Source organism: Alosa alosa, chromosome 9 (genome assembly GCF_017589495.1).
Source record: "Alosa alosa isolate M-15738 ecotype Scorff River chromosome 9, AALO_Geno_1.1, whole genome shotgun sequence".
In the NCBI taxonomy this organism is placed as follows: Eukaryota; Metazoa; Chordata; class Actinopteri; order Clupeiformes; family Clupeidae; genus Alosa; species Alosa alosa.
In genome coordinates this window covers 15277034-15404175 of record NC_063197.1, presented here as the reverse complement: position 1 = coordinate 15404175, position 127142 = coordinate 15277034, and the positions used below count along the sequence as shown (strand labels likewise).

General features: G+C 41.0%; 3 protein-coding genes across 3 annotated transcripts; 2 read left to right on the top strand and 1 right to left on the bottom strand.

Annotated features, from left to right (window-relative positions):
- The first annotated feature begins 20275 nt into the window (after positions 1 to 20275).
- On the top strand, positions 20276 to 34318 carry scp2b (sterol carrier protein 2b). The gene is made up of 5 exons (XM_048253590.1): positions 20276 to 20444; positions 25570 to 25669; positions 28098 to 28227; positions 30059 to 30138; positions 33316 to 34318. Exons 1-5 carry the CDS (start codon positions 20401 to 20403, stop codon positions 33409 to 33411), a joined length of 450 nt encoding a protein of 149 aa, XP_048109547.1. The 5' UTR covers positions 20276 to 20400; the 3' UTR covers positions 33412 to 34318.
- A 6855-nt stretch (positions 34319 to 41173) lies between these two features.
- podn (podocan) lies at positions 41174 to 59176 on the top strand. Its single transcript, XM_048253459.1, is given in 12 exon segments — positions 41174 to 42167; positions 43603 to 43620; positions 43840 to 44237; positions 45937 to 46030; positions 46910 to 46974; positions 50933 to 51042; positions 51362 to 51518; positions 51736 to 51851; positions 52829 to 53225; positions 53227 to 53487; positions 55334 to 55482; positions 58025 to 59176. Coding segments are annotated over 10 exon segments (1899 nt in total). The 5' UTR covers positions 41174 to 42167; positions 43603 to 43620; positions 43840 to 43883; the 3' UTR covers positions 58221 to 59176.
- Positions 59177 to 60270: 1094 nt separating this feature from the next.
- Positions 60271 to 117569, bottom strand: slc1a7b (solute carrier family 1 member 7b). The gene is made up of 11 exons (XM_048253624.1): positions 117429 to 117569; positions 92651 to 92730; positions 78493 to 78708; positions 74642 to 74684; positions 72839 to 73073; positions 72403 to 72502; positions 71346 to 71579; positions 69259 to 69453; positions 65989 to 66123; positions 63610 to 63709; positions 60271 to 62755 (listed from the first exon to the last, which is right to left on the bottom strand). Exons 1-11 carry the CDS (start codon positions 117567 to 117569, stop codon positions 62468 to 62470), a joined length of 1767 nt encoding a protein of 588 aa, XP_048109581.1. The 3' UTR covers positions 60271 to 62467.
- Between the last annotated feature and the right edge of the window lie 9573 nt (positions 117570 to 127142).

Below are 127142 nucleotides of genomic sequence, written 5' to 3'. Positions count from 1 at the left end.
ATCTACTTCCTGAATTTTTGGTCAACGATACCCGGGACACCGAAACACCGGTGCACATGAAATTTGGTGGGTATGTAGCCCCACTAGACTTTTACAGAAAAATTTTGTTTCGTCCCCGGGGGCCACTCCCCCCCATGCTGGGCCCCCCGAACCGCAAAAAAAGCAGTTTTTCCTAAATAATTACCTGAACCGTGGCACTGAGGATGAAGAATCTTTTATGGTATGTTGGTCTCAAGGGCCCACATCAACCTGACTCATAATTACTTTGTGATTTGCACCCCACCCCCCCGGTAAAAAATGAAAATGCAATATTATTCTGCTTTAATCGCCCCTATCTTCAGTTAAGATGTTCAGAACTGCACCAAATTGTATGTGTATGATTGACCTGGCATTCTCTGGGGGTATGCCAAGTTTCGTAGAATTTCATCCATGGGGGGGTCTAAAAAAAATTAGGTAATTGGCCTGTAGATGGCGGTGCACACACACACAGGCACACACACACAGGCACCCACATACTATCGGTATTAGAACGGCCGATACATAATTACAAATTCAGTAGGATTAAAAGAAAGCCAAAAATAAATAGTCATGATCATCATCATCATGGCTGCATTTCCAGTATTGGCGATAAGTCTTGGCTTTTGGAAAAATAACTCCCAAGGCTCGGTTATAGGGGAATTCAGAAAGAGGTGGTCCATTGATGCTGAGTAGCATACATGCTGCTAGATGATCCCCCTGCAGCCTGTTCCTTAAGTCTGTTTTCACCTATAAAATAATAAAAAGAGTGATATGAGGGATATTGATAGCTGAACAATCTCTCATTTCATATAACACTGAAATATCTTACCCTGTTCATGGTGGAGAAATCTCTCTCACAGTTGACACTTGAGATTGGCACTGTAAAGGCAATGGCTGCCAGCTTACTGAGGGAGGGGTAGATCTGATACCACTTATCATGTTGGGATGCCAGTTTGCTCAGTATGGTAAGCTGGTCCATATCCTGAAACAGTACAACACAGACAGTAGGCGATTTAGCTGGGTTCCTCAGTCATGTTTCTGAAGAACTTAAATTGTATCTAATTTACCTTGAATGCTCCAGTCAGCATATGCTGCTTAAAAGATGACCATTCTTGACCAAAACTACTACCTTTAATACTACTACCTTTAATATTTCATCAGGCAACCAGTAATGACATTGTAAAATATTATAGAAGCCACCACTAGAGTTTCCTCCAGAAATAAATAAAGCAATTTTGTAATCTGAGCGAAAAAAGACTCAAAGACTTTTTTTACTTTTCCCAACTAGCGCTTGAAGTGCAACGCTACCCTCCAGTGCACACGTAGACCATAGTCTAAATGGGTAAGATAGCCTAAGCTCCCTTAAACACCTAGGTAATGTGAACTTACCTGGTTATCTTCATCTTCAGGCGTCTTCCTTTTCTTAGAGAAATATTTTAACAAACTCATCTGAAAATAAAGTAATGAATAATAGCGTTATGATTCGGAAACGGAGTTCACAATATTACGCAGCAGGTTAATTTAATGGTCTACTGTCTAATAGCTAATGTAATACTGCACATATTTTCGCCCTATTTCCCCTAAAGAAACAAGCTTAGGCTACTCTACTTAAAGAGACACCTCCCACTCATAAAATCTATTCTTAATGGCATAAATACTGCCAAATAATTGACGTAACAACTTGCCGTAAATTGTCAGTAGGCTATCGATTAGGGTAGGCCACTCTAAAGCACGTGTAGGCTACGCTGTCTGCTTAATTTGATCTTGAAGCATTCTGTAGCCTAATTCGTTAGAAATTTTAAAAAATGGTTGCACTTCTTTTTGCTAATTTATTTTCACATTTAGCAACAGGGGTAACAAATGTTTAGGTCGTGCGGCCTTTGTGCGTCTGTGTAGCCCAATTCATTAAAAAATCAACTTTTCCGTGTCACTATTTACTTTAACATCATTACATCTATTACTACATCTATAGACTATTTCCAATTTGTATTATATTAGTGTCTCACTTACCGTTTTAATGTTTCCAGATGTTTGATACCAGGACGTGAGCTGTCAGAACTGTCAAGTTGAACGTTGTCTTATAAAAACGGACCCACCGCGGTGACGTTTTTGGTGGAGGTGTTGTTTAATAGTGACTCAAAAGAAAGCAAACGTTTGGACAATAAGCACATCAACACACTATGTGGAGTTAAACTGAACAGCCCCAAACCTCTGAATAGTTCTGCTTGTTGTTAAATTGCAATGTTAGCGGCCGCCAACGGGGGGTGCATAATGTCGGCAGGATCATTTAAAAGGCAACTGCGACTATTGTGCGTCTGCCCCATTTCTGATACCGTGGGGGAAGAAAATTAAACCGTGGCGGGCCGCTACTACCAAATCAACATGGAGATAACACTGAAATGCATACAGTTTGTTGTTGCACTGTCTCAGATTTTGTTCAAACCTTGTCTATATCAAGAATGTGTCCCAAAACCTAGGCCTGTAAAATATTTCTGTTTAAATTCTGTCTTCATATTGTCAGCCCTTGAAATTACTTCAGTTTTACGGCCTGAAAATCACATTATCTGGGAAGCAATAGTTAAAGGAAAATTCCGGTATTTAGCACTTTGAGTCCCTTTTCTGGTTTGTTTTGGATGAACTAGAGTGGGGGACACCACTAACCACTCGGTGAGTTGCACAGTTTTGAAAACAAACTTTAAGGGTTGTTTTAGGACATGTTTGAGCATGCCTGTTGGCAGCCACTCTGAGTAGTCAAAGGCGATTCAAAACTAGTCAGAAAAGTCGAAACAGGACCAATCATCAAAATTTCGGTGTCCACCACTCTAGTTCATCCAAAACAAACCAGAAAAGGGACTCAAAGTGCTAAATAACGGAATTTTCCTTAAATGAAAAGTATTATTCATAGACTGCCCAAACATTGTAGGGTGGAAGACAAACATGTCAATATGAACCATTACAAGTTTGTATGGCATGCCCTGAATTTGGAAAAAGTGTGAAAAGACTGGCATTAAAGAAGCCCTATGCAAGTCTGGTTATTCCTTCGCTGCTTCTGGGTTTTCGCCTGATTTTGGCTCGCATTTTTCACAACATAGCTCCCCCTGCAGCTTCGGTAGCAAGTGACTGCTACGCTAAACCCCCACTAGGGGGTTCACTCTTTATTACGACATACCGTTATTACGACATGCCTCTATTTAGACATGCCCCTACTCCGATTTTTTTTAGTACCGCTATTCCGACATTACTAATCCTCATTTTCAATTTATCTCTGCAGTTCCTGTATCCTATCAAATTCCAACATCCTAGATGCATGGATGAGCTGTAGTCATGTCATCTGCACCTGCAGCTACATCAACGATCCACCCGCCATCCACTCCAAACAATGTTTTTCCCAATAATTGATATCGGCACACATTTCAGTCAAAACCTTAGGTGATTTTGAACTGGCCATGTGAATTAATGTTACACATTATGTAAAACACAGGTAGCTCTCCTCATTTTATTCTCTAAGCTCTCAGGGGAAACGGTCGGAAACTCCATGCATCAAACAAACTCTGTGCGTGCAGGCCACCTATATTAATTGATTAATGGCCGTCAATCAATGGGCAATTGCGCAAAGACGGGCGGAATTCTTATAACCTGACTCTCGCCAGATGAATTTTGTTTCGCCTAGCGAGAGTCAGGTTAGAATTCTTACGCTCCAGTAGCCTAAACCACTTCAGTGAACGTTCAAATAACCCCCAGAGTTCAGTGTCCATCAGGGTGTTCAAACTGGATGTACGATATATTCAAGTTGCTTATATTGCATTTTAGAGGACAATGATAAAGCCATGTGCAACGCATTTTGGCTTGCCAGCAGGTTGGATAAACTCAATTTACTACACAATAATGTAGGAATATGTCTTTTATATGTCATGCGTGCAGTTGTTGAATTGCACATAACATGTCTGCATATTTATTTAGTCTTCTTTCTCTCGACTCTGGGCTAGCGCATGCATTATCATGCCCTATAATTGTGCAAAGACAGGCGGGATATCCAGCGCTCCTTTTACAGTAAACCACTTCACAACGAACGTTCAAATAACGCCCAGAGTTCAGTGTCCATCAGTCCCAACATTTAGAAACATAATCGAAAAGTCCAAGCGTGAATTGGGTGTGTTTTGATTTTGAGAGACTGGAGAAGGGCCGTATGTCTCACAGCAACTGCGATTTATAACCTTGTTTCTTGAAGGCTATCCTTACCTCCAGATATCCACATCTAATGAGGGTCGGCGACTATCCAATACCCAATACTATTTGCAATACCCTCGATATACATATTGTTGGAAAGCTTAGTTTATGGCCGTTCGTGTGAGTACAATAAGTTAATTTTGATCATGTCAGTAAACCAAGTAGGCCTTAATTAACTTACTTTCATAGCCTAGGTAGGTTAGCAACACCAGGTTGAGAGATGCAAGTAAAGCAGATCATTAACGTTAGCCTTCTATTTATTGTCATCAAAACTGCAGGGGAGTGAACAAGTTATACACGGGTTTCCCGTTTACCAACAAAACTAGATGTGCGCGCAGCTGTGGGGCAGAAGACGCTTGGTGGCCGTCCACAACATTATAAACTTAACCTAAATAGTCGGCTGCTGTAAGCTACAATCGGATTTTTTTGTATACCCCTGTTGTCTCAATGATAATAACATCTCATTTCAGACTATATTTCAAAGTTTGCCGTTCATTTGCATTATTAATATAACATCGTATTTTGTAATTTTTGGCGAAGACATGCATTCCGTTTCGGGGATATTGAACATATTTAACATTCTCTAACCATTGTGATTTTGAATTGGTGCAGTTTTCAGCACAAAAACTCATTTTATTCTTTTGCTCTTTTGCATTGCTCAATGGTGCTTTCTGCCTCTTGGTTGCGCACGCATGTTTTCTTGACGTTGCATAGAAATCCATGTATAGGGCAGTCTCTGGTGTCTGCAGAAGTGAGTGTGGCATCTGACTCAATATTCTGTGCGAGGGACTGTTGTGGTAGGTGAAATTTCACGAGGAAACCATGATGATTGGTCAAATTTGCGAAAAAGTTGCGGTGTTTGGACAAAATTGCGAGGTCGCCCAGAATTCACGAGGATTTGCTGAATTTGCGTTAATTGTTGCGATCGCAACATCGCAAATTCCTGGAGGGACTGACTAGCGCAGCCAGCCAGTTTTTGCAACTTATAAACCTTGTCACCATCACCTCTGTTTTATTGAGAGTAAAATAAAACCGGTTCACTTTAACAGAGCAATTACTATAGCTGTGCAGCCAGATGATACAATCAAGGGTTACGTGCAGGCTTCCGCGAAAAATAGGATTTTTTTAAGGTTGAGGCAACAAGTGAGTAAAGTCTTAAAGACTACGCATACTTTACTTCCAGTAGCAGCAACTGGAATCCATGCATTTCCACAGAATTATTTTTGGAATCTGATCCCTTATCATACCTGTTCATTCATACTCGTCGCTCGACTTATCGTGACTAAATTCAAAATGGCTGCAAACGCTAAACTTTGTAAAGATACTGTGGTAACACTCCATAATAAGGTGCCATAATAAATAGCAAACTAGTAATTACCTAACCCTTTGTTAATATTTGTTAATTGTTACTAAAATATCTATTTGCCACAAGTTAATCGTTTTTTTTATCATTAATTAAATATGAGTTGTTTGCATAAAATCTGTATGTTAATGTTTTAACAAATATATTAACTAATATTGTATTAATGTGTTAATAGTTAACTAAATGTCTTTTTGGCACTAATTAACAGTTATTTCTTACATCATTTAAATGTTAAATGTTTATTTACAAACTATATGTTAATAGAAAAGTTAATGACTTATTATTATTTAACTAATTGTTATTAAACTGTGCTTCTGCCTATCGCAATATGAACCACTCCCCATAGGACCCTTACAATAGATAGATAGATAGTTTATTGATCCCCAAGGGGAAATTCAAGAAAAAAAACAGAGCTACCTTGACATGCTGCCACTCTTGTCGGCGCCGGAACCGCTTGCAATAAAGTTGGTTAAGCTTAATTAATATATTAGTAGTATATAGCTATAAGTGTGGGGCTCCTTATAATAAAGTTGGTTAAGCTTAATTAATATATTAGTAATATATATGGCTGTGTGGGGCGGAAGCTGCACTGAATACAACAGGAAAGCCCTGCAGCGCATAGTGAACACAGCTGGAAGGATTATTGGTGCTTCACTCCCCTCCCTGAAGGACATTTACACCCCCCACCTCACCCGCAAGGCGACCAAAATTGTGAGTGATGCAAGAATCTGTTTGATCTACTGCCCTCTGGGAAGAGGTACAGAAGCCTGCGCTCCCACACTACCAGACTCACCAACAGCTTCATACACCAAGCTGTAAGGATGCTGAACTCTCTCCCTCCTCTCCCCCCACCCCTCAGCTACATAACATCCTGGACATTGGACCCACAATGGCCGCCTGCACTACTCCACTTGCACACTTGTACACTTTACAACTTGTTGTTGTTGTCCTGAAAACACAACACTTCTGCTGCTCTTACATAACTTGCACCACTATGCCACTTTCTTTCTTACTTAGGTCAAACAGAACTACCCAAGCCTTTTATTGGCCTGACTTTGCACTAGTATTTTATTGACTGTCTATGCACAATTTCAACCAAATTTTGCTGCTCTTATTTTTTTCATTATTATATGTGCCCTCTTATTTACTTATTTACTTACTTTTTTGTTTACTTGAATGTTATGTTTGTCTGTGGACTTAAATTGGTAAAATATGTCTTGTCTTCACTGTGGGATAGTGAGAAACGTAATTTCGATCTCTTTGTATGTCTGGAACATGTGAAGAAATTGACAATAAAGCTGACTTTGACTTTGACTTTGATATATAACTATCAGTATGGGGGACCCTTATAATAAAGTTGGTTAAGCTTAATTAATATATTAGTAATATATAACTATATATGGGGGACCCTTATAATAAAGTTGGTTAAGCTTTATTAATATATTAGTAATATATAACTATTAGTCAGACGGTGAAGGGACTGAGACCAAAACTGGCTTATCACATTTATTCCTTTAGGAAAAGTTAAAACAAAACATGCCTTCAGGCACTGGCATACATAAAACAGCATCTGCACAAGCAAAATAAAAAGAAGTAGTTGAATGGGCTATATTACATGCATCATTCCTATACCATCACTGTCAGCCCTACTAGCAAGGGAGACACGCGATATGGAATGTTCAGGTGCACAGAACGACAGTTATTTCATATTCTGAGACTCACTAAACATTCACAGACGTAGACCATACGGAGGTAATGCATAAACATAATGCTAAACTAAATGTACATTCATTTCCTGCTAGACTGAATTGCACTTTCCATGCACAAGCTAAACTAGCCTACACTAAATGCATGGAAAGTTGCTAGCGGAGTTTACAGCTAGTCACGTAAGACTCAGTGTGTAACTCTTGGTCATAATGAAAACATTAATAAACTTTCTCTAAGTTGCTAGAATTGCACCCAAATTCTAACAATACATGTAAAGTAATATAATACAGGTGGTATATCGAAGTTTTCAACATTTTACAGTTACAAAATTAAAACAAAGTGGGGAGTGCTTTATACAGTCAACCTACCCAATGCAAAGCATACCGCTTCTGATCGGCTATGGCAACAATACAAGGACAAAACGCAGCAGAGCTGCAGTATTCACCCCTTGCAGACACGTGACTTAAGTCACGTGACGGCTCCATGCTGGACGGCAAAAAGATGGGAGACGGACGGCAAATTATATTATGTCATAAAGATTATGATGAACTGAACACCATTACTATAACATCTTTGTAGTTCAATGTATTGCTGTTTGGGGTCTGATAGTCAAAGAAGATGCCAGTGGTGTTGTTAGATGAAATGGGTCATGATCGCAAATGTAAAGTTATTAAAACTGGTGGTAACAGCAAGGGGAGATAACGTTACGTTAGGCTACTGTAATGAACATTATGGTAAATGAACACCCATAAGTATTTCTGGACTAAAATATTGCAAAGCGATTTGGTTACTTTATTTGTCTTGCTTTTATCAGTTGTAACATAGTCAAAACATTAAGAATGTCATATCAGAACATGAAATAATAACTAGCTGCCACACTTAGATGCTAGCTATTCTAGCTAACGTTTATCGTAGCTCATAGTGCTAGGGCTAATGTAACTCAGTCAGTTTGTACGTTGCCCAGCGAATAAACATTCGATTTTACATTCAGATCTTGCCAAAGACTTTGCCTAAGTGCTATCTGCCGTCCTGTTCAGAGTCTATGGTTGCTATAGCAACCGCTGCTGTGCTTCATACACTGAGGAGATAAGCATGCAATTGTGGTTGAAATACTCCCGAAACACAAAGAAAACAAACCAAAATATATCTATGCAAGAACATGGGATGTTGTTGTATTCCAAACAATAAGCCAACCGTCGCGGAAGGGCATTACTACAGTTAAATCTCACTATAATCTCCTAGCTGTGCGATGTGTCCCATTACAACCCATTGATTTGATTCGTGTTCTTGCCGTCCACTAGGCTATTTTGCTGTGGCGCGAACAAAACGTGACGTCACTTGCAAGGGGTGAATACCGTTTTTCCAAAGGGGGCTCCAAAACACCAATCTTAATAAAGCTGCTTAATTACGGCGAAAATCACATACAAACACTGAACTACATTTCTAACTCTCTGTAACTTTCTGTTACACCCACCTCCCCTGAATTTCACCAAATTCGAGCAGCAACCAAATAGTACTTCCAAAGGCAAAGAGTACACTACTTTCAAACACTAGACAGACAGAGGGTCACCAATTACAGGACAGCCAACCACAAAGGTATCCAATAAGGATGAAGTGGAAGAAGAGGTGCGCAAACTCTCACACAACCAACCACTGGCAGTAGGGTGCCTTATACACCCCACAAGACCATAAAGCCATAAACCATAAATTCCATATATTCTCCACAAAGCTAATCAGAAAAGCTTGATAAATAATAATATGTCATTAACTTTTATAGCATATAGTTTGTAAATAAACATTTAACATTTATGCCAAATAGATATTTTAGTAACAAATAACAAATATTAACAAAGGGTTAGGTAATTACTAGTTTGCTATTTATTATGGCACCTTATTATGGAGTGTTACCGATACGGTCTGTATAAATCGTCTTGTAAGTAATCTACCAGTGCTTTTTCAAAGTTCTCAATGTCTCGTTTTAAATGTCAGGGCCCTCGGAAGTCTACCAATGAAGTGTGGAGATACGTTGAGCCTCGTAAATGGTGTAAAACAGTGATTTATTTGCATGGCTAGGCCGATGCCTAGGCAACCCCATTGAAAAAGCTGTTGGTAGCATCGGCTAACTAGTGCCACGGAGTGCAGGGGACAAGCCGAGATGGGCTATGAGAAATACGTTCACACTCGGTATCCTGTTTCAACACACTTTAGGTCAATATCACACCGGAATTCTCCTTTAAGTTTAAGCGCGGAGTGGTTAATAACAGACATGTAAATGATGATAATGAAATTACATGTATGCATTTGAACTGATAGGGATCACACAATGGGCTATCACGCACAACAAACTTCTGTGTCTTGTAAAACGGGTCAAATAATTTCCAGCATACAGCCAATGTCGCTCGAGAAGTAGATGGGTCATTCCATGTCAAATCAGACAAAATCCAGGAAAATGGTTGCTGCACTGTCTCAGATTTTGCTCAGAGTTTGTCTCCCTAATATTTAGGTCCCAAAACTAAGACCTGTAAAATATTTTTGTTAAATTAAAATGTTTTCATACATTGTTTCACCTTTGATTTTGGGTCATTTTTACATTATCAGAAATGCCTTCTTGGACTGGAAAGCACTTCCGCGATTCAACATAGGTTCAACATAGGGACAACATTACAGAAAGAAACTGGTAGGTTTTCAGAACTGCATCTGGTGATAAGTGAGATATTGCCAGTCAGCTCACTTCCTAGTCTATATTTAGATGAAAGCAAAACCATGCTTGCACCCTTCCTTCCAGCCTCACTTCTGCAACTGAAGTTGGGCTACAAGCACACAGTGCACTGGTTTTGTTTCAGCTATGTTTTTGCAGCTTGTATAATGCGGTTTGTGCACCTTATCTATGCATACTCATAGCTGATGTAATTAAAAGCAAAGTCATCATCCAGATTCAAGGCTACATAAAGGGGATTCTTAAATGGAAAGTGGGACTGAGAGAACTGGTTATGTGGCTAGCATGAAAGTCTCCATTTCTTCTCGGTAGCAGCATACGCTGTCATTACAGTAATACTAGATAGTACTAAATCATGCTTGTCAATTTGTCTTCATCTCCTACTCCATCCCCTACTCTTGCAACTTTTGTGTATGCTTGTATGTGCGTGCCTGTGTGTGTGTGTGCCTGTGTGCGTGCGTGCATGCTTGTGTGTGAGTGTGTGCGTGCCTGTGTGTGTATATGTGTGTGTGTGTGTGTGTGTTTGTATATGGTGTGTCTTTGCGTGTGGATGCGTGTGTGTGTGTGTGCATGGCATGCGTGTGTATGTCAATTTGTATTTGTATGTCTCTATCTCCCATAGAGCCTGGCCAAACATTTTGAAGGCTGATACCGATTTCGATATTTGAGTTTTTCAAAAACTGATATCGGCCGATAGTCATTTTTAACAAACACAATGAAGCCTACAAATATTCTCCCATAACAGGGTTCTAATCAAGGTGGGGCATTATGTATTTGAATAATAGTAGGGGGGCCTATGTGTCTAATTTGGGGGCTTGTGGGATTCGCATGTTAATTTTTGGAGAGTATTATATCTTTGTTCTAGGGGTTCTTAAGAGTAAAAAAAAAACATGTCTCCATTTTTTTGAAGGTTTTGAAGGACCCAAATCAAAGGTCAAATTCAGAAAAGGTCAAATTTGGCGTTTTGTCCATAAACCTCACATTGCTGGGCATAGGGTTTGGTGCCAAAAGGCAAAGATATTCTACAAGGTAGTGTTCAAAAGTGGACCACATAAACAATACAACATTATAAAACATTTTTTTCAGAGCACAAAGTGCAGAGATCTCTGTTAAATCAAGTTTAATAGACTTTTACATAGTACCAGCTGAAGTCTGTAAGGCCTTCCGAAGCCTATGTAAGTGTGAAGAAAAGAAAGGGTAAAGGATCAGCTAGACAAACAGACAGGTGTGTGTGTGTAAGAGAGAGAAAGAGAAAGAGAGACACTACCAGCATGGACGGATTATGAACTTTCAGGCCCCTGGGCCCAGATGTATTAAGGGCCCCCCACTAATTGTTGCGGGGGACATTTTTTTTATTTATTTGATGTGATTTCCTGTATTCTGGTGGATTTTGGGGATGGCCAATACTTTATTTCAATCCGATTCATAGCCTATGTGTTGATATTGAGGCAATGATTCCATGCAATGGCTTGGGCCCTCTGACTCCTTGGGCCTCTGGGTTTGGGCCCGGTAGGCCCGTGCAGTAATCCATCCCTGACTACCAGTGACAGTTGGCTGTTGATAGCTGGCAGTGATAGAATTTAGAATATCGAATTGAAGCACATAGTGCTCTGTTCCTCATGGTTGGTGATATTAGTGACCTTCTAGCCTTCTACATTTGAGCAAGCACATTTTCATAGTTCGTGGTGGCACAGTCTAGTTTCTGAGGAGTGTCTTTCTGTTAGTCAGGTGATGGCACACATATTCTAAAAGAAACAGATTTTGGGCTATGGGTTATTGGGCTATTTTTGGATGTATCCAGTGGCAGATATGTGTGGACTGGTGAATGACCCATCACTAGAGACATATACCAAATTTCTTGTTTTGTCCATGAGAGAGTATGGAGATGGGTATCACAGATCAGCCAAAGATTACATTGTTACAGTGCAGTTATTTTACAACAGAACAAAGCAGTTTGGCACAGGAACTGCTACAAATCCACCTGTAACAGTGAGCATCTGCAGCATGCTAAGATTCGCTACTAGAAATCATGTGAAGCAGGCAGGACTCAGTGGATTCAGAAAAGATGTGGTAGACCATCTTCTGAACCTGCAGCAACACCTGCAACTACATCAAGTCCATCTAGAGGGACTTTGTACACTTGTTCAGCAGCAGCTACTGCCAGCATAGATAAGTGCTTCTTCTGTCAGAAGCAGACAAAAGAGCGTCTTTATGAGGTGTCCTCTTTCAATGCAGGCAACCAACCAAGAACTATAAGTCAATGACTTTTAACAGGTAGCCAGTGTAAAGATGCTAGGATGGGGGAAATATGTTCATATTTTTTGTGTGTATGAGCAGCTGCATTTTGTATAAGCTGTAAGCTCTTTAGACAGGTATTATTACAGCCAGCATAATAGCATTGCAATAGCAATGCAATAGTCTATCCTTGAGATGACAAAACTAATTTCTCGGCATCTGGTAAGGATAAGGACTTCCTTATCTTTGAAATGTTCCTTAAATGGTAAAATTAAGTTTTGGTGATCTGTTTTATGTGACTTTATGTGATCCTGGTCAATTATAACTCCTAGGTTTTTAACTAGATATAGATCACTATATGTAGCCTGTGATGTGGATAGGATATCCCTCATCTTTTTAGAACCTAAAACCATGACTTCTGTTTTATCTGAGTTCAAAAGCAGGAAATTATTTGTCATCCATGTCTTTATATCTCTTATACATGTGTCAAGTTTGGCTAACGGTGTTAATTCATCAGGTTTTATGGAGAGGTATAGTTATGTATCATCTGCTAAACAACAGGGGCCTCAGTACTGAGTCTTGAGGCTACCCATTTTACCATAATCTGGGTAGATGGTTTATTATGGACCTGTACAAATTGTTGACGGTTAGGAAGGTATGATCTAAACCAGTGTTTTTCGACCTTTTTTGTGCCACGGCACACTTTTGACACTTAAAATGTCCCACGGCACACTAACACACTAATCCTGTGTGAAGTAATCCTGTATGGCTTCTATGCAAGACCTGCTCAATATAACAAGCGCCCTCTGTTTCATTTGTAGGTGACTATATCTAATTTAAAGGAGAATTCCGGTGTGATATTGACCTAAAGTGTATTGAAACATGATACCGAGTGTCAACGCATGTCTCATAGCCCATCTCGGCTTGTCCCCTGCACTCCAAAATCTGGCGCTAGTTAGCTGATGCTACCAACAGCTTTTTCAATAGTGGTGCTTCGGCATCGGGCTAGCCATGCAAATAAATCACTGTTTTACACCCATTTACGAGGCTCAGGGATCAGATTCCAAAAATAATTCAGTGGAAATGCATGGATTCCAGTTTCTTCCAGTAGCAACAACTGGAATCCATGCATTGCTCAAGGGCACTTCAGCCGTGCTGGAGTGTTTCCAGTTCTTCTTCCATTAGCAGCAACTGGAATCCAGCCTTGCTTAAGGGCACTTCAGCCGTGCCTACTGGTCGGGGTTCGAACCGGCAACCCTCCGGTTACAGGTCCGGAGTGCTAACCAGTAGGCCACGGCTGCCCTTATGATAGATGCCAACATGTATTTGATGCACACAAATCTATGCATGCCTATGCATGGGTTATGGTTCTAAAGTCATAGAACAGCCAGAACTATATATATTCTAAAAGCGTATACCCTGTACATGAAATATAGCATCAATCAACTTATGTTCCCATCTTCTACCACACTTTGCATAATACATACTCTATTCTGTAAAGGCAGATCTGGTGTGCAGCTGATACATTTTGGTATGTACAGTCCAGGGGAAACAAATTAAACATCCTAAACAATATATTTTCTGAAAGCATATAACCTGTAGATGAGACATAACACCAGTTAAGACATGTCCCATCTTCCTCCATGAATGCACAATACATTGCCCTCTATTCTGTATAGGCGAATCTAGTGTAAAGTGGATACATTTAGGCATGTCCAGTCTAGGGGAAACAAATGAAACACCCTAAACAATGATTTTCTGAAAGCATATAACCTGCAGATGAGATATAACACCTGATAAGACATGCCCCATCTTCCTCCATGCCATGAACTATACATTGCCCTCTATTCTGTATTGGCGAATCTAGTGTAAAGTGGATACATGTTGGCCTATATTGTCTAGGGAAATCAGATTAAACACCCTAAACTATATATTTTCTGAAAGCATATAACCTGTACATGAGATAAAACACCAGTTAAGACATGTCCCATTTTCCTCCATGCCATGAACAATACATTGCCCCGTTCTGTGTAGTCAAATCTAGTGTAGAGTCCATACATGTTGGCCTATATTGTCTAGGGAAATCAGATTAAACACCCTAAACTATATATTTTTTGAAAGCATATAACCTCTAGATGAGATATAACACCTGATAAGACATGCCCCATCTTCCTCCATGCCATGAACTATACATTGCCCTCTATTCTGTATTGGCGAATCTAGTGTAAAGTGGATACATGTTGGCCTATATTGTCTAGGGAAATCAGATTAAACACCCTAAACTATATATTTTCTGAAAGCATATAACCTGTACATGAGATAAAAACACCAGTTAAGACATGTCCCATTTTCCTCCATGCCATGAACAATACATTGCCCCGTTCTGTATGGTCAAATCTAGTGTAGAGTCCATACATGTTGGCCTATATTGTCTAGGGAAAACAGATTAAACACCCTAAACTATATATTTTCTGAAAGCATATAACCTGTACATGAGATAAAACACCAGTTAAGACATGTCCCATCTTCCTCCATGCCATGAACAATACATTGCCCTCGATTCTGTATAGGCAAATCTACTGTACTGTAAAGCAGATACATGCTGGCCTATATTGTCCAGGGAAAACAGATTAAACATCCTAAACTATATATTTTCTGAAAGCATTTAACCTGAAGATGAGATATAACACCAGTTAAGACATGTCCCATCTTCCTCCATGCCATGAACAATGCCTTGCCCCCTATTCTGTATAGGCGAATCTAGTGTAAATACATTTTAGCCGATATTGTCCAGGCAAAACAGATTAAACACCCAAAACTATATATTTTCTAAAAGCATATAACCTCTAGATGAGATATAACACCAGTTAAGACATGTCTTATCTTCCTCCATGCCATGGAGATGGTTCATAATCCTGTATTCCGTTTGCTCTGTATTAAAACGCATTGATTTTAATATATGGCTGAAAAAGGTAGAGCATTGAAACATTTTCAATATTACCATTTAAAATCATATTCTTGTTTAATATGACCACAATTTGACATCAACTTCACCCCTGTAGGCTGAATAGTAACTGAGATATAGCCATTTTAACCTCTTGACAGCCATTTTGGTGGCCATTTTGAAAATGACCCCTTTCCCAAGGTCAGATTTCACTAGATTTTTAGTATGTTATTTTTAGCATGTCCAACAGTACCAGAATCCATGAAAAAACCTTTTGTATCAATTTGTTTGACGTTGAACCCTATATTGACCCGGCTACTTCGCCTGCTGTCATCCATCTAGCTAAAAGCCACCTCCGTCATATGCTACAATGTTGCATTGTTCTGAACTGTCTGCATTTTACAGCTCGGATGCAACGTGACAGTTCATTTAAACTTCACAACGAGTTCGGCGAATTAATATACAAGTGTGATACGGCCAAAAAAATGGATCTACTTCATAGGTGTGCAGATAACATATGGTTAATGGTCGTTCTAAATTACGTAGGACAATGGGGAAATTCAACCAAGCAGTGGAATAATGATAATAATAATGCTCCCATGCAATCAAAACATTTTACAAGTATTTTATTATTAGCCTTTGTAGCCTAAACTATGCTCTTTCTTACTTGAAACACCTAGCTCAGATGCTCACATTGATTTCGTGTAGACTTTTTGTGGTCTTAATGCAACATTTTACAAAGCACTGTGACAGGACCACCAAGGACTGTGAGCAAGTCAACACCAGAAAAACATATTTAGCAAGCAGAAATGTCCGAGCCCTGTGTTAAGATGCATCATAGATAGTTATCTTCTATGTCTTAACATTGTGGCTAACTAACTTAGTTCCTGTCAGTATGGTCAGAAAAGAATGGGATGACAGTCGAAAGAGACAATTACAGCTATGAATTTGCTCGGTATAACCACTTTTATGTTTCACAAACACCAACAATCAAACTAACGTTAGCCTCCATCACTCAACCAATGCTAACGTTAAGGTTAACATTATTTTACCAATGGATATAACATTAAGCTGGTGTAAGATTAACCTACCTGCAGTAAAAAAACAAGCATGTCCGATAAACATTCTCAGGTTTATTTCAGCTTCAAGAAGAAATGGGAATTACTTACATTTCACGTGAAAATCATCCTACCAAATATACAAGCCACACAAAGCTGTGAAAGTTGTCATTGTAGGAAGTGAAGTGGTGTGTGTTGTGCAGAGACGCTGCGCCATCTGGTGGACAAACTACATAGGCCTAACACCAATACTGGAAATGCAGCCTAAATAAAGGATCAATACTCGGTTTTCCTTTACTGAATTTAAAATTATTTTTCTGGCGTTATAATTGCAGATACCGATAGTATGTGCGTGCGTGTGTGTGTGAGAGTGTGCGTGTGTGTTTATGTGTGTGCTAGTGTAGAAGGTGCTGGGCTAGCGTGCATTAGCCTTAAAGTTGTGGGTTCAGTTCTCGGCTTCCACCGTTGTGCCCTTGAGCAAGGCACTTAACCCCAAGTTGCTCCTGGGACAATGTAATCCCTTGACATATGTGAGTCACTTTGTTTAAAAAGTGTCTGCTAAATGTAATGTAATGTAATGTGTGTGTGTGTCTGCGTGTGTGTGTATGCGTGCATGTGTGTGTTTGTACGCACGTGTGTGTGTGTGTGTGTGTGCGTCTGGAAATACAGCCTAAATAAGAATCAATTTTCTGTTTTCCTTTACTGAATTTAAAATGAATTATCGGCTGTTATAATTGCTGATACCGATAGCATGTGCGCTCGTATGTGCATGCATGTGTGTGCCTGTGTGTGTGCCTGTGTGTGTGTGTGTGTGTGTGTTTGTGTGTGTGCATGTCTGTGCACGTGTGTGTGTATGCGTGCATGTGTGTGTGCGCGCGTGTGTTTATGGGTGTGTGTGTGTGAGACAGTCCTGTCTTGTAGCTCCTCTCCTCATCATCCTCTACCAGCATCAACCCTTCGCTCAACACCACTATCTACAGGCCGATGGGTGTACAGTCACTAAATGTAGAAACCATGGATGAAATTCCACTAAACTTGTGATACCGCCAGAGGAAGTTAGGTTAATCATACACATGACATTTGGTGCAGTTCAGAACATCTCAACTGAAGATAGGGGCAATTAAAGCAGTTTAATATTGCATTTTAAATTTTTACCGGGGTTCAAATCACAAAAGTTGCTAGGTTGGTTGTTGCGGATCCTTGAGACCAACATACCATATAGCATACCATTGGGCCCACAGATCGAGGGTTTCGTGTCCCGTGAATCGTTGACCAAAAATTCAGGAAGTACATGACGGGGGAGAAAAAAAAACTTGACAATCCTTATATGACCACCCACTCTATCATTAGTGTGGAGTGGGAGTTCCGGATCAGCTTGTTTCAATGATGGCACATCAACCACAAATTTTTCACTAACTTTGCACAAAGTTTGCACTGTCAGGTACAGTATCCACAATAGGAGGTCAAGCTTTTATGAAAGTGTTGGCAATTGTTTACTAAAGAACCAGGGGATGGAGCATATGGTGGACAGTTACTGGATTACTTTTTATTTATCTATTTTATGATTTTTTTTTATAACTCATATCTAACAACAAAGTGCTTTACAGCTGAGGCAAATAAACATGTCCTCCTGAGGTCACTGCTCCGTCAATGGCCATTGAAAGAGTGGCTTAACCTCAGCCTTGGGGTAATTCTATTGGAAATTCTCTTGCTAGTTGATCCTGCCACTGGAGATATACTATATTTTCTTTTGGTATTAATCGCGATCAAAAAGTATGTCATGTTTAGTCTCTCAATTCTTTCTCCAAGAAGAGTCTAAAGGTCAGATTGAGATACATGTCTAATTGCAAATGATTATAGTGCCCTTTTCTTCGATTCTCAGTAAATCATAATTTGTCAGCTATGAACAACATTTCCTTTGAGTTCTTGATCACACTCAAATATGAAGCATGACATTGTTGACCAATGAATGCTACAGTTTTGCTGCCCATGATAAAAATATAGGGTACTGTACACAAATCATGTTAAAAGTAGGTAAACAAAGAGTTGACCCTTTCTCTCAGCTGGTCTCAGCTGAAAAGGCTCATATTCATCTTTCAGACATAGTACACAGGTTCTGCCAGGAGGATTTGCATGATGGAATTGCCAAGGAGGGTTATTAGGCTATTCCTTTAGCATGCATTACATATTTGTCTCCTGATTGTCTCCAGATTTCTCTGCTAATTAAGATTAGTATAGCAGAACAGAGAACATTGCTTGTCATGATTATGGCATGAAACATGCTGCAAAGTTAGGGATCGGAGACTGAGTGTTGTTATATTTTGCATTAGGCCCTTTAGGCCTATAGGCCTACATTAAAATAATGTAATGTAAGGCACATGGTATATTTTCTTGGAAAAATGTACAGTATAGATTCTCAATACTTCCTGGTGAAAATGTAATAGTTTGCCTTCCTTACATTGTAAATATCTGCTAAATTCTAGGCCTATTCCCAGATAGCGGCTGGGACCATCTGGCGGTCCACTGGCCAGAGGTGGACAGAGTGCACAGCTTCATTACTTGAGTAAAAGTACAGATACCCCTTGTCAAAATTTACTCAAGTACAAGTAAAAGTACAACAGTCAGATGTCTACTTAAGTAAAAGTACTTGAGTATCAAGAGTACAAGAGTAGCCTACATTTTCTAAATATTGCATTACTACTGTCACAGTTCTGTCACACAGAAACGTCCTACATGGAGTTATGAAAAATGTTAATGTTAATACCTTGGAGAATGTAAAATGAATTGGAAGTAAAATCAAGTCATTTTCATCTTTTTACCATGTTGCCAGGGATGGGCAGTATTTCTAATACATGTATTTAAAATACATATTTCAAATACAAAATACTATTTTGTAATTCAAACACTTGAAGCGAAAACTATCATTAACTTGTTCAGAAAATTGAAATAGTCTGGCGAGGTGGGGCCACAGGTTGGCACATTCCCGGGATGGTCCTGCTGCGCGTCTTCATCAATTGTTTCGTCCATGGTTTCGTCTCTTATCTAAATCTGACCATGGAGTTGACTTTGGCGGAAAGCTAAAGGTGATTGCTGATAGGCTGTCGCAATCAGTGGCGCCTGCACAATCCAATCACGTTTGAGAGGGAAACAACAAATTGAGAGTTTCTGATTTTTCTTTTTACCTTTTTTTTTAGAAGTAGTAACGGGTACTCACGGTTATGGATAGAAATGTAGTGGAGTAAAGAGTACAATATTTGCCTCTCAAATGTACTTGAGTAAAGTCATGAGTAGCCTACTCCCCAAAAATGATACTCGAGTAAAGTACAGATCCCTCAAAATTGTACTCAAGTAAATGTACTCTGTTACTGTCCGGCTCTGCCACTGGCGGGTTGCCGACAATGCTCCAATTTTTTGCCACTATTAAAATATTTTTTCATTTATTCAGTTATACTTCATGCATCATTTTAATAAAATTTCTTAATATTCATGACAAGTTAAATTTAAGGAGATGGTGGTCCAACGGCGGGCCACAAGTGGCATGCCACCAGCGGTCCGCTATCTGCAATCAAATTTTGCTGTCTGGGTTTAACCCATAGACTGTAAAAAATAACCAAAGATCCTTAATATAACCATAAAATAATGACACTACGGAAATTCTGAAATTGGAGATTCGATGGGCTCTACTTCCGCCTTGGCCCGTGGACAAACGATGTTGATCACAGACCGACTGGGCTTACTATCACTCGGTTTTACAGCGTCTCGACCCTGAATAGCTTTTGACCAGAAGATGGCAGCAATAACTTGCTTTAGGCTACGTTCTCGGACCAACAAATCTGTGCTGACTGTATCCCAGATGTTTCATCGGACTACAATATACACACATTACTGCACTGATTTTCATACTTGTGTCAGAAAGCCCTTAGTGTGATTGTTTGAACATTAATTGGCATAACATGATAACATAATCCCCCACTGATAAGGGTTGTAAATCTATCACGCGACTCCACTCTATCGGTGTTCGACTTCTTCGGTCTTGCAACAAGGAACAAGGAAGTTCCGGGTGGGATTTGCGATACCCACCACCTTGCAAGCTGCTCAAACTGTTGATTTTCGTCGGCCTCCGTTATAGCCTATGCCTGACACGCTGTGCAAAATGCGTGTATCTCAGATAATAAGGTGAGGATCAAACTATTTGCCATTTATCAACACCTATGATCCAACAACGGTGTCATCATGAATCAGTGTCATGTGTAACTTATCTGTTGGTTGTCCTTTGTGTAACTTCAATTGTAGCCAAAAGTCACATGAACATGTCCACACACAGCTAATTTAGGCATGTCCAAAGTTGTTTAAGACGCACATCAAACTGAAAGCCTGTTTCGTTTTGTTACAACAGTCTGTATAGCAGTTAACGGTACGTATAGGCTATTAGATCGTGGTGTTAGCTGTCATATTGGCAGTGTCTCAATGTCAGGTGACCGCTTTCGTAAGGTGTAATCCTATTTACCAAAATAGCACGTTTTCACGGTTGGTTCTGAAAAGAACTACAGACCTTTACCTTTATTCACTTTCTAGTAACTGTTTTCATCTAATGTGTAGCCTATAGGAAAGTCGTAAGCCTAATTTGGGCCTGTAGGCCTAAACAACTAAATAATTGTTGCTATATCTGAACACTTTATATTAGATCATTTATTAATGTTAGAGACATTCTCTTGTCATTCTCACTGCAGTACACTTTACTGCAGTGCACTGTGTGCTTATTGGCGTAGTGTGTAAATTTCAGAATAGAGTCACATCGGACACCAAGTCCATTGCCTTAACGGAAATGACGATTGGAACAGTTAAATATAACTTTATTAGTGTTCTCTATCTGACAGTGACATGGTGGTACTTTGTGAACACATGAACAGTTTATGTTATAACTTGCATACGTCTGTAAAGTGTGTGTTGTCCACTGCTTCTACAACTTCCTCAACACAAGCAGAGCCCGTCTACGAGTCTCTGACACAAGTTTGAAAATGCTCACTCCCCTTCCACTATGTAGCCAAGATGGCGTCCGTTGAGGGTGAAAGGTGTCCCATCGTTGCACTCTTTTTGACCGTTATAAGTGCACCACCCATTTCGTTGGTCTGAACTAGAGCTGTCAAACGATTACATTTTCTAATCTCTTAGCACATGATTAAAATTCTAATATTTTGCATTTCGGAACTTTCCAGAAGTCCATATTAACAATATAATGCAATTATTACCAGTGTATCTTGATTGGGATTCAAATGAAAGCAAAGCAAGTTACTTTATTAACTTAACTTTAAGACGTTGGTCTATTTGATTATTTCAAAAGATGTGCAGCAGACCTGAGGCAACAGTGTATTCTTCAGAAATATAGCTGATATAAACTGAAATAAATGCTACAGCAAAAGTACATGCACAAAATGTACACACATTATAAAGGGCATAATAAACAGAAAAAACTCCATATAGCCTATATTCATTATCTTTGAGTTCAGTTGAAATTAAGGAACTTTTCATATTAGTGTGCAAAATGTAGCCTATAGGCCTAGAGCATTTCAATGAAGTGTATACCAAACAGAAATAGCCTAGTCATATCTCTAAGTTCAGTTCACGTGTAACAGTGTGAGGGTAAGCAATGTTTAGCTTGTAGGCTTAAAGCTTAAACTTGAAGTGCTTCGGTGATATTTTAATTCCATGTTGACTAAGCCGACGCCAGCGCCGACATATTTTTATATGGTGCACTGTCACTTCCCACACGCATTCAGCGCCGAAGTTTTTACTTGCAAACACTGGATGAACAATAGATTTTATTGGAGTGGCGCCGACCAAATATAACTGAATTGTGATTTACACAGCGACAAAGTGCGATGCTGGTGTGCGGAGTTGAATGTCGAAAGCAGATTGCACCACACTCATATCGGCATCGGGGTCCACAGCACTTTAAAGCACCATTCAGCCGACCAGGAGTTCAGAACTGGGGTGATGCTTATTATCTCCATGCCTATTCACCTTATGCAGCCCCGCCCATTTTTAAAAGTTCTTGTCTTCCGCATTGTCTGTAAACTTCCGGTCTGCTAGCTACTGCTAATAGCTACGTTGAAAAACCCGCAGAATTAGGATGGAGAGGCTAACGTGGGAAGAGGAAAAAAACAGCATCAAGAGGTCGGATGGAGGGATTGTACTTTGCCACCCGAGGCTAATTATCTCCACAGATTGGGTAGATGACATGCGGCGGTGGCCTCAAGTGTCATATGGAGATATTTTTAATTATCTCGTAGGACCGATGGGCGTCGATGGGGCGGCCATGAAGAACAACAAGAGCACAGAGGCTTATCAGTACCTACATAGTGGGAAGGTCAGTCCTGTTGTGCATTGCGAGTAATAAAATGTCATATTTTTGAAAGCTGCAGTCAACCCCAGTCAAGCAAGCACACCAAGCCACAGTGCATGGGTGTTAACCAGGACCGATGGAGCCGTGGAGACAACCGGGTGCACCTATATAAAAACACCAAAAATAATTCAGTGGAAATGCATGGATTCCAGTTGCTGCTACTGGAAGAAACTGGAATCCATGCATTTCCACTGAATTATTTTTGGAATCTGATCCCTTATCATACCTGTTCATTCTTACTTTCGTCATTAATTTCGACTTATCGTGACTAAATTCAAGATGGCTGCAAACGCTAAACTTCGGAAGATACTGTCTGTATAAATAGTCTTGTAAGTAAACTACCAGTGCTTTTCAAAGTTCTCAATGTCTCGTTTTAAATGTCAGGGCCCTCGAAGTCTACCAATGAAGTGTGGAGATACATTGAGCCTCATAAATGGGTGTAAAACAGTGATTTATTTGCATGGCTAGCCCGATGCCCGAGCGCCACTATTGAAAAAGCTGTTGGTAGCATCGGCTAACTAAGCCAGATTTTGGAGTGCAGGGGACAAGCCGAGATGGGCTATGAGACATACGTTCACACTCGGTATCATGTTTCAATACACTTTAGGTCAATATCACACCGGAATTCTCCTTTAAGTTTATAATGTTGTAGCCAGCCACCTGACGTCTTCTGGCCCAAGGCTGCGCGCACCTCTAGATTTGTTGGTAAACAGGAAACCCGTCTATGATAACAATACAACACATCATTAAAAAACAGTTTAGTCATAGCATACATGAAAATAATAATAATAACAGATGAAATAATCAAACTAAACAAACAGCAAGGAACAGCAAATCGTCATAATCAATAATTATAAACATAAACAGCCACAATTACAGTTTAAGACAAAAATGTTCCTGTGGCAGGCTTAAGTAGATTTAAATTATTCAAAATTGTGAATCTATTCACCAACCCGTGCAAAAAAAATGTGCTGTGCCTACACTCTTTCAGACAGGAATTATTTTTCTGCAAGGCATTGGCACAAACACCCTTTGCTCTTGGCTGGTAAACAAGATGCTCTAAGATGGGAACAATGCAAAGTACCTTAACGACTTGTGTAGTAGAATGTTTGCTGTTTAGAGACTTCTCACTTCAACTGACAAAATGAAACCGTTTGTAACGGTCATGGATTGAATGGTGTGAAATACATGTTTGTATCTTAGATTTATATGATTTATATAGAACCCATAAGTATTTGACAGGATAAAGAAAAGTCTGGCTAATGAAATGACTACAGAAATTTTATGTTTGTTTTGTTTGACTAAAGCCTTCTGGAGTATTATGTTTAAGACCTTAACATGAGTTGGTGTTGGTGGTTTCATATATAAGTATAAGTATACTTTTTTGATCCCGTGAGGGAAATTTGGTCTCTGCATTTAATCCAATCGGTGAATTAGTGAAACACAAACAGCACACAGTGAACACACAGTGAGGTGAAGCACACACTAATCCCGGCGCAGTGAGCTGCCTGCTTCAACGGCGGCGCTCGGGGAGCAGTGAGGGGTTAGGTGCCTTGCTCAAGGGCTATACTTCAGCCGCGGCCCACTGGTCGGGGCTCGAACCGGCAACCCTCCGGTTACAAGTCCAGAGTGCTAACCAGTGGGCAACGGCTGCCCCAACATGTCAGCCGTACAAGCTTATTCAGTGTTTTTTGAGATATAATATGAAATAGCACGTCTCTCTACTTTGGGGCTGGCATGTGTTTTTATTAGGGGGTCTCTGCTGAAAACATGTCTGTGCTGTGTGTCTGTCTAGCGGACATCCTGTTCTCCCATCTTCCTTTTTTTCTTCTCTGGTAGGCTGTAGCAGACGAACCTTTTTTTTTTTCTAAAGACAAAGCTCTCTCCCTTGCCCTTTCTCCACTTTACCACATTTGCTGTTGGACCCCCATTAGCACAGAGATTTTCCCGTCTTATTCCGGTGGGGTCGGAGTTTGTTGTAGTTCAGGCTTGGGCACTTGAGCCAGGTGCCTTAGCTGAATATTTAACACTATCCACAGGTGAGATGCTCCTCTGAGCTTATTGCAGTATGGAGGAAATCAAAATCTCATTTGTTATTGTTAGTATTTTTACAGTATATCTTTTCCTTAACAATGCATGCGTCTTTGGCAAGGTGGGCTATTCAGGTGACTGTCTACCATGAAGATTTTGCTTCGCATTTCTGCAGCCCTCTTGGTCGTCCTGTCAAAGGAGGATTGTAGACTATGGCAAAATATTTGTACACAAGATTTACACATTAGTTCCATGGTACAATACATGCAAATAGCTGACCAAGGAGAACCTAGAAAGAGAAAGAAGGACACCAGCCTTTCTCGTTGTTCTGCGCTTCAGTGTCAGTAAAAAGGCAGGGCCAAGTCTGACTGAAGTTTGGTGCTCATTTCGACAGAGGTTCTCAGAGCTGTTTCCTGGATGTTTCTGGGGAGATAGTCAACCATGACAACGGATCTTTTGTGCCCACAGATTGCATTTCATGCTACAATAGTTCCCCTGAAAGCAGACTTTTTTATTTTAAAAAAGAGAAATGCCTTTGTTCATAAGATCTGTGGGTTCTAACAAAAACATTTCTTCTTCAACGACGAGTAAATGTTTTGACTCTGATTTGTCTCCACAGTGTTGCTATGTAGATTCCTGTTTGATAAGGTTTGAGTGGGAAAGTATGAGATGGTTGCGTAAGAAATCTTGGTTCATGTTCAACATTTGTTACGTGTCCATTTTTCAATTGGCCTTTGAGTGTATTTCATTTGTATATTGGTTTCTGTGATTGCATAGGCTTTTTACTGTGCATTTGTACGTGTGTCTGAGAGAGAAAGAATGCATGTTATCTAGCCTGTTTCTCTGAAGTGCTCTCTTTCTCCACAGTGCTCCACAGATCAAGGCTGTATGCACCAGTGCAGCTGGTGACCTGGACGGCTTCAAAGCACATGCTGTCTTCCAGGAGATCAACAAGAAGCTACAAGAGGTATCCAGCCTGTAATAATTGCCATTTCAATCTGCCAGTCCTTATCATAAACCTCAGGTTTCTTCTTTGGTCTGCCAGGTCTGCTACCTTGTGGAAAACATTGTAGACTTTCAAAGCTTGTTCATACCATTGAATTGGAATAGTTTATTTTGACCCTCATCACAGGGACTGTCCTTGCTAGAGTAGCCAGGCAGCTACAGTGCTACACTGTGACGGCATGATTTTAAAGATACCCCCAAAGTTAGGTAAATTAGGTAGGTACACTGCTAATAGTAACTATAAAGAAAGCTATAGATAATGATATGCACATCCACACTGACCAACGATAAGGAAGCCATTCAGGAATATTCTTCATGTCCAGTAATGTGATGCCTATAATTGATAGATTCTGATCCACTGTTCTGTTGGATTCCTGTTGTTCACAAAATTGCTCTGAAAGTGATCTCCAACAATATCATTCTCCCTGTCATTTTCATTATAGTGTGCCATGTCGATGTTATCATTCTTACTACTTAGGGCAATATTTAAAATCATAGTTATGGTAATCGTTAGTAGTGTGGAATGGCCTTTACTAGCTCGACTTAAAGCGAGTCTGAGCACTTAGTAAGTGCCATTTTTTAAACTCAGAAGTTCACATTGCTTCTAAGTGCCGCTCCACATGAGAAGCCAGCAGGTACCAGTAGGGATGGGCATCGATGCCATTGTCGAGTCTGCTTATCGATTCCCATATCGATTCCTGTACCATTTGCTGAACACTTATAGGATGGCTTTGAGAGTTGTTGGCTTTGAATGTCTAATTTAAAGTGGTTTTAGAGAATGAATACCAAGTGTGCAATATCAATGCAGAAGTTGAATTTCTAAAAAAGTAAATATTTCTAAAATGTTCGGAATCGTTAGTGGAATTGTTAACGTGTGGACATGTACGATTCCGATGGATCGGAACGTTTGGAACTAGTTCCAAACCGGAACCTGGAACCAATTCTCAAGCCTAGGTACCAGAGTGCTCTTCCTTTTCAATACGGCTATATTTTCAATTCCAGCATTCTACTGGAACAGTAAACATTTATTTGTATGGTGCAGGGATCCTTTCACCAAGCAAATCTGATGAATGGAGAATAGGTGAATTGGAGTCACGTACGGTACGGTGGTGGGCAGCCAGGGGCCTTTATCTCGCAGGCAGCTGCACTTGGCCGCCGGTGTGGGGAATGTGTAGGCCAGCTCTGTTGTCATGTTGAGCAGAAGCTGCATAAAGCATCAGCGGCTGTCGGAGCCCAGGCATCTGGATGTGAAAAACATTTAGGTTGGATTTGTTTGCCAGTCAGCCAGATTTCATCCCCCTTTTCTATAGTTTCATAAGAACTGGAAAAAAGGAAAATGGAAGCAAAAAAAACCCCCTCACATCAGCTTTTTATTGTCTGTCTGATCGCAGCTGTGAAACTTCCTGCTTGGTTTCTTTTCTTATTCTCTCTTTCTCTCTCTCGTTCCATCTTTCTCTCTCTTGTTTTCTCTTTCTCATTCTCTCTTTCTCTTATCCTTTCTTTTGTCTTGCTGACCTGCTCAGTGTTTTTTTATATATATATATATATATATATATATATATATATATATATATATATATATATATATATATATATATCAAAAACAGGATGACTACACTTTTACACTTTCAACTCAGTTCTTCTGAGCTTTGGCTTCAGGTCATGACTTGCTAGCTCACAGCAAGTACTTTCATCCAAGCTCACAACATGTCAGGGCCAGCCGATTATTAATGCTGTTGTTATTTCCTCTACCGCTGCTATTCCATTCAACCATATGCCACTGCAAACTCCCACTCCCAGTGCAAATTCACAAATGTATTTAAAGGTAGTGGTCTACTACTCCCTCCGGTAAGTTCAGACTGAGAGAGATGAAGTCCTGGCTCATAATGGAAGAATTCAGGATCCAGCTGAGCAGTGTGTTGTTTAGACTTGTGTCAGGCATGCTCTCTGAATATTGGTGGCATAGGATATTTAACAGGGTGTTATTTTTTTACTACTTTACCTCCTTGGTTTCCTCAAATTTTCCCCTCGAGCAAATTTTAGCACTCGCTGTTGAGTGTTTGCCTTTGTATCGTTTCCATAGTCCTACAGTATTTGTGCACTAAGTCCCTGCAACAAGTTCTTGCAAAAGAGAGGGCCCATGGCCTAGTTTTCATCCACTTCTTTTATGCAATTATGCTGGCAGGGACAGCAAGCAATCTGTTTCACATTACCAGTTCGATGTTTTTGTATTGGGTTGATTTTACGTCTGTTTGTCTTTGTCGGGAAGATATTTCCTCATGTTTTGTTCCACAACAAGAAAGCAACAAAATCTAAGCGGCATGTCTCTACATTTGAATACATACAAAAAAAGATAAAGAATTAAACAGTAGTTAACTATTACCTCGCAGGATGGGGAGCAGTTTGTGAAGAAAATCGGTGGGGTTTTTGCATTCAAAGTCAAGGACGGACCAGATGGTAAAGAGGCCACCTGGATTGTGGACGTGAAAAATGGCAACGGCTGCGTTCACAATGACACAGGTACGGTAATAACTCTAACAAGCAACCAACCAATGTTGGACTTTACAATGTAAAACTTGAAGGGCAGTTGTACCAACATGTTAGAGCATTTTTGTGATTCGATCTGGGAAAACCTTTCACATGGTGCAATTTTACTAACTTAAGATTCTGATACCGTCCTAGCAACATCCAAGATTTTGGGAGAATGGTATCCTGGATTTTGCTAGGAGAAAGTGTCCAGAATGTTGCTAGGATGGTATCAGAATCTTAAATTGATTAAACTTCACCAGAGAGGGTTAAAAAGGAGCAAAAATCAAGGATTTCTGAGTGCACCATGTGAAGGGTTTTCCTAGATCGCATCACATGTTGGCTATTATTTCGCCAATGCATTTAAAAATCTGTGATGTGTAGCAACTGCTGATTCCTAAAACTGCCTTTAGTGTGCTGCTGGAGTGCAGTGATTAGGGGTCCAAGTACTGAAGCTGCAGTAACCCTATTCTCTGTGATTTTTAGAAAGGCCTAAATGTAAAGTGATATGAAAATGATATGAGATGTTGGCCTCAAGGTGGCACTGTAATAAGTTTACATTGGTCTAGGTTGAAAAGGGTGTCGTTTAAAAAGGGATATACTACACCTATGTTTAAACGCCGTTCCATATCAATGCTTATGAATGGTAACTATAACAACAATAGTAGGACGACGGTTGAGCCTGGAGGCAGGCTTTGCAACAATGGAATCAACTGTAAACAGCTAAAAAAAACTAACAATACAACAAAGACAAGTTATCTGTATGGAGCTATGTGTTTGGTGTGGAGGAGAAGTGATCATTAAACAGAAAGGTCTTGAGAGGTTAGCAAATATGGTTCTGGGAAACGCACCCCAGTACGTCTGTTATGCAGTTACATTTTTACGCCTTATAAAAGCAGGTGCAATCCAGATTGTGTCTTTATTTCTCGATTAGCTGCAGGTATAGTACATTCACTGTAAACTGAAAAAGTCCCAGCATTCACCTTGTGCAGATTGGCTAAGTTGCTTTTTGCGCTGTCCCATGTGTGTACTGTATATTTGCCTCTCTTAGTGGGGGAATAACAACTGAAGGTGTGAGGGACTTAAAACTGAACAGCATTCAAAGACAAGCCATTCATTTGTAGGCCTCGGGTAAACCATTGGTCTTTGAGCAGTTAAATAATTCATCTTTAATAGGCACCAGAAGATGCGGTCAGTCATTACTACTCCTTTCAATATGTAGTTCGGCTTTTAATGATATCAGGAGGGATTGACAAGGTAAGCTATGGTGTCGCCGGGCAAATCATAGGCCCATATCCTCAAGCCATTTCTACATACCAAATAAGCAGTGCGTATTCAAGCCATGGCTCTAAGAGTGAAATCCTTAAAAACCTTGATGTTAAGGAGCATCCCTGGGGTACTTCTCCTGCCCACACTTGTACCTGTGTGCACACTTTGATGAGAGAGAGAGAGAGAGAGAGACCAGAGAGAGACACAGAGACACATACAGACCGATACATTCCTGTGTATGAGAGTTTTGGATGTGCATACACTGTGTGTGTGTGTTTGTATACAGTATGTGTCTGCTGTCCTGTATCTGATGTCCCCCTCTCGGTGCCTGATTTGAAAAGGCGAGTGAGTCACAAACCCCAGCTTGAGCGCCTTGCTCCGTAAAGGAGCTAGCACCGCGTGAGGCACCCATGTGCTGACAGTGCTAATAACAGCCGGTGCCAAAGCACACTTTCATCTGCTAACATTTTCCGATTCGTCCCTCTTTTTTTTTCTTTTTCCACCCCGCCGCCATACCCCCATAACCCCACAATCCCTCTTTTTTTCTCTCCCCTAGCCAAGAAAGCTGACTGCACCATTGCCATGTCGGACGGCGACTTGTTGGCCCTCATGACGGGGAAAATGAATCCTCAGACCGTGAGTATTCTCTACTCCAATGATGTGCTTTTTATTAACTGTAGTAATCGGCAGTGGTTTTGTTTGTCTTTTCATGAACAGTTGTGTTTTATATGGAATTTGTGTATGTTTATGGTACATGTTCAATGGCAGGCGCATGGCAAAAGAAAAAGCCTTCAAGCGATTCAACAGACTCGTTTTTTTTATTTTCCCTTTGCCCACTCACTCAAAGCCTCTGTGTTTCTCATCTTGAACTTTCATCTGTTCTAATCTGCATGCAGCGCCATGCTGGTTTGTAGAGTTTGGGGTCATAAAGTCTGAGGAGGTCCACTGTGGATCCAGGTCGGGTATCAGGTCAGGTCTGGTCCGGCTGGGGAGCCGGGTTCCAGGTGGCTTTATCACCGGAGGCCAGCTCTGTCTACACTTACAGGCGCTGGCTCCCCCGTCCTTTACTGCCTTTGGCGTGCTCCAGCTCCATCAAAAGGCAGCCCCCCCCTTTAACTTTCACACACCTGCTCAGGGGCCCAGCCATGCGCCGCCGCAGTCGCTGTAGCCTCATCTGCGGAGCCCTGCGGTGTCCAGGACTGGCACTCTGACAGGTGTTCGTCTCTGGAAGTGCCACTCTGCATTTACTCGTTAGTATTTTCACACTCAATAAGTCTAGACAACCTGGAGCTAATTAGTCTTAAACAAAGCTAAATAATTCATCTGTCCAGACCCTTCTTTCCTCTTAGAAAAAGAGAACATGATCTATTGAGGATATCTGGAAGCAGTCACCGGTGTGGGTTTCCATACCTGAAAATTGTGAAGATCAAATCCCTAGTCACTCTTTACTACTACGGTTGGAAGATCCACTTTATTACTACAGAGGATGGAGGATCCACATGCGCGTTGCACGTCTCGTATATTTATTTAAAGGAGAATTCCGGTGTGATATTGACCTAAAGTGTATTGAAACATGATACCGAGTGTGAACGTATGTCTCATAGCACATCTCGGCTTGTCCCCTGCACTCCAAAATCTGGGGCTAGTTAGCCGATGCTACCAACAGCTTTTTCAATAGTGGTGCTTCGGCATCGGGCTAGCCATGCAAATAAATCACTGTTTTACACCCATTTACGAGGCTCAATGTATCTCCACACTTCATTGGTAGACTTCCGAGGGCCCTGACATTTAAAACGAGACATTGAGAACTTTGAAAAAGCACTGGTAGTTTACTTACAAGACGATTTATACAGACAGTATCTTCACGAAGTTTAGCGTTTGCAGCCATCTTGAATTTAGTCACGATAAGTCGAGCAACGAGTAAGAATGAACAGTTATGATAAGGGATCAAATTCCAAAAATAATTCAGTGGAAATGCATGGATTCCAGTTTCTTCCAGTAGCAGCAACTGGAATCCATGCATTTCCATTTGGCCACGAAAACCACTCAATGAATCAAACTTGAGGCCTTGATCAGACTCAATCAGTGCATCAGAAAGGCAAAATGATTCTCCACATGGTTTTCAGTGACCTTCTTGTGTCCACTGCCAATGCTTTTTCCCATACCACTGAAATTAAGAGTTGATGAAAGCTTTTTTGCACGTATATATGATCTTAAGTCCACGAGTGCAATATGAAGCACTGCAAAACCTTCTGCGGAACACATGGATGTGGTCTCTGTTTATGTGGCCTCGTGTTTTGGCCTTTTGTCCACACTAAAACTCAGTGTTTGTGTGTGGACAGGTGAAAACAGAGTTTCCGATTGGCCAGTATCGCTGACGTGTTCTTGACAACCTTCAATGGCTGTTTTTGTTTATCCGTGTGGATGGAATTATTTTGCAATTTGAGGGAGGAAAAATCTTAGTAACACCTGGGCTTGCCAGCTACTGTATCTATAAATTACAGGAACGTCTGTGTCTGTCTGTCTGTCTGTTATTCACATATCTCTCGAACCATTAGTCTGATTGATTTCAAAGTTGGCAGGTGTCTTGCTACAGGCACGAGTACAGGCAGTGCCAAATTTGATGTTGTTTGGAATAGTAATGCAAAAGATATTGTTAATTATTTTGGTAAAAGAAGCACACATTGGCTTTCTCCACTCTTCTGTAGCCACTCCCGTTCTCACACAGCACAGCACAGGACCAGAGATAGAGGGGGTAAGAGAAGTTTTGGCAGCACTGAATCACGGGTCAAGATGCAAGATTATTATATAATGCCTGACATCAACAATAAAGACTCCCTGTATGCAGTTTGCTTGCATAAAATTATTCTGTGGATTTTGCAACAACACGGCAACAAACACGGGTATGCAGTGGCTGTTCAAAATAATGTAAAAATGATGTGCAATAAACTGACCCTTCGAATAGCCCAGGCTACTTTGGACTTGAGGGTTTGAATAAACCAACAACAATTCCGACTGCAAGGTCCCAAATTAAAACAAGTGATGGACTATGGTCCCCAATTTAAGGACGTTTCAAAATGCCACACAGCTAGACAACAAGCTTAGCTGGAATGATGTTTTCCCTATCATCCTAGTTTTTTAAGCAGGCATACCTGCGGGCATGTAACTGGGCTACGGGTTTTCTACAGGAATGGCATGTTTGAACCGCACTACACTAGTGTATTTAATGTGAAAAATGGCTGCGGAGAAAAGGGTCCATTGATCCTGGGCCGACCAATGTTCAGGCTGCCGCTGCTCCACATTTTGTGGTGCCATAGCCGGCCAAGCCATGGTCATGTAGCAGTTTGATCTTCAGTTTGAACTGCTTCAAAAGGTCTCGTTAATTTAGATTCAAGCATCAGGAGACCTTCCTGGTTATAGGTATGAAATGGAGTAAATATAGCTCTTTCTCAAGCCCAGTGATATTAGCTTATTTTTCTCTCCCTGCGTCCCTGTCAGTGCTCCTGTTAGTCACAGTGGAGAGTGTGCATACATGCCCTCTGGGTTTTCAAGCTCTCTACTCCTGTGGCCTTCCTTTCATCCAGACACATTGATTGAGGGTGCTATAGAGGAATCAGAGGGGTGCCTCTCCATCAGGAAGCCAGGAATACCAGCCAATTTAACCCCCACACAGAGAGCTGCGAGACCCCCATGCCCCCCTTTTTATCAGTTATGAATGAATCCTGCAGGATTCAAAAGGCACTAGCTATTCCTTGTGTGTGTTTTCCTGGCCTCTGGTGAAATGTGTTTCTCTCCATCCCCTCTCCATCAAAGGCTTTCTTCCAAGGCAAGCTGAAGATCACAGGGAACATGGGCCTGGCCATGAAGCTCCAGAACCTGCAGCTGCAGCCAGGCAAAGCCAAGCTGTAAGGGGTGGAGGGCAGGGGGGAGGGGGGCTCACAGCCCTCCATCCCACTCCACACACCCACAGCCCACAACCCTCCGTAGACTGGGCCGCAGAGATTCACCGACGTGGATGAGACCAGGCAAGACCAGACTCTGGCTTCATTTATACGAATTTGGGAGTGACGGGAGAGAAATTGGAGACAACAAAGGAAGGACGTGTCCTCTTATTTCTGCTCCTTTCACTTTTCTGCTGTTTGTTTTTTTGTTTTTTCCTAACAAGGTAACAACACTCTAGATTGGTAGAGACTCTAGGTGTGCACCAGGGCATACTTTTTTTAATATTAATGCAACTTGATCGATTAGTGACTGAAACGTTTCTGTTAAAAAAAGAGAGGAAATAAAGAGGGGCATCATTTTATTTCCTTTATGTGAAAATATCCGGTACATGTTACTCTACCTGAGTGATTCCACACGTCCCTGTGTGTGTGTGTGAGAGAATGTGTGTGTGTGTGTGTGTGTGTGTGTGTCTACTCTCACTCTTGTGACAACTGAGAAAGCCGTCAAGTGTTTGCAGTACACTCCAGATTCCAACGACTCTGTGTTGACATGTTGCGATCGCCTTGAAAAGAGAGAAAACATTCTTCCTTAAACATTGATACTGTCTAAGGGCTGTATTTGAAGATGATGTCAAAAGAAATGAAACCACTACGCATTGTATATATTGTTTGAGTACTTTCTTTAATTATTCAGCTGGATTCTCAGCTGTACTGTACCATGTCAGTGGTTTCAGACTCATGTTGTCACTTTTGCTCTTGTTACAGTTGTGCACACTCTACAGATACCCTTGACTTTGGCCACTTTTAAGAATTTTCTTAATAATTGCCCAGTGGATGTTAGATTTTATACTAAATAAACCTTGAGTATGATTGAATTGACCCTGAGTGCTTTTGATTAATGATGGTACCACTTGAGCTGTTAATCTGAATCAGCTCTTCATCTGCCGCATTCCTATTCAGTTATATTGGGAATCTAATGTCTTTCTGGAACATCCTAATAACTGATGTAAATTGATGTCTTTCATGTCACTGAAGATATATTTGACCATTTTGAAATAAATAGTACTACTGATTGAATGAAGTGTGTTCAGATAGATATTATCGTTGATCCTGAGGGAAATTCTTTCACTGCATTTTACTCATCCGTGGTTAGTGAGCTAGTGTTAATTTTGCCACCTATTTTTAATTTAGTCTTAGTCTTAGTCTTGTGACGAAATGTCCTTTTTAGTCTTTATCATATTTAGTCATTCAAATATCATTTTTGTTAGTCAAGTTTTAGTCCACTAAAAAGTCTCTGGCATTTTAGTCTAGTTTTAGTCAAAAGAAAACTAAAGGTATCTTAGTCTTAGTCAGTTTTAGTCAACACATTTTAGTCTTTTTTTTTATAACAAATTATTTCTGATTACCATTTGAGTCAAATAGTGTTTCACACATCTCAATTTTCCAACAATATTGTGTGTCCACAGGGCTGTTATAATTACTCATTCTGTCAGTCATTTTTGTCAGTCAGTATGTTTACATGCACAGGTAAGTCGAGCTACAGTTATAGCTCGGCTGGGATTTGACCATAGACAGTAAAAGATTCGACTGGACCACTGTCATATTCGTAGACCAGTGTTTCTCAAAGTGTGGTCAGGAAATCACTAGTGTCCGCAAGCTATCCCAAGTGGTCCGCGAGCAGACGTGGTAAAATATAATATAGATGAGTTGTTTGCAATATTGAACCAACTTGTATGTAAAAACAGTTCTGCAACACTGTCTATGTAAGATATGCCAGTTTAAATCATACAGTATGAATCCACACAATAAGCAAAGTGCAAAGACGATAAGCAAGGTGGTTCAGTGAGTAAGCCTATAGTGTAGACTAATTATAGGCTACTGTTGAAGTAGGTCTAATCTTTTTTTTTTTTAGCTAGGGTTAGTTAAGTGGTCCTGAAACTGAAAAAGTTTGAGAAACACTGTCGTAGACCAAAGTATTAATGTTTTACTCCGGCCACTAGATGGCGATATACTAAACACAACACATTCCCCAAACAGACTCTCCATCTTAGCCATAGCTAACTTGCTAGCTTAACTTTCCATATTAGCTTACTTGCATCATCAGTCTAACTAGTTAAATAGTTGACATTACATGATGAACATTTTCGTATGGACATTCTGGGGATGTTAATTTGTATGAGAGAAGCTTCAACTTCTGGGTATGTAGCATTGTGGCATAAAGCTTAGGTAGTTAGCTTGCTAACTCTGGCAAAAATCTCCAGTGTTCTTGTTCCATGTAGTTTAGTTGCAGCCACAGGGTTGCAGCAACAGCACGAGGACTAGCCTACAGGAAAGCTGTTGGCATTATGAACTCATTCGAATATTTTGAAAACGTAACAGCTAAATATTCTGTCTTCTCATTTTGTAGATGAAAATTAAGAGAGATTTTATCTTAGTTTTTATTTCATGCAAAACATTTTAGTCTCGTCTTTTTTCGTCAACAATAATGCATCTTAAGATAGTCTTAGTCAGTGTTTTAGGACATGACTGCCGTCTCGTCATCGTCTCGTCTTAGTCATGAAAAAAAAGGTTGTTGACGAACATATTTCCTCTCGTCTCGTCTGACGAAATTAACACTATAGTGAGCACAGATTTAGAGGAGCTGAAAATTAGGTGTCTTGTTTAAGGGCGCAATCAGACCGTGTGCAGTTTACTGCTTGTAAAATGTGAGGTGCTCTGGGTGTGTAAGCAGCATGCAAATAGCCTAATGTCAATAGACCTCTGAAGTTCGCCTACAAAAAAGCTGTCATCTTTGAGATCCGGTATCTTGTGATTTTTCCTATGGGAAAATAACATGGGGATTTTGAATGATCACACCTATTAAACTCTCACGGGGACAAAGAAGTCTGAAATGCAGACGATTTGCTCAACACACTTTTGTCCTCTGCCTTCGAATGGGTACTGTGATCTTCGGTACGCTAAGACGGCAAACTTAGATTTTTGCTACCCCTGTCTAACTTGCAATAGAACTTGCCATAGGTAGTTAGCTTCAATTAACACCTGGATCTCCTTATATGGGCAAAGATGGCCGTTTTGGTTCTTTTTTGTAGGCGAACTTCAGAGGTCTATAACGAAACAGCATAAAGAAGGCGCATCTGCAAAAGTCTGCATCTTGTCTGATTGCGCTTTATATTGGGTACCCAGTGTCGGTGTACCACCCTGAGGTCATAAGTGTGATTCCTTAACCAATAGGCCACGGCTGCTGTGGACTGCATTTACAGTATGTATCTACTCCAAGCACTCCAAACTCATTACAGATTAATGCATCACATTCACGTGCTTACTGTATATACAGCTCTGGAAAGAATTAAGAGACCACTGCACATTTTTCTGATGTCATCCTACAGTTGCTGAGTGACATTCGAATGAGTTGACGGTCATATTCAAATTTGCAGTGGTCTTCTTATTTTGAATATGACCGTCAACTCATTCGAATGTCACTCAACAACCATAGGATGACATCAGAAAAATGTGCAGTGGTCTCTTAATTTCTCCAGAGCTGTATATATTGTATTGGAAGTAGTTTGGGTTTCAGTGTGTTGTTCAGTCACACTTCAGGGATGGACCAGAAACCTTCCAGTTGCTGAACAGCTTCTCCACCTTCCAAGCCACTGAGTCACAGTTTTGAAATGCGCCCTTGCCGCACTTCAAGGCCTTTGGATATGCAGTGAGAGAGACAACAGCTTCCTGTTCCACAGTTATGATTGCATAAATACAGTAGTGTGGGTCATGTCTGTTGGATGAATAATAATAACAAGTACTCCATGTGTGTTGGGCCCACAATTTTGTAGTAAACTTTAATAATGGGAAATGGTGTAAAAAATAATGATGGAAAAAATAACTTTTTTTGATTTTTGCAAGCGGTCACTGCTTTGTCTCAGTCAAGGACTGAAAGTAGTGAATGTGACTTATTTTTCTTTTGTATTGGAGTGCCTCCATTCTCCCCTTCAATGGTAGCAGAGAACCTTCACGTTACCGATACCTGTAATTTTAATGGAGATTTCCCATTGTTGTATTTCTTCGAATCAGCCAATAAATGGCAGAATCGTGATGTGGTCAAGAAGCACATTTGAAGAGTTGCAGGAAGTGCGGTGGACCTGCAGTATGTGTTACTGACCTTCTCCTTGGTTTGTTGAGTTGCGCTTATTTGAACTCTCAACTGAAAGTGCTACACTGAAACTTTTTTGTTGTTTTAATGGTGTGTTAGTCTTTATCTGCACCACAAGGAAAAAGTCATTTTCAAAAAGAGAGATCTGAGGATTCTTTGTCTGGGCTGTCATGTCTTCCTCCTTCTCCTCCCCCTGACTCTCCCAACAAAACTTTGACGACGGTGACCTGTTTCCAGACTGCCACGCTTTTGTTTTTCCCCTTGAAAACTCTGGACGTGCGGCTGGAGAGCCCGTAGCTGTTAATGAGCTCTGACCCAGTTTCCACTGGCTCCGTACTCTCCCGCTCTCCGGGGCCTCTGGAGTCTCCACTGGTAAAAGCTGCAGAGCAGGACTCCACTCCACGCTCACTCACACACAGCTGCCTTCCAGTGATGTGGATGCAGATGAGTATTTTTTATTTGTCTCAGTGTCTGTTTGAGCTATTGTTTAGTAGAAACAGTGCCTTGTCACAAAAACAAAATGAATACACACTTCAGAGACATCAAAAGAGGATGTTAAAAAAATGTTCCATAGCTGTAAACAGAGGCTAGAAAAACAGGACGTTTGCATCCTTATATCCTCCCTCTGTTGGTGACCCTTTTTTTCATACCTTTCCATATGAGACGTGTTTACTCTTATTTATATTATGATTAGCAATAAACATGTGAGATCCCCTCCTCCCGAGGAACTTGGTCAGTAATTAAAGTGTTAAGAGCCAAAAGCACTCTGAGAAGGAGTCCATGGAAAGCAGGTCACTGATATTCACATAGCCCTATCATAAAAATGAATATTATGAATACCTATCATAAATATGAATAATTCATTACACTCAGGATAATTTTCCTCCCACCTGCACCTGAAAACATTTCAGTGTAATTTTGTGCCAGTGGTTTAGTTAAAGCATAAAATAGTAATTACCTATCTTAACTGTAAAAGCTTAGCCTGTGCCTGAGGACTGAGCGTAATTTTAAGAAATTATGTACCTCTCTCGCCGACACACCATTTTCAAAACCATAGACAAAATTACACCATTAGTAGATGGTAGGAAACTATTTAATCAGGCCTTTAGGTTCCATTCCTAAAGGCATTGCAGAGCAGTCATGTTTCAAGTAGGACACCACCTGCTTTCATGTTTCATAGTGGTGAAAGGACAGCGAATACATTGAGGACTAGTTATTTAATACTGTAAAGAACGGTGACACAAATTGTATTAAGTGCTCCAAATGTAAAGAACTTTGAGCTGCATTCTGTGTATGAAAGGTGCTATACAAATAAAGATTATTATTATTATTATATTATTATTATTATCATTATTGTAAGGCTGACCTTTTTGAAGTCTCTCTCTCCGTTAACAACACTGGAACGAATGACACACGTGGTAGAGAATACATTCCGTGCTGCAGATTTCATACGTTTGATTAGTTACAGTATAGAGCTGACGGTTCGCAGGGGAGTGCGGTGAATTCCTCACGTCAGAGCCTAGAGGTTGTTGTTTTTGTCCTTGAGTTGGTTCCAATGAAGAGGAAATGTGGGGCAGTGAGTTGGAGATGCCTGAAGATTATTATCATATTTGGCCAGGGGAGAATCGTACATTACTGTTTCAGCTTGTTGTTCAGTTCAACCATGTAAAGTACCATGGGGTGAATACATGTAGAATAACAATAAAGCAAGTGTTGCAGACAGGGTTAGGGTTCAACGTATTGAAAAGAGAATCCCTGAGATTAATAATATGAGGCATTCACAGCCGTCAACGTCTCGTCAACTGGATGTTATAAATGACCCATCACACTGATAGTCAAAAGTATAGTACAACCACAGGTACAGATTTACAGATGTGTAAGTAGATTGCATTTCTTACAAATGTATTAATGCAATCTTTTTTTGACAGCTTTCAAACTGAGGTTCCTAAAATATCACTTGCCCTTATCTAATGGGCCACTAGGACAGATTAGGGTGTTGGTAAGTGTATAACCCTTTTCCTTTTTACTCCTCATTTATGTTGTATTTGTTCCAATGTCCTCTTACACAATAGGATGGGAAGTGCGCATTCTTTTTTTGCCATTCCTGGAAATTGCACCTGTTTTTCCCCTCACAGATAAATAAAAATTGGCAACTGGAAGTAAATGGGCCTCTTCAGCTCGAAGCCTGCTCCCTCTCTGGGAGACGAGGACGGTTTCCATGATGTGTGTTATTCCACAGGACGGGGGCGAGGAGCATGTCGCTCCCCAGAGGAGATAGCATTCACCTGCGGCTGCATGAGAGAGAGAGAAAAAGAGAGAGAGAGAAAGAGAGAGAGAGAGAGAGACAGGACATAAATGCACAGGACAGAAATGCACAGGAAATGCTCCGATATTACTCTGAGCCAGAGTGAGAGAGCTTGAGAGGGAGAGAGAGATTGTGTGTGTGTGAAAGAGAGAGACCAATGGAAGCAGATAAAAAAAAAAACACGTCCTGCCTAGATATGAGAGGTAGGGGCCACTAAAAGCACCAAAGGCCTTATATGGGTTGCCACCACAGTGCAAAAATGTTGGACGCAGTTTTAGATTTAGGCCTGGAACGTCTCTCTCTCCTCCCTGAAACCCGTAGGTAACAGATCATCCTGCCTCACCCCAGCCTCGCAAGAGGATTTAGACAGATTTGTGTGCCCCTGTGCCTGCTCCCTTCCCTCTCTCCCCTAGGGGATGGACCGTCCCTGTACAGAAGTTGAACCCGCTGCTTTAATCAGCGGCTCCAGCTTGTATTTACAGTAGTTGTAATGCCCCTCTGGATCCCTTGCTTTCCTGTGATTTAGTGCCTAATGCCGAGCCAAACTGGTGTTGCAGACAAAACTCCTGACTTAACTCTTCAGCGAACATGCAGACAGGAGCACAAGGGAGAACACTATTTTATCACCTGGAAGAGAGCGCTCTGCCTCAGCTAAAATAATACATCCTGGTCAGTTTGATGTAAAACACATTTCAGACGCAAGAAGGTAGTCTAGACTGTTGCTATTTTTTCTCCCCTCGTTGACAGGTATAATGACTGGGACGACAAATGCATTGGCTGGGATGAGGATGCAGTGGAAGCGGCTGGAGTATGTCTGTGACGTTCAATGGCATGCTCACATGAAATGAGGAGTGATAAAAACACAAACACCACCTGTGTATCAAACAGGCAGACCAGAGACCTGATATTTTACAGCAACCTATCGATGTACAGTATTGCCCCAATCAAGCAGTTTTCCAGTGATATGATGTACTGTCATACTGATAACCATGTATGCTGATCAAACATAGGATAATTATCCAACAACCTACACTATATAATGATAAGCTACTGATGACATAACATCACAATTATGTCTCCCTTGGATCTGAAATTGAGTAAACGTTTTTTAAAGTTTCCAATCTATTGGCCCATACTGGTGCAGATCCTATTTATATTTGTTGTAAGCTGGCAGGGGCTTTGAGCACTATTTCGGTGAGGCTGTGCAGATTACAATGAAAGCAGATGTACAAGCAGAATTTCTATCTAAGGGTAGTGACACGTAAGAACCATTAGCTCACATCCGTTTTGCTGTCTTTTTGGCAGATGCTGGCCATTTCCTGTCTGTGTGAATTCTCAACTTTAGAGAGGAGAGGAAAAAAGACAGATTTTGAATAGAAAATTATTTAAGTGTTCCCCTAAATATGTGTCTAGGAAGTGTTTGTCTTTTTGCATCAGAGGTTTCCTGGGAAATTGAGTTTGATGAGTGCCGGGCAGAGAAATCAGGTAAACTCCATTGAAATGCACTGATGGAGAAAGCTTTCAAGTGTTTTTTGCTCTGGATAGATTGCCAAAAGTTTGTTCTTAATCATTTACCCATGTCATTCTTTCTAGATGTGTTATTGATTCAAGTGCTGCCCCGTCACCAGCAGGAACTGGTGCAAGAAAGTTTCAGCAGGGAGTCATTCTGCAATGGGTGCACTGAGATGTAACTCCAGAACAAGTTAACCACTTTTTTGGACAATTGTGCTTTTCAGGAAGGATTGGTTATGACCTATGATTACCTATTCTCCTGATTTGTAAAGCCTTTCATGTGCTGTGTGTCTTTTTACTGGTTTTAGAAATTATTTGAAGTGGTATGTTTACTATCTTAGCGCTCAGCTTGACTTCTGTAAGTAGAAGCTTTTGTTTTGTTGGTTACTTGGAGCTTCTTAAGTTGGTTCCCTATTTGCATTGACCTAACTCATATTTCCTAATTCACTTCCATAAGTGGTGTGGAAAAGACCTGTTACTGAATTTTAAAAAAGTGTGTGTGTGTGTGTGTGTGTGTGTGGGTTAAAAAAAGGAAAAGGAAAGTTGATTTGTTTTGGCCCTGGACCGGTTATCGCCTCCCCTCCCGCTTGTTCTCCCTTAGCTTTCTCTTCCTTCACTCCCACTCTCTTTCACATCTGGAGGGGACTAGCAGGGACGGCAGCTTTCACCAGCGACCCTCTTGCAATGGACATGGACTACAGAGGCTACTTCAGTCTTCATCGCTGTCTTTAGGGTTGCCCTTAACCTATAGGAGAAGAAGGTATGGTGTGTGTACTGTATGTGTGGGTGTGTTAAAATGCTTTGTGTGTGTGTTTGTGTGTCTGTGTGTGCGTGTGACTCCCTGTCTAACTTTTCCAGATTCTGAGAGAATGTGGACTGACTCCAGTAGCTCATATGTTTTATGGAATGAGCTCTGCTTGCTGAAAGCATGTTTTACAGCAGGGAGTATAAAAGCAGGAAGATATTGATCGTCGTAACTGTGAGAGTCATTGCAATGACTTCTCTGTTTATTGCAAGTTAAATTGATTGACTTTTACTGCAGAGCTGCCTTGATCTTGTGGGGCGGTAGCCTTTTTTTTCTAGTAAAATGCCCCCTGCCCCAACACCCCCAACACACACACACACACACACACTGAATTACCAAATACAAGTGATGGACAGGACTCACTGGTTTAAGTGGAGCTCATGCATATGTCTGTCTCTCTGTCTCTCTCTCTCTCACACACACACACCTTTACATACTCAGCCGTAGTAGTTCACCTCTCAGTGCATGTCCCGGTGTCAGGTTGTTTATGTGTGAGCCCATTACCGGGAAGCAGAGTGCGGCTGGCGAGTGTGTGTGTTGTGAGGGTGAGCTGCAGCTGTCCAAACTAGCGTGGAGGTGCAGCTCAGCTCAGCTCAGCGTGGCTCAGTAGATTGGGACAGGGAACCAGCAGGGCCACAACACTCAGCCGACCCTCACTAGGGAGAGTGTCTAATCGCACCAGGACACCAGCCAGTGTAGAAAGCCTCCACTGGTTGCTTTCATTTTCCTGGGGAGCTGCAGGGTGGCAAGGGAGAGAGTCATCGAAATAAGCAGCCTGGAGCAGTTCTTCCTTTAGGGGCCGACTGCTCACTTGCCTCCCATGTAAGGCAACGTAAAAATCATTGGATTGCTGAACACAAAGTGAAGTGTAAAAAGCCACGTGCAATTAATGAACTAGAGCAGGGCCATGCTGTAGTGGTTTTGATGGAAAAGATTTGCATGCTGATGCATAGAGACTACTTGTTATTAGACCCACCAATGCTAAGAGTGAGTGAGTGCGCCCTTCTCACCTTGCGGTGAGGACGAGTGAGAATGAGAGAAAGAGCTGAGCTCCGAACAATTGCCCAGCAATCTTTATGTTCTTACTTCTGTATTTCTAAAATGTTGTACACCACAGTGTTAACTTTTGGTGTGTGTGTGTGTGTGTGTGTGTGTGTGTGTGTGTGTGTGTGTGTGTGTGTGTGTGTGTGTGTGTGTGTGTGTGTGTGCATTCATGAGTCATTTAAAGTGTAGAATGCAGCGCATGGTTTAAATGGAAGACTTGGCCTTGGGCAATTTTCATTGAATTTGTGCATTCCGTCTCTTCGGATGAATTGAGCAGCATAATGACTTTCGGTGGCACTAAAAATGAAGAGGCTCATTTTCTTTCTGATGTCTCCCTCCTCCTCAGGTTTCTGCATTTGTGACGGTAGGAGGAGGCTGCTCGGCGTATACGCGCGCGTGTGTTTGTGTGTGTGCGTGTGTTTGTGTGTGTGTGTGTGTTTGTTTGTGTGTGTGTGTGTGTGTGTGTGTGTGTGTGTGTGTGTGTGTGTGTGTGTGTGTGTGTGTGTGTGTGTGTGTGTGTGTCTGAGGACTGCTGATCTGGAAGCATCTGTTCCTCTGACACCCCCCTATCACCCCCCCAAAGCCTGTGGAGTGAGAGGGAGCGCTGGTGGCGTCGGCGGGGCAGCCATGGGCCGACACGGAGGCCTTCTGCAGCTGCTCTGCCTGGTGACCCTGGGGTGGGCCCTGGTGCTGTGCCAGTTCCAGCCCTCGCTGCGAAAGCTGCAGGAGGGGGAGTACGAGGTGGTCGAGGAAGAGGAGGAGTACGAGGACGGACTGGAGGAGGTGGAGGAGGATGTGACGGTAGTGCAGAGCGGCACTGGAGGAGGAATAGGAGGTGGAGGGGAGAATAAGAAGAAGGCGACACCCAGCTGTCCGAAGGAATGCACGTGCACCAACGAGGGGGCGGTGGACTGTGCTGGGGTCAACCTTGCTGACTTCCCCAGCGACCTCTCAGAGGACACACGTCAGCTCTCTCTACAGGTGTGTGTGTGTGTGTGTGTGTGTATGTGTGTTTGTATGTAAAGGGGGTAGTTTAGAGTGCTTTGGTTGATGTGCACAGAAGAGTCATATGGGCCATTAAGGTCCACTCCAGTCATTCAAATCAATGCATTCCCTAATTGTAGCATTCAAAGTGGAAGCCAACAGGTCCTTTTTCCAATAACACATAGTGTATCCCAAATCATTTTGTGTGAGTAGTTTATGGCCAAGACTAGAGCCCTATTGTTTTTAGATGGGATCGGGTGCTCTTGATGCTCACGGTTACCATCTGTCACAACACATCACTCCAAATAATGGCTACGTGTTGCTGCATTGCACTCACGTTCTTTTAACTCAAGCCAAACATCTAAGCATTTACAAGAAGTAACTGATATACTTCAGTAGAGAATTACTAGACATATGGTTAGTCAAGCAATAGTCACAATCAATAAATTGCCCTTGGCAGCTGAGGTTGTTAATGCAACACAATCTTTATTTTTAATCTTTTTCTTTAGTTTAATTTTCTTTTATTTTTATTTTTTTCTCAATACAGTAAGACATTCATAATTCAGCACATGCTTCATCTACATGTATCAACTGTGTTTAATCAAGCATGCAACAGATGGTGCTCTTAACCTATACCCTTCATAAGTACTTCACGTCTAATTACATAGTCCTTTTAAATTGAATCAATGTAGCATACAACAAAGATGCTCTGAACACAACTGATGTCAAAGACACCTTCTCTTTAAAGCATTTTCACTTTGTTGTGTCGATTCATATCTTTTCAGTGTTATACTGGCACCACTGATGGAAGGTATCCGCCAGCCTCCAGGAATAGGAACTAGCAATATCAATGGTATATGTCAATTTGTGCATTGTTTATAGAAACATATGCACAATCTATTTAGAAAGACTTTGTCAATGCAGTTGACATGTACTGTAGGTGTGCAAATTTTTGTGAAATCAATTTTGTTACAGCGCTTGCTTACATTATATAGATTAGACTGTCCACAAGACAACAGATTGCAATGTTTTCTCTCCATCATGTGAGAATGATTAGCCTATTGGACAATTTGAAAAAAATATAGCCATTTTTAAACTGAACTCTGTGTAGACAATTGCAGAAGCCATAGCCACCCCCCAAACCCCGCCCACACACACACACACACACACACACACACACACACATATATTAAATATTCTGGTCAACTATGCCTTTTTTCATGTCATGACCGCTTTTCCCCAAAGGCTTAATGATATATTAGTGGAATTGTCATTTCGAAGACGCTTCCCTTTGAAGCATGTTGTTCTCCAATCATTCCCCATGCTCCAGGAAGCTGAAGAGTATACAGGTAAACAGCCCTGATTAGGGTTAATACTATCCAAGAATGGATATTGAATCCAAGGGTTGACAGGGAACCAGGAGGTAGGAGGCAGTCATCTGGTGACCTATGGCTGTTTGTCCTTCACCACTTACCCAGCTGCCCTTAATGCATTGGTTTGAGGCTATCGTGTGTGTGTGTGCGTGTGCGTGTGCGTGTGCGTGTGCGTGTGCGTGTGTGTGATTGAAAGCTGTACAGAAGGGTAAGTGCTGTGTGGAGAGTGGGCTTGTCCATCTTCCATTGAACCGAGTGCACTCTTCTTCCTGCCCATACTGCTGCAGTGCCCTCAAGCATCTTCTCCCCTTTATGTTGCCCAGAATAACCAAATCACCGAGGTCACCACAGACGATCTGGCACGCCTCCACCAACTGCAAACTCTTAACCTACAGAACAATCGCCTCACTACTCAAGGTAATGACTAGAGCATAGAACGACATAGAATGACATTTTTGTTTTTTTACTGCTTACATTTTTATATTGCTTCGTTTTATTTGATCTTATCTACAATGCAGTAGATTACAACAGGCATGACGTCAATGTAATGACGATGAATCTGATGAAGAATCCTTGTTGGTTTGCAAAGCATAGGAATAAATGAGTCCTGTTACCAAACCCATTGTGGTAAATGTCAAACTGATCTTCCTTAGCACTTAGAATAGCACACGAAGGAATAATCTGTTCCTTTTGCTTAGCTTCAGGGTTTCAATATGTCCATGCACAATTCAGTGGTGTGTTGTGGAAAAGTCAACAATTGCCATGGTTCAACTATTAAAGCTTTCCTAGTAGTTCACATTATGCTGCACTACAGCCTAAAGTAAAATAATAATGATAAAAAGATTTTTCCCTCCTTTTTTAAATCCAGTGATACAGTATGTGTTGACATGATTGTCTTTGGTCACTGGCAGTGTGAAACAGATGTGAAATGTTGGAAAGGCTAAGAAAAAAGTACAGAATATTCCTTTAAGGAACCGTTACAGGAGGAGGGATAAATCGTGGGCTTATTCAGTTAAAACTGGGCACACACCCTCGCTGGATGTAGATTCAGCTCTGCTAGGACTGGGCTGTGTCATGTGGGTTTTTCCAGCAGAAATGCCTTCCTGCACTGTTTTGACTTAGTGAACCCATAAATGGTGCCATGTTTTACCTCTGACACACAGATTTGTTCTTCCATTTGTTGCCTTTTTCTCTTTACTGAATTCCATGTTGAGATATTTACAACACACATTTATGTGTGTGTGTGTGTGTGTGTGTGTGTGTGTGTGTGTTGTGTGTGTGTGTGTTTACTTCAAGGTCTTGAAGATGAAGGGTTTGAAGTGCTGGAACAACTAAATTACTTGTATCTGGCAAATAATAAGGTGAGTTGACAGCATTTGTGAATACCACTTACAGAGAGAGTGGCATGCTCGTGAAATTGCTGGACATCCACTCCTCAGTAATAAGTGTTTGGAAATATATTGTGAATTTCTTTCATTGTGTGTGTGCGTGTGTGTGCGTGTGTGCGTGTGTGTGTGTGTGTGTGTGTGTGTGTGTGTGTGTGTGTGTGTGTGTGTGTGTGTGTGTGTGTGTGTGTGTGTGTGTGTGTGTGTGTGTGTGTGTGTGTGTGTGTGTGTGGGTGTGCGTATGGGTATGCGTGTGCGTGTGCTTGTGGTGTGCGCGTGTGTGTGTATGTGTTTTCTCTGGCATCATAAATTCCCATTTTTCTTCCCATCTCAATCCCAAATACCACAACCTTTGGGCAAAAATTGATGGCAGCTTACAGCCCGTAGACCTTGCCGCTCTGCCCTGGTTTGCTCTGCTCTGAGCAGCCTCAAGCCAGCTGTTACCAAGGGGCAGAGTGGCAGCAGCCATCAGCCCCCCCCCCTCCCCACTCCCCCAACCACCCCACCACCCATGCCAGCTTGAAAGCTTAATCACTCTGCGGATGTCTGTGCCAAGTCCTCGGATCTAAAACACTGCTGCTAGCGCTGCTGCAGCCTTTTGGATGTTGGGTTGTGATGGACAGATTTGTTGCTCTCTGACTTAAAAAGGATGAGTGTGTGAGAGAGATCCTGGAGGATCTTGGGGGATTTTGACAGTGCCCTAAGCTTCGCAGACACATGCCGCCCTAAAGCAGCCAAACTTCCTCTCTCCCTCTCTCTCTCTCTCTCTCTCTCTCTCTCTCTCTCTCTCTCTCTCTCTCTTTCTCTTTTTCTCTATTTCTCTCCCTCTCTCTCTCTCTCTCTCTCTCTCAGAGCCTTAAGGTGTCTGTCAGAAGGTAGCCAAGTGAATCAGGAGCTCCTGACCCCACATGGCCGTGAGGTGGTGCAGATCCACTTGATGTGATCTGTGTCAGGGGCCCAGTATCTTTTAGTGTGTACATGCTCAAGGGTCTCTTTTTATTACTTCTAAAACCTGTCCAAACAGCACCTGGCTCATTTAAAGTGTGTGTGTGCAGTGCACATGTTGTTTTCAACTAACACAGACCCAAGGGCAAAGGCAAAGCCATCATCAACAGCGACAGGGGGATCTCAGATCTTCAATACCTTGTTCTTATTCCAAGAGACCATTTGTCGCATGTCAATGCTTTGTTGCTTATCTACACTGCAACTGTTTCATCTTCATTGCAATAGAATGGCCTATGATCATCTATATGAGAGGCAGTGTGCCAAGTCAAAAGATAGAGATGGTGTGTCTGTCATTGGTTTGGGCCAAAAGTATCATGTCAGTCATTGCTATTCAGACAGCCTAGTTTACCTCATTCGGAGTATGTGACGATGTGCCGCCTCAGCAGCACATCGCACTATGATTGTTTGATTATTATTTAATTAAAGATGTATGTTATGTCAATTTCATGAATTATTATTTGGGCGTGTTTAATGTGTTGGGCGTGTTCCTTTGCGCGCAAGAAATGTTGCTTAATATTTGATCATGTGTTTTTGGGGGTGTGCTATGGAAATATGTGATGATGTTTGCTTTAGATGTCCGCCAGGTAGGGGCGGTGTGCCCGTTTTTGGTCTTTAGACTTTGCCGGTGTCGACGGAAGTAATTAGTTAATTGGCCATTTAAATGCCGGCTTTTCATTATGCAGGAATTCGATGTTTTGTGACACGCGGTAAGGGGCTGGTGTGAGTCCTGCGGTCAGGTCTGCTTTATATAGTGGCATGTAGCCTAGCCATAAGAGACCTTTAAATATTCATATCTGTTAAATGCTTTGTTTGTCTTTCTTTTTACTTCACGTCGGGTGCGAATAGGAAGTGGACTGTATTTTTGGATTATTTTTTCACGTTGTAAATAAAACACCGTGGGCCCTCTTAAACCTGCTGTCTCGGCCTGATTTCTCCTTCACCACTCGTGTGCTCTACCACAGAGTGATTTACGTTTCCTATGTTCATGGTGAGAATATGAGAGACATTGTGTGTGTTCTCATTTCACCATTTCATTGTGTTCTTTGTAGGGTCATTCCACGTCAGTTCAACCAGGGCCCACGCACTTAGGTCTCAAACAATTCTGAAAAAATGACCAGGTGTACCTATGTTACCCAGGAGACACACTGTAAAGTTACTCTTATGTAAGATCAATACTTTCCAAGATACAGCCAGTTTTACAGGGGGAGGGGGGTGTCGATTTTGTTCGGGCTCTGTTTTTTGTCAAAGTTCACAAGCCCACAGTGCAAGAACTAAACCATGTAGGAGGCTCAAATTTTGCATGCTGGTACATAAATAGGAATAGTATGTAGAAAAATCGTCACGTTTGGTCTGGATAATCCTGCATAGTCATAGCTGTTCCTCAAAGTTGATACAAATTTTATTGGAGTTTTTGGCTGGACTCTGTTTAAGCCTTCAGAAGACATATTTGCACTCAACATAGGCTCTTGATTTATTTTCCCTACTGAGATAAGTAGAAACACTCTCACAAAAAGCAATGAACAGAAAATAAACCCCTTCAGGGTCTGAACAGCAGACCTCACAAGTCTGAAAAATCATTTTGGTTATCATTTTCAGAGCACCCAAACATCTTGTGGGAATATACAAAGATTTTTTAAATATGTTTTTCTTTATTCTCCATGATCCCTTCTTTTTGAAAACACCAATTTGACTTGTCTTATGCAAATCTTTCTTTTTTATTTTCCAATAATGGGCAAAATGCCCCATTGACATCAATATCAATATGTATCTTGGAAAGTTACATAAGAGTAATTTTACAGTGTGTCTCCTGGGTAACATAGGTACACCTGGTAATTTTTTCAGAATTTTTTGAGACGTAAGTGCATGGGCCCTGGTTGAATTGACGTGGAATGACCCTGTACCTTCACTGTTCCTGAGAACCACACAAAATGGACCTAAATGTACCGTGATTCAGGCCAGCTAAAAGCCTATGAGTCATGGTGATAGCCCTGTCACTGATGTGTCAGTTGGAGAGCAGGTTAAAAGCCTCCATTTTTGGGTCTTTGCTTGCACAGACACTCAACCGGCTGAATAGCTCAACCAGCTGAATGCAGCTGAACTTAACAGCTGTGTATATACACACATGCACCCAGATCTTAGATGTATGTTGGCATTCACAGACTAGAGCTTCACTTGAATCACAAATCAACAAATCAACTTATCTTATCTATTATTCTGTACTGAATATAAATTATGTAAACAATTACACATAAACATAGAATATACAAATACCAAAAATCAAAATCATAGAGCTTTTGAGTTTCATCAAATCAAGGTAAGGGTACATGAATTATCATGAATTCATGCATGAATTAATTCATGATTTATGCATTACTTCATTCCTTTGTATCTTATAAATCATCAGGAATTTACATGAGTTCATAGTCTCTCATTCATAACCTTAATGCATGAACAACACATCAACTAAAGCATTAGGTACGGTGGGTACATCATTATGATTTATGATTTCTTAAACATGATCATCATGATTACATGAAATTTGTTTAGAGAACTGCAGTGATGACCACTTTTTTGTCGAAAAAAAAATAATCATGATCATGCTTAATAGATTATAATTCATAATGATGTGCCCTCCTTACTTAATGCTTTAGTTGATGTGTGAATTAATTGATGAATGATTAATTAGCATGAATTCATGATAATTCAATGTACCCTTACCGCAAAGTGTTACCAAAAGTTCAAACATTGCCTTCTTATCAGAGTGGATGTCCCAGCCACTATATGTCCAGGATGCTTCTATGTGTGGACAAATGCTGGCATATAACTCTCTTAAGTCTAAAGACAGCCTGAACTACCACTGGACATCTTAAGTCTGAACTCCTGATGACCCTGTGCTAACCCTCTCCAACTCTGTCACTTTGTACCGAAGCTCACCGCAGCTCCAAAGCACCTTCCACCATCTCTGGTCAGTGCAGACTTTGCTGCTAACCAACTTACCAAGATCTACCCATACACGTTTGGCCAGAAGCCAGGCCTCAAGTAAGGATAATTGCTGCTTAGTCTGTGCTGATTATTTCTTTGTTATTTCAGTGTTATTTCTTTGGTTCACATGATTTGAAATCCAATTAAATTCAGAGCTCATGCCAGGTGTGACTCTACAGCTTCCAGATGTTTTGATGCAAGAACATTGTACTGCTTATAGGTTTAATTTATTTTAATTTAATTTAATCAATCAAACAGACGGATGATCTTTTATAATGCTGTATATAAATGTACTTATACAGGCAATTAATAAGTTATTTATGTACTGTGTGTGTGTGTGTGTGTGTCCACTTGCTTTTGACTCTCCCTCCTATAGATCAGTGTACCTACATAACAATAAGCTGACAGATGCAGGCCTCCCTGAAGACATGTTCAATGGCTCGAGCAGCCTTGAAATCCTCATCATGTCCAGCAACTTCCTGCGTTCGGTCCCCAAGAACCTCCCCCCTGCCCTCTACAGGCTCCACCTAAAGGTGAATCCCTCTCAAAAGCACACACGTCCCTAAGGCTACATCTTAAAAGGACACACTTCATCATGTGACAACTGACAAGCAGTCACATCCACCCCACTGATTTGGACAGGCTTTGTAAAATTTGAGATGCACACTTTACGCTGCTCAAGTAACAGCACAGTTTAGAAGCATTAAAGCAAAATAACAACGATGCTTTGTGTGGGTTGTTTGCATTCAGAATAACAAGCTGGTCAAGATTCCCTCAGGCGCTTTTGAGAACCTCTCCAACCTATGGGAGCTTTGTCTACAGAACAACCTCCTCAGCAACGATGGCATGGACAATGAGACCTTCAGGTACATGAATAAAAGCAGATCTTTTGCTTTTGGAGAAATGTAGCGAATAATGTGAATGTAGCCTTATACTTTCATGATTTGATTCAGTGGGAAGCCATACTTTCTCTCTCCTTACCTCCCATCCCTCTTTCTCCTTCTCCTGTCTTTGTTCCATCTTTGTAATGTATAGGTTTTCATTGATTTTAGTGAAATATAAAATAACATTTTAGTAAAATTTTGATTTTAAAATAAAATGTAACTCTACACTTTTGAAAATCGTAAAATCATTTTATTTTAAATGAGTCTTGATATGATTATGTGATGGAGAGATACACACACCTGTTTCCAACAGCCTCCCAGGCCATTTGCGGTGTGGTTTTGTGCTCTGCAGAATAACATCATCATTGCCAATATATCTTGTTAATTACCAAACTCTAGATCATTTTTCAGGGGAACCTGTGCTGTTGTGGGTGTTTGCAAGGCAAAACTTTTGGCTGTTGCCTAGTTAGCTCAGTCCATTATGATGTTTTAACCTTCATAATTGTACTCCATAGCGGTATTTCAACCTTGATTAATCCTCTTAGCTTAAACAGTCTGCAAAGAAAATATACAGTAGGATTTATGCGATTGCCATGTATAATAACTAGAAGGCCTTCACGCATCCTGGGTACAGCATGCTGCATGTACATGTATTGCCTCGAGCAAATTGTGCATTGCTGTTTTATCCTGCTTCTTGATGTATTATGTTAATTAGGCTTGGTTGTTGATCACCCTCAAGCTGTGAGAATTCCCCAGCCAGTAGCACAAAGAACATCTTTTCCTGAGTGTATTAGGAAGGACTTGTGTGTTAACACTTATCATACTACATCGATGAATACATTTATCATACTACATAGATGAATACATTTATCATACTACATCGATGAATACAATACATTTTATTGATCTTTCTCATATGGGAGCACATATTGTCTCTTACTCTTACTTCCCCGCATTAGTCAGCTGAGGAGCCTAGAGTACCTGGACCTATCCAACAACAACCTGACGGAGGTTCCTGACAATCTCCCACGCAACCTGGTGGTGCTCCACCTGGAGAAGAACTCCATCCGCAGCATCACGGCCTCGGCGCTGATACAGGTGCGCAACCTGGAGTACCTGCTGCTGCACAACAACCAGCTGCGCTCGCGCTTCATCGAGCCGACCGCCTTCCGCGGCCTCAAGAAGCTGCACACGCTGCACATGTACCACAACATGCTGGAGCGCGTGCCCCGCGGCCTCCCGCGCCGCGCCAAGACCCTCATGCTGCTGCACAACCGCATCGCCGAGATCGGCCGCAACGACCTCATCCTGCTCTACACGCTCACCGAGCTCAACCTGAGCTACAACCGGCTGACCAACGTCGCGGCTGCACCGTGAGGCCTTCCGCAAGCTGCGGCTGCTCGAGCGGCTGGACCTGTCGGGCAACGGTCTGCACGCGCTGCCGCTGGGCCTGCCGCGGAGCTTGCAGGTGCTCAAGGTCAAGGACAACCAGCTGAACAGCATCCCCGACGGCGCGCTGGCCGGCATGAGCAAGCTCAAGGAGATCAACCTGGCCAACAACCAGCTCAAGCTCAACTCCATCTACCAGGGAGCGTGGCAGGAGGTCACTGAGCTGACGGTGAGGAAAGGAAGGAAGGAATGGAGAGATAGAAGGAGGGAGAAAAGGAGGAATGGAGAGAGAGAAGGAGGGAGAAAAGGAGGAAGGGGGGAATGGAGAGGGGTCATTCCACATCAATTCAACCAGGGCCCAGGCACTTAGGTCTCAAAAAATTCTGAAAAAGTTACCAGGTGTACCTATGTTATCCAGGAGACACACTGTAAAATGACTTTTATGTAAAAGGCACCCGCCTCCCCCTGTAAAGCCAGTTTTACAGGGGGAGGCGGGTGTCGATTTTGTTCAGCCTCTTTTTTGTCAAAGTTCACAAGCCCATAGCACAAGAACTAAATCATGTAGGAGGCTCAAATGGTGCATGCTGGTACATAAATAGGAATAGTAGGTAGCCAAATCGTCACATTTGGTCTGTATGATCCTGCATGGTCATAGCTGTCCCTCAAAGTTGATCAAAATTTTATTGGAGTTTTTGGCTGGACTCTGTTTAGGCCTTCAGAAGACATATTTGTACTCAACATAGGCTCTTAATTTATTTCCCTTATTGAGACAAGTAGAAACACTCTCACAAAAAGCAATGAACAGAACATAAATTCCTTCAGGGTCTCAACAGCAGACCTCACAAGTCTGAAAAATAATTTTGGTTCTCATTTTCAGAGCGCTCCTTGTGGGAATATACAAAGATTTTTTTATATGGTTTCCTTCACTCTCCATGATCCCTTCTTTTTAAAGACACCAATTTGACTCGTCTTCTGCAAATTTTTCTTTTTTCTTTTCCACCCTGAACATGGGCAAAATGCATCATTGAGATCAAATTTGTGTTTTTAAAAAAGAAGGGATCATGGAGAATAAAGAAACAAATATTTAAAAAATATTTGTATATTCCCACAAGGTGTTTGGGTGCTCTGAAAATGAGAACCAAAATGATTTTTCAGACTTGTGGGGATTTTTCAGACTTGTGACACCCCCCTCCCCCTGTAAAACTGGCTGGAAACTATCTTGGTTTGGAACCTTGGATCTTGGAAACTAATGATCTTACTTAAAAGTAAAAATCTTTTGAGACCTAAGTGCGTGGGCCCTGGTTGAATTGACGTGGAATGACCCAGAGAGAGAAGGAGGGAAAACAGAAGGAAGGGAGAGAGTAGGGATGTGCTGAGGGTATAGGAGGGAGGGAGGGATAGAGGGAGAGAGAGTGGGAGGAGAGGAAGAAAGGAGGGGGAATGTATTGATGGTGAGGGAGGAAGGGATGAACAGATAGAGTGGGAAGAGAGGAAGAAGGGAAGGAGTGATATACTGAGAGAGAAAGAGGTGACGCAGTGGAAAATGACTGCCTCTGAAGGTAGTGGTACAGTTAGAACACAAACATTTTAAACAAAACACAGATGATTGAATCAGAGTGAACATTGATGGATGTAATTGTGATGTTCTTGGAAACGGTGCGCAGGGGTTAGAATGACATTTGAGACTTCTCAGAAATCTTTCATTTGGAGTAATAAATAATAGTGGTTTTACAATTATTTTCACAAATGGCCATCTAGTGAAATGATTGGCAGGCATTTAACATAGTTATGCAGTTGACATACCATTTGGTGAGAGAGTGTGTGTGTGTCAAGATTATGTGTATGTGTTATTTCTTTCTTTCTTTTTCTTCCTCTCTTTCTTCCTCTCTTTCTCCCTCTGTTTCTCTCTCTCTCTGTCTGAGATCCAGATGTTTGTGGATTTGTTTGTGTCAGGATATTCTGTGTGTGATTTTGTGTGTGTGTGTGTGTGTGTGTGTGTGTGTGTGTGTGTGTGTGTGTGTGTGTGTGTGCATGTCCTGATTATGTGTGTCTGTATGTGTTGATATGCGTTGCAGACCTTGGATCTGTCAGGCAACCTGCTGTCTCATGTCCCGCCGGACCTGCCTGAGTCTCTGGAGTTCCTCCACCTTCAGAACAACCGCATCAGCCGGCTCCCAGACACCGCATTTGACGGCACGCCTAACATCAAGGGCATCTTTCTGAGGTGTGTCTGAACCACACACACACACACACACACACACACACACACACACACACACACACACACACACTCTCTCTCTCTCTTTTTCTCTCACACACACACACACACACACACACACACACACAAACAAACACACACACACACATACACAAAACACACATGCGCGCACGCACACACGCACGCACAGGCAGAGGCACAAGCACACACACACACACACACACATACACACACACACACACACACACACACACACACACACACACAAGCACACACAAAAACACACACACACCTGCTAACCAAACATGTATTCATTTTTTCAGCTCACATACATATGAGCATGTGATGTATATGATATAACATGTAATGGAAGACGTGTAAAATTACTAAATAATTCTAAGTGCAAATACAATAACATATCCACACTGATACTCTTTCTCAGTGAAGCGAAGAAAATAGTGGATCAGTTCTGGGCTGATTTCTGCCATTAGACTTGGGAAGGGTGTGAGCATGTGTGAAGTTTCTTCTTCTGGCTGCGTGTTTGGAGTGAGAGTGATAGGTCTGGAGTCCAGTCCACTCACACTATTCTCTATTACCTCATTCACAGCACTGTGTATGTGTTTGGGTGTGTGTGTGTGTGTGTGTATGGGAGGGAGAGAGAGAAAGAAAGAAAGACTGTGTGTGTGTGTGTGTGTGTGTGTGTGTGTGTGTGTGTGTGTGTGAGTGTGTGTGTGTGTGTGTGTGTGTGTGCGTGAGAGAGAGAGAGAGTGTGTGAGAGAGAGAGAGTAAAAGACAAACAAATGTGATGAAAGCCATCTGCATGATGTATGTCCTTGTGCTGCAGTATGCTGATTGTTTGGCTGGTATTTATCTCATAGTTATGTAATATTTATCCAGCTTTCACATGGTGGTGGACCCAATCACCTCCCCATACACATTCACACTCACAAAGTTTTTTTGTGGTTTGCACATATTGGTTTGTGTGTGTGTTTAAGAGAGAAAGAGAGGGAATGAGGAGTGAAATGGGTTCATTCAGAGTTGTGTTATTGACTCTCTCCCAGTCGGCCTGCAAGTGCCGATGAGTGTTCGGAGATGACCATTTGCGTGCCACTGCAAGGCGTAGCCGCACTAATCTTCTTTGTATCGATTCAGTTTCAGCTGAAGTGCTGTGTGTTTGTCCGCAGCCACATCTGTGGGGATGGGCCTTTTTTTTGTTTTCATTGCTCTGATTTCACAGCTGGAGAACTATTCTGAGAGCCCTCTGCATAGCAACACATCAATAGTTGTGTTATGGTTGTGTCTTTATATTACTGTGTGTGTGTGTGTGTGTCTGTGTGTATGCGCGACTTGCGCCTGTGTGCATGTGTGTTTGTGTCTTTTTCTGTGCATTTGATTTTGAAAATTTTTGTCTCCACTTGTAAGTGTGTGGAGCATTTATCTGTGTGTGTGTGGGTGTGCGCACGCGTGTGTATATGTTTATCTGTGTTGTGTCAATATGTGTGAGTGTTTCTGTTCATATTTCCTGAACAGCTGATTGCGTCCATGTTTTGTGTTTGTTCGTCCCCAGTGGATGTGGGTGTATTTAATTGCACATGCGTGGCCACATGTGTGCGCGTGGGTGTGTGTTTCTGAATGCATTCCCTCTTGTGAACTTGGCATGTGCGTTGGCTGACATGACTACGATGACTCACGGTGACTACAGGCTTGTCCACCACAACTGTGCTACCCTACCCCACTCTCTCTCTCTCTCTCTCTCTCTCTCTCTCTCTCTTTTTTTTCGTTCCTGGTGCTGCGGAGTGGAAATGGCCTCTGGCCCTAATGGAAGATGCTTCCGTGAGAGTGTGCAGTTTACTGCCGATGAGGTCAAACTGAACCTTGAAGTCCTGTGGAAACGGACGGGCATTTAATTTTTTTTCCATCTCCAAGGACTGGAACATCTCTCGGCTAATTCGATTTTTATCTTTCTTTCTCTTTTTTTTAAAGAGCAGGGTCACGATGCCTGCCTGCCTGTCTGCTCCGTTGGTCTCTCCACTGGCCTTCAAATGTTCGGATTTACTCAAAGCTTAGTTTAATGAGCCGTTAATGATTGTGATAATGAAGTGCACCACCTGAGAGTTTGATTGCCTGAGCATCTCCCTGATGTTTCACTGTTGAATAACTGAAGCATATTTAAAATTCAGCATTGCCAGCTCAGTGATGCCAAATGCCAAACCTTTTTATACAACAGTTAGATCTGGTCTAACTAATTAACTAACTACTGTAACTAATTAATTTCTGTTGAATTCTATGACTCAAGAGTGGTGAAGCATATTTAATAAATTTTAAATGTCTTCTACAGTTTTTACCTTGTTTTATCTTGAGGCACGAAGAGTCTGAAAAGAATGTTTGCACACTGACTCTGAAACATCTCATCTGTATATATAAATATATGAGGTTTTAGACTGTGCATTTGATGGATAGAAAAATCGCACACAAGATCATAGCATTTACTTCTACTCCCTCTATGCCCCACCCCACCCCCCATCTTTCCTGTCTCTTTGCTGCTAAGGTTCAACCCACTGTCAGTGAATGCCGTGAAAGAGAGCTCCTTCGCCCACCTGGTGCACCTGCAAGTGCTGGATATCGGCTATGGGAATGCAGCCCAAGGCCCTGGCGTTGGGGAGGAAGAAGAAAAAGACCTGGCGAATTGGGACAGGGCCGGAGGAGGAGGAGGAGGAGGACAAAGTGACGACAGCGAGGCCTAAACCCAAACGACCGTGAAGACGAGCCGCCATTGACAGTTCCAGACGGATCCTGGTGCCCTGTGTGTCGTTAAGTCTCTACGCCTAACGAGAGCCTCCTAAAAACCGAGCTCTTCAGACCGCTTCAACCTGAGCTCTTCAGTTCTTAAGTACACAGACTTGGACTATTGTGATTTGGGGAAGTGGGGGAGAAAGAGAGCAGTTCAGATGAGTTGATGCAGGTTGTGATTACAATAGAGAGACTATGCAGATTTTGGGCTATTAGCAAACAGTTGTATTGAAGGAATTTGTTTCCCCCCTTTGTGGCTGGTGCAGGATACCAGACCAGGACTTCCTTTTCCCCCTCTTCTCATCTTTGTGTTCACCTTGGATGACTGCTGATGTGTTTATTTTGCTTGTGGTGACACCACAGAAGAGAGTTGTACACAGAGCAGGCTTTGAGTTGTATCTCATGCAAAAAGTTGGTTTAAGAAAGAGGATGGTCAAACAACACAAGATAAATAAATGATATATAATTAAATATATATCGTAAAATGCATACACGCCATGAGCAAGGGCCATAGATTGTGGCGATCAAATACATGATGGGACTAGTAATCAGTGTGACTAGAATCAGGGCTACTGATGCTCCCAGAGGGGTCAATTAAGTTGAACTAGTTGAGCAGCAGGGTCACCTTTAGGTCTTGTCATTAATGAGCCAGATGCCTCTCAGCCAGATTCATCCATTCTGCATAGACACTAGGCTATTGCATGCTATTGCAAAGTTACACATGTCTGTGTTTTTCAAACCTTCTTGTCCTTTATTTGTGCAGTACATGTGGGGTTTCTTTTGCGAATAAAGATTACATCTATTTTTGTATGGTATGTAGAAATATTCACTCATGTGACATCTGATTCACTGACAAATTACCATATTTCTACACTTTTTTGCATTCAAAATAAAATTCTTGGCAGATAAATGATGTATTGTACACTCCTCCTTTCCTCTTCTCCTTGTAAGTGTATTCCGAATAAGAGTCGCTCTTAGTCTGGATTACCTGAATTGTGAGAATCACAGTCTCAGTGCAATGTACTTGAACCTCCAACGCTGAGTATGGGAGACAAGCCAGGAGGTTGAAGCCCATTGGTTTTCAGAGACTGTTCCTAGCAGATCTTAAGGCATTAGAGACTAAGGTTTACATTTACATTACATTTATTCATTTAGCAGAAACTTTTTCACATGTCAATTATATCACAAGGGACACTGTCCCCAGAGAAACTTAGGGTTAAGTGCCTTGCTCAAGGGCACAATGGTGGACAGGGCAGGGGCGCTGCTAGAAAATTTGAGCCCTATGAAAGACAATAATTATGGGCTCCCCCAATAATATATAGTATTATATATAGTCAGTGCTGGGCCCTTAGAATCGTCCTAACTCCCCCCTGGCGTCGCCCCTGATAGTGGAAGCCAGGTATTGAACCCACAACTTTTCAGGCTACTGCCTCCAAGCCCAATTCCTTAAACACCACACCACCGCCCTTTGAACTCTGGAGACAATATGGAAACCAGGTAAATAGACTGACATAGTCGACGTGGGCTGATGTGGTCAACGAGGGCTGAGCTTAATGTTGCGCTCTGCCCCACATTGAGCCCAGCCCCGATCTGCAAGCTGCAGCCAGGGGTACTTGCCCCTGCCAGGTAAGGATGTTTACAAATGAAAAGACAGTGCTCAAAAAATCTCCCATAGAAATGTATAGGGTTAGTTCGTAACACAAACATGGCAGTCGTCTACACATATTCCGCCCCTTCCGTCGGCAAAAGTGACATGTGAATACATCATGCCAATCATGTGGTATGTTGTGAATACATCGTGCCAATCGTGTTGGGATTTTGCAGCTGGAGCGAGGTTGGTGTCGTGAAGCCTTGCGCATGTGCAGTTCTGCAGAAAATGCGTTGCAATATGGCCGATGAGTGGAGGGACTTGCCTAAAAGGACTTTGTGTTTACTCACGATACAGCCCTATACCTGCTGCCGTCTGTCAACTCAGACCCTCTAATATTCATCACAGTGGTCATGTTATGTATAAAATATTTTATTGATAAATATTATTTTTTTTTTCAGATTGACAGATTGAGAAAAAAAGCTACTACCAATCACAGAGAGCTCACCACTGCACTAGTGAGCCATTTGCTTCCCCATCCACTGAAGTGCTGCCCTGTGTCTGGTGCAAGGCCAGTCTTTAGAGTAGCCTTTGTCTTTGACAGAAGATCTAAAAGGATGTATCTGAGTAATGGGAACACTTTCATTTTCTTTTTCACTATACTGTATACTGTATCTAGTAAGGGACAGGGTGACTGGGAGAGGGAAAAAACAGTCAGTGCAGGGGGGAGTTTGAAAAAGAAGCAAGAGAAAAAGAAGATTCAGAACAAGCAACAGAGGACTTATTGGAGTGGCATACAGGACGGAAGTAAGACAGAGGAAAATCTCATTTGAATGATTGTGATACTTCTTCACTGAGACTGAACGTCATTTGGAGCTTAAAAGGAGGTCATGCGCCATTCAAATGTGAGGGCACTTTCCACCTTCCTCAGAAGGTTTTTGAAGTTAAGAACCCAACCAGACACGTGAGGTTTATTCTTGTGAGATCTGCAGCTGTCATACTGGGTGTATGAAAGAGGTACAAAGAACTGTGGTGACATTGTTCCCTTTAGTGTGACATTCCATGTAACTTCACACCACATGGTAGCTGGCTAATGAAATGCCCTCTGGATGAAAAGTAAGAAAAAAAACATGACAAAATTCAAGTGCATTAGCTGTAATACGCCAGTGGCTCTATTAAAAAATGAAACATCCTGACCTGACTTAAAAAAAAATTAAAAAAAACAGAGAGAGAGAAAAAAATGCAAAAGAGAAACAGGTCTTCTACCTGTGAGCGCCATTTGTAATCACGGAAGGGGGGGATTTAAATCTCATTCGCTTAATTGCCATGGCAACGCCGGCGAGTTCTCCCGAGTGCATTATGGAGGAGAAGCAGTGCCAGCATCTGCTGGTAATCCGGCACATTATCAGAAATTGAGGGGCCAGAGGCGTCTGCGTTGCCGTGCGTGCAGCCTGTCCCAGAGTGGCACGGAGGCAGGAGAGCAGGGGGCACTGGGGCTGACCAGACGAGCCGACAAGGACAAATCACTGTCAGTGGGGGCTTGTGTCTGTGCCGTGTGGCTGAAAATGGGGGTGGGGGGTTGGATCGGCTCAACTTGGCTTTGGCTGTGTGTGTGTGTGAGTGTCGGGGGTGGGTGGTGGTGGCAGTGTTGATGGCCCAAGCTCTCTCTATAGTACACTCTCATTTACTGTCTCTCTTGCTCTCTCTCAGGATTTGAGCTCTTATTCTCATAAGGCAAAGATCAGAAAAATGGGAGATTTCCTCCACTCTTTGCTAAGCTGGTGTTGTGTCTGCATATGGAGAAGCAGCATAATGCACAGCATTGCAGATGGGGAGAGGAAGGGGTTTAGGAGGCCTAACTAGAATATTATATATTTTTTCCCATTAAGTACTGTTGTTTTTTTTTTTTTGCAGGATTATCACCCAACGAATCAAAACATGGCAGATAGATAATATAAAATTGAAAAAAAAGATGTTGATAATACACATAAATATATACAAGAAAAAAACACTTCCTCGCACCTCAAGAGGAGAGATTATGTTCAAGTTCCTCCTCAGGGGATCTGCCAGGACCATGTTGGCCTCTGCCCAGCCAAAAAAGGAACGAGCACCTTCTGCAAAGCGTTTCTGGACCGATCAGGTTTGGCCACAGTGGTAAAGGCGACCCATGTTCCAGCTGCTGCCATCGGTGCCGGAGTCTCTGTTCTCGCCATTAGGTGAAAAGTTCTCTTGTGCACCTATACGTTCTCATACTCCTTTCCTCAATAGCGTAAGCCTTAGCTTCAGACAGCCATGTTTCTTCCCCGTGTATCAACAACAGGCATTTCCACATACACTTCCACTTCTTGGAGTCTCCCCGAGACTACCAAAGTCATAATTTGTTGCTTTCATATAATTCTCAGGATTCACACTTGGAGAAAAAAAAAACACTCAAACACACACACAAACAAACAAACAAACAAACACATTTAAACAATCGACCAGTCTTAATAATAAACTAAGACAACACAACTGTCTCTTCCAGTTTTTCCTTGAATGGTCGGCCCCTTACGTTGACCCCACGCTCTCTTAGAGGGCTCAGGTCGCCCCAGCTCCTCCCCACGCGGCTGTGGGCTATACGTTGGTCTCCAGGCCGTTCATGTCGATGGCACAGTGGTCCTTGTCCTTGCTCTTGAGGTGGCGTGGGGGGATGGGGGGCTTCTTGCGCTCTGGCGGCGGGGGCCTCACTCCTTCCTCGAGCTGCATGAGGCGGGCCACGTCTGGGGGGATGTGGTCGGACTTGTGGCCCGGTGGGTGGGACGGGAAGCTGCCGTTGTTCTGCTGGCAGTTCATCAGCTGCTGGATGTTGATGGGCTTGGTCTCGCAGATCATGGGCTTGGTCTCACAGATGAGTGGCACTTGCTGAGAGTGAAATGGAGAGAGAGAGAGGGAGAGATTGACTGATTGATTTTTTAAACAATACAGTAAAGGTCAACAATGGGGGGAAAAAGAAAGTCAGTCAACAAGTGTCTTAAAAAATCATCAAAGAAAGAACAGTATATATAAGTACTGTATGTATAACATGGCCTTCTGTATTCATAGGAAGTGCCACGGCCTCTCTATTCACAAGAAATACACATACAGTTGTGCTGTGCTTGAGCACCTCCATTTACATGGAAAGTGAGGCCAGTGTCCCTGGTAGGATGCACTTACAGTACAGATAACAGAAATGAATTCAATAAGCCACCATGGGTCAATACGGGTCATGGGTACTTAAGCTAACACAGACTGCCTACATGCCAATACTAGATGCCCTGTAAGAAATGTACGGTCAGGACTGTGTTTGTTGTTGACTAAGCCTCACATACAACAACACAACAAACCTGGGCTGGCACTGGAGATATGACATCTATCCTACTTCTGGATGTGTGCTGTACATTTATTGACTGGTCTGTCTTACCGGGTTCATGACTTCTGTATTTCTATTTCAGATTAAGTGCCTCCCTCTCCTCCTGTGTTTACTACCTGTTTGTTTATGCTTTTTCTCATCCCAACAAATTAATAAACAATTGATGACAAAAATGAGCTGTCATCAAGATTGCCTCAATGTAGACAAAGCAATCACATCACAATGGCATATCACAAATGTCAAGACTTTTAGCATCAAATATCGATCCTTAAGACATCTATAAAAAAAAACAACAAACAAATCAAATGCAATGTTAACCATGTTAACTGCAGCAGATCATACAAACACAGTTCCGCAGATGACCTACCCCATCAGTCTCCTTCATGAAGTCCTTCCGACAGATGTGGGCCATGATGCCAGTGGCCAGAGCGTCCCCCATCACATTCACCATGGTACGGAATCTGTCCCTGAGAACAGTCAAGGTGGAACACGAAAATAAAAACTGCATTATTAACAGAAGCAAACAATGTTATGAAGCAATAGTAGGGGAAGAACTTGATTCTAGAATAGATCCTACTGGTTGCCAATGACAGCTCATTTCAAAGATACTATCTTACAAAACTGAATTTGCCATGTTTTGCGTTGGAGTTTGGGAGCTGTGCGTTCACAGAAAGTTAAAATATATGACATCTGGCAGGGTAAAGCCATGAAACTATCCAAAACTACATAAAATAGTTTTGTGAACCGGTTGCCCTGATATGTGCGGTGTGTGAATTTGATTTAAAGTGGATTCAAGATTCAACATTCAACGTTGATTTATCATTGTATCTCAGTAGAGAGTCAAAATTTTGGGTATCGGCTCCTCTTGCAGCAATAAAGACTATCAAACACAAAGAAAGTGATAGTGTGTGTTTATGTGTGTGTGTGTGTGTGTGTGTTAAATATTGTTTTTAGTTTTTAAAAAAAATATTGGACGCAACTTCAAACAATTGCTCCAGTTTAGTGTATTTTTAGATTTCACACAATTTTGTTTGTTTTGGCTGTATGCATGTGATATTGTAGTTTTCTCAGAAATCACTATCAAATAATGATATTATAATATATGCTCACAGGGATTTATATTCTTCGAAACTCCTCAACAAATCTAGTTTAATTAGCTTTTATTTTTTTGCACCCAATAAATGGAATAAAATACAAGAGGTATTCAAATTTGATCAGTTTTTGATGAGACCAATTTAAGGGTATATAATAGACGATAATGCTGTTATACAGTGTTTTTGCTTTGACTGATATTTAGACCTTTTTTTCTTCTTTACTAACTATTTTTTATTTTGCTTTTGTATTAAATCTTTTACTGTTGTTGTTTGTTATTTGATTGTTGTTTTTTTTGTATGATTGTCTTTTGCTGTAAAAGAGCTTACAGTAATGCTCAGTCAATCTTCCCTGAATAAACAATGGTAAACAAAGATGTGAGGGAGCCCTGAGTTCTACCAGAATAAGAACAGTTCAGGTTTGCCAATGTATCCAACAAACCAGATATTCCACAAAGACACCATCAAAACCAATCATGTCAGGGGAAACCTTGAAACTGAATGGTACCTAATGCTCAGGTCAATAGATCAATAAACAATTTTCTCTCTGGACTAAACATAGACAAGTTCACGTGTAGAGATTGTAGTACTCTGCAGAGAGTAGTGCGCTCAGCTGAACGTACTATAAGAACTCAACTCCCTGCTCTACAAGTTCTATTCCAGAAGAGTACTCCTAAGAGCCCAAAAGATTCTGAAGGACTCTTCTCATCCTAACAATGGATTATTCCTACCGCTGAAATCAAGAAGACGCCTATGTAGTCACAAAGCCAGAACTGAGAGACTCAGGAGAAGTTTTTATCCCCAGGCCATCTGAACTCTAACCCCCCCCCCCTACACACACAGCACATTGTCTTCAGGATCTTCTGAAGACAATGAACACATATCCTCTACATACTTACAGCACACTGCCCCCACCTACCCACCCACACACTACACACACACACACACACACAGTCACTGCTCCACTCCCCTCCCGCCCACACACACATCTACACTGTCATCACTCACATACATCATACATACAGTACTCTGCTTGCAATAGTAAGTCCCTTCACCATACTTGCAGTACACTGCCCCCAATACACAGCATATTGTCTCATGAGGAAGCTTCTCCAACACACATATTGCACACTGCCCTCTCCCCACATACACAGCACACTATCCCATCTCCCTTGTCATCCCCCCAACACACACACCAAGACCCCTGGCAGTTGGGTTAGCCCCTTGAGCCGTGGATCTGCCCAAGGTTTCTTCCCTAGTAAGGGAGTTTTTCCTTGCCCCTGTTGCTCTTGGGTGCTCCTTGTTGGTGCCTCCCACCCAATCCCAATCCTCCCCCACCTTTCTTATGCAGCCCTTGCCACTTAATCTACTAAACCCCTCTTCTACTGCACTTTTTTGCCCCCCCCATAAATGCACAAATAGGATGACACCAGACATAATTTCACTGCATTTCTTACATCCAGTAACTATATGCATGTGACAATAAACTTCCTTGTATCCTTGTGTAGAGGAAACACTGAACAAAGGTCCGGAGCTTTTAAAATTCAGAAGTCAGAAGTGTTGTGTTCTAAAATGGTCAGAATCCTCCACAAAGGGTGCTCGTGTTGGCAGAGTTCAGGGGGGTCAATAAACTCAGTTCACCCTAATGAACTTACAGAGCCCAGTCCACTGCGATGATGAGCGTGATGTCATCAGTAGGCAGACCAACGGATGTGAGTACAATCACCATAGTGACCAGGCCAGCCTGTGGAATTCCAGCTGCACCAATGCTAGCTGCCGTTGCCGTGATACTGGAGATAGAACAGAAACAAACAATGTTATTTAGCAATCAGGCAGATAGGGCCAAAGATTTTAGAGCTCTCTGCTCTAAGGTATGAGCTACACCAGGCACGTAACTGAAGCGTTCCGTTCGCGACGCGTAAAATCCATTATAGATAAAGGTTTATTTTTTTCGAACGTACGCCCCACTGTCACGTCTGGTGTAGCTACTTCCATTGCTTACAATGTATTCTAATTGTTGCAGCAGGCGCCAACATAAGCGGGCAACTTCAGTTACGCGCCTGGTGTAGCTCAGCCCTAAAATCTTTGGAGAGGGCAGAGGCATAAAGGATGTTTCAAACGAAAGAAATGGGACCTTTTTAGTGATTGATTTTGCACTAGACCAATGTGCTCACCAAGGCTAGTAATACAATGGGTAAGATTTTGGCCAGCACCACAGTATTATAGGGCAAAATGATCACAAATCCACAGCTCAGCTATGCTCACATAAAAATGGTCCATTTGTCTACATTTTACAACCGATTTGTCGTTCTTTCAAAACCATTAGATGTAAATGGATTTACCAGAAAGCTTTTGCACACAGAGCTAAGTGGTCATAGCGGCGTAAAAACTGTAATCAGTAATAGACGGGCTCTGGTACATGAGGCATAGAGTATTTGGAGGGAGGGTATGTGCTAACAGGAAAAATACATGTATGTAGATTTATGCAGCATTATCTCTCTATAGTGTGGGCATGCCTGAATCATGCACCACATTCACCCCAGTGCCCCTCAATCTCCTTGAAAGGACATCAATCAAGCAGTCACAGGAGGGTTGCTTGGTTCTGGCTATTTCAGTCTACCCTGTTGGCTACTGTGACGCTAACTGTTCCAAGGGCTTCAGCTGATCCTCGTCAGATGATGGCAAATCAGAGCCAGATCATTTGCCTTTGAGTGAGAGTATATTTCTCTCTCTCTCTCTCTCTCTCAGAGAGAGAGAGAGAGAGAGAGAGAGAGAGAGAGAGAGAGGGGGGGGTGTGTGTGTGTGTGTGTGTGTGTGTGTGTATTTGTGTATGTATGTATGTATATGTGTGTGTGTGTGTGTGTGTGTGTGTGTGCGCGCGCTTGTTTGCGTGTGTGTATGTGTATGTGTGTCTTGTAACTATGCATGTGTGTGTGAGTGTGTGTGATTGTGTGTGAGCCAGATCCAGCTCCACTGCACAGCAGATGTGAAAAACTCGCCTGACCCAAAGCATCAATCAGTATAAGCAGGGTCAGACCCTTTTAATACAACACTGATGGAACGCCGAAAGTGCCAATTTCCCCTGTCTACCCTACTGACACTAGGCACTGACACAGGTTGGCCTGATTCAATTTTAGAAAGTAAGAAAGTAATAAGCTCTGTACCTTGAAATGCAACTTTTCAGAGTTACGAGATCGGTTTATCTCTCTTGCACGTCATGAACCAATGATAAAATGGCACAAATTTACTGTATTTTACGACCCAATCAAAACATGGCCCGCAACTAGTTTGTGTCAGACGGTGGTTGGCAGGCAGAGAGATTTAATATGGGAGGTTTCAGAGAGATGAGGAGAGGATATGACAGAGAGAGAGAGAGAGAGAGCGAGAGAGAGAGAGAGAGAGAGAAAGAGAGAGAGAGAAAGCGGGGGGATGGGAGGAATGAAACTGACACAGAAGTGTCACAGGGATAAAAAAAATAGAAGTCTGGCGTGACAGGGCAGTGGTGATTTATCCAGGTCACATGGTTGTCTTAACAGAGGGATTACAGACCCGTTTTCAGCCCACCACCCCACCCAACTCTCTCCCTCCATCCTGCCTGCCCTTGCCCTCTACATTCCACACTGTACAGCACGGCCTTTCACCATTACAGGGAAACAAAATCTGACAATGCTCATGAAGCTTACAGTACAATTGTTTGCCCCCAAAATCAACATCTCTATTGTATATTTATTGAAATCAGTTTATGGTTGCTTGCCACAGAATGTCCGTGCCGTGAGACGGTATCCTTTCAGTGTTAACCTAGGTTGACCCGTTGTCATCTGGTGGTTCACTCTCGGTGCTGTCAAGTGCGGTCTCTTGCTGCGGTTTAAATCATTAGGTCATGTGATCACCCCTGCACAGATTCACCCTATCCCTACGGGGCATGTGGCTATGGACGGGAGATATACAATATGCAAGGACAATCCTGCTTTAAATCTCCCATTCCTCTCAGCATGCTCTTGTTGTCTTGGGATGTGTGTGAGAGAGACTGTGTGTGTGTGTGTGTGTGTGTGTGTGTGTGTGTGTGTGTGTGTGTGTGTGTGTGTGTGTGTGTGTGTGTGTGTGTGTGTGTGCGTGCCTGCTGTTGGCTTTTGTTTTCTTGGAAGAGGTTATTCGACAGCTGCGCAGCTATAACTAAGAGAATGAATGGTGGCCTCAACACTATTCGCCCTTGGCTGACTCAGTATCACACAAATAGTTAATTGTGAATTATAATTGCAGACATAAAATTTATGTCTCACATAAGCAATCACACTGTTCCCAACTGAAATATTTGGACTGGATTTTGGAGTGATTGACTTGAACAGGAAATGACACGAGTTCAGAGTCTCTCATTTATGACCTCATGCATGAACAACAGATCAACTAAAGCAGTTACAAGTACATCATTAGGATTTATGGTTTTCTTAAGCATGATCCTCATGATTATATGAATTTAACGTTAATTGCTCATGAGTTCATCATATCTGTGGCCCCTCAACTAAAGTGGTGAAAAATGCCATGTGTTTAGAGAACAGCAAAGTTGTATTCAAATCAGATATAAATAATCATGATCATGCTTATGATTATGAATCATAATTCACAGTGATGTGCCCACGTACCTAATGCTTTAGGTGATGTGTTGTTCATTACTGAGGTCACAAATGACAGATGATGAACTTATGTCAATTCCTTGATGATTCATGAGATATTAAGGAATGAAGTAATACATGAATTCATGATAATTCATGTACCCTTACCGTAAAGTGTTACCATGAATTTTATAGATCTAATCTAGAATCCAGATTTTGATTAATCTGCAAATGTTCTACAAAAAAGCTATTTTAGCAAGACTTAGTTTCCTGCATGTTGCACCCCAAACTATGTTGCTCTGTAATGTGCAGTACCTGATAGTAATGATTTGGCCAAAGTCCAGTTCGTAGTTGTTGACCTGGGCTATGAAGATGGCCGCCACGGCCTCATAGAGCGCGGTGCCGTCCATGTTAATGGTGGCCCCCACCGGCAGCACGAAGCGGATGATGCGCCGGTCGATGTGGTTGTTCTCCAGGAGGCACTTGAAGGTGATAGGCAGCGTGGCAGAACTGGAGACAAGGGGGGGGAGTGGGACAGAAACCAATTAGTGCGTGACCTGCTGGAGAGATGGAGTGCTCCGAGGCGACTTATGAGTGCAGAGTCTCTGAGGAGAACAGACAACACTTTAGACTTTTCCGCTAAACAAAGTGTTAAAAAACACTGTGGGCATTTTCTGCTAAAAAAAGGGTTAACACTGTGGGCTTTTTCCGCAAAAAAAATAACACTGTGGGTTTTTTCCTCTAAGAAAGGGTAACACTTTACTATTGCCCACAGAGACTTAAGAAATCAGCTGTTAACATTGAAGTTCAGTATGTAAAACTATTTTTAAACAATTGCTTAAAGGAACCGTATGTAAGAAATGTATTTCAATTAATCATAAAATGGCCCTGATATGTCACTAGACATTAAGAAATCATGTTCATTTCAAATGTTTATATCACTGACAACAGTAGTCCGGCCAGGATATTGTCATTTAAAAAGTGAAGTTGCAGCCCTCAACTGATGTTGATGTTGTGTTTTGTCATGTCATGTTGTGTTTTGGCCTGATGCGCCACCCTCCACCTATCTACTAATCACAAAGTCAGTAGTGTTTCGCCATCAGGGTTGGCAACCTCGAGTCAGGGGAGAGGGGGAGGGGATACACCGCTCTACAGTAATTTGAATGTAATTGCAGTCCCATTTTTGGCCACAATCTTACATATGGTTCCTTTAACATCAGCTTAACCAAATCCAACATCTAACCTTAACCTTAAAGGAACACGCCACTGTTTTATGAAATTGGATTATTCACCGTCTCTCCTAGAATAAGATAAGTGGGCAATCTCTCGTCGCCGGATAGCATGTTGTGAGTAAAAGTGAGCAAATAAACAACCCTTCCCCCCAATTACTTCTTGTGGCCTGCATATTCACAACGAGTACAAATAGCAATGCAGATTAAGACGAGGCGATTTCCTAGGCAGATATTGACTTGGGACTATATTGGGGCAAAGCACAGGCAAAGCACTGCTACTTGGGTGCAGAGAGATGTGTACACATACGTACTGTACTGTAGGGGTGCGGTTCATCAGCAACCTAAGATCAACTTGGCACACACCACACCACCCTGTGTGGGATCATGACCCCGGGCTGCCTGCTATTCTCTATCCCTTTCTCTCTGGGGCAGAGCAGATGTGTACTGACCTCCCTCACCTCTCCTCCACACACACACACACAGACACACACAGACACACACAGACACACACACACACACACACACACACACACACACACACACACACACACGGCCTCTGTGGGGTCACACGCTTTAAAAAGTCACTGACAAGTGGAAATAAAAAACAGGGCAATATATCCTCTCGGCACGACCTCAGAGGAACAGGTACTGGCGAACAGACATCGGAAAACAGAGATAGAGAGAAAAGTGCTCAGCATGGTCCCATGGGGAATGTGTTAGCGGTGTGAAATGAGCTTTTAGTGGCAAGTACGATGCGATTGGCCGGCAGAGTGGCAGCAGAATCTGGAGAGGCTGTTATGACTCACAATGACTTTCTTACATTGCATAGCTAGATGGAATAGTCATGCCCACCTGCAGTCATGAAATGTGTTTACAGTAAATTAGCAGGGAGTCCCTCTCTCCCTGTTGTGTGTGTGTGTGTGTGTGTGTGTGTGTGTGTGTGTGTGTGTGTGTGTGTGTGTGTGTGTGAGTGTATGTGTCTAAAAAGATACCATATAATAATGGGAACTAGAGCCATCCCAATGTAAACTGCTTCGGACAAAAGCATCATCTAAATGAATAAATATAAATGTAACGTAAATGAGAAAAACACATAGATCGAATTATCTCTCCCTCTCATTAACCCCACCCGCTTGCCTGCTAGTATTCATGACAGGATGCAGTTCCTACCTGGAGGAGGTTGCTAGGGAGATGAGCAGCGCCTGCAGAATCCCCCTGATGTAGACGATGGGGCTCTTCTTAGTGATGAAGAAGTAGATGCTGGGGAGGATGAAGAGGCCATGGAGGATCAGCCCCATCACCACGGTAATGGCGTAGAAGCCCAGCTTCTTTCCCATGGCGGAAGGGTCGCTCATCTCCAGGATTTTTCCCGCCACCAGGAACACGATTCCAAATGGAAAATACCTGGTTGGTTTCGGAACGACAGAATACGGAGAAGAACCGTGAGGAACATTTACACATAAACACACACACAAAACACATGAAGAAGAACCGTGAGGAACATAGCTGGCATGCACAAACACATGGACTGTCTTGAGAGACTCATTGTATCATATATATATATATATATATATATATATATATATATATATATATATATATATATATATATGGGGCACGAACGCAAACGTGAATGCACCCAGTTATGCATGGAGCTTTTGGGGCATTCTTACATGGGAAAATAAGCTGCCCAATGTTTAGTAATACGACACAAGTGCAAGGGCCATGTCATGCTTTTCCGATGGGGGTGCATTGTTGATGTGGTTTGCGCAGACTATGAGAAAGCACTTTTTAAACATGCGTGAGCCTTGCGCGGTCAGCTGCATCCGTGGTGCATGCGTAGAGTATGAACCAGCCCTAAGAATCGAGGCACTTCATAAGCATTATGAGTCCCCATGCAGGAGCTCTCTGCCCCAGAGGACCAACCTCCCATGGAGCCCACAGGATACACAAAACACTACAAAGTGCAGGTATCGGCCATAGCAAGCTGGCTGCATACAAATATTTTTATAATTACTTGTGTATCCAATTGTGACAGCTTCTGAGAAAGTAACATGTCTTGCTATATACTGTATAGTAAGTACACAGTTGTGCTGATTTCAAAAAATCTCGCAAAAATGTCTTCATGGTATTTCATAATTAGCATCAAGTGTACCAGATGACGCATACAGTAAGTGCAGAGATGTGTTGATTCCAAGAAATCTCATAATTAACATCAAAATCGTACCAGATGACGATGGCAACGATCTTCAGCACAGCTTCATTCAGACTCTGGCAGAAGTTGACCAAGGCGCTACCATTGGGACCCATTCTGCCCAGCATAATACCTGAACACAGCAGTGGTTACACAAACAGACAGTCTATTGACAGAACATACATGTACCTGAAGAACTCACAATAGTGAGCTGAAGAACTCACAATAGTGAGCTGAAGCACTCAATAAATACTAGATTTGGTGTCTCAAAGTTTGTAGTGTACTAAAGAATATGTACCATTATACAGACTTGTATAGTTCAGTAAGCAGTTGTAATTAATTAACTGTTAATGCAATTAACTTAATAAATATATCATTTGAGACATTAATTTGAGATATCTCCTTAAAGTGTAAGGCCTTTACTAAACTTATTGTATGCTATTTTGTATACTAGGTGAGTTTTTTTTACCCATTGTTGCTGAGAAGATCACAATTCCGAGGACGTTCATGCCATCACTGGTTCCTGGTAACGTGCGGAAGAACACGTCCGGTGGTGGTGTCAGGTCCAGCTGGAAGTTCTGGATGTCTGTTCCGTTGTCGTCCTGTATGCCGTAGATCAGAGGCCTCTTGGTGGTGCTCTCCGTGAGGACCTGACTGACTGTGGGCTTTGGGGACTTCATTATGGGCACACTGTTGGTCCGATACTGGGTGATGAGAGAGAGAGAGAGAGAGAGAGAGAGATAGATAGATAGATAGAGAGAGATGGATCACTCTGCTGAAGATGTCTAAGATGAAGCCATGTTTTATCTTTTGAGCTATCTGAATAGTTTAGAGTAAATTGCATGTTTTTCTATCATTTCCATATTCAGGTCTAGTTTCTAGATTAGCTTCTGTTGGTGCTGAAGTGTTGTGAAGTCAGGGTGTACAGAAGTGTAGTGTGTAAATCTAACTCACTGACTGCACCAATGGGGTTTCAGACTCCTTGCTTATATACCCACCTTCTATGGTCAAAGTTTGAGCCCTGTACACGACAGGTTATATAAGCACATGAATCTCAGTGTCTCGAAGGCCCCTATTTTGTACCCTGGCGCATGGGGTAAAATTAGTTTTCCACTCGGCGCAACGTTTATTTTCTGATTTTGCACGTCTATTTTGTAAACAATGCGCCCAGGGTTGTGGTAATTAACAACCTAGGGAGTGGCCTAGCGCATTGTCTAAAAATCGCTATCGTACACTACCTAAAACGCATTACGCCACTGACCAAGAGAAACCTGGTCAGAAGTCTATGGCGAGTTGTTTATATGTTATTTTAAGAGCATATTGTCAACAGTTATATTGGCGGGTGCACAACGCACCATCCTTCTATCATCCATGAACGCGCACCAGCACACGCTTCGAGCTGTTAAAGGGAATGACTAAATAAATGACTGAATAACTAAATTTGAATAATTTTGACTTTTGACTAGTGACCATGCGCTTTAGACTGTCATAATAGGGCCCAAAGTGTCTCATGTCTGTTTAGATAAAATACAAATAACATGCTTACATAATGTAGATCATTCTTCTTTAACTCACCTCAGACGATACGTATAAGTATAAACTCTTTTGATCCCGTGAGGGAAGTTTGGTCTCTGCATTTATCCCAATCCATGAATTAGTGAAACACACTCAGCACACAATGAACACACAGTGAGGTGAAGCACACACTAATCCCGAAGCAGTGAGCTGCCTGATAAAGTGGCGCCTGGGGAGCAGTGAGGGGTTGGGTGCTTTGCTCAAGGGTACTTCAGCCGTGGATGTGGGCATGGGAGAGCAGTGCTCAACCACTCCCCCCATCCACATTTTTCCTACTGGTCGGGATCGAACCGGCAGCCCGAAGCCCTAACCAGTAGGCCACGGCTGCCCCATCAGTAAAGCTATTTTCAGTGGGCTACATTGTACCTCTCTGACTTACATGACAGTATTATTGATGTTCTGATATACAGGTTATAACACAATACAAATCTGTTTGTTTATTTCCCTGTATACAAGCAAAGTCAGAGTATGGACATGGGACATAAAAAGGTCATAACGACTTCCTATTTAGTCAGAACAGGGAAAACATCACACAAAACACCTCCTCCTAATAGCACAGTACTGTATTCTGACTACATTCAGCGTGTGACATGATAATAGATGCTTGTTCTGGATTGGGAATAATGGACACTCGATGAACAGTGAGGAGGAAAAGACATAGCATTCCGGTGGAACAAATGAGCGAATTAGGACTCACCTGTTGAAAGGTAGCTTGTACAAGGTTGGCAGGGAACATGTTTCTGTGAAGAGAGCAGAGTTGTTTACAAATTAATTACACACAAAAGGATCAGAATAACTATAGTGACCTCGAGAGTGCCAAGGTCTTTAGCATTCTGTCAACCCCTTGTAAATATATTCATTAGAGAGAAAAGCCTTCACTCTGGACTCCACCGTTCAAAATGCACTCTTAAATACCACTGTCGGAGCCGTGATTCTGAAGATCTGGCATACTTTCAGCAAGGCCATTCTGAATATTTCTATCCAGGATGAGTAAAAGAGGCACTGTTACTTCAGTGCTAGTAGTGCCACATTATCTCGGGAATTGTGATGTAGGCTCTCACATGAAGGCACAATAAACACAGCTCTCATTCAACAACCCTTCTCACTGGGGATGCATGGGCAGGGTTGTGACAAGCCAGGACGATGTGTTAGTTAGCTTACATATAAAACATGCGTGCCCAAGAAACATTTGCATACATCTACAACAATAGAGATGATTTGAAATGCTCCGGAATGCATGCTTCATCCTCCTTATGTGCATTCTCCTCCTAATCACCGTCCTTTATTTACACACAATCAATTCCAGTTTACACTCACACCTCTGTCGTTGGCATAAATAAGTAAAAAAAAAAAAAAAAAAAAAAAAAGGTCGTGTGGGAGTTCTTTCAGAAACAAAGCTCATTTGCCAGTATGGAGAGCCAGTATGGAGAGCAAAGCAAACACAGAGATGAGTGAGAAACAGATTTAAGATGTAGGAGAGAAATAATGTGGAGGTACAGCATCTAAAGCTGCTAAAAAATAAACTGTTATCGTAATGTTTTAGAGACGGCTTTTGTAATGGCAGCACAATAAAGATACTGTCGTGGTCAATTTTGCATCACCTTTGGATGACCGTGACTGTGAGCACTAATGTATGATTCCAACTGAATCAAAGCTAACAAGATAAACTGTATGAATTCCACAATCTAGTTTGGCAGTACCAACTGTTGTCTGTAGATTTGGTTTGATTTAATCTGATTGAATATATCAAGAGATATTACCATTTTACTATCACACACACACACACACACACACACACACACACACACACACACACACACTGTACATGTATAAAGGTTCCAACTTTGATATTTGGAATATATTATGCTAAAGACTTTGGCAGGGATGACAATGAAAATGCATTGTGTGGTGAACACATCAGAGTGTTTCCTGTGATGTAGTTTTATCAGGACACTCGTGGGCTTCTCTCCCTGTGGGCCCATTTCGCTTTCATCTGGAACCTCTGCAGGTGATAGCTTTGAGAACAGGCAGCAACTTTTGTGTGGACAGCATCCATTACGCATCATCTCTGTTATGAGCACCAAAGCCTGCTGCCCGGGCCCTCACCCTGTCGATTCCAAAAAGCCATATTAGCAACAGGAAAAGGTTTTCATGTGCCAGCACCAACGGTCGGTTTATGCCAAAAAAAGCATTGCAAACAACCTCTTTTGCCCTGTCTTTCCTGATGTGAAGCTCATGAAACAATGAGCTTCACTATCAACAAAGAGGCATGTTATGGTTTTCTGGCACCGCTGTAGTGCCAAAGAACACAGATGAATCAAAGGGACTCACAGAGCTATGCCAAAAAAACAACTTGTAGGACACAATGGTTTTGAAAAAAAAAAATGCCAAACACAACATCTAGATGCCTCCAAACAAAACAAGCGGAGTCAGAACACAATGCCAGAGATTGATGAAATAGCATCATATTTGGACTTCAATATCGGGAAGACAACTGTGGAGAAAGATCACTGTCACTGGCATGATGTTCTCAATCACGCTTTCATGTTACTGTATGTCCTCCAGTGTGTCATCAGCAACAGTCTCAAAACAGCCTGGCAACCAAAATGCCATGATTATGATTACTCTCATTTGGATGTGATAACCCAACAGATTGCTATCTATTCTTCTTTGTCTATATATTTCAGAAGGGACTCCAGTAACTAAATACTTTAGAGGTCAACGTTGCAATTCCGCATTGAAGACAACCAAAAGGACAGTTTATTGTCATGAAAATATCAGAAGGGGACTATTTAGCAGCTGACATATACCTACGGAATAGCCTTCCTTAAGTCCAACTTAAGATCTCAAAATAGATGAGAACAAGATTTTCTTCTCACCTTATATTTCCTAAGGGTCCCTTAAGAGAAACAGGTTAGATGTCATTGTAAATTTTGCTTTGCTATAGAAAGTTTCTGTTTTTTTTCCTTTAAAACACAAATATTGAAATGCCATTCATATGAGTGTACTAATATGTTACTGTAAACACACTTATCTATGAAGGAAGTAAGCTTCTGCTCTGCATTCACCAGTGGGATGAGCATTTGCTATGAACTGCATTTCAATGGAGGTAATGATTTTCCTAATGAGTAAGGATTTTCCTTAATGAGTTTCCTTGGAAATGACTGAGTCTCTAAAAAAGAACTTGATTAAAAACTTACAAACACTTCCAGTCAGTAAAAGTAAAAGGGAGAAGTGTGTGTGTGTGTGTGTGTGAGAGAGTGAGAGGGAGAGAGAAAGAGAGACTGCTGGTAATTAAGTTGTTTTCATGCATACATGGCACATTTTTAAAAATATTAAATCCACAAATGAGTTCACACGCATGATCCAGAAATGTCATATCTTTGGCAGTATGCAGAGTATGCTAAATGAAGGCTAAAGTGTGCGCTTACCTGGAGAAAATCAATCTACCCTGTAAACTTTCCCTGAGGGATCAGTATCTTACAAAACCTTGTATATATTAATTTAACTGGCTGTTTTCAAACCCCCTCACAAGTTCTCAGAACACATATTATGCACCAGAACTCACTCCATGAGTCACGCTTGTGTTAATTGGTACAAATCAACAAACTGTCAATCTTTATTACACACCTGTAACCTTAGTATGAGGACACGCCAAGGGAAGCATGGCATTCCTCTCATATGCCACGAGACAGAACAAATCCATCCTAGTCCATTTAACCTGCCTTTGTCAGCAATATGGCAACTTCACTGTCGTAGAAACCAGTGGTGAAACCTGACAAGTGTTGAAGGCTGACAATCCTCCTGACTGGTTTTTAAAATGCCCCGTTATTCTCAGCGTGAGTGGGCAAGCAAAGCAGGGAGAAGTGGGCAGATTTCTGATCTGAGATCCGGCCCGTTCTGTGGTAAACATTTCGGACAAGACTGACATGCTCGGAAGGAACAGGCAATCAAGTGAACCCGTCGGAAACCAGAGTGGACAACTGAGGCAGGAGAAAAACAAATCAATGTGGCTGGAGGCACATAAGCAACTGCAGGGTGCATGGCTAATACTAGCCCAGATCAGGCCCAGATCTGCTCAGGAGACAGACTCAGTCTGGTAGACAGAAATCTGGAGGACTGAAATGAGCTGAATGAAGTGAAATACTTAAAGGAGAGTTTCAAAAACTTTCCAGTTTCAAACCCAATCGCCAAACAACGTGGCGTGTCAAGATTCCGAATGACTTAGGGGTTTCCACACCACAGCCAACAATCCTGGCTCTAGGTGTCCACGTCCAACTTTATGACAGCTGTACTGTAAACATTGTTGATTTATGCACTCTTCTGGGATTGCGGGTCCATTTCTTTTTTTTTTTTCGTGCAGTAAACTTTTGGGAGTCACACACATATGCACACACACACGCACTTGACATGTTTTACTATCTTAGTGGGGACTAAGTGGGGACCCCCACTGCAATTGTATTACAACATTACCACAAGACCACACACACACACACACACACACACACACACACACACGCACACACACACACTCTCTGTGTGTTTTACCGAATCAGGTCCAGCAGGGCATCAGCCGAACTCATGATTGGCTTCCCGCTGTCCTCTGAGTCCTCCTTCTGCGCCATGCCACCCGGGTGGATGATCAAAACCATCACAATGCCCACTACTACAGCCAGGAAGGTGGTCCACAGGTAGTAGGAAACAGTGATCAGCCCCAGTCGGCTGGAGCACTTGGGCTCCAGGGCAGCCAGTCCAGACATCAAACTGGGGATGAGAGAGAGAGAGAGAGAGAGAGAGAGAGAGAGAGAGAGAGAGAGAGAGAAAGCAGGGCCAGATTAACCATATGGCAATGGGGTGATTAGCCAGATGCTCAAAATCGTCCAAGGTTACCAGGAAACAAGCACAATTTTTTCTTAGAACTCGTTTTATACTAACATGTTTACTGTGGTGTTTTTTCCGTATGAATGGCATGGCTTGCCAATCTCTCAGTTTGACACCCTGGTCAGATAAGTTGCAACATGTTCTGGATCCTGTGTGATCACAAATATTGTACCTAGTCCTATCCAACACCACAGAGTAAAGTTTACTTGCCAGGAAATGGGATATCATCACATTTTCTCCTCACTGTTTATACACACAAATTAAAATCCATATGCATTTTAGACACTCCCTTTAAACGTTGGTTATACTGGTATGCCTTTCACAAATATTTACAAAACTAAAATGAAGGTGAAAGCATTGTGTGAATTGAGAATATTTTTGAAACTACATGTATCTCTGCAACTGTGTACCGTCACCACCAGAGCAAGCCCGAGGCATAAGTGAACTAAGCAGCTGCTTGCAATAGTATCCATCTGCAGAGCCGCAGACATATAGCAACCGATCTACCACCACCAATCTACCACAGCGGATCTATCAGCCAGAAGTTATTGTGTTGTTGCTAGGTTACCGTGCGTATTCACAGTACTGAATTGCGTTTTCCGTGTTTTCAACTACGGTAACCCAATAGAGCTTCTGTGTAAAGACCTAGGGAAACATGAACTCATGTGAACTCATGAACTCATGTGAACACATGTTTAACTAGGGAACCAAATCGGGTGCATCATGGGCGAGTAATCTGTGTCTGCCTATACAGCGCTGCAGTTGAAGCCCTTCAAATCGTTAGATTCTTACAATTTCCTAGTTTTAGGAAAAAGGTGACCAACAGATATTTGTCCCACTATCGTCAAACGTGGTCGTAATCGCAGAGGTATAATCCCCTCTGAATTGTTATGTGCATTTAAAAAATCAGGACACAACTGACTGAAACTGACTGCCCACAGACTGTAAAAAATACAACACGACACACCAGCTAAACTAACTAAACTAGTTTCAGCTATTAGCTAAGCAAGAAGAACATCAGCGCATGCGTTGGTAGATCCTCTGTGGTAGATTGATGATGGTAGCTCGGTTGCTATATGTCTGTGGCTCTGCAGCCGGACCCTTCTTGCTGCTTGGGGCCCCTTGGCCACCAGGGGGCCCCCAGTCGTGAAGAAGAAAAAAAAATAATTTGAACATATATTAACATATGTTATGTAAATTTTAACATATATTAACATAGCTATGTACACAAAAGACAATATAATTTTGATTTCATGATCAATATACCTGCCTTCAACTGCTGTGTCTGCCAACATTGGATCATGCGCACAGACAGGCACTGATCTAACGTTAACACAGCAATATTAAACACAGCGTTGCCGACAGTTTGGATAAAAGTGATTTTGCCGTTGTGGAGGTATGAGGATTATTTTTCTCTCGTCGAGATTAAAGAGAACAATACAGAGAGGTTATCAACTGTGTGCAGGTGTCAGAAGCCTATCCACAAAGAGTAGGCTAATAATTCACATTTTATGAAATGCCTGTTAAAACAACGCTTCGGCAAAGCTAATTGCGAAAGACCCCAGCCTTACTGATGCCAAAGATCGAGCCACTCCACAGCCTAACTGCTGTCACGCTATCCAGTAAAATATTCTTTGGTCACCGCTAGTCTGAAATGTATGGCCCAATTGACTTCCATTCAACATATCAAATGAAATGTTTCGGCACTAATATCTGTTCAGATTAAGTTTTAGATTGAAAAGTTGTGTTTTATTTTCATAATCTTGGTTCAGTGAACACATACAACCGTCAGTTTGTTAGTTAACAGAAATTTCGTGAATATGACGTTCAGGTCTATAAACTATGAGTTTACCTGCAAACACCATCTGTCTATTACACAGCTGAGCAATTCACACCCTGTTACGTAACAACAAAAAAACATGTTGCTTGTTTTTTATTATTATGACCGCCGCGCAGTGAAGCGGCGGTCATATAGGTTTAGTCAGATTTTTTTTTTTTTTTTTTTTTTTCGCATTTTGCAAATTTCCGTCAAGGATTCCCGGGACACTGTAAGACCGGGGTACACGAAACTTGGTGGGCATGTAACCCCACATGGATAGCATGGAACCATCGTTTTTCGTTCTGTAGCCCCCCCCGCTGGACTGGACCCCCCGAAAGGAGGGTAGGGCAGACACAGTTTTCTGTGAATATCTCGAGAACCGTAGGGTTTAGGAGGACCAATTTTTTTGTATGTTGATCTCAAGGGGCCATGTCAACCCATTCCATAACCACTCATTTCATGTATAAGCCACCTAGTTAAACACAAAAAAAAAGTAAAATGAGGTGTTGTAATCGCAGGTATCTGTGACCTAACATAGTCAAAACTGCACGAAATTAGAAGTTTAGGATTATTATGACACCCTCTGAATGCACGCCAAGTTTCGTGGAATTCCGTTCATGGGGGGCCACACAATAAATTAATTTATGTTACTATACACCAACTGGCCTGTAGGTGGCCGGAGACAGTTTTCTGTGAATATCTCGAGAACCGTAGGGCCTAGGAGTTCCTACGGTTTGTCCCTTGTATGTTGGTCTTAAGGGGACATGTCAACCTATCCCATTACCACTTATTTCATGTATAGCGCCACCTAGTTAAAAATTAAAAAGCAAAAAATTAGGTGTTTTCATCACAATATCTCTGGCTGACATGGTCAAAACTGCACAAAATTGAAAGTGTAGGATCATTATGACACCCTCGAATGCATGCCAAGTTTCGTGAACTTTCGTTCATGAGGGGCCCTTACAATAAAATAATTTATGTGTACATTTAGTGACCCGTACACCAACAAAAGGATTCCCGGACATTGAAAGACCGGGTACCACGAACTTGGTTGGGCATGTAACCCCACATGGATAGCATGGAACCATCGTTTTTTTAAACTTTGATCTGTAGCCCCCCGCTGGACTGGACCCCCGAAAGGAGGGTAGGGCAGACACAGTTTTCTGTGAATATCTTGAGAACCGTGGGGCCTAGGATGACCAATTTTTCCATTATGTTTTTGCCTCCAGGGGTCATCTTAACCCATTCCATGTGCACACATGTGCATAAACAGATACACATGCACACACATACATTCACAGTAATCCTACGTATGACACATACTCACACAGTAGACATATGTACGCATGCATGCACATGCACAAACACAGGCACATACGCAGGCACACACACAAGCACGCACACACACACACACACACACACACACCCACTCACATAAACATAAACATGTACACGCACAGATGCACACAAGAATTTCTCAGAATTATGAACAGGCAAGATGGGGGTGGGGTTGTGTAAAATGAATTTTACATGTGAAATCTATGAACTAATCATGTTTTGGTACTTGTTGTCTAGCAGATACCAGTGGGAATTGAGTGTGGATAATGCAATTTAGTGAGACAGTTAGAATCATATAGGCCTTTCAGCGTGATTTATTTTTGTGGAAAAAATGTGCTGGACTGGGCGGCGGTCATATTTTGTACCGCTCTGCGGTACATCTAGTTATTATTACATTGTGTGATCAATATGCAAGAATAAATGCACAGGGGTGCAAATAGCATACACTGATATTTGTACCAGACAGGGTATTAATAGTACACATTGCTGTGTGCACCGGGGTGCGAATATATTTGTACCAGATGGGGTACTAATAGGACACATTGTTGTGTACACCGGGGTACTAATAGAATTCACTTCTAATTGCACCAGGGTACGAATAGCATACACTGCTAATTGTATCAGGGGTGCAAATAGCCTTACCCTAATAAAATACATTTTGGTACAAAATGTATTTTACAAAAAAAAAACACATACAAAAAAAACACATACAAAAAGGTACAAAATAAAAAATATTTGGTACAGAAATTGGAGAAGCAATGTGGAGAATAACACATTAAAATGCAGGTTGTGCATGTCTCTACAACAGCCAACATTGGACTGTGCATAAAAAAAGCTTTCTAGACGTTCTATTGCTGTAGCTCTGTAGCTTAAATTGTTATTCTATTGCTGCTACTCACATTGGATAAAGGCATCTGCCAAATTAAGTGTAGCCTAAATGTAGACATAACCACATTGGATAAATTTGAACATGTGGAGCAGCCCTGGCATGCCAAAGTATCAATGAGGATGAGTTTCTCTCCACAATCAAGTTTAATTCATTCAAAAGGATAAATGGGGTTCAGTTGATTTGAAACCATAAATCATATCCTAAGTCACTGTTAAATATTTGAGAGACAGTTGTTATTTTGTTTCAAGCCACTGAAACTGATTTAGGACTACGGCAGGCCTGTTGAGGCCACAATAAATAGGTCTAAAAATTCTCTTTAGCCTATGTTATTACTGTGACATTGTAAATAACAACTATATTAATACAATTTATAATGTTACATTATAGAGTGACATTTGTATCAATAATAGTGAAGCACAGGTGTCTATGTGGGTTAGGGAGGGGGGCCCCAAATCAAATTCTGCTCAGGGCCCCATAAAGGCTTGGGCCAGCACTGGTCACTCACCACCTACTGACAATTACTGTCGATGCTGTGACCCTGTGCTGTGAAGCAAGCAGTGCAGCTTGTCATCAAAACACTCATGCTTTCAGTGTGAGGCAATAAACCAAACAGCAGGACAGTACAAGTTTAGTCGATATGTTCACCACCACAGCCCACACTGCTTAAAGCTTTAAGCTGCATATCAGCGACCAACAAGTTAGACAGACCGCACATGACTGCAGACTAGACTATGATTTAGATTTAAAAAACACTAATAAACACAAATACTTAATAGATGTCTTAAGGACAAGGCCCAAGCAATGGGAAACGACACTGTCTGACTGATCTTGTATTCACAATTATCAGGCCCAAAGTAAACGGCAATGATCTACTGTATGTCACATTGTATGAACATTTAATTTTAAAGGTATATTAAAGGATAATTCCGGTATTTAGCACTTTGAGCTGGTTTGTTTTGGATGAACTAGAGTGGTGGACACCGAAATTTTGACGATGGGTCCTGTCTCAACTTTCTGACTCGTTTTGAATTGCCTTTGACTGGCTGGTCAGTTGCTCAGTTTTAAAAATGAACGTTTAGCCATGACAACATCTACATGCAGTCCTCTCACCAACCAAGGCCACGTGAACACAATGCCACATTTCTTTCAAGTCACACTCTGCCACTTCAGTGTGTAGCTATTGGCGATTGATTTGGGTCCTGCCGAGATTTTTTCACGAGACACTAAAGAAACACAGTTTTTCCTCTCTCTGAATACTCTCACAATGTGTGTTTGTATGTGTGTGTATGTGGACCTTTTCAGATTTCACAGTTGCTGTTTCAGCCACAACCACAGGGACGCAAAAAAAAACAAAAAACAACTAACCCAACCAACTAAAAAAATAACCCAGCCACAGCTGGTCGAAGTCAAAAACCATGGGGGGAAAAAAAACGTGTAAAACAAAAAAGCCCATGCAACCACGAGCAGTCAGCATAGCACCAGCCTGCTGAGTGGCTTCCAAAAGATTAGCGAATCCTGTGGCCTATAAAAGACTGACTGCTGCTTGCCACTCAACATCTGGATAACCCCAGCTGAGATTACATAGTAGTGATTGTCATCGGACATCTCTCATCATGTAAAGGTTAAACAAAGAGAGATATAGTTTTTCATGTTGTTGACTGCTGCGAGATGGAAGTTTTCGTAAACACAAAGTGTGCCTGAAAAAAACTGATTTGCTTCTCCTGTAGGGAGAACATTACCTTATGCTGACATAGTGTAAAACAACATCCAGGGATATTTAGAGGACAAAGTGATGTCTGTCTTTTCATTCAATTCAAAATCCTATTTCAAATATGGACATCCTTTCGATTAAGAATCTAATGTATATATAAAATATGTAATGTAATATTTTGCATGATAAGCATGTAAATCAAACATATCTTGAAATGCATCAATAATGAAAGTGGCATTATGAATTCACTACATCAAGGCAATTCTCTAAAAACAAGTGCAAATCTTAACAATTTATTGTGTGTAACCTACAGGAAACAGCGAGTTGTCCAGCAGTGGTGGCAGCCCACACTGGCCACTCAGTCAGGGTTCCGACACACACAGAGAAATGCTTAATGGGTAATCCCCTGATGACGATGAACCAGTGTGGTGGTGTGGTGGTGGATTCATTAAGAAAATGCCATGCCTGTCTCCACTTAATCTGGCTTTCACCCTATTGAATCATTCCCCGGGCAACACAGGACCCGGAGAAGATCATTGGACGAGCCCTCGCTCCACAGCCAGAATCAACAGCATATAGTTGGTACCGTGGCAACCTCGTCTCTGTCGCTCTCTCTCTCCGTTTGTTAGATGACCACCTCATATATGGGGAAATAGCTGGTAGTACAAAACAGCATCTCTACTGAGTGTGTTAGTCATAGAAAAAATGACACAAAGCCTTTGCTTTGATCAGAATGCGACAGCTGCATCCGGAATTTCAATTTGAAGAGAGGGGAGGTTTGAGCAACATGCAATTGGCCTCATCTCTCCAGTAATCACCTATGAATGAAACAGTCATCTTGCAATGTCAATGCAATGGAACATAAAAACTCCAATCATATTCACATACATCTACTGTTCTCTTTGAATGTGAATCACCAAATAAAGTACCGGAATATTGATGTAATGGTCTCTTCTTACTGAACAACATGATCTGATTCTGATCATCCTGCACTTTTCTCCTTTCAGCTACTTGTATTAAGAACATGACTGTGCTGAAACCACTGGCCACATTTATCGTCATGGTTCCACAAGTTGTATGGGGAAATACTGGACTATGTTTTTTTTAAGAGACTTCTATTGGGCTATACATTTGTAGAGTACATCTGCACTTCAGATGGTTGAGACCCTTTTCCCTGTTTGATTGATCATCAGGCTTTGCAGTTATGGCCCCCTTATGCCGAAGACCTGAGTATGAAAGCCCTTCTAGTTTGACAGCATGTACAAATGGCAGCTTTGGAAATCTATCAAAGCTAAATTGATCTGTTCCACAAATGGAGTTCATAAATCAATGTCACCTGCAGGCACATGACATTGATTTTTCCAGAAGATACTTTCACATAATGGTGAATCAAGTGAAGAAGTATGTTTGTTTGTCTTTTACAGATATTCAGCACATTTCTGAGAAAAAAAGTGCTATAGCAATAAATTCAACAGAACGTTTGCTCATAAAAGGCCTGTCCAGCGAGATAAACATTTTATAGACATTTTATACCTTCAAAGTTTAGAATTTCCTGTCGCTGTGCAGAGTGCAGCCTTCTGGCATGCTTCTTAAAGCATGTAGATCAAACAGTCTACCACACACAGCTGCTGGAGGTCCTCTCAAAAAGTCCAGTCTATTTTCCTCCACATAGCCGACACAGAAAAAGAGCAGACTCTCGGTCACGACAGCCCCTGTCTCGCCCCAGTGTTTTCCCAGTGGGGTCTGTCGCAGCGGGCGTTTAGTCCTTCTACAGAGAAAATACCTCACCATATACCCTCAGAAGTGCCATATACTTAGGAAAAAGGAAGGAATTGGAAAATGATACTAGCAGTTGCCTAAAACATAAAAAGTGGGAAATTACTTGTAGTGAATAAGATTACTTTAGGTCAACAGTTTAATACAGATATATTGTAAAAAGTATGTCACTCATTTTATTTAAAATGAAAAAAGGAGAGGGTAATGTGTATTGTGTATATGTGTATTGCATGTTATTTAGTGATCATTTTAAAACATAACAACATGTCAGCACTGTACGCTGTGTACACAGACATATGATCGGTTTTCGGTTTTGCCATTTACTGGGTCCCATCTGATCTTATTTTGTCAAAACAAAACATCACAATATGTCTCTCATGGATAGCTTTTTGCATGTAGAGCTTTCTCTTTACCACTTTGGGAAATCTGGTACTATCTGACTGATGGCTACAAGCTGTTGCCACAATCAGTGTTAATAGCTTTGCAGCAAAGCCAATACAGATGGCATTATGAGCCATGTCTGTGCATTAACATGTGCAGACTACATTTGGTACAGATGTATAGATTAATAGACATGCTCCACTTCATGATCCATATATATAAAATAGAGAATAGATGTTTTGAAGAGATACATCGATACATCATACACCAGACAGAATGTGAGAAAATGCTCTGTGGTTATCACCAACGTGAAAATATGTTATTCATCTTGTAGCAAGAGACTGTGGCACCAATGTCTTGAAGAATTTACAAATTTACAAATAGCTACTACATAATCATTAAGCAACAGGTTGGGTAGTATTAGCCAATAAAGTGACTGTTTGATTGTTAGACAGACAGATTTGTTATTTCAGAACAGGGTTTACCATATTACATAAATCAAATGATCATTATCACGGTCTGCTCATGACCCACTGCCATCGTTATATTAAAATAAATTGTGAGAATAGCTGTTTCTTGATTCTGTTTATGTGTTACCTGGTTGCCATAGCAGAATAATATCAGATTGTCAAAAAACAGAGAAATTCTAATCTGTATGCCTTACCAGTTTTTAATCCACATAACCAACCTCTACCCTGCATTTAGCTGGATGAGTTTTTTTTTTTTAAATTTAGGATTAATTATCTCTAATTGCTGTGCATGTGAGCAGGAATGTTTTCATTGTTGTGGTGCTACTTCTGGTGGTGCTTCCGATGAAAAGTGTTTTTGTGTGTATGCATGTGCATATGAGGGGGTGGGAATGTTGATAAAGTCACAGGCTGTTGTTGTTTTAATCTCAGAAATGAATGCAAATTGCTGCAGCAAGCTATGCTTTTCACAAGGCTCATAAATGACGAATATAGAGTTTTCTAGCTAAGGGGCAACACTTAGTCATCCCCCAAATTCAACCATGTTTCTACAGCAATGAAAGATGGTAGGCTACACTTCCAGGGAAGCTACTGTTAAGCAGCCTTGTGTTTGACATGTGAATAACGGTAAGCCACTAAAAGATGTGAGCTGCACATATTGGTTTCTCTCTGTACAAATGCTGAAAGGGACACAAAAGTAGTAGGTAATGGAATCTTGCATTTTAGTGTGATCTAGGCTTCTACAGTACCTGGGTGATTCTCATAAAGCTGTAGTGAACCGGGTTCTATTTTACGAAAACAATATTTTACTAATAGTAACTAAGAGATTTTCTACAAATACTTTAAAGAACACTATAGGGACAGACATTTTTATTAACATTTTAACACAATTTCATCAATTTCAATACATTGAAGAAGATTATGCAAGGTTGTGTAAAAATATATTTATGGTTAACATAGATCTTTATGGTATTTTGCAAAAGGAAATATTACATTTATTCTAAAACTATTGTGTTACAATAAATGTTTCTCATTACCGTAATGCAGAGTTTACCTGCCTATAAAAAACTACACTGTTCCTTTAAATTAACAAGCAGACCCATGATGCATCACTTGGGACAAAAGGTTTAACATGGAATCAAGTTCAGTTGTTCTCTCTTCTCTCACATCATGATATTGTTAATGTCATTGAATCTTACACTGTGGAGAATCATTACCGATATGCTGCGGTATTTTGGTAATGAGAGTTAATTCATTCAAAATGGAATTAAACATATATAAAACATTAATTTTGATGCACTGCACTGTTCATTTAATGTGCTTATTTGTGTAAATGAAAAAAAAAAATCCCTCTTACAAATGGTCTCCCATTGTCATTTCCCATATCGGTAATGACAATAAAAGTTCACATTCTATTTAGTCACTAAATTTAAAAAAATCAATCAAATGAGGTATCTTTCCATAGATTTTCAGTGAAACTGAAGTTGTGAATGATATATTACAAGCCTCGAGTGATGCTAAGAAGGCACCCTGCAATACAACAACAACAACACATTGCATTTATATAGCACTTTTCAAAACACCCAAAGCGCTTCACAGTGAAGGTGGAACCTCACTAACCACCATCAATGTGTAGCACCCACCTGGGTGATGCACGGTAGCCATTATGCGCCAGAACACTCACCACACACTATCTTAAGATGGAGAGTGAGGGAATTAATGAATGAATGAGCCAATTACAATACTGCAATATTGCAATAATGCAAAGACTGATAAATGTCCAATGATGCTCTTCAGTTCATACCTATATGCCCAAACCTATGACACTTATGGCACCAAGAAAGTTACTGGATTCCAATGCAATCAACGCAACATCAATGCACTTCATGCTATACATATTTTTGGCAGAAGAACGAAAGGAGAAGGAGTAAATCCTGTTGCTTTAGGTGAGTTTTTTAATTTTACGATCTGATCACCTGAAGTCCCTCACAGTATTACACATTACAATGCATTTTCTTCTACTGTTCAGTATGGTCAACAGATGGTTTAACATATACATCAGTCCTTACATATATAAGAGAACAACTGCTGATGCTGTTATAAATTTGTCACAGATTTTGACCAGAGAGAATGTGAGAAAATGCGAGAAATGAAGTTATCACCAACCCAGGTTAAAGTGATATTCTGCTATTTATCTTGTAGCGAGAGACTGTGGCACCAAAGTCTTGAATAATTAATGAACATCTACTTTTTATTTAAGACCAGTCTTTAATCCCACCATGCATGTTGGGTAGTGCTGTATAAACAAGTAAAGTGACTGATTGTTAGACAGACAAATTTGATAATCCAAAACAGGGTTTACCAGATTACATAAATCAAATTATCATCATCACCTTTTTCTCACGGCGGATTTTGTTGAATTTTTTGGCTGATCCTCTAAGAAAGTATTTGATTTTTTTTTCTATTTTTAAAAACATTGTGATATCAGAAAGCCACGTGGAGGCTGTTGGAGGTGTAGCAGATTGCCATTTCATACAGTAAGTATTCTCCATTGTGCTACAGTATTAATGTTGCAAAAGCAACAACATTTTCCTTGCTATTGGACATTAATAAATCACCCCCTTGAGGAGAAACTGGACTTAGAGATGTGGAAGGTATTGCCCAAGTCAGTGAAGCTGGAAAAGACCTTATGGAAAAAATCTTTGCATGTAGTAAGGCTCATATGATCCCACTGTTTGAAAGTGTCATTTAATTTAGCAGCTGGAAAAAGGTTATTATTACAGACAGGATTGAGTATGGAAAGATCAGAGAGATTAAATGTTTGCCTAAACTGCATCCAAATCCAAAATGTTGAACTTACTACTGGGTTGGAGGAGAAGTGCAATGGAGAGAGGGGAGTTTTCATGTCATCAGTGCAACAAGTGATACCAGTTTGCAAAACTTGGCCTCCGCACTGCACCACACTGTTTCAGAGGCCTGAAACCAGTAAATACTTTTTATTGTACTGTAAATTTGCAACCTAATAATAAATCATGACATTTGGAAGGGCAAGCCCACTGCTCTGTCTTTGACTTTATGTATGACATTTTAGTCAGTAAACACTTTAGCACTGATTAGGCCTACATAATTAACCAATATCATAATATTGAATAGGTCTCAGCAACATGTCTTAAGTATGATGTGACTATGGTCCCAATTCAGTGACACAGTACTGCTCACTGCCATAGTTTTGCATCCATTCTACAGTCTGTTGTAGTTTTGCATGTCTCAAACAGGCCTACTGTACATTCTTTTCTATGCATTTTTGTTGCCATGCCTTTTGCAATAAGCATTAGTATCACAGTAATAGGTTACATAATAAAAATACATATAAAACAGTTAATTGATGGGGATCTCCCAGTGTAATTTGAAATAGTTTTGTAAATTAAAAGCAGGAATGCAGATGACTGATATGCGCAAATCAATCATGTTTACCCCTCAATACAAAAAGAAGACCAAAACCAAGACACAATTTTTAAATAGCTTTTCTAAACCTGGTCACCGCAGGGCAATTTATTTTCATAAGTTTTTGAGTCATGCCCACAATTTGACTGATTTTTGAAATCCTTTTAAATGTCTTAGAAGTTCTTTTTGTGTCAGATAATAAGGGTTATTTTCAGCATGAATCACTGGTCTCTGAAATGTCATTAGTTTTTGGAAGACATTTAGAACAAGCTCCGTTATCAAACTAATATTGGGTCTTCATACATCTTGAGTAGTAACATGAAATTCACAAACACTAAGGGCTCTATTATGATGGTCAAAAGCGCAGTGCAAAGCGTATTCTTGTCACAATGCACAGCATATTTAGCCTGGGTGCCATTCCGAACTTAGTCCCGCCCACAGGTCGGGAAGTTCGGTCTGGCATTGCTTTATTGTGGTGGAAGTATGCTCGCCCTATATCGGGCGGACCAATCAAATCAGGCTTTACGATGATGGACAGGTGAGCAACAGCGCCTGGTCTATCACGTCATCTGAGCACGCTTAGATTAGGCTCATGTTTGAAACAAAAACGCTGTGGCTAGAAGGATACATGACTTTTAAGACCCCATATTGAAAATGCATATTATTTAATGAAGTTGTATCACTGAAAACGATTATTTCTGAAAACTTTGGCAAAAGTTGAGATGTGGGAAAACTCGTGGTTTCACTTTCATCAAGGGAAAACAGCGCTGTTGCATTGCGACATGTTCCCTCGTTCGTTTGAAATTTCTGATTGACCACCTGTTCGAGGGATTTGCGACAGCTTTTCCCAGCTGTTTAACATGTTTGTAGCATATCACTGTTCAACAGAATTTTTTTTTAAAACGGAGGGAATATAGGAGAAGAAGGATGGTTCGTGTGTTTTCTTCCTACACCTCACGGTAAGCTATTTTGTTGCTCTGATTGGTTAGGTCTATCCAATTGAGTGCAAAGGCATTCCCCCCCTGTATCGATTGAAACACGCCCCATAATTACGTCCCAATGGAGCAGTATCAGACTCATATTCTGACTAGAATTGAGTATGACTACGTCAGGCTACAGCATATTCCTATTGTACACTCGAGTTTTTCGCCATGCCCACCTCTTTTATTGAGCAATGTGCTCAGGGGTGTGGCAATTAACAACCTAAGTTGGGGTCTGGTGCATTATCTAAAAATTGCTATGCACATGGTTTAGTGGAATACCTCTTCCATATGGTCTAGCATGCAAGCAGATTCCTTCAAATGCGCCGGTGACCATCAAAATTAACACACTTATCTCAGTTTTACATCTTTTACAATAACAGTTGTTTTTTTGGCACAATGTGGGGCAATCAAAGGCCTTCTGATGCATTCCTCTATTTCAATCTTGTACAGTATCATTGATCTTGATGTCTTTTGCACAAATATAATATCAACACATACTGTATAGCTGCAACACATATTCTTCTGGTGGGGCCCTTTTCAATGTCAGACAGATGGACTTAATTACAGGGAATAAAAGAGCACTGCTAATTAAGGGCAGTTTCAGTTCTGGATGGATCAAACGAATGGATCAAAATGAATATGTTTTATATCAAAGAAAATAAACTAATGGAGTCAGTGTTGTTTGCATTTTAAATTGAGGGTTGCATTTCAATATTACAGTCGCCTTTTTCCAAAGCACCAAAACCAACAACATGAAAAGGCAAAACTCTAAGCTTTTGTAGATATTTCCCATACTCTGAACTTTGAGAAATGAATAAAGTAATTGCATATTGATAAAATAAAACATAGTGCTGATGTCTCTGAATGAGTGGTAGCCTTCATTCATTCATCATTGTCAAGTTTGAAGCTGAACACTGTCCATACAAAGAAAGCCATCAATCCATTTCTATCCATACTGTACAAATCAATAGGGATGATTCAGAGGCTGCGGGTACAGGGAGGAAAATGAGTGGTTACCTGGATACAACGAGGGGAAGAATAAGCATTTTCAACATCCTCATCAGCAGCTCACCAGGAAACTGGAAGTACTTTACCTCCTGAGAAGAGAGACAGACACGGCAGGCTGTTAGAGGGGTCGATGGAAGAAACACATGCAGGTATCTGACACATGAAATGCTGTATGTTTCTGGAACAGTGTCAAAATACATCATGTTCTTTTGGAGTTGTACAACAAGGTACAAAGTGAGGGCAGTATAAATGGCTTCTCACTTCAGTACATAAGTGCTTCATTCTGGCTCACATAACACTGACAGTCGAAGACAGAACTTCCACAAAGTTTGTTGTTTGTTGTCTTCGCAACTCTTATATTCAATTGAATGACCAGGATTCTTTCTCCAGGCATGAGTAGTAATTGTGCTATTATCGTTAACCTTTTAGCCTAAGAGTGGATCTGCAAAAAAACAACAGCGGAAACATCCATCTCCATCAGTGAGGCTGAACACAAAGGCTCCGAAACACACTTTGCCTCCATTGTTTTTTACAGCTACTCACTATTGTACTGAATGTCTCAAAAAAAAAAACCAATCTCATAATTATGCATGGTTATGTTCCTGCCGCTTCTCTGGTATGAAATCAATAGTTGCTTAATTATCTATAATAACAATGCTTATTACAACTCAAAACAACTCAAAACAGGCATCATGTAGTAAGGTTAAGAACTGAAAGCACACAAAGCAGTTGATTTGTTGGGGGTGCGCTAATCATCCATGTATTTCATCAGGATCCATAATTATAATTTCTTGAGAGTACACACTGTCTTTACATTTATTCATTTTAGCAGGCACTTTTATCTAAAAGAACTTACAAAAATGAGGAATAACAGTCAAGCTACAATGCAGAGGAGACCTTAGGTAGCAATTAACACAACATCAATCAATGCTATTACCAGGGGATGAGAGTGCAGAAGTGTTAAGTACAAGACAAAGTGTAGTGGAAGGAGAAAGTGGTAGAAGAAGAAGGAGGTAGAGGAGGGAAGAAAGGGAAGTACATGGTAAGTGCATGGGAAGTGCACATTAGGTGTGTTGGGTTGTTAGATGTGTTAGGCGAGGAGAGACCCTAAGAAAAGTTGGGACTTCAAGGGCTTCTTGAAGATACCAGTCTTTACTTATTTTTAAACAAGCTTAGCCTAGGTCAATTTCTACACAACTACAGTGAAAAGATAGCATGGAAATCCAAACTCATTCAGAAAGTGAACATAGTCTGATGACTCATGACTGGGATTCCTTTCCAACACTTGAATCGCAACGGACACGAACTTTGAAATCATTGGTCCAGCCTTACCAATCACATTGATCAGAGATTCCTAACGTTACTTCCTACTTCACCTAAATGTAACAAACTGACAATAAACAGCACCAACAGAAACAATGTATATGGGTCTACCTTTGCTGTAGATAAATTTCTGCATTTTTCCAACCGCATTTCTTTGACATTTGCAGGTGTTGCTGCTACTGTTTATCACAATAAGTTTCGGTTTTGTCTTCCCCTGTTGTCGCTGATTGGCCTGAGACTGAGGGAAATGTTAGTGAATTATCGTGTCCCAGACTATTATCTCCCTGAAAGGAGATATAGGATGGGTGGGGCCAGGCTAGTAAAAAGCTGGATAAAAAAGCAACTATCATTTGCAACTAACAAATATCAATAATCAACATAATACAATATATCACAATGATAGGCCTAAAGTGCATTTTTAATAAGAGTGACTTTAGTGTGATTTCATTGATGACACTCCTCACAACTTCCTGTGATATAATCAAATAGAAGTATAAATGGAAGGGATGAGTATAGGTTATTTGATCCATACATACAAAAAGTTATAGACTTCTGAGAGAAATCATTCATTAGGACACATTACAAACATGTCTTTATTCCAACACTCATCCAACCATCTATCCTTTCAAATTGCATTTAGAACAGCAGTACAAACGACAGTCATTAAAGGACAATTCCTGCGCAAAATGAACCTAGGGGCTAATAACACGTGTACAGAGTTTGACCGTTCTCTGAGATATGTTTTCATGCTAATCGAATGTGACCAGTTTTATCACAAACTAATTAGCTTATAACGCAAGTCTTAGGGGCACAGAGTAAAGTAAAGAGAAATTGCTATTTCTATACCACTAACAAATACCACTACAAGCATAATTTGTTAACTTTTGTCTATTTTTGTGGTTACCTTTTCATACTAAGACGGTCCTTTAAAAATAAATATAAATAAATTGTAAGATGTTTTTTAAATCCTAAATAGAGAGGAAATCACAACAAAAAAAAAAGAGAATGCCCATCCATGAATTGGTGTCTGCTGCCGGGTTTGTGATGAGCACTGATCATAGCAGCAAGTTAAAACATGAAGATTTAGATAAAGAAGGATAAAAGAATTTGGGAAAACCTTAATAAGCAATACCTTACTGTAATTGATTCCGTTTGTGGAATCAACAAAGTCCTACCTGTTCACATCAACTGTGTTTTTTAGATCTCTAAGCTGAGCCTCACCTCATGCCCAGTGCAAAACGATTCTCTTTTTCTCCCTCTTTTAAAACACAAAGGATTTACTGAAAGGCCTCGATAATTACTCTCACTAGAGAAGTTAAAATGTTTATCTCGTTTGATGCCTCAGTCAGAGTCTACCGTTTCTATTCACAGATATGTCTGTGAGGCTCGTCTTCTAACGTTACCCAAAAAAGAGCCCCCATTCTGACAGAAATAACTACGTATCATCAAGTAATCCTTTACAATGGGGCCCTGCCTCTGTGTCTGCGAGGGTGTAATTGGAAACCTGCAGCAGCATCTGTTCTGTCATCGATTTAACACACTGAGGAAAGCACAATGCAGAGCACATCAACAAATCCCCTATGCTTCACACTGTATGTAGATGTTTTGTGTAGTGGTGCAGTTGAGGGGCTAAAGGGGATTGCATTATATTTAAAATCCCCCGTAGTTTCTAGTCCTCATAATGTAAAGCATTTTAAACTAAGACCCTGAGAGAATTTCAAGATGCAATTTTAAATCAATGCATTATTGTCCAAAGGAGGTGCAAGTAGACATGCTGCACTTAAATACATGACTTCAACCACTGGATAAGCCATAATCACTGAATCCAAGAGCCAAGCCTTTTTCTTATTTTCACCCCTAACCCAATCACTCATTGGGATCGTTTGTTAACTCTTACACTGTAAAAAAGAAAAAGTCAGGGCTGTCCAATTTATCAAACCATATTATATTACAACTACATAAAACAGTCTAGTTTTGAATGAAACGCAACCTTATTGTGTTTAAATAATCATTCCAATTGAGTAACCTATTTTTCTAATTGCATCACGTAAGGTAAGCGTATATACTGGGGGGGAAAGGAAAAGAGGGTTTGTCACAGTTACTAAACCACAAAACATGAAATTAAACAAACTCATGTTTTCTTTCAAACACAATGTTATTACGTTGATCTGACATATTTTGCCACAACAATGTATCATGTAAGATTAATGTGAAGCACCTTAGTACTGAACCAATAAGGCAAATTAACACATGGGATGCCTTGGTGTCACCATTTCATTGAGTTCCAATGAGCCTTTGCAATGAGAAAACACTGAGAAAATCACACAGCTATGTTGGCAATTTTTTTTCTTAAAGAGGAGTTGAATTTGGAGCGGAGTTGTCTCTTATGTTATGCTTTCAGATTAACCATTTCAGATGAACCATGCTTTTTTATTATTATTATTTAGGTACAAAAAATCAGTGGTTTCATGTTATATGTTTCTAACTTTAATGAATGCTTCTGAATACCGTGGCACAACATATTAAGCATGTTTCATCTTGAAGTCTTAAATATCAAAGTTATCTTCCTTTAACACTGACATTGCAATACTAAGTACTCATCTGAATGCCTACTCTCAGTACATGCCACCTGTATAATACGATCACATTGAAATTACATTAATATTTCATGTAGGCCTAAGCCTAATCAATTTCATTGGAATTACTTGATCAAATTGGACACACAACATGAATCGGATCACAACATGAATCAATTTTGCAAACCGAAAGAGAAATGCTGGACTAATTCTAGACATTTCATTCATGTGCAACTGATGTACATGATAAAATCTAGTAAATCCAGCGTTTTTGTTTTTCACTGTATACAGTAGGTGGCGTTCACATCCAAAGCATATTCGGTATATTTACTTGACAGTATCGACATAAGAGTGACATGATACTGTCATGAACATATGACACTGTCATGACACTTGAATCCTAACTTCTAACCCTAATCCTAACCCTAACTTGTTATGACAAAAAACGAATGTCACCTAATAACAGAAGCGTTATGTCATAAACGTTTATGACTTGTTTATGACACATTCATGACAGTGTCACTCTTATGTCAATACTGACAAGTAAAGTGTAACCGCGTATTCAAAAGTAGAAAGTGGCGGTCACACTTAGGGCTCTATTTTGATGATCATAAGCGCGACGCAAAGCCTGACGCTAAGATTATTCTTATTTTAAACCCAGTGGTGGATTTTGGAAGTCTGGCTACGTACTTGCACTCAATTTTTATTTTCCTTCAGTACGTCGTCTGGGATTTCGGTATATTCACGGGTTTTCTCAGGCCAAATTTTACCTGTCCAATCAGCGAACAGAGGGGGTGGCAGAGGCAGACGTTGAGGACGTGTTGTTTGCTAGTTTGCTAGTTTGAGCATGACATACGTCACAACCAAATGTTAGGGATTGGTTATGGCAGATCCAGAGTGGCTCTGGGAAGATCCAATGGTTTTAAACTTCAACAGAGTACTCGCCTTCAAGGAAGTTAACGCTTGGCAATGGAAAGTGGCCAGACTCTCTGTACATTATGAAATGTACGAGTGTCTGGTAGGACCACGCTAGGATTTTGCGCCATGTGCTTCACTTTTATTCTGCACCCAGGGGTGTGGCAGAAGGTGTGGTCTGGCGCATGATCCAAAAATTGCTATCTTAGTTACACCCTCTAAAAAATCATGATGCCACTGACCAAGAAAACCCTATAGTGAAAGGCGCATGTAAAGCACAGCTAAAGACGCACTGTCACGAGATGTAAGCAGCCCTTAGCAAGTCTCAGTCCCAAACAACTTCTCTGCAAGATAGTCAAGTCAAGTCAAGTTAAGTCAAGTCAGTTTTATTTGTATAGCGCATTTAACATGCAGAGTGCAACCCAAAGCGCTCCACATATAAGACATTGTCATTGACACATACACTAACAAAGACAATAGCGGACGGAGCCGGGCGAGTCGCCAGCGCATCTGCGACACCATAGAACTACATTTAAGAAATAACAAAACGCAAAAGATGCCGGACGGAGTGGCGAGTCGCCAGCGCACTGCGCGACACCAAGACATACAAGACAGACAACAAACAAATTAATAAATAAAATAAATAAAAATAAAAATAAAATTAGTCCAATTTCCAACCGGGCTGAAAATGTCCAAGGGCAATGATGACTCGCGTGAAACTGCGCGACAGCTGTGTCTCCACAACCGATGCAACGCCAACAAAGTTCTTTACACTCACTGGCAGTCTGGAGATAACGTGAACGTTAGGCCTTGTTAGTCTGGAGACCACTGGAAGCATACCAGTCTGAAAGTCGTGGGCGATCTTGTAGATCAGCAACTCGGTGGACTTATCACAGCGACAGTTTGTTGGTCCGTAATGCAGAGTTCTTCAACGTTAACGTTAGTCTGCTCAATCCAGACTCCAGGCAGTTGGCATGGCAGCTCACAGGTCAGAAACAGCACGGCGGCCTCGGCAGATCTTTCGCAGAGTAGTTCCAGCTGCTGTCCCGAGAAATCCCCTCGACCAGACAGCAAAGTGCAGCACCGGCTCACAGATGGATGGGAAGGATGTAAGAGGCCCAGGGCAAAAGCTAACCATAGCAAGCTCCCAATGGACAGACGTTAACAACATCAGCCGACTTTGAAAGCAGTAAAAAGGACTAAGAGAATAACACCTAAAACTATCAAAAATAACGTAAAATAAAGAGAGAAAACATTTAACTAGACAAATCAATACAAAAAATAAACATGACATTACATAAAATTACGAACATTACATAAAAACAAACAAAAACATGATGCCAGACGGAGCGGCGTGTCTCGCCAGCTCGTCAAGATAAATTTATCATCACGTCAAGATAAATAGCCTTAGGATTTTTATTCAGTCATTTCAGCATTATTGGGGAAAGGATTACTTTTTTCAGGCTACGTTTACAAAGGTAACCCCTTGTCAATCAATAGTGAAAGTAAATAACTGTGTAGAACTGTTTTGCCTATGAGACCATGGTGATGATAGTTTCACTTTGCCTTTAAGTTCAAATAATAGGCGAGTGCAGAATGCATGCCACAAATAGGTTTCAGTAAAGCAAGGTTTAGTGAAATCCCTGTGTTCTATACGGTCGCCCATGCAAGCAGATTCCTTCAAATGCGTCGCTGACTGGCAAAATACCGATGCGCTGTATGAAGTTGCGCTGCTTGCTTTTAAAGGGAATGACAGATGTCACTCTCATTGGTTGAAAGGTTGTTCAAGAAAAATCACCGGATTTCTTCTTTAAGACATGTAAAGCAACAAAGCTACAACTATGAAGGTATTTTACTGATTGTGACTTTTGGCTAGTAGTACAAAATCTTTTGCCACAAGTGCTCAGGAGTTTTGTACCAAATATACCTTCATAGATAATTGTTACACCATGACTAGCCCACACTTTACAGGTTACATGACACATCAGCCCATGACAATGCAGACTGCTCATACTCTATGCCTAAAAAGAACTTAGTTATTACTTTACAAATGTAGACTAAAATACCTCTGGTTTGAGAGATCTAGAGAAAATCTAGACAAAGCAACAATGCATCAAATAAATGTTATTACATTACACTTCACTTATTTTATTCGAAATGGTCGGACTTTGGTCAGATACAAATAGCTTTTTGTCTTTTTATCAGAATTTGTTTCAATAGCAGTGTCTTGAAAATTAATGTTGAACTGACTCACAAATGATGGGGAGGGTAGAACAATCATCAAGTGAAAACACTAGTGCCTGTCTACTGTGTAACTCAGATGAACATACAGGAAGCAACAGAAGAAGAATCCAGAGAAAAGAGCTACATTGAGCTGTGTGAAGTGAGGAGAACTTTGGACAAATTCTCACAGCAAAAACAGCAACAACCTTCAAACTACTTTTTTGCTGAAAAAAAAAAAAAAAACAACAGTAAAATCCACATATTAAAGTCCTGAGTTGAAGAACTGCACTGCAAAGAAAAGAACAGCTTGGAAAGAAAAATGTTAAGATTATAAATCATAATCTTTGAGACAAAATCATAATCTTAGAAAGTAAGATCCACATTTTAAGAGATATAGTAGGCATGTTCACACATGGAGTCATCTAATGGCCTGAGAGAGGAAGATCCTCCTGTGCCTTTCAGTTTGATCCTCAGACTGCCAAAGTGTTTGCCTGATTTCAGCAAGCTGGACAGAGAGTTCCTGGGATGGGTGGCATACAGTACATAATCATTTTGATAGCTTTAGTACTGCACAAACACTTTTGCACTGTACCCTATACAACTGGTAATGAAATGTAATGTAAACCTGGACTAAATTCATCAATAATGATTTGTTTGTTTTAAATAATGAACTTTTACATATATTTTCATTGAATACTTTAGTATAGGCTAAATAAGCTATGACCTTTAGAAATACCAAATAGTCCTTGGTATATCTGTATGAATGATTTATTATAGTCATATTGAATATTAACAATTCTTTCCCATTTTAACTTAAGTTTACTAGGGAAAGATTAATGTGACCAGGTACTGTATGCATCGTCCATGTTAAAAATGTAGACTCACAATATTAGATATCTCTCAATATAATTTCAACTAAAGTACAATATTGTTGGTCACTATGTCTGAATGAACAATGTTTTCATGGATGTTGCAAAAGGGTTCACTTTAAGGCTTTTTACCAAACAACAAAATACATTTTTTTTTTTAAAAATCAACAAAAAAATTCCCAGTGTAAAGAAACCCCAGGTGTTTTATCAATATTGATGAGAATGAGAAAGCATGTCCTAACTTAGCATGCACAAGAGAAACAAGTTAGTGTGTGCGGTGAAAATATATACAGCCTTGTAAAGCACACACAAACAACAACAACAAGATGTACCACAAAGTGATACAAAATATGACCACCGCTCAGTCCTGCACATTCTCTCCGCAAAAATAAATCACGCTTGTCAATTTGTCTCCATCTCCTACTCTTGCAACTTTCGTGTACTGTATGTAAATGAATATGTGCATGTGTGTGTGTGCGTTGGCTTTTGTGTATATGTGTGCTTCTCTGTGTGTGTTTTCGCTTGTGAGTGTGTGTGTGTGGGGGGGGGTAATTGTGTGTGTGTGTTTATGTGTCCAGTTTTCGTTGACATGAAATTACTGAAGAAAAAAAAAAAACATCCGAAGAAAAAAAAACTCTGACTAAAATAAGACCATTCTTCAAGTGGCCTTGGAGAAAAACACAGGCAAGCACAAATAATGAAATGACATCCAGAGAAGCTGCATTCATACTGTAAGGCAGTGCTGCTGTGATATAAGAACTGGGTTAACCCAGTAGCATAGCCTACACTCTTCTGTTGATCCTGATATAAATAACATGAGAGAAAAAACTTGAGGATTTTGACATGTGGACACTGTACTAAATTATGCAAAGGATTTTAAGGATGAAAGTACAAGTTGCTTTAAAATGGAACTGTTTCACTGTTTCACAAGTGTCACGTGCACATCTAACATAATAGCAGTGATTATATGGCATGGGCAGGATATTGCAGTCTCTGAACACATGGGGTTGGCTTGGCCATTGCATGGTCAATAGTCGCTTAAAACTTAAGCCAAACATGCTAATTTATGAGACCATACACACAATTGTTAGTTTTTCTAATATTTTTTTACCAAAGATGTGGATCTCAATGAACTTGTGCTATGTGGTAAAGAAAGTAATGTGAATACATATATGTATTGATGGGATACCATACAATGTAATGTAGGCCTATAAAACAACACAAGTATGCATGTATCATTATATCAGTTCAATGTCAAATATTGTATCAGGTCATAGTAACATCACATAATTTGAGAACTCCAATGACATGTAAAGATTGTTAAATCACCTGACACCGGCTGCCATTAAAAAAAATGGACAGACATGCAATTTTACATCACGCTTAAGATTGTCTAATAATCTAGATGGAAATTTCGAGTAAGAGGCCACCAGACATGGTGAGTAGTGACATTGAGCAACAATGCATCAAATAAATGTTATTATGATCATATAGGTTTAGTCAGATTTTTTTTTTTTTTTCTTTTTTTCTTTTTCGCATGCCCAAATTTCCGTCAATGATTCCCGACACTGAAAGACCGGGTACACGAAACTTGGTGGACATGTAACCCCACATGGATAGCATGGAACCATCGTTTTCGTTTTGATCTGTAGCCCCCGCTGAATTGGACCCCGAAGGAGGGTAGGGCAGACACAGTTTTCTGTGAATATCTCAAAACCGTAGGGTTTAGGAGGACCATTTTTTTTTTATGTTGATCTCAAGGGGCCATGTCAACCCATTCCATAACCACTCATATCATGTATAGCGCCACCTAGTTAAACACAAAAAGTAAAAATGAGGTGGTGTAATTGAAGGTATCTGTGACCTAACATAGTCAAACTGCACGAAATTGGAAGTGTAGGATCATTATGCAACCCTCTGTATGCACGCCAAGTTTTGTGGAATTTCGTTCATGGGGGCCACACAATAAATTAATTTATGTTATTATACACCAACTGGCCTGTAGGTGGCAGGAGACAGTTTTCTGTGAATATCTCGAGAACCGTGAGGGCCTAGGAGGTCCACCTTTTTTGTATGTTGGTCTTAAGGGGCATGTCAACCCATCCCATTACCACTTATTTCATGTATAGCCACCTAGTTAAAAAATTAAAAAGCAAAAAATGAGGTGTTTTCATCACAATATCTCTGGCTGACAAGGTCAAAACTGCACGAAATTAAAAGTGTAGGATCATTATGACACCCTCCGAATGCATGCCAAGTTTTGTGTACTTTCGGTCAATGGGGCCCTACAATAAAATAACTTATGTGTACATTTAGTGACGCATACACCAACAAGGATTCCCGACACTGAAAGACCGGGGTACACAAAACTTGGTGGGCATGTACCCCACATGGATAGCATGGAACCGTCATTTTTCGCTTTTGATCTGCAGCCCCCCTGGACTGGACCCCCGAAGGAGGGTAGGGCAGACACAGTTCTCTGTGGGCAGACACAGTTCTCTTTATGGTATGTTGGCCTCAAGGCCCACATCAACCTGGCTCATAATCACTCATTTGTGATTTGCTCACCCTCCGGTAAAAATGAAAATGCAATATTATTCTGCTTTTAATCGCCTATCTTCAGTTAAGATGTTCAGAACTGCACCAAATTTTATGTGTATGATTGACCTGGCATTCTCTGGGGGTCTGGGGGTATGCCAAGTTTCGTAGAATTTCATCCATGGGGGGATCTTAAAAAAATTAGGTTATGTGTACATTTAGTGACTGTACACTCATTGGCCTGTAAATGGCGGTGCACACATATAAACATGCACACACACAGGCACCCACATACTATCGGTATTAGAACGGCCGATACATAATTACAAACTCAGTAGGATCAAAAGAAAGCCAAAATAAATATTCATCATCATCATGGCTGCATTTTCAGTATTGGCGATAAGTAGTCGTTTGTCCACTAGATGGCGCATCGTTGCAGTGAGACGCAATTTTGTTGGAAGTTAAAAGTGGGTTGGGGAAAAACAATGGACACTTCCTACAAGGACTGTAATTTACCGCGAGCTTAACATCTAATAAGGACAGGACGATGTTCACATGAAGTGTAATTCCCATTTCTTCTTGAAGCCAAAATAAATCTGAGGATGTTTATCGGACATGCTTGGTTTTACTGCAGGTAATGCTTAATCTTGTAATATGAATAAGGACCTAGGTAATGTTACCGTTAAGCTTGGTTGAGTGATGGAGGCCCATTTGATTGATTGCATTTGTAGAAAACTATAAATGCGGTTATACCAAGCAAATGTATAGCAGCACTGTTTGTATCTTTCGACTGTCATTTATTGCACGCGCTACAAAATCATTCTGTGCAATGGAAGATTTACCAACGCTACAATCGGTCTGATACAGTTTTGCCTATACATGTGAGACTGAGACGCTTCTGTTTATTTTGTTTTAAGTGCGTGCAGGGTGTGAGAGGGGAATCGATGTGCTTTGATTCCAGCTTGGTAGTTGTAGTCTGTGAAATTAAAAAGCACGTGTGTGTGAAGTATCCAAACAATGACACCTTCATTTCATTATGGCTGCTTTTAGCAACACACCTTAAGCTACTGTGTAGTGGGTCCCATTTAGAAGTGGCTACTTCATTCGCGCTTTCCTTGACTCATGGAACTGCGTGAATGTTATTACAACTTTTCGCCACGATATGGCAGTTTAAGTCCGCTTGATACTGTAAGTCGTAAGCCATTGGTTTCCAAAGGAGATTTTATTTGTGTCGCCAGCATAGCCTATTGACAATTTATGTTGTAAATAGGCTTACCTTATAATCCTACCTGTAGCTTAGGGAAGCTAACAGCTTTCTATTAGGATCTAGTTTGTTAGTTACAGTTTTGTCATAACTCCCTAATGCATTTTTGCATTTAGAATAGCCAGAGCGTGTATATCTCAATCTGAAAATTAAACAATATTGGGTGCCTATGGACTAGGCTGGGTGAACCCAGCCTGATCTGCCCGCTATTTATTTTTTGATTTCTTAAAAGATTGAGCTTGGTCTGATGAAAGCCAGACTAGCCATGGACCTCAGTTACACAATGCAAGGGAACATGAATCAGCCTATATTTGCACGAACAATAACGGACAAAAGCTCTTCAACTTTGGCTCGTTAAAATGTGTATGAACAGTCTAGCTAATGATTTCATCAAGGCCCATTTGGACATGTCAGTTATTTGCACCACTGGTTAGATGTAAAACAGCATTTCGTTTCAGACTACTGTTACTTAATTTGTGCATTAATAATAACGTTTCAGACTACTGTTACTTAATTTGTGCATTAACAATAACGTTTCAGACTACTGTTACTTAATTTGTGCATTGACAATAAAGTATTACATGAACTAAAGATGACTAAAATCTTATGTAGAAGAAGAAACATTCACAAAAAATCCATCCATCCAAAAATTACCTTTGTTTTTGATAGCTGTTGAAAACGGCATGGAACTGACAGAGATGTTTTTTGTTTATAAATACATAAAAATAAATAAATAAATAACATTATGCTGATACCTTTTGCTTTCCCCAAATACAATGTAGCCTACAGGTGTAAGTGACCTTTCATCAATCCAGTTGCAATGGATGAACTGTGATGAACTGCCCTACTTGTGATTGTTTAGAGATTTTAAAGGTTTTATAACAATGCTACATCTTCTTTGGCTATTCTACAATCTATTCACCTTTTCAGCACCAGTAGGCTACTTTCTGTGCAGCCGCACACACACACTCAGGCATGACAAACAAGCATACACAAAAGTTTCAAGAGTGGGGGATGGAGTAAAATATGGAGACAAATTGAAGTGTGATTTATTTTCGCGGAATGGATGTACAGGACTGAGCGGCGGTCATATTTTGTACCGCTATGCGGTACATCTAGTTACATTACACTTCACTTCACTTATTTTATTTGAAATGGTCGGACTTTGGTCAGATACAAATAGCTTTTTGTCTTTTTATCAGAATTTGTTTCAATAGCAGTGTCTTTAAAATGAATGTTGAACTGACTGACAAATGATGGGAGGGTAGAACACTCATCAAGTGAAAACACTAGTGCCTGTCTACTGTGTAACTCAGATGAACATACAGGAAGCAACACAAGAATCCAGAGAAAAGAGCTACATTGACCCGTGTACATTGACATACATAATAATTTTGATAGCTCTAGTACTGCACATACACTTATGCACAGTACCCTATACAACTGGTAATGAAATGTAAACCTGGACTAAATTCATCAATAATGATTTGTTTGTTTTAAATAATGAACTTTTACATATATTTTCATTGAATACTTTAGTATAGGCTTTTTTTGTATTTTTTTGTATTTTTTAAATAAGCTATGACCTTTAGAAATACCAAATAGTCCTTGGTATATCTGTATGAATGATTTATTATAGTCATATTGAATATTACCAACTCTTTCCAATTTTAACTTAAGTTTACTAGGTAAAGATTAATGTGACCAGGTACTGTTTCATCGTCCATGTTAAAAATGTAGACTCACAATATTAGATATCTCTCAATATAATTTCAACTAAAGTAAAATATTGTTGGTCACTATGTCTGAATGAACAATGTTTTCATGGATGTTGCAAAAGGGTTCACTTTAAGGCTTTTTACCAAACAACAAAATAATTTTTTTTTTAAAAATCAACAAAAAAATTCGAAGCAACAATGCCAGCCTCTTTCAAAGTTTATTAACCTCATACTGGCAAGCAGTGTAAAGAAACCCCAGGTGTCTTATCAATATTGATGAGAATGAGAAAGCATGTCCTAACTTGCACAAGAGAAACAAGTTAGTGCGGTGAAAATATATACAGCCTTGTAAAGCACACAAAAACAACAACAACAAGATGTACCACAAAGTGATACAAAATATGACCACCGCTCAGTCCTGCACATTCTCTCCGCAAAAATAAATCACGCTTGTCAATTTGTCTCCATCTCCTACTCTTGCAACTTTCGTGTACTGTATGTAAATGAATATGTGCATGTGTGTGTGTGCGTTGGCTTTTGTGTATATGTGTGCTTCTCTGTGTGTTTTTTCGCTTGTGAGTGTGTGTGTGTGGGGGGGGTAATTGTGTGTGTGTGTTTATGTGTCCAGTTTTCGTCGACATGAAATTACTGAAGAAAAAAAAATATCCGGAAGAAAAAAAACTCTGACTAAAATAAGACCATTCTTCAAGTGGCCTTGGAGAAAAACACAGGCAAGCACAAATAATGAAATGACATCCAAAGAAGCTGCATTCATACTGTAAGGCAGTGCTGCTGTGATATAAGAACTGGGTTAACCCAGTAGCATAGCCTACACTCTTCTGTTGATCCTGATATAAATAACATGAGAGAAAAAACTTGAGGATTTTGACATGTGGACACTGTACTAAATTATGCAAAGGATTTTAAGGAAGTTGCTTTAAAATGCAACTGTGAAAGTGTCACATGCACATCTAACATAATAGCAGTGATTATATGGCATGGGCAGGATATAGCAGTCTCTGAACACATGGGGTTGGCTTGGCCATTGCATGGTCAATAGTCGCTTAAAACTTAAGCCAAACATGCTAATTTATGAGACCATACACACAATTGTTAGTTTTTCTAATATTTTTTTACCAAAGATGTGGATCTCAATGAACTTGTGCTATGTGGTAAAGAAAGTAATGTGAATACATATATGTATTGATGGGATACCATACAATGTAATGTAGGCCTATAAAACAACACAAGTATGCATGTATCATTATATCATTTCAATGTCAAATATTGTATCAGGTCGTAGTAACATTACATAATTTGAGAACTCCAATGACATGTAAAGATTGTTAAATCACCTGACACAGGCTGCCATTAAAAAAAAATGGACAGACATGCAATTTTACATCACGCTTAAGATTGTCTAATAATCTAGATGGAAATTTCGAGTAAGAGGCCACCAGACATGATGAGTAGTGACATTGACTGACGGAAGTGAAATATATGTTAGCGCAAGAACGTAATCACTCTGCAAAGCAAATTAAAGGGGTCGCTGTCAGAACACTGTCAGGGGTTGCTTTTCAGCTCTGCATCAATCAAAATGCATTTGTGGATCAGGTGACCTTACGCTGCTCTGGCCACTGTTGCGCCACCTCTGTCACTCTAACTGAGCACGCCCACTACCCAGTATCCTCTGTCCGCCTGACACTGTTGGCCCCTCCTCCTCCTAACTCTGCGTTCCAGACCAACTCAGTCTCAAACTCTCTCTCGGCCTCCATTAGGGTCCTGGTAGGATGAGGTTGGCTCTCTGACAAAACTTTTAGAAAGCTTCTTTACTTTAAGCCTTCACTTTGGTTGGGCACTGAAGTGGAATCTGCCACTGGAGACGATGGGCAGTAATCCATGCTAGGGGTAGTTTACTTCACTTCACAAGGGTGCACAGGCCAATAACTACTTCAAAATGCAACATGATGTCACTGCTAATATTGATCGTGGCAAGAAAAGAAATAGCCAATCATTTTGCTCTTCTAAGCTATTGACGTCGTAGATGATTAACTCAACATTTGGAGTTCAAAGGACGAGATTTAGTAATGGGTAGGGTGCCTGGCACACACATGGACTAAGGCTATCGCATGACATGCTGGAATATTGAGATGACCCACAGATGTTTGTGTTTAGGATGTTCCTCATGGTATTGAATTAGCAAATAGATTTACATGGTTATCAAATTAAATTTAGCTTGATTTTAGACTTTGCACTTAGTCTGTCAAATGGCCCCATACCTCAATAAACTAGATAAAGTGTCACGTAAATTGTTATGGGATGCTAAATAGTTAAACTATTGCCAGGTATACCAAAATTACATACAATACCAGCTTAGTGCATGTATTTGCCATGCTTGGATTTGGCTTGCAACACCACCCCCCCATACACACACACACACACACTCCGACATGACTAGGAGAACAACATACAAAAAATGTTTGACTCTAAATCATATTATCTAAATGCTGTGTTGCAGGGGATGTCACATCATGTTTTTGTGACCTTGCATGACTGGCAGTCGCTTTGAAGTAATTTTGTAATCATTTAATCTGGTGCAGACATGTTTCAGGCTTTTTTTTTCTCCTTTGCACACGACCTGGTCTGGTCATTAGAACCATGCGGCTGGATGAAGTAGCCAACGAGTTCAGAGTACTTTTACACTCCGACTCAAGTCCGTCTATACCAGAATGCATTGCTTTGTTATAAACAGCAAGGCCATATTATTATTATTATTATTATATATTTCCAAATGAACCCCAACTATGACAACACCAAAAGCAAAAATGTTTTTCATATTATATCAAGTCAACTAAAGATGATTTGGATCACTGCATGACAATACTGGATACACAGAAGAACCACAATGCGTATTCAGTCTCAACAACACAAAATAAAAAATAAAATAAAATAAAACATGCAGCAGGGGTTTGGTCTGCTTTTAGGGTGTGCTTGGTGTGGAGGAGGAAATATGATGGGAGAGATGAATGTAGACATCCGGCAGAGTCTGATACAGCAGCAGTCAGAGAGAGGAAGAGGGCCAGGGAGAGGAGTGACCGATAATAACGGCTAAAGAGCTTTTCTGCCCTGCATTAGTCAGAGAGAGCTTAGTTTTCTGTTTAAGAGCAGGATCAGTACTTGTGTGTGTGTGGCTGTGTGTGTGTGTGTGTGTGTGTGTGTGTGTGTTTACAAGCATGTGTATGTGTTCCTGTGCGTGCGTGTGTATGTGTGTGTTTACAAGCATGTGTATGTGTTTCTGTGCATGCATGCATGTGTTTGTGTGTGCCTGTGTGTGTGTGTGTATGTGTATGTGTGTGTGTGTGTGTGTGTGTGTTGTGTGTGTGTGTGTGTGTGTCATAAAGGATGCAGCTGGCTGGATAGGACAGCATCTGCTGCCAAGCGGCTAGTCAAGTGGATGTCTGAATGTTGCCATGACTTAAATTCAGCCAAATGTCACACTTCAAGCTGTAGAGCCTATGTCTATCCAACAGAGTTTTAATGTGTGGCTAACTAGACTTTTTTTTTTTTAAGTATATTTTTTGGGGCTTTTTATGCCTTTAATTATAGGACAGTGGAGAGTGACAGGGAGAGAGAGCAAGGGTGGGATCCGGAAAGGACCACGGGGCGGGAATCAAACCCGGGTCGCCGGTGCATGGTGCAGGTGCCCCAGCCAGTTGCGCCACAGCTGGGGATAACTAGACTTATTAACACAGGACTACAATAATGGCACATTTTATCTACATAATGTCAAATGAAATCTAATGTTATTTACAAACAATAAAACAATACTAAACTAGAAATAATACAACTTTCTGCCAGTCTTGTGTGCAAGGGAGTCTTTCAATATATAACGAATACGCCCAATCAAACCTGTCAGACCTTTCAGGAAGATTACAATCATTTTACTCAAATAATGCTGCCAAATATTTCAGTAGGAATGGCTTGGTATAAGCACTAGGCCACAAAACACCACCAGCTCACTCTGCTGTAGGGCTGTCTCTGACCTTGTGAGGATTGGGTCAAATCATTAGTGGCTATTTGGAGACATGGTACCGGATAGAAAGAGAAACGACATGGTACGGAATTTGAAAGAAACTGCTATGCCACTACTTTTGTGTAAAATCCTTCAGAAGAATCATTCAATGACATTCACAGTATGAAAAAAAACCTAATTTCCATGATTTAAAAGTAGTACAAAAATTCTGATGAACCTCAAGACTACAAGGCTATATTTCGACCTGGTAGGATAGGCAAAATTGTGTACAAGGCTGTTGCTATATGTCTATTATGAAGCCTCCATCATTATTTGGTGTGACTCAGCAGCTGAGCTAGAATTAACAAGATAGAATTCTAACTGGCCAAATCCATTGGAAGTCTAGGATAGGCCTACATATTATATGGCATATTGACCAACATACAAGCCCAATGTTTCTAATGTTCATTTAATGTAACTGAAATGAATACATGGATATACTATACACACACTAGAAATGTTACATGTTCCTTTTCTTCCACGACCACCTGAATTGATCAGGTCACAAATGGAAAGTCAGACCCTACCTACTTCACATTGCCTTATGCCACTGACAATGACCTACAGAAATACATTTATATTCATTCTCTCTCTCCGTGTCTGTATCTAGACTTTTATAATCTTTTATAATCGGTAAGAGTGATAAATATATCACAGTGGTCTATAATACTTTATTGCAATTATCTGAATTAATGAATAGCCCAATCTAAATATTATCTTCCAAACTGTATGATTATTTGCACATTACCAAAGTATGACATAATAAAACAAAGAAAGCTCATTGATTGAAACAAATCACTCTATAGCCATCACAACTGAACTCTACCAAAATTTCAGAGACCAAGCTGTAGCTGCAATAGCCCGTACTTTGTGTGTGAGTGTGTGTCTCTCTTTCTGTGTGTGTGTGTATGAGTGTGTGTATCTCTCTCTTTCTCTGTGTGTGTGTGTGTGTGTGTGTGTCTCTCTCTCTCTTTCTCTCTCTCTCTGTGTGTGTGTGTGTGTGTGTGTGGTTGTGTGCGTGTGTGTGTGTGTGTATGTATCAAAAACTTGGACGATGGATGATTACAGCCACTCACAGCATCCTACATGTATGTTCACAATTGAGACTGATTCAGAGATGGAAATTGCACACCATTTAACAGAGAAACTTCCAGAAAGTAAAAACAGGAAGTCAATAAATGTTCCTCAATCAGCTGATACCGTTTCTTTGGGAGAGGATGTCCTATTTCTAGAACACTCAATCCTTCCTTTGATTTACCCCCTCTCACATGCCCCTCCATTTTCCACATTTCCTGTTATTCTGCAAAGGGGTGAGCAAGCAGAGAACACTCAGCCAGAGATGTTTAAAGTGGAGTTAGTACAGGCACTGGGTGGCACTTGACTTGAGGTTAGGTTAGGATAAGAAGAGAGGATCAAATACATCTGACTCAATAACAAGCCGAACAGCATGACGGCAGCACTGAGTTTTAGACCCTGTGTACAGAGCTACCCTGACAAAGAGCTGGCGTGAGGAAAGACGTGTGGTGTGAGGATGTGTTAACCAGCACACCCATTATGAGGTGCTGCACACCCCTGCTGGGTCTGGCTATACCTGGGATGGGAAATGAAAGGATCCCCATTGGTTGAGAGCCCTTGTTTATAATCACATCGTCCTCAGACCCTCTCTGATGGTCCAGCGACCTGTATTTTCTCTTTTTGAACTTTGTGAGACTTTTAGCCTTTATTTGACATGACCGTGAAGAAATTACAGGAAATGAGTGAAGGAAAAGATGCGGAGTGGATTCAGGAAAGTACCTCAAGCTGGACTCAAACCTGCGTCCCCCGTGAGCACTGAGCCGGTTGGTGGGATGCCGGCGCTATGGGACGCCGACGCTACGAGACGCTTACACTGTGCTAAAGCTCCCTCCTCCTGCATCTGTTTTCTTAGGTTTGAGAAAAGCTTACTATATTTTGCTGATTGTGATTCCTCTGGACACACGATTTGGCCCACTGATCCCAGTTTGAATACCACTGTGTCTGTCTTTAGGTTTCTAAATAATTTGCCTACATTCTGCCATCTAGTGGAACAATAGGCTGCTCATGAGATGTATTTTAAAGGAACTCAGTCCTTGAGATGATCATTCATGGTTCTTCTCTTATGGAGTCTATGATGAAGACTTTACCATATGAGATGGAAAATCTGGATTTCTTCCAACTCAACAATCTTCCTCAGAATTTTCTCCCTCTCTACTACTCTCCTTGCTGATCAAACAGACCACCAATGATTATCTGTATCACCTATTCACCTCTGATGATGCTCTGCCCATACATCCTCCTCTCTCTCTCTCTCTCTCACAAACACACACTCTCTCTTCTCTCTCTCTCTCTCCCCCCCCCACACACACACTCTCTCTCACTCTCTCACACACACACACACACACACTCTCTCTCTCTCTCTCTCACTCTTTCTCTCTCACCAACAAACATGTGGGAAGAGGGAGGATGAAAGCAACTGAGTTTTTATTATCCAGTCTGTACAAATGTTTTGATCAGAGAGCTGGCGAATTAATGGGGTTCAGTGCACGGGGGGGATCAGTTTGTTGTCTCAAACTTGAGTTCACTGTGGTAAAACTGTGTTTGCACAAAAGCCAGCTGGTGCGTTGTGCTTCACGCTGGAAGGTATCACAAGGCTTGTGTTGAATTCAAATGATGAAAGTCTTACCTATGGGAAGCAATTAAAACAGTGAATAGAACCTGTGGGTATTGACCATCCACTGAAGTGCTATTGTGAGGACAATAAGCAATTTTGTAGTGATTTTTTTGTTCATTTGACAATTTGTTTCGGGAATTCTGTCATGAGTCATGGGAAGCTGTGCTAAGAAACCTCCAAAGTAAGTAATACAGTTTTTCCTTGATCGTTTTGATACCTGTGTCAACTCTGACATCACATTCTCAAAACAGTTAACACCTGTGTCTGAACAAAAGCACTCTGGACAAAATGACACATTTTGCTTGCAAAAGGCTGTTACTCTCCCAAAACACTTAAAACATGCAGCAAAAGCAAATCTTGCCTTCAAACACTACAACTTGTTGTCAAAAACACTCTTTAATCAATCATTACACACTGGGCAACAAAATGCAAAATCTAGTTCTCAAAATGAGAATTTTTGCTATGTCTGTTTCATTACTTTCTCATTTTTCTGGTATCAGAAAAAAACTCTGAAAAGACAAAATGTACTGAATAAAAAAACAAATTATTCATTCCTCCCAAGATGTAACTGTCATTGACATGTACTGTAAGACATACAGCAAACACCTAGCAAGATACTGTAAATTTCATTGAACTACAACTTTCATCGAAATAGACATACAGTAAAGACCTTTTGTACTGTTTTCTCCACCAAATAGGCAATACAGTACTTTGTCTAAATGTGCATTAGATCCATACTTGCAAATAGCAACACATAACAGACATCTCTTATGTAGAATGAATGATTGCTGATTGAAGAATTGTGCAAAGGAGTTTCACACAGGTGTATCAGAAATTCAGACTTATGCAAGGAATCTATACCACCTGTGAAAAGATGTTTTCCTTTTGTTTAGCATGGGAATGACCCCTGTGTTAACTGTTTTGCAAAAGGGTGTGAAATGTGTGAACCCAATGAAAATGTGTGAACACATTCGCAAGAGATGACTTCTGCTGTGCAAAGAAAGTAGTCATGAAGACCAAGTGGGTTCTAATTTACTTAAGCAGGTAAAAGCAATCGAGAAAAACTGTAATATATTGAGTGCCGGGGAAATCTGAGTGAATCAGGAAAGAGTTTTTTTCTTTATCTTCTTCAGTACATCACAGTGACACAGAGATTTAGATAAAGGTCAGGGACATCAAAATCCTTCATAGTTCCACAGGGATCCATTTACACTCATGCACTTCAATATCTCTCACAGCCTTTCTAGGCCTCTCAGGTCACATCCTCTATAAGCTAGTAGCCACTCATAACCCCACACCAACTTTCAAATAACATAACCCTACACCAAAACCATACACTGATTCTTAGTGTTTGACTCCGTTTTTAATCTCCTAAAAAACATTTTGCAAAAACACAACACACTCGAATTTCTACCTAACACACAAAAATCTAACAGAAAGAAAAAGTCAGAAAAGACGTGTGGTGTAAGGTCATGTTAGCCAGCACACCTCTTATGCACTTTCCATGCCCTTCCCTTCTTTATTCTTCCTTCTCCTTTTCCATCTACCACCATCTCCTTTGACCACACATTGACTAGCATCTAAACTTCCGCAATCTCATCCTCAGGTATTTATTGTAGTCGCATTATTGTTATTACCTAAGGTAGTCTGTGCAGTGAAGCTTGAATGTGGTTCCACATTTTGTAAGGTGCTTTGTAAAGCATCTGCTGAATGAACACATGTTAAAGTAAAGGTGTGAAGTCTGTCAGCTGTGAGTGTGTGAGTAATAGTCTAGTAGACACTCACAGCGCATCCTTAATAGGCTAGTAGACACTCACAGCATATCCTTAATAGCCTAGTAGACACTCACAGCATATCCTTAATAAGCTAGTACAATCGGGTTCTAAGGGTTAAAATCTCACGTACCCCCTGGAGTTCCTTCACGTACCCCCAGGGGTATGCGTACCCCCATTTGAGAAGCACTGGGCTAGTATACTCACAGCACATCCGTCTTAAGCCTAGTGGCCAGTCACAGCAGTCCACATGTTGGCATTCAAGCAGAGCACTCTCACTCATGATACTGCAGCCCTCTCCCTCCTCATTTCCCTGTCAAACTCCAGTGCCTGTTGCTATGCCTTTGTGCATGTCTAGATACCTCTCACACATATGCTTATTGTGGATGTGAAGATTTGCAGAGCCAGACTTTCTAACAAGACTTCTCACAGGACTGTAGGGCATCACCTGGGACCAGTCAACTAAATTAGATTCAGTCTTCGTGGTAATTTTGATTTGCCAAAACTGTCATCTGAAATTCAGCATCAATCTGGACCTGTGTTACAGGACCTGAATAGATACAGCAGTGCTCAGTGAGAGAAGGCTGCTTGGTGTTTTAGCCCCCGAGGTGGTTCTGGCAGCCCACTGAGTGTCCGGCTGATGCCTGTTTGGCATGGGGCTCTCAAAGGGAGGCAACCAGAGGAGGGAATATTGTGCTATTTCCCCGTTTGCTCGGGGAGTGCAAATGTATCTATGGCACCCATTTGTATTCCGTGAGCATGTTCTTCAGGATTGGATCTGCCATAGAAAGCTGGAACTTTGGTTCCTGTCTTGTTAAAACATGATTTATTAACACCATCTTCTCATTGAAAACTAATCAATATATGAAATTGAAAAACATAACTCTCCTTTCAGAGGCATTCACATGTAATACGGCACTGAGGCTTAAAACATGTACTATGTATCACAGCCTATGATTTTTCATGTTTTTGTAATATTTATAACTTCTTAAATAATGCATTGCTTATAGTTAGCTTTGTGGTGTACTTAAAGCTCAAGCCCCAGGCAAGATATCTCCATTAATCTAAATGGGGATGAGCCTTCTGGGGAGGTCAACGATACAGAAAAATGGATAAAAATGCTTCTACCACTCCTAAAGAAGGAGAAATGAATAATGGCTGCACTTGGGGGGCAGCCACAGCCGCAGGAGTCCACCATATCTGTTCTGTTTAAGAATAACAGGTTCAGCTTAAAGTTCACTGGCTGGTTTATAAGTGATTGGCCTTCCCATTGGTGGTGCTGCCCAACTGTTTTGCTGGTAGCATAAATAAATAAAGTGAAAATAAATGTATAAAAGGATAAACAAACAAATTGATAAATAAATAAATGTGTGTACATTAGCAAAACTTTTCAGCTAGGCTCCAGAGAGCAGAGTTGTGAATTAAACAGGCAAAGGCTCAGAATATGAAATCAAAGTAACTTGCTGACAGTGCTTGCGCCTGACCCATAAAAGTTGACCTTGTACTTGCCTAAATTGAGTGGCAGATGGGACGTGTGATGCGGGATGAGATAGAACTCTACTTCAATCAGCCCGCTTTATTAAATTAGTTTCATGCTTGGTCTGGCACAACAAAAAAACACAGCAGTTATGTTGTGTACTAATGTAACTTTTACGAGTGACAATCCACCATGCTCTGTCTGGTAGTCCATGCATGAAAATCTTGAAAATTTGTCAGTAATGAATTATAACACAGAACAATTACATGCTTCAGCACACGTTTCCAGTAGGAGTTAACCAAAAGGTTGTCTTCTTCCACATTTTCATATCTGCTTGTACAGTGCTGAACACATATACCTTGTCTCCACACCCAATTACAAGCCCATAGGTACAACGGGGGCTATTATAATTCAATAATTCAATAGAAAACATGACACAGTTAGCGTGCTACGACATATGAGGCACTCTTGTTTAATGTACAATTACTAAGAGCATTTGTATGATTGGATGGTAATCCTCCAGCGTCGCAGCAAATGGCTGCCGTTTTATTTTTAGGCATATTCCCGAATATGAAGATTTGCCCAGGCAACCAAAACGGAAATTCACTGTTCACAGCCCACACTAAGGTCATGATTAACAAGAAGAATCTATATCCCTTTAATTATAGAATGGCATGTGATTTAACATGGGCAAGAGATTACTGTACCGAGGCCCAACACAATAGTTTTTGCTATAAAGCCTCACCATCTATCAGGGCGTGCAACTGCACTTCATAACCACTCAAAGGTTCAATTATAGGTTTGTAAGTAATGTGAATTTAAATGAGAAAGTGCTCCTTCAAAAAAATAATTATATATATATATATATATATATATATATACATATAGATATAAATAAAAAATACAAATATAGTGAGGTGGGTAACTCTTATGTGTGGACATAGAGAGCAGCTTGATAGAGCTGTTGTATTAATGCGTCTTACGCAGCATCAAAAGAAAAAAATGGCAGCTGTCTCCTGCTGGCTTGAGCTGTACTGTCACTGTAACATGCATTGTAAGCCCTAAGCAGGACATGACCAAAATAAATATGAATAGTACAATCACATAAGAAATGTGGGATTGGTGACAGCACACAGCTGGGGACCACAGTGGGCGCATGTGGGTTGACAGGGTGTCACTCGTGGGGTCTGGGGTTATGGTGCTGCTTCTTCTGTGGGGAGGTGGGCTAGGGTGGGGTGTTGCAAAAGAGGTACAGGTCAACCATTAGTGGATTTATTGATGGAGGTTGGGGTAGACAGGTGTCCAGCAGGGGGGTAGGGAGAGTTGGGGAGTTGTACCCTGATCCACTGACCTGCTCGGAGAGCTGCTTTGACCGCAGGAAGAAGCCAAGGAGGCATCCAATGATCACGGCCATCACAGACAGGATAAGCAGCCCATTCTGCTTGCACACCCCCTTCACCCGCACCCAAACGGCATCCAGTGCCACGGCCATCGCGAATCCCCAACCAGTGGCGTCTCAATACCCCATATGTGAAAAAGACAAATCCAAGGTGGAGGAAAAAAGAACAAAGATGCAAAAAAACAAAGATGTGCACCAGAAAAATATATCAATAGAGGGAAGACAGGTGTAGAAAAAAGAACGCTGTACACAAGAAGGCGACGGTCCGATTGCTCCTAATGTGGCCGCAGAGCACTTTTTCGGTTGTGTGCTGACCACCGTCCTCTCTCTCTCTCACTCTCTCTCTGTCAGTCTCTCTTCCTCTCTCTGCGCAGGACTAAGGAGATCATGACACTTTCCAGGCATCCTCTGTACGCCCCCCCTCATCAACATGCACGTCCACACAGTGGCCAACAGGGGGCCTGTGACAGCTGGCGTGATTGTACTCGGTAAGGCCACACCAATCCCATTGAACAACCCTGTATTTAAAGGGCTGGCCTGATGCGAGGATTAAAGACCCATAAAAATATGGGGATGGGCAGCCGACGGCATGAAAAACCCAAAGCCAAAGAGGATGAAGTCATAGGGTTATAGGGACCCAGAGATCATGGGGTGTCTTAAGCTGCATGGGATAGCGACACTGAAGGATGAACAAAAGCAAACATGCTTCAAGTGGCCACAACAATAACAACACTGTAGCAACAGTACTGTTGGGGTGGCAGCACTATACCGTACACTATTCTACTATACTATGCCATAGGGCTGGGTATCGCCGCTTGTTTCATGAATCAATTTGATTCCGATACACAAGGTTACAGTTACAGTAGCCAACAGTTGTTTTGGAATATGATGCTGTAACTGTAGACTGCAAGGGACCCTTTCATCTTCTGTAGTACTATACACAGGGGTCATTCAATGAGCTTTACATAAACAAAAGCAAAGAGTAATAGTAAATAAAAGCCATTTACGTTTTCAAGTAATATCTGATTGTCTTTGATTGAAATGGAAAGTCTTTGTTTGTTAGTACCTTGCTTTGTAAAGTTTTAGAAGCGTACATATAAAATGGATAATATCACTGCCAGTCTAGGCAGTCTCAACATAAATGAACCCTGAAGTCAGCCAGTCACTGTAATTTAATGATTACTATTGTAGCCTGTGGACATGCTACAATATGAACGCTGCTGCTTAGGACCTCATTAGCAGCCTCATTAGACCTTCTCAACTTTCAACAGCAAAGGGCTGGTAATAGGCAAATATAGGCCTAATTGGTCTGTTTGTACCAGTTCATGTACAGTAGGACACAACTATGTCTTGTAATTGTTAGATAGAAATCCCAATAGCCTTTAATAAAGATGCCCATTGGTCTAAAATACCTTAACAAGGCTTTGTGGTCTTGTACAGTGCCACCAGTGTAAGGTATACAATGTTAAACAAATGATTTTTGGTATTTCTTTTCTGAATTAGGTACAAATGCAGAATTGTTAATAATTATAAACGTTCTGGGAAAATGCTTTGATTAAATTTAGCAATAATCATAACACCTCCAAAATACATGCATGTGTATCCACACACAAGTTTAAATCTTTTGAAGTTCTAGTCCTCAATGTTTTACCGCCAGACTGGAAAACTAATCAGCCTGTAACTGTGGTCACATTGTATAGACCCCCTGGCTCCTACACTGAATTCTTAGAGGAATTTTCTGATTTCCTTTCTACTTTAACTACCCAAACAGGAAAAATACTTATATTGGGTGATTTTAATATTCATATGGATAATGTGAACGATTGTCTCACAATTGCATTTCAATCCCTAATTGACCATGTCGGGTTCTGCCAAAATGTTAAATTCACCCACGCGCCGAGATAACCATACTATTGATCTAGTCTTGTCATGCGGCATAAGCATAGAGCAGTTAACAATCTTGCCACAACACCCGACCTTAACTGACCACCATCTAATTACTTTTACAATGACATTACAACATGCAGTACCTAATTTAGCTGAATACTACAGCCAGCGGCTTATCTGAAAAAACTAATGCAGACTTTCTAGAAAAAAATTTAAAACTACGCCTGCCCCATTCGGACTCATGTGGTAGGCCTATCAGAAGGCCCTTTCCTTAATCCAGCCGAGGGTCGACTTGTTAACTGATAATGTGATGAACTCATTCACGCTCAACCCTTGACTCAGTAGCACCACTCAAAAAGAGAATAAGAAAACAAGTAAGGCGTGCTCCATGGTATACCACACAGACAAAAACACTCAAACAAACAGCGCGTAAACTTGAACAAAAATGGCGTACCACCAGGGTCGGACTGGGAACAAAATTCGGCCCTGGCAATTTTCTCATGCCGGCCCACCACTGGACTGCACCACTGGACCCCCCCTACCCTTGATTCCCCCCATAAATAACAAACACATAGTATTATGCTGTAGCAACACTTCATAAGCTGAACCCAAACATTTAGATTTGGACCTATAGCCTAATCACAATAACACGGGTGTCCGGGGGTGTCTCTCTCTGGGATTTTTTTTTTCTTTCTAATTCTGGTTGCTAATCACACCATTTTAAAGTGATTTGAGAGGGACAGGATTCAGGGATAGGCTACTAAAGACAGGCTCATCTTCTGTCTGTCTCACGTCATGTTACTGCATGCATTAAACCACATGACACTGCTTGACTAAATGAAAAATATAGGCTACTGTATGGACCTCGTCATAGTTGACAGAAATGACGTTTGTAGAAACACAACCACAGCCTTTTGGTGCTGCTTTACTTTGGTTATAGGCCTAGTCCGCGATTCACATTAACTGTAGGCTATCACCACAAGTGTATAGGCCTACTAAACGTTTTTGCCCAAGTTTGTGTGCTGTCATCACATTTTGCAAAATTAGGCTACCTTCGTTACTAACCTACAGGGGCGTGCAGAGACCTTTGAAGGGGCAGGGGCTCAAATTTAAAAAAAGGGCACATGGAACAACATTTTCAGAAAACGTGTTAACTTTATTTAAAACTTAATTTTGATTACAACCCAATAGAGAATACATAGATTACATGACAGAGCTGTAACACATTTTTCTCATTTCTCTCCTTGGTTCTGAAAATTCAATAGGAGTGCATGTACTGTAGGCCTACTGTAGCCAGGGCACATATAGATAGGTCTTTTCCGTTTTCATTAGGCTATTGTCTACACAGAGATCATAGGCTATAAGGCTACATCTTATTGATTAAATTCAAAGCTAATTTTACAGTAATAGTCTAGAAATCTAGACGCACCCTAGCGGCAGCAAATATGTTATTGCCTAGTCTGGCTTGTCAGGCTATAATTTTAATGTTTATCTGTGAACTACCACCATTAGCAAGCTGGTGTCTTGCAGATTCACGCGCTGTCGCGTGTGGCCACTGAGTGAAATTACAGCGTAATGTAGCCTACTGTAAACAGAGAATCGGCGTGTGGAGTTAGGTTAGTTAAACAACTACAGTAGCCTATGTCGTCGAAACATGACGATTTAGAAAAGGTTTGCCTACTCTGTTTTATGAACTAGGTCTACTAACCTAAGCTACTATAACATAGTAACCTAAACAGAATATGTTATGAACGTTCAGCCTTAGATTTTCAAAGCTGCCAGGTTACTGAAATGGATGGACCATGACATGGTTAAAAGCGGGTTTGATAGCCTACTTCATTAAACATGAAACAACTTTAAACATTTTTATTCTCTATCTCTAAGCTGAATACTATTGCATGTTCAGATAGGCTAACTGCCAAGTGACCTTACCGTGCTCCCAAACGTCTCCTGCAGCACTGTGCCTGCGTGCACCTTTTGAGAGTTCACTGAATGTATGACGTCACGGATTGGTGGCAGCAAGGCATTTCAATTAACACAGAAAATTGTTATTTTTGTAAATTTCTAATGTCATACTATTAATGAGACATTTTAGCGAATATTCACGTTGGAACTAGCGGAAGTATTACAAATTTTAAAAAGTAAAAAAACGGGTCTTGTCAAAAGGGCACTTGGACATCAAAGGGGCAAAAGGGCAGGTGCTAGAGCCCCTGTAGCCCCCCTTCTCTGCACGTGCCTGCTAACCTACCAGTTGATACTTTCATAACTTTGCATCGACTCGCGATTATTGTGCATCTAACGGTACCGATCCACTTGTACGACACTTCATTTTGTCGTGTCGCATAGATGTCGCGCTGCCTCCCCACGTTCAGTCGTGTGTGGCCGTTTTGTTTAAAATGTCAGTTACCAGCTCATACTCAGTTCATTTTAACGTATCTTAAGTGTTTTTCCACAAATGGACCACAATTTTAGGCATGTACAGTACTTAACAGTATACAACACATTAATAGCCTAAACAAACTATGCAAGCCATTTGGAAATCTTGTTTTATTTAAACTACTCAATGCAATCTCAAATCCTCACCAGAAACACCAACAGTCAATATATTCACCCAAATCCTAGTTTCGTTTGTTTTATGGACTACTAGGTGGTCGTGGAAGAGATCGTTAAAACATTATTTGTCTTGTAAGTGGAACCAAAGTTTCACAGGCACCGTTGTGGTAGAACAAAGGACCTACAACCTTGTCCTGGAGAGTCGCCTCGTTCAACGGATTCATTTGCATAAAGATGGGCTTCGCCCTCTATCGGTACTGATCCACTTGCACGACACTTCATTTTGTCGTGCCGCATTCCACTCTAGTCCTATGGGTGGCGTCAAAAACTTTTAACGTGCCCATAAAGCATTCGGGAAGGCAGCTGCATTTGAAAATATGTCGGCGTCAAAAACTAGATGTTGCCTTGAGTAAACAGGCTCTCCGTAGACAGGCACTGGTTGAGGCCACATACCTCTCGTCTCGTTTACCGTGATAAGTTGTAATCTTACCAGAAGTTGCTGTAGATCTGTAGAACATTTACTTCCGTTTTAACGCGGGTCTGCTACTTCATACTAGCTCGTTACTTTTTTAATAATGGGGCAATGCTATAGGCAAACGAGATGTAGCTTAATTCACAAATGACAAAGCCATGAAAAAAGTGATTTTCTTACGTTTCAACAACAACTAAACTGAGTTTCCCATCATTGTGAGAAGTTCACAAATTTGTTGCTAATCGCTAAAAAAAGGTTTTCTGTCGCTGGGGATGGCCAAACGTCGCTAAATAGGTAACACTGACAATACGGGAGAACTAGTTTAGAGCTTCAGATCCCCGCCACAAGATGGCGGCGTTGTTGGACGCATGCTGAGAGTCAAAGGCGACATCTAGTCAGTATATATATCTAAATGCTAAGCCCATCTTTATGCAAATGAATCCATCCGTTGAAATCGGTGGCTACCTCTCAATGAAAGGACGAGGTTGTAGGTCCTTTGTTCTACCACAATGGTGCCTGTGAAACTTTGGTTCGCTTACAAGACAAATAATGTTTTAACGATCTCTTCCACTTACCACCTAGTAGTCCATAAAACAAACAAAACTAGGATTTGGATGAATATATTGTCTGTTGGTGTTTCTGGTGAGGATTTGAGATTGCATTGAGTAGTTTAAATAAAACAAAGATTTCCAAATGGCTTGCATAGTTTGTTTAGGCTATTAATGTGTTGTATACTGTTAGGTACATGCCTAAAATTGTGGTCCATTTGTGGAAAAAAACTTAAGATACAGTGCGTTAAACCGAACTGAGTATGAGCTGGTAACTGACATTTTACACAAAACGCCCACACACGACTGAACGGGGAGGCATGCTGACATCTATCGACACAAAATGAAGTGTCGTACAAGTGGATCGGCCGTACCGCCCAGCTTTTTGACAACAACTTCCATGGACCCTCTGATTGCTGTTTCACGGTTAAACCGATGACAAATGCCGGTTGTGCAGATTTTCCCCACCAGTCGACAAATCCTGCGTACCACACTAAACCTTCATAAGTTTTTCACCAAGCATGGAAAGATAGCCTTATCACCTACAAAAAAAAAAAAATCCCGCACTCCCATGAAACAAATGCTTCGATCAACCTACTATTCCCTACAAAAAAGCTGATCGAAGAAAACAAAAAACAATACAAAATTTCTCTTTACCGCCCGACGAAGAGCCACACCCAAGTAACCGAATCTATCCCTATTTGCCTAAACAGTAATGACTTCATGAACTTTTTCAATGACAAAATTGAAACAATTAGAGATAAGATTAATAACCAATCAGTCTCACCAAATATTTATACTCCATTGCTGAGAAACGGTGGCGAAAATATAATTGAATTACAGATGAGGCGAACAACGTTGAATTCATTTACACCTATCGACATATTAGACCTCACTTCCACAATCTCTTCATCAAAATCTACAACTAGTTTACTAGATCCTATTCCTACCCATCTTCTGAAGACTGCTCTCCCTTTCTTGGACAATGCTCTGCCCCAGATTATAAATAACTCACCACTCTCAGGCCATGTACCACAGTCGTTTAAGTTATCTGTTATTAAGCCATCCCTCAAAAAGCCTACCCTTGACCCTAACAACCTGGCCAACTATAGGCCTATATCTAATCTCCCTTTTTTGTCAAAAATAACTAGAAAAAATCGTGTCGAAAGAAATTGGTACCTTCTTGCATATGAATAAAATCCAAGAATTATATCAGTCTGGTTTCAGAGCTCACCACAGTACTGAATAAGCCTTAGTTAAAGTTTTTAATGACCTCCTCATCGCTGCCAATAATGGACATATATCAATATTGGTCCACCTGGACCTCAGTGCTGCCTTTGACACCATAGACCACAATATACTACTCCACAGGCTTGAACATTCGATAGGCATTAAAGACTCAGCACTCGCTTGGTTTAGATCATACCTTTCTAACTGCAGACAATTTGTACAGGTTCACAATAAACCATCTACCCAGACTATGGTAAAATATGGGGTGCCTCAAGGCTCAGTACTAGGGCCCCTGTTATTTTCTCTCTATATACTTCCTCTAGGCTCAGAAATTAGGAAACATGGCATTACATTTCATTCTTATGCAGACGATACACAACTATACCTTTCCATAAAACCTGATGAATTAACTCCGTTAACCAAACTTGACACATGTATAAGAGACATAAAGACATGGATGACAAATAATTTCCTGCTTTTGAACTCCGATAAAACAGAAGTCATAGTTTTCGGTCCTAAAAAGACGAGGGATATCCTATCCTCATCACAGGCTACATTTACTGATCTTCGACTATCCTCATCCACAAGTGTTAAAAATCTAGGAGTTACAATTGACCAAGACCTATCACTAAGTAATCACATAAAACAGATTACCAAAACTTCATTTTATCACTTAAGGAACATTTCAAAGATAAGGAAGTCTTTATCCTTACCAGGCGGCTGAGAAATTAATCCATGCTTTTGTCACCTCAAGGATTGATTATTGCAATGCTCTATCGCTGGCTGCAATAACACCTGTCTAAAGAGCCTACAGCTTATACAAAATGCAGCTGCTTTCGCATTTACACTCACTAGAACTAAAAATATGAACATATTTCCCCTATCCTGGCATCTCTACACTGGCTGCCTGTTAAAAGTCGCATTGACTTCAAAATATTACTTCTAACATACAAAGCCATTAATGGCCAGGCACCAGAATAAATTAGAAGATCTCCTAGTCCCATATAACCCACCTAGACCGCTACGATCACAGAATACTGGCCTTCTTGTAATTCCAAGAATCTCAAAAACTACAGTAGGAGGCAGAGCTTTCAGCTATCGCGCACCTCTCCTCTGGAATAATCTTCCTTCCTTAATTCGACTAGCAGACACCCTCCCTATTTTTAAGTCTAGACTTAAAACATACCTCTTTACTGCCTCCCATAGTTAGGTATGGTGCGGTGTGGAACTTCACCCACCTCAGGGATTTTTGGAATGGACCACCCTGCTGAGTCCTTGTGTGACTGGCACCCCAGTCGCGCGTGCGATGGTGGTCACTGACCATACCTGCGCTGGTGCCGACTACCCCTCACCATGCCTTAGTTATGCTGCTATAGCATAGTGCTGTCATGGACTTTTCATGTGTCACGCCGTACAACCCCCCCCTCTCCTCTCTCCCCTTCTCTCTCTCTCAACTCTCCCTCTCTTGCCTATTCTCACTATGATATACTGTAACAATATATAGTACCACTAATTACTTATTGACATTAACCATTTTGATTTTCAGTAATACTAACCCACTCTACATCTCTCTTTTTTCCCCTTACTGTACCTCACTTGTGAGGTATATCATCACCAGTCATCAACCATCCATGTGTTGGCCCTCCTCTCACCCATCTCACCTGAAGTCCCATCCTCGACTGCCCTATTACTGTCCCCCTATCTGGATTCCTGGCCCGTACAGCCTAGCGACCCATCACCTGCCTATGACAATTCTGCCCGGATTCCTGGCCTGTCTGCCGACCCACCACATGCCCCATGACAACTCCCTTCCCCTGGACAAATCTAATGCTGGACTATTTGAACTTTGTCACTAAATCAGGATTAATGAATTATCAAACCAGATACGTAATCACCCCACCTCTTGTAACTTTCTGCTCAAGTGCTTTTTAACACCATGTCTTATTCTCTACACCTGACTATCATATGCATTTGTCATGTATACAGACCTTACTGTCCTGTATTGACCCTTGGCAGATGGGTCAGGCCCTTGAGTCGTGGATCTGCTCAAGGTTTCTTCCTATATGTATCTCCAATTCTAGGGAGTTTTTCCTCGCCCCTGTTACCCATGGGCCTCTCTCTCTTTCATTTCTTTTCTTCCTTTCTTTCCTTTTTCTCTGATTGCCTACATTCTGTAAAGCGCCATGATACATGTGTAAAGTTTTGGCGCTCTATAAGCACAATAAATTGAAATTGAAATTGAAATTGAAATTCCCTCTGCACGCAATAGTTCTAGTTGCGCTACAACTCATGCATGCGTTCTCCCACCAGCAGAACTAGTTGGCTACTTAAAAAAAGCTTGACTCGTGTCACGCTGTTCGCCAACAGCAACATCCATCTTCCTTGTGTTCAAGTAGCAGGGAATTCACGCCGAACCGTTGCAACTCTGCCATCAATCATTATGTTAAGCCCACCTAACGACTCTATACACGATGTGATTGGCCCTATCGAAGTTTAATTTTTCCAGCTCGCAAGCCAACGGAGAGTTGCTAGATTAGCCTGCTAGGGTGCGTCGAGATTTCAAGGCTATATAAATTCAATAATATCCCCAAAATGGTGAATTTTTGGGCCTGCGCTTTTGGCTAAGCTAGAGGGTTTTTTTCCTATTAAAAACATTTTGACAAATGTTAATTGATATAAGAAATTGATATCAGAGCAAGATTGAGAGCGCAGCTGACAGTAGAAAACTTTTTTCAACTTTCAAGTCTCTTCTCAATCCTCCACCAGTTGTTCAGCTACTTCACTGTCAGCAGATGACTTTGCAATATTTTCACTGAAAGTTGCTTAAATAAGTGCTCAGTTTGATGAACCTAATAGGAGCGATCAATAAAAATTCAATTATATCGCCAAAATGGTGAATTTCTGGGCCTAAACAATCACAGGAACGGAGAGCACTGGGTTACTCATTCCATCAACGAGGAACCACTGAGGAAAAGA

Coding starts and splice junctions, on each gene's coding strand:
- scp2b (XM_048253590.1), top strand. CDS start 20,401: ATGCCTGACACGCTGTGCAAAATGCGTGTATCTCAGATAATAAG. Junction 20,445..25,569: donor CGTGTATCTCAGATAATAAG/GTGAGGATCAAA, acceptor CTTTCTCCACAG/TGCTCCACAGATCAAGGCTG. Junction 30,139..33,315: donor GGAAAATGAATCCTCAGACC/GTGAGTATTCTC, acceptor TCTCCATCAAAG/GCTTTCTTCCAAGGCAAGCT.
- slc1a7b (XM_048253624.1), bottom strand. CDS start 117,569: ATGGCCGTGGCACTGGATGCCGTTTGGGTGCGGGTGAAGGGGGTGTGC. Junction 78,709..92,650: donor CTTCCCCTCGTTGTATCCAG/GTAACCACTCAT, acceptor TCTCATCCCCAG/TTTGATGTCTGGACTGGCTG. Junction 63,710..65,988: donor ATCGCAGTGGACTGGGCTCT/GTAAGTTCATTA, acceptor GACTGTTCTCAG/GGACAGATTCCGTACCATGG.